The 144,179-nt window shown below is 36.9% G+C and overlaps 9 protein-coding genes and 1 non-coding gene across 11 annotated transcripts; 7 read left to right on the plus strand and 3 right to left on the minus strand.

Annotated features, from left to right (window-relative positions):
• The first annotated feature begins 4,478 nt into the window (after positions 1-4,478).
• Positions 4,479-7,344, plus strand: LOC108981018. Its single transcript, XM_018952088.2, has 2 exons — positions 4,479-5,195; positions 7,051-7,344. Exons 1-2 carry the CDS (start codon positions 4,618-4,620, stop codon positions 7,055-7,057), a joined length of 585 nt encoding a protein of 194 aa, XP_018807633.2. The 5' UTR covers positions 4,479-4,617; the 3' UTR covers positions 7,058-7,344.
• A 7,388-nt stretch (positions 7,345-14,732) lies between these two features.
• LOC108981023 lies at positions 14,733-19,618 on the plus strand. The gene is made up of 3 exons (XM_018952095.2): positions 14,733-15,415; positions 18,028-18,357; positions 18,928-19,618. Exons 2-3 carry the CDS (start codon positions 18,043-18,045, stop codon positions 19,297-19,299), a joined length of 687 nt encoding a protein of 228 aa, XP_018807640.1. The 5' UTR covers positions 14,733-15,415; positions 18,028-18,042; the 3' UTR covers positions 19,300-19,618.
• Positions 19,619-21,194: 1,576 nt separating this feature from the next.
• On the minus strand, positions 21,195-35,982 carry LOC108981024 (arginine biosynthesis bifunctional protein ArgJ, chloroplastic). Its single transcript, XM_018952096.2, has 17 exons — positions 35,782-35,982; positions 35,536-35,661; positions 35,193-35,316; positions 34,883-34,956; positions 34,174-34,218; positions 33,822-33,872; positions 33,660-33,728; positions 33,432-33,490; positions 33,147-33,216; positions 32,669-32,749; positions 32,499-32,585; positions 31,006-31,128; positions 30,548-30,610; positions 30,051-30,128; positions 29,829-29,974; positions 22,257-22,327; positions 21,195-21,594 (listed from the first exon to the last, which is right to left on the minus strand). Exons 1-17 carry the CDS (start codon positions 35,839-35,841, stop codon positions 21,512-21,514), a joined length of 1,410 nt encoding a protein of 469 aa, XP_018807641.2. The 5' UTR covers positions 35,842-35,982; the 3' UTR covers positions 21,195-21,511.
• Positions 35,983-49,960: 13,978 nt separating this feature from the next.
• Positions 49,961-52,554, minus strand: LOC108981026 (organelle RRM domain-containing protein 2, mitochondrial). The gene is made up of 3 exons (XM_018952098.2): positions 52,336-52,554; positions 50,653-50,721; positions 49,961-50,534 (listed from the first exon to the last, which is right to left on the minus strand). Exons 1-3 carry the CDS (start codon positions 52,460-52,462, stop codon positions 50,299-50,301), a joined length of 432 nt encoding a protein of 143 aa, XP_018807643.1. The 5' UTR covers positions 52,463-52,554; the 3' UTR covers positions 49,961-50,298.
• Positions 52,555-62,231: 9,677 nt separating this feature from the next.
• On the minus strand, positions 62,232-71,484 carry LOC108981020. Of its 2 annotated transcripts, none has more exons than XM_035688465.1 (20): positions 71,139-71,484; positions 69,976-70,871; positions 69,824-69,892; positions 69,539-69,737; positions 68,688-68,772; positions 68,263-68,379; positions 68,036-68,104; positions 67,871-67,952; positions 67,710-67,769; positions 67,543-67,595; positions 67,293-67,459; positions 66,709-66,889; positions 65,265-65,322; positions 65,108-65,164; positions 64,782-65,027; positions 64,427-64,488; positions 63,641-63,697; positions 63,435-63,528; positions 63,143-63,283; positions 62,232-62,641 (listed from the first exon to the last, which is right to left on the minus strand). In XM_035688465.1, the coding sequence occupies exons 2-20, from the start codon at positions 70,762-70,764 to the stop codon at positions 62,558-62,560; spliced, it is 2,670 nt and encodes an 889-aa protein (XP_035544358.1). In that variant the 5' UTR covers positions 70,765-70,871; positions 71,139-71,484; the 3' UTR covers positions 62,232-62,557. The 2 variants fall into 2 exon arrangements, with proteins under 2 accessions (XP_035544358.1, XP_035544357.1); XM_035688464.1 differs by having other exon boundaries at positions 68,263-68,388.
• A 24,447-nt stretch (positions 71,485-95,931) lies between these two features.
• Positions 95,932-98,050, plus strand: LOC108981025 (actin-depolymerizing factor 2-like). Its single transcript, XM_018952097.2, has 3 exons — positions 95,932-96,070; positions 97,115-97,380; positions 97,496-98,050. Exons 1-3 carry the CDS (start codon positions 96,068-96,070, stop codon positions 97,644-97,646), a joined length of 420 nt encoding a protein of 139 aa, XP_018807642.1. The 5' UTR covers positions 95,932-96,067; the 3' UTR covers positions 97,647-98,050.
• A 6,781-nt stretch (positions 98,051-104,831) lies between these two features.
• LOC118348085 lies at positions 104,832-104,938 on the plus strand. The gene has a single exon (XR_004801231.1). It is a non-coding gene; the product is annotated as a U6 spliceosomal RNA (small nuclear RNA).
• Positions 104,939-113,486: 8,548 nt separating this feature from the next.
• On the plus strand, positions 113,487-125,176 carry LOC108982920 (eukaryotic translation initiation factor 3 subunit A-like). The gene is made up of 14 exons (XM_018954402.2): positions 113,487-113,577; positions 115,414-115,491; positions 116,471-116,952; positions 117,719-117,934; positions 118,076-118,444; positions 118,546-118,575; positions 119,957-120,184; positions 120,289-120,450; positions 122,272-122,493; positions 122,600-122,806; positions 122,883-123,089; positions 123,315-123,395; positions 123,909-124,110; positions 124,417-125,176. Exons 2-14 carry the CDS (start codon positions 115,446-115,448, stop codon positions 124,878-124,880), a joined length of 2,916 nt encoding a protein of 971 aa, XP_018809947.1. The 5' UTR covers positions 113,487-113,577; positions 115,414-115,445; the 3' UTR covers positions 124,881-125,176.
• Positions 125,177-127,597: 2,421 nt separating this feature from the next.
• Positions 127,598-132,190, plus strand: LOC108982921 (UNC93-like protein 3). Its single transcript, XM_018954403.2, has 10 exons — positions 127,598-127,985; positions 128,256-128,419; positions 128,942-129,005; positions 129,105-129,218; positions 129,330-129,374; positions 130,128-130,378; positions 130,499-130,589; positions 131,144-131,256; positions 131,357-131,480; positions 131,812-132,190. Exons 1-10 carry the CDS (start codon positions 127,824-127,826, stop codon positions 131,992-131,994), a joined length of 1,311 nt encoding a protein of 436 aa, XP_018809948.2. The 5' UTR covers positions 127,598-127,823; the 3' UTR covers positions 131,995-132,190.
• Positions 132,191-142,770: 10,580 nt separating this feature from the next.
• Positions 142,771-143,283, plus strand: LOC108982919. Its single transcript, XM_018954401.2, has one exon. The coding sequence runs from the start codon at positions 142,826-142,828 to the stop codon at positions 143,186-143,188; it is 363 nt and encodes a 120-aa protein (XP_018809946.2). The 5' UTR covers positions 142,771-142,825; the 3' UTR covers positions 143,189-143,283.
• Positions 143,284-144,179: the final 896 nt, after the last annotated feature.

Below are 144,179 nucleotides of genomic sequence, written 5' to 3' on the forward strand. Positions count from 1 at the left end.
CAAATCAGATTAGATCTTTTTTTTACAAAGAATTTGAGCTTAACTTTTAAAACTCAAATCTAAGATTTATGCCTAACTGACAAATTAATAACAAAGTTAAGCAAAGGAAACTATCGTATTTAGAAAACTCTATACATATCTAGACCAAGTGTTTCCTTTAAAACAGATTTAACAAGATTTCTCAAATTACTAAACTCATCTCAACTCAACTCAACTCCTATCAGGCTCGTTTGGTTCCTTGACTGCATTCAGCTCAACTGAGTTCGGTTCAGATTTAGACATCTTCTAATATCTAAATACCTAACTCTCAAATCACTAAACTCATCTTAACTCAAAATCTCTTTACAAATGGGATCCACAACCTTTTTCAACTCAACACATCTTTACACGTGGGATCCACAATCTTTTTTTACTTTTCATAAATACATTTAAACTCATCTTAACATCCAAATATATCTTTATTCATCTTAAGTGGACCCTACAGAATTCACTCCACCATATCAACTTACTACTATTCATAAAGAATTCAACTCAACTTAACTCAACATCCAAACATAACAGCCGGTTCAAGAAATTCGATTGAGGAAGCACAAGTTGTCCTCCTTGAATCAATCTTTCTTAATTTGGTGTTAGACCGACCATTAATACTATTCCTTTTTGGAAAATGTTATCTCCCATTAATCAATGAAAACATGCAACATTACTTAAATATAAATAACACATGTAGTTCTATGCAGTTTGAACATTAAAAATTACGATTTTCTTTATCAAAAAATCCAAGTATCCTTCTTTTCAATGTGGTTCGCATATGGACGAAGCATAAAGTTGAAGAATATAAGTTCTTTAAAGTTGGATAAATCCGAAGCTTTTATTTCATTGAGATATTGCCAACTCATCAATTAAATGATTCCTCCTCTTAAGCATCCAATTAGATACTAACAACATCATATATAGAAAACCAACTCATCAATTGGTTTGTTGGACAAGAAATTCGTGATTCTTCACTTACACCTACGGGTTGTGTTTGGCAAGTACAAAACAGATCATATATTTTTTTTTAAGAAAGCAAATGAGCTTAACTTTTGAAACTCAATATAGGCCTGCTAGGCGAGCCTTCGCATCCAGCCCACCTAGCTCTAGCCTGGGGCTGGCAGGGACATTTGTCCGCACACGGCAGGCAGACGGGTGGATGCTTGCTTTCAAGACAGCCTGGGGGATGGGTCCAAGCCTAGCTCGAGTTTTCACCTTGCCTAGGGGTGAAAATTTTTCGGTTCAGACTGAAATCAACCAAATCACTTACATATAATTTTTTTAAATATTATATATAAATATATAATATATTGTTTTATATAATAATTGTATAAATTAATTATATAATTGTCATCTAATCTATTACTATTGACCATATAAAATGTACAATAATATATACTATTAATTAACTAATATATCATACAATAAATCATATGATAATATATGTTATTATATGTAGATACATACTCTACTATTACACCTAATTAAAGTAATTAGTTAATTTTTTTTAAGATACCTAAGTTGCAAGTAAGCATGAATAATCTATGAATAATTAAATTATTTAATATTCATTAACGATATATAAAATGTTAGAATTTTAACATAGGCCATTAAGAATATTAAAGTACTAAGTTAGTAACTATTAACATCATAAATATAATTTTAATTAATTATTTTTTAATTAGTTAATTACATAATCCACATTAAAGAGGTCACTTAATTTTGATTTTACAGATTTAATTAATTTTTTGTATTGATTTATCTAAAAAAAAAGAGAGGAAAAAAATGTTCTTAGCTCATATGGATCAAATCAGACCGATTGGACCGATAGCTAATGGTCTAGTCTGGTTCTTAGGGGTAATCGGTCCAGTCCGATCTAGAGAAAGGGTTGGACCCTCCCAGACTGGACCGAACTGATTACACTCCTATATCTGCCCAACCCAATATAGATATATTAAAAAATAAATTTATTTAATAAAATAATGTCGTTTCAGAGAGTTAAAAACTTTCCAAAACGACGTCATTTTGTCTTAGGTTAGGTTTTAAGACAAACTCCGCCTCTACGCCGCACAATACGCACACCTCTTTCTTGTCTCTCTTTCCTCTTTCTCTTTCCTCTCTATTTCGCATTGTCGTAGATCTCTCTCTGTTGCTGCTCGATCTCTCAGACTCTCTCTCTCTCTCACCGTCACCCCCATCCCCAGGTATCTCTCTCTCTCTCTCTCTCTCTCTCTCTCTATGTTTGCAATACCACACCATGGGCGGTTCTACCTGGGGGCCAATCCGCCCGTTAACATCTAGACGGAGGCACCCACCCACGGGAGCAAGGCCAGATGGCAGCCCGCTTGGTATAGGAAGGTACCCTAACTCAATCCATAATCTTTACTTCGAAACTGACAAATAACAAAGTTAATTAATTAAGAAAGATTGCAATATCTAAAAAATTTACATCCATATTCAGCCAGTGTTAATTTGCTGAAAAACATATTGAATAAGATTTGTTAACTCAGCTAAGTCGTCCAGGTTCAAGTAATTCGAGTGATGAAGTATAGATTGTAGAGTAAGACATTCTTAATTAGGTGTCAGACCGACCATTAGTATAATTCCTTTTACACATATAGTTCTATTTAGTTTGTATATGGCCCAACAAAATAGGTGTAACAAATTAAGGATGAAGTTGAAGGATACAGGTTCTTTAAATTTCAATAAATCCTAATAACTCATTTCCTTAAGTAAATAAATAAGGACAATATCATAAAAAATCCAGACAGAGAAGGAATCACTGATTTTTACATCACTCCTATAAGATGTGTTTGGCAAATACAAAGCATGCATGCAGATCATATTTTTTTCTATAAAGATGAGCTTAACTTTTGAAACTCAATTCATAATCTGTGCTTCCAAATTCATAAATGTCAATCCAGTCTCGATTCAGTGAAGAAGCACATATTGTCCACGTAGAATGAGACTTTCTTAAGCGTCAGACCAATCATTAATATTCCTTTTAGCTAAATGTTATCTCCCATTAACCAATGAAACATGAGAAATTACCTCTCTCTCTCTCTCTCTCTCTCTCTATATATATATATATATCACACATATAGTTCTATTTAGCTTGTGCATTTAAAATTAGGATTTCCTTATCCCAAAATCCCATGTATCATTCTTTTCAATGTAGTTTGCCTATGGCCCAACAAACTATGTTACTAAGGTGTTAAAATTAAGGATGAAGTTGAAGGATTTAGGTTCTATTTGGATGTGAAGTTGAGTTGAAATGATTTAAGTTTTTTATGAATAGTAGTGAGTTGAGATGGTAGAGTGAGTTGTGTGGGGTCTACCTAAGATGAGTTTAGATATTGTGTTTGAATGTTAAGATGAGTTTAAATGTATTTATGAGAAGTTGAAAAAGATTGTAGGTCTCGTGTGTAAAGAAGTGTTGAGTTGAAAGAGGTTGTGGGTCTCACGTATAAAGATATTTTGAGTTAAGATGAATTTAATGATTTGAGAGTTAAGTGTTTAAATGTTAGACTTTATAAATTCCAAATAGAACCTCAAGCTCTTTAAAGCAAGAAATCCAAAAGCATTATTTCATTGAGATATATATTGCCATTCTTTAAAGCAATAAATCCGGAGTCTTTATTTCAATGGGATATTGCCAACTCAAATCAATAATGACTCTAATTAGGCAATTAAATACTGACTACATCATAAAAAATCCAAGCAATTTGGACTTGTCAGAAAAGGAGGATTTTGTGATCGTTACCTCATGACTACTACAGGCTGTGTTTGGTAAGACAAGAAATTTGTGATTCTAACCCTCTTATTTTTTGATATATTGCCAACTTCAATCTCCATTTAATGTAGTCCTTGAAGTGGCTTAAAATTGAATATGGGGATTTTTGTCTTACAACTATAAATTTAATTTCATTGAATAGGCTTCTCTTTCTAATCAATGCTCGAATAAAATATCATAAATATTGTTTCCTTACCCAGCACTCTTTAACCACACCCTTTTTAGTATGTGTATGAGTTTGCAAAGGGAACAATGGTTAGTACCAACCATTATCCAATTGTAGTTAATATAACACATGTATAGAAAATAAACACAAGAAAACAAGAATGGTTCTAATAATTAGATTATTTTAACTTTTCGAGTCATTCTTTAATATATGATCGCTTTGAGTCAAACTCAATAGAATTTGATCATTTTTTCAGTCATGAAAGTGAAGAACTGAACTTATAATTCTCTTTCTTTTATCATCAATGGAGTAACTGTTGTTTGAGACTCAAGATAAAGGTATTAACGTTTTTTTTATCCAATCTGTGTTTGAATAGACAATTATTTTATTATTATATTTGCTTATTCAGCAACCGTTTCATAGCTATCCTTTGCTTTGCACGAGTATTTGACTGACCTCCTACGCTGGCAAAAAATTTAATACACGAATCATGTCATGAGCCTCACGTCACCGCGGGCCTCACTCTCCCCCGGCCTTAAAGCGCCCCCTTCCCATCGCAAAACCCTCACTCCCGTCCTAAAACCCCTCGTCACAAACTCTCTTTCTCGGAGAACCACAGCCAAAAACCATGAGCTCCTTCACCAACACCACTAATTTCGACGACCTTGTCCTCCAAACCCTGATGGGTCGCCTCCAAATCGGCCCTTCGACCAACCAGTTCAACTCCCAGTCCCTCGAGGACCTCCTCTTTGATGCCGCTAATCTCTCCGAAGATAACAACATTAACGACGAAAAGAGTAGCTTGTTGGCTCAGCTCGCCAATGAAGAAAACAAACTCGAAAACGAAGTCATCCGGATCATCCACAGCGGCATGATAGATACCCTCAGACCCAATTCCGGCCAGGCCGTCACCGTCGGCGACCACAACATTTGCGTCCGGTTTCAAGACGAGACGGACTCGGATTACCGGGTATGGGAGTGGCATGGGCACGTAATGATTTTTAGCGACGAGCACGGGTACTCACCCGAGTATATATATGGGAATTACTTTGAGAGGCTGTTGGTTAAGCCGCGTGGTAGGGGGGAGCAGAAGGAGGAGGAGAAGGAAGAGAAGGTGGGGAACTTGGGTCTGAGGGAGTTGATTGATGGTGGAGAAGCCGGTGGTGCCCGTATTCTTCATCGGAGCATGAGTAATGGTTCTCCAAGGTTTAAATGAAAAACTCTTTTTCATGGTTATTGTTCTTTTCGTATTTCGTTCGAAGTTGTTAATGGCATTTGCTTATCAGATATATGGGTCTAGCTGTATTTAGAATAATGATATTCCTATGGTTTTGTTTTTCATTGGTTTAGTGATGTTGTTGTGGGATTTATGAGTTAATTTGTTATTATATCTACAACTGGGATTTAGGCTTTTGGGAGTTAAATTAGATATTGTGTTTTGACTGAATAATTTATTTTTCATGCGGTGTTGGATATCAGGGTAGACTTTCACAGCTTCTCAATAAGCTAAGACTTCACACCGTCTAATCTTTTGTTGGGGTTTTGTTGGCTTAGGTAGCAATGTTGGGCTAGGAGTTAATGCAAGAATAGAGCTTGGTATGATCAGGTTGAAAGTCTCATGAATAAATTATATATATGAAATATGATTTTACTTGGCACTATAACAAAGAAGCATCAAAGCCACATATAACCATGGTGACAGAGATTCCATTTATGTCTAGAGTAAAGTAGACTCTTATTTGAAGAATGCCAAAATATCCTTGGTGATTATGAACAAGTGCCCTGGAAAAAGAAAAAAAGAACAAGTCGACATGTGTTTGACCAACTCCATGCTTTAAAGTACCCGATATGTAGGCAAAGTATCATGTAAGAATCAGTGCTTGTTTATGCCTTACAGTGTCCGTTCACAATCCTCAAAATTTCTGTCATTCATTTCCCACCAAATATACGAGGTAAGTAGGAAATATCTTCCACAATGCTGCAAGTTTTGGGCCACCTAATTCTCTGCAAGAGCCAATAAGGTCAACCATTCTTCTGGGCATTACCCAAGCCAAGCCAGGCCTTGACAATTACTCATAACTGCAGTGTTCGTTGTGTTAGGAGGCTAATTGGCTCCCTTGAAGAGCTATAAAATTCTTGTTCCTTTCTTCTTTTGCCCATTTGCTGTGTGTTTTAAGACCCTAGAATTTTTGTTTTCAGTTCTTATCAGGAGTCTTTCTATAACCCATAGAATGGAAGCTCCATTACCTACTCTGAGAATAGAAAGACTAAAAAATTAGATTAGGGTTGGCTTGATGGTCTAGGAGGCTAACCCAAATGCAGTCTGTAAATAACTAGGAAATCTACCTGGTTGAGGATGAAGGTCCTGGGCTAGATTCTACATGCCAACACTGCTTTCTCTGAGTTTCTCCATGTAACAGAATGCTCGTTCTTATTTTAAGGGCTACTCTAATTTGTTTGTTTTTCCAGTCTCGCTTGGATTTAACTTGTTTTTATCAGGCATAGGCTGACAGAGTGACAAGGTTGGATGCATGTTTTTTCTCTATGATACGATCAGGTTTTGTGTATATATAATTGCCTATTCACCTTATTCTTCTCCATGATAGCTTCATACGCCTTGAAATGTTTTCAGTCATCAAAGGAGACGTACTGTTAATTCCTAGTTTTTTATTTTATTTTTATAGGTAATTCCTAGTTGGTTATAGTTCATTTAAAAAATTTTGCATATTTTGACAATATTGTGTAATAATGTAATATGTCTTCATGACGTTTTTCACAAGGCATATTTATCTGACTTATGGCCCTTTAATCACGTTATCTTATTACCTCTGCGCATTCCTCTCATGTTTGATACTTTGTTGCTATTCAACAACCCGGCATAAGATAACTTGCATGAAATCTAATGCAACTGTATGGTCCCTTGTTTGTCTTTCTTATTTTATACTTCTTTAAATACGCCTTTCCTGCATTTTCCAGTGAATGGTGTTCTATTGGTTCATTCTATTTTTTTCTTCATCTATTTTTGTTTTTATATTTCATTGTTTTCCTTTTAAACTGACAGGTTTTAGTGAATCGTTTTCACATCAGTCAGCAAAAGAAGTTTTAGGTTTTAAAATCTTAAAGAAAGAAGTTGCTCTCATCCAGTTTGTAATAATCACTCTGCTCAAGATGTCCGATGCAGGTTTTGAGTTTTCATCTGTTTTTATGATACCTTTCATTTGCACTTGTAATACATGTTTGGCAACATAGAAGATGCGAGAAATAATTTTACAAAATTAGCTCTGTTCAGCAGAACAAAAATGTGAATTAAACTGCTTATTTACTTATATGCACTAAATTTATGCTTGCCTGACTACCTGGTTGATAATTACCTAGTCATGACATTTTGTGGTAAAATGAAACTATCAACTTTTCATGAGGATGATATTTGTGATTTGTCTATTTATTTTACAACTAATCAACATGATAGTATCACTTTATTAAAAATAAGATAATTTTTTTATATTTTTATTTGGGTTTTAAATTTATATAAGTGCTTTCCATTTAAAACAACCTACAAAAAACTTTCCTTTAACTTGCAAGTCAACGTGGAGGACGATATCTAAATTGTTCACATTGTAATATTTGATTTGGGAGAAGTTTACAATTAAAATTCTCATAAATCAAATACTATTTTGTCAATAGTGTGGAAGATGTATCTTTCGTACTAGTCTCCAAAAAAGAAATAAAAAATGAACGTGTATTGTTATTTGCCCATCTTTCTTGAGACTTGTTGTACAATAGGGGTTGGGTTGCAATTGGTGTTTGCAGCTTGTGTTTATGTCGTGTCAAGTTATGAAAATTATTTTATATGAGCTAATTAGAACTCGATCTATTTAATTAAACGGATCAAACTCTAAAATCCTAATACGATCTTTATAAATAGCTGGTGACATAACAAGACTTGTCTAACCTCTTTAATAATTAATTTTTATTAGATTAACCTGGGTATGATCCATTTAACTCATTTCAAACGCTTCAACTTGTTTAACCCACTTCATATAAATGGTCGAATTTACCTATATATTTATATTTTTAGTCCAATTAATATAATTTCATATATAATATACTAGGATAACTATATAAATCATTCACCATTATAACTAGATTTATGATAAAAATATTTTATTATCAATATCCAAACTAATAATATATAAGAAAATTAATATTTTCTTAAAATAAAATTACATTTTAACAAAAAAGAGTTTAATAGTTTGAGACATTAAGTAATCAAATACTAATATTAATATTACATCTCAACAAGAACAAAAATGCATATAAAACTAAGAATTTATCTTTAAAAATAGAATTTATTTGTGCTATACGGGTTGATTGTGGATTTCACAGGTTGATAAGCAATTGACTCGGTTATTAATCTTGTTATATCGGATTAACCAGTTTTGAGTAAAATCCATTTATATCAAATAAATTCAAATTCGTTTATTTCAAATCGTGTTCGTATCAAATTTATAGATTGTATTATATATTATCACTCCTAATTGTACTTTGTGACAATTACGTGGGATCCTTCGTGAAGTCATGGTCGCAAGAACAGCCCATTGATATATCTGAACTGAACTGCGGTACAAGTATCTTACAGTAATATAAAGGATAAATTGTTGGATGGGTAGTTGGTAATTGTGTTTTAGTCAAGAGAAACGATATTCATACAGTGCACATTCGAGGCACTTTTTTGAAAAAGAAATAGTAAATATAGAATCAATATAAAAAAATTAATTTTTTAATTATAAATTTTATTTTTTTTAAAAGAATGCACAATACTTACATAATTTATAATTATATTTAATAATTTTTTAATATTTGTATTTTGTATTTGATAATCTCTGCATGTCATTTTGTACTTGATTAATAATTAGGTTGAGGAAAAATATATATGAAGTGTATTTACAAAATAAAAATAAAAAATAAAAAATGTCAAATATTATTAAAATATATAATATTTTATTATTATTTTAATTTTAAGATGACTAATCTAATGTGGATTCACCTAGTCAAAAGTTAATGTTACAGTCAAAAGTTAAGATTCTAGCCAAATTTTAGACTTGGCAATGCCATTGCCAACGCTCTTACAGGCAGAGTTATCTAACGTTGAGTCTCCTTTTCCTTTTACAATGAGAAGGTCGATCAGGGTCTGAACCTGTTGTTAGATGCTTAATTTGTGGCCAAATTGATCACCCTATCAAATATATAAAATACATAAGTCTTTTAAATGAGTTTTTATATTCTCAAGTCGATGAACATATTATATGAATGGTAAAATTTAATTTGTAAGATTTAAATTTTAAAATTTATATTCAAAACCAAATTATTTCATGTAAGCACTTTATTAAATGTGCTATATATATCGACTTAAAAATAGAATTCTTACTCTCAAACTATCGTTCAATTCATAGTCACCTTGATAGCTCAGTCATCTCTTCCTTGTTTAGCTTTTTGAATATGTCTTGCAGTAATTCTTTAATACTTTTGTATGAGAATTGACTTTTTTGAATTTTTTTGGAGCTTTGACCCAAAATATCAGTAGCTAAAACACATTTCCAAAGAATGTGGTCTGTAGTTTTTAGTTCCCTTAGGCACATTGGGCAAAAATGATCTTTCGGAATTTTCTTTTTGCATAGGTTGAATTTAGTAGGTAGGATGTCTCCACATGCTTTCCACAAGAAATTCTTGGTTTCTGGTGGTATGGCAAGCTTCCATAATGTGGTCCAATCTTTTCGAGGGTGGGAGTTTGTCCCTTTTTCATTTCTTGTAGTTCCCCTTGTAAGTGATAAACACTCTTTACTGTGAACACAACATTTGCATTGCTTCTCCATACCAACTTATCTTGTTGAATGTTTTGACTGATTGAAATATCAGTTATTAGGTATGCTTCAGTGGTATTGAAAACTACTTTGATCAATAATGTGTTACATTCCTTAGTTTATGGCTGAATGAGTACCTCTGCTCTTTCATCATCCCCCAGTAAATTGATCCTCCTTTGAGGTTTATATAAAGTAGGTTGAGGTAGCCAAGGATCCGACCAAATTCCTACAGATTTCCCATTACCATTTCTCCATATGGTCCCTTGTAGAAGTAGTTATCTTGCAGATAAAATGCTTTTCCATATGTAAGAGGGATTGCTACCTAACTTAGCATTAAAGAAATTTGTTTGAGGAAAGTATTTAACCTGCATGACTCTTAATGCTAGAGAATTTGGATTTTTAAGAATCCTCTAACCTTGTTTTGCTAACAAATCAATATTAAAATTTTCAAATTCTCTAAATCCATATCCCCCTACTTCTTTGAACTTCCCCATTTGAGACCAACTCAACCAATTCATTTTTCTCTCCTGGTTTGCTTGACCCCACCAGTATCCTCTCATCAGCTTGTTTAGTTGTTTCAGCAAGCCTTTAGGGAATTTAAACACTCCCATTGAGTAAGTAGGAATGGCTTGTATAACAAATTTAATTATAATTTCGCTCCTTGCTTGTGACAAAAACTTATGCTTTCAATTGCTTATTTTACATCTGACTTTGTCAATTATATCTTTGAAGTCCTTATTTCTTGATCTGCCTATCAAAGCTGGAAGTTTAAGATATTTCTCGTAAGAGTTGGCTATTCTGACCCCTGCAATACAAGTGATGTTGTCCCTTGTAGAGAGTTGTGTATTTTTACTGAAAAAATAGATGAATTTTCTTTATTTAGCCTCTGTCATGATGCTAATTCATATTGTCCTATTAGATGTAGCATCCTAGACCATTCCAAAGATGTTGCTTGGTAGAATAGCAAACTGTCATCTACAAAAAAGAGGTAGTTTATATGAATTTGACCTCTGCCCAATGGCAAACCAGTAATCATCCTTGTTTTTTCTACCTTGTTGAGCATTTGACTTAGGGCCTCTGAACACAGTATAAAAAAATAGGGTGACAGTGGATCATCCTGTCTAATGCCTTGAGATGGAGTAATAATTGGTTATGGGGATCCATTAATTAAAATATAGTATGAGATTGTTGTTATACAGTTTAAAATTAAATCAATCCATCTTCTATTGAATCTCATCTTCTCTATCACTATTTCAATAAAGCTCCACTCCAACATGTCATAAGTTTTACTCATATCTAACTTTAGAGTCATGTACTTAGATAATCCTTTCATTTTACACTGCATAGAGTGCAAGGCTTCAAAGGCAACCAATACATTATCTGCTATTAGTGTCCCTGGCACAAATGCACTCTGAGTTGAGGATATAATATTAGGCAGTATTGTCTTCAATCTGTTGACTAGAACCTTAGCCATTACTTTGTATAACACATTACACAAACTAATTGGCCTAAATTCTGTGACATTTGTGGAATTTTTGGTTTTTGGAATTAAGACTATAAAAGTCTCATTTATGGAACTATCCTATCTATTTGTGTTCAAAGCCATTGTAACTGCTGCACATAGATCCTTTCCTACTATATCCCAGTGTTGTTGAAAAAATCCAGCTGAAAAACCATCTGGTCTGGGAGAACTCATGGGGTTCATGTTAAAAACAGCTTCTTGAACCTCTGAGGAATCAAATTCTTTTGCAATTTTATTGTTCATCTCCTCTGTGATCAGTACTGGCATAGACTCCACACATTGTTGTTGACCCAATGAATTAGAAGTAGCATACATATTAGTGAAAAATTCATGAAAAGTTTGATTTATACCTTGTGCTGTGGTATGAGGATGATCCTCACTATCACTAATGATGTTTATAGAATTAGTCTTTCTCCTCTGAGTAGCACAATTTTGAGAATATTTGGTATTTTTATCCCCCTCTTTGAGCCATCTTTGTTTTTATCTTTGTTTCCACTTCAATTCCTCTTGCTCTAGTTTCTTATTCACATGTCTCTTAATCAGATTTATTTCTTCCTGATCATTCCTTATGTTCCTTTCTTGAATTGTTTGACCCTGGCTAGCTCAGTTTCAAGATCTTCCTTTGTTGCCTTTCTTTTATTCTTGTTCCATTTGGTTAACTGAATTATGCATCTGTACAAATTGTTTAAGAAGGCCATCATTGTCTTTCCATTTCTACAATTGCCATTCTATGCTCTAGTGACCATTGTTTTACAGTCATTTTCAAGGCCCCAACTAAGTTCATATCTGAATAGTCTCTCTCTCTCCTTCTTGTAGGTTGAATCTGAGAACTCAGGTTAGTTAGAAGAGAACTGTGATCTAAAGAACATGCTGCTAATGCGGTAACAGTAATTTCCTGAAGCTTACTCATACATTCAATATTAGCCAACACTATCTAACCTCTCTTTTATAAATTCAGGTCCTTTTCTGCTATTGAACTAAGTGTATTTAGTTCCATTGTATCACATATCACTTAAATCACTGTCTTGCAAAGCTTGACTAAATCCTTCCATTTGTGCAAATGAACTGTTTGATCCCCTATGTTTCTCATGTTGATGAAGTATTTCATTGAAATCTCTCATGCACATCCATGGTCTGTGATCCAAAGGTTGTAAAAACATTAGTAACTGCCAACTACCTTCTCTTTTTGCAGTTATTGGATTTCCATAAAATCCTATAAAAGTCCAATCCTTCCCAATTTGTGGATCGTTAACTCTAACAGATATGTGTGAATTAGTGTAAGATTCAACTTCTATATCAGCCTCAGATTTCCACATCATTGCCAACCCTCCACTACTCCCTTTGTTGTTCACTATAAAGCTTCTGTCAAAACCTATCTTATTTCTGATTTTTTTCAATCCTTTCCCTCGTGCTTTTGGTTTCAAAGAGGAAGAGTAGGCGTGGGCACTTTTGTTTCACTATAAAATGAAGCTATCTAATTGTTCAAGGGTTCCCAAGCCCTCGACAGTTCCAAGTAATGCATCTCATTGTTCCGGGTGGGCCTACTTAGCAACCTCCATCATGTGTTCTTTTGTTAAGCTCCTTTCAGGATTGAGCCCCCTTTCTGTTTTTTGGTTACTCCTTGCTGATCTCCGTTGTCTTCTTTATCTCTTTTTGTCCCACTTCTACCATCTATGCTATTGTCCCCACTTTCCATCACATTTATACTTGATAAATTTACTGCTCTTGCCCTTCTTTTCCTACTCAATGTCTTTGGTGTTTGCTCCACTTTATTCAAGGAATTAAGACTTGAGTAGGCAAGCTTGCCTGATGAAGTGTTAAGTATCTTATTTGCTTGTAAACTCCCAGAGGTACTACTGATGTTATTGTTAAAATCTTTTTGATCCTTATTAGCCTTGTAGCTCTCCTCTAAGAAGGCTTTCCTCTGCTCTTCAATTTGATCATTTTGTAATTCTAAATTTTGTTTCCCTTTGTCAACTGCTCTTCCAGATTGGTTATAAACATTAGGTTGTTGATTGTGATATGATTACAAGGGAACATTTTCCTGATCACCAAATTGAGTGATTAAACCTCTACTAAGTTGACCCTTGCCATTTCCTTAAATAAAAGTCTGATTTTTGTTTCCCCTACTACCTACTCTTCTGTCACCAATACCCATTAAATTAACAGTCGTGGCCCTCAACCATTGTCCATATTGGGATTGACCAGCACCTTTAGTATTACCTCTACCTCTTTCCATACCACAAGCCCTGTTTACATGTATTACCCCACACTGAAAGCATAATAAAGGGAACCTCTCTTATTTGAAATCAATCCAGCTTTGTTTGCCCTTTATTCTAATTAATCTTCCACGAGATAAAGGTTTTGTAATATCCATGTTTATCCTGATTCTTAAATGTTTTCCCCAACCAATCCCATCCCCATCCACATCTACTCTTAACACTTACCCTACTGAGGAGACAATTCTTTCCCCACCTTTAGTTGTCATGGCTGCCAAAGGCAAATTGGATCATAAGTAAAATTCACCTCAACCCCCGAGAGAGAGTACTACTATCGAATTCTTGAAAACAGATTTAAGTATTTATCAAAAGACCATAGTCTTCCATTTATCACGCGTTCTAAATCCACATATTTTTGAAATTCTACTAAAAATATGTGATGTCCCACTTTGTTGAAGCTTATTGAACTCTCAAGATTTCAGATTTTAGTCATGGCTTTGAAAGCTTTTTTGTTAAAACTTTTTTCTATCAAAAATAAAAGAAGGTATCTCAGTGTTTTATCATTTGCACGTTTTGTATTAACTTCGGTTAAAGTTATATCTTCTTTTTCTATATTTTAAAAAGAAATGATATTTACAGTCGTAAGTGTATAAGTACTTATAATCGTTTTGAAAAAAATAAATAAATATAGAATTTATATAAAAATATTAATTTTTTAATAATAAATTTTATTTTTTTTTAAATAATTATATAATATTTACATATTTTACACTGTACATGATATTACACTTTCTTAAAACCTTTTCAAAGCTTAGACAGTTCTTCTGTCACACGTAAGTGGTTGTTAACTATCGCTCAAAACCTGTGTTGTTAATCAAACCCTACTCCACCGCCTTACCCGTTTTGGATAAGATTGAAATTGGGGTACCCTTCGCTTTTACACCAGAATGGGCCCAATGCTGTCGAGCTTTCATCTACAGTCTCCACTATGCATTACCGAGCGTCAGATGTAAAGTACAATCTATCTGGACCGTTAGCTCTGTACGACTTTTCTGCCGAGGACATCCAACTTCGGTTACAAATATCTGTTTCTCTCTCCTAATTCCCTTAGCTGATTGATGAGGACGTGTACGTTCTTGATTGTTTACGGTCCTAAACTTTGAAAAAATATTAGCGTTGAATTTGTTTATGGAAAAACCCACCCACCTGCTTTAGTCGGATTAGCTGTCTGCCATATCTCCTCTGAATTCTGAACCTCTCTCTGATCCAACCTCTAACCCATGCCTCAGCTGCTCATTGATCTCCTCCAAACTCGCTGACTCAACACCCAGATTTTTATTTTTGGGGGTTTTACCCTTTGATTTGTCTGAATCCTCCACGTTGAATTTATTATTGCGTCTGCTTAATCGCCATCGTGGCTAAGAGATTCGAGGGGTTTCGCGTAGGGTTTCGGAGAGCATAGGAAATATGCCTTCGGTGCCCGTTCAATTCTTGATGGGTCCTTTTGTTCCTTCCTTGGCTTCCTTCCATGGCGGATTGTCTTCTCATCGTCTGAAATATCTCGAGAAGAGTGATCGGCGTGGTAATCTTAGTTAACATTAGCTTTTTTTTCGTTTTAAATTTTCTCTTTTTCGGTCATATTTTCTGGGGTTTTCTCCTTTCTCGGCGGTCTGTACGAGATTGCAAGGGAGTTTTTCTGGAAATCAGAGATCGAGAGCAATTGGGATTTTTCTTTCCCTGGTTTTGGATCGACAAAGGCTGAAAAAGTTTGCAGCTGTTTGGCAGATACTAAACACGCTTTCCGAGTTTGTGATACCTCTTAAGGTATTTTATTTTTGAATTTCAGTGAATTTCGATGTATATGTTAATGCTTGTCTGCAGATGATTTTACCCGATGTGTGTTCAAACCAACTTTTTTAATGAACATTGATGATAATCTACAAACTCTTTACGTTCATTAATCTGTTCAATAATGCGATTATCTTGTTCTATATTATGTTATATTTTAAGACTTTGACAATTCTTCATGTTTTGTGATGAGAATGTTTTTGTATATGTGCATTCAAAAGTATCTAGCTTTAGTTTTACGTATTTTTTGTGGGTTTAAATAACAAATTGAAAACCACAAATTGGGAGTAAGATGTGAATGTTGCCTAATCTTTTTTCCTTTTGATTTTTGTCATATACCTTTTATGTTGCTTGTGGATCTTCTACACCGGTAAATTATTGTTTTTTTTTTTCTCGGCAACATCGGTCAATTATCTCCTAAGGAAATTTTAGTGTCCCCTCGGTCCTTAATTTTGTTAATCATACCTTTATGATTTTCGATTGTTCTAAAATATTATATACTTTCATCACCCTCAGTAACATTACTTTTTTCCAAAGGGACCTCTAACCATGACACAAAGGAATTCCTACCCATTCACTGTTCATTTTCTGCCAAGACACCTGACTAGAGGACTTCTATTATGCTTATGTCACAAGCACCTCCCTTTCTCTAGTGTCTATTCATTTACTCTAAAGGGCTTCTTCTTCTTTCTTTCTTTTTCTTTTTATCATTTTCTGCCAAAAGAAACTACTAAAGAGCTTTTATTGCTTTACGTCAAAAACAACTCTCTTTTTCTTTCGTTTCCTGTCTAATCTAATTCCTCAAACCACCACCTCTTTTGTAATTTGAACTCTAAGCTATCAATCTAGGCACTTGGGACACCAATTTGAAATGTGTACCCTCCTTTTCAGCATTGGATGTTAAGTCTGATGAAACTTAATCATGTGTCATTCATGCTTTCGGGCTACCCTATTAGTTGGTGTTTAGGCCTACCCGATACCGATTTGCCTGAGGTCAGACACCTACCAAAACCGGTCCATCTTGATTCTTGATAGATTATTTGGTGAGGTCTGTCCTTTGAAACTGATTTCAGGCTCTGCCTATCCACTCTTTTATTCCTCAGCAAACAGAAAGGCAGAAATAAAAAAAAAATGGCATATGCTAATGTCCCCATTTGGCTATTGAGAAAATGCAGGAAAATGAAAATGAGTGGGAAGCAGTGCTCGGCAGTCAGGATTGAGAATAAGTGTTTGAGCTTTTGAGAAGAGGGAGGTTTGAATACAAAAGGCCTTTTAACTCATCTCACTCCTCTCATCTCATTATTACAACTTTCCCAAATTCCCACACAACATACAATAAACAATTCAATTTTTTCAAATCTCAAAATAATAATAATATTAAAAAATAATATTCTAACAATATTTAATTCAACTTTTATCTCAACTCACTCGTATCAACTCATTATCCAAACCTCCCTAGGAGAAACCATAATCTCTAAGGAGAAAATGATTTAAGATTTGTAGTTTATGTTTATATAGAATAAATATACATTAGTAAACACCCAAGTAGATGGGTTTAATCTGAATTTGACACCCCTATATCCAATGCCTGCTCAATGGGTGTTGAATTTTTAAAAACTTACCCACCCTGGGGATTTCTGTGGTACTGATCAGCTTTACTGGTTACAATGGTCACCTTTCTCATCTGATGGAAAACCCCGACACATCCTCTGTGTGTCCTAATTGATCCATTCAAATATCATAACATAAATCAGCATCATTGTCATGATGCTTTCTGGCAGCTTGAGGCTCAAACATTGTGCTCAATTCAGCAATATTCTCCAACAGGAAAGCCAAATTCAGTCACTGCCCAACTAGACCATGCTGCCTGCGTTTCTCTTTTTTTCTTGAATGTTCTTTGCATTTCTTGTGGTTTCTGTTAGGATTGGACATCCTCTTTCAGTATAATAATTTTTTTTTTTTTTTACTTTTTTTATGGGTAAAAATGTTAGGATTGGGCTAATCAATCCCATGTGGTTGCATTTTAATGTTCTTGTCTTGGGTGACCAGTGGTGTGGTGGTGTTATTGATTGTGGTGTTTTGGGCTTTTGGTAGACCATTGTGTGGATGTGTGGTGGTGATTAGAGTAATTAAGTGTATGAGAGAAGTGACTTGCCGATCAGATTTATGTCAGATGATGTCATGTTACACAAATCCTATTGGTGATTCTAATGGAAGTGAGACAAAAGTCTTGGATTAGGAGTGGATATCACATTGGGTAGGATTATGAAAATTGAAAACTGCAAGAGGGTATCAACGAAAACGAGCCATACCACAGCAGAATAGGTGCATTTGCTATAATTTATTTAATCAATATTTTCGGTTGTATGAAGGAATTTATTTTGGCATTGCGACTTCTCTCTTCCGTCTATATGCATAAGTTTTATGATGCTTGTTTTTCCTCTCTTTTTGTTTAAGAACACATTTAGAACTTAACGTGCTGCCACTGGAGATTCATGGTTTCTGTAGCCGTCTTTTTTACTGGAATGAGGACAAGTAGCAATGTACGTGATGTTTCTAATATGCATCTGCTGGCTCTATTCTTGTAGAACTTGATTTTGTCGATGGACGCTCAATCTTGTGATGTAAATGTCCTTGGAGATGCTCTTGATAAGTCATTAAATATCCAAGAAGCTCTGGAGACAGACTCTGCATCTGATGGGCACGAGGAAGAGGAAGACATATGCAAACAGGTTAAAACGTGTCAAGCAACTTCCTCTGAGAAGTGCTTAAACAAGAGTGTAACTTCTCCATTTCCAAAGATGATGTTGCCTGTGAGTTCTTCGGATGAGGAAGATGAGGAGCGCGAAACAGGGTTTCAGGAACACTCTTCTATGGACTCCAAGGATCAGGCCCACTCACGATCCATATCTTTGCCTGTAAGTTCTCTACTAGTAGGATACTCTGGCCTTCGTTAGGTAAAAGTATGAAATATTTGAAGGCTGCATATTTTCTGTTGGCAGTATCTTTGTAATTTTCCCTTCTCCTGCACTGCCATTTAGGTTGTGAGCCTGTGTACATGCACACACAAGTATATGCAAGCACCTTGCAGTTTTTAAATCCAATACTCGTTGATGCCTTCTTAATTTGGCTGGGTTTTTCTAAAACAATAGATTTTAATTTGGGTACTGAGAATATACTAATATTCATTATTTTATTATTATTTTTCACCTACTTTTTATTACTATTCACTACTATTCAATATTCAATCATTACCTTTTCACTACTATACACAGAATACCTGAAAATATTACCTCACTGCCCAAACGAGACTTTTCAAAGTCTGCAAAATCAGGTGGTTCTTTTCAAATGTTTGTCGGGTGTATCAAACTGGTACTACACTTAAAAGTTTTATGTTAAAATAATTACTTTTAGCTTCCTAATGTTTTGTTATAAACAGTTTTTCCCTTTGTTGTTGTGCTTATACCATATATAATCCAATATCACAGACCCCTTTGGAGCTTGTATCTGCCATGAAAGGTAGCCGTGAGAAACGAGGGATTCTGCGGGAGACACTGACAGTGAAATGGGCTCCTGATGTATATGATCCACCGCCTACATTGATCTCACACTCAGTCAAAAGCAAGAGCTCCCAGAAGTATAAAAACAAGAAGAATGAAAAGAGAAATGGGAGAAAAGGGCAGAGGGGCCACTCTTCACAAGGAGGCAGCGGCAAAGACAAGAAACAAATTCGAAAATCGGCCAAGATTTCTGGTAAATTTGGGAATTATGAAGTTGGCAGCTCCAACTCCTACTGTGGGAGTAGCTACCGTCATAAATCGCGCACTGAGGTGCACTACTCAATTGCAGAAGCCTCATGAATCACATTTTCGTTGGATGTCCCATCTGGTGTGTGGATACACAAGTATATAATCCTTTAATGGTTTTGCGTTTGTTTTTATTTTTGGTGGTCTGAGAACTATGAATGCTTCATACAAAGTTTAGTTCAGTGTGGTGATAAGCTCTACAACTTGGTTGATATATGGTTTGTGATGTTTTTGTAAAATATAATATAATTAGCAGATTGATTTCTAAGTTTGTATTTGTCAGTATGATTGTATAGTGTCTTGTTTGTGACAAAAGAGGCGTGCCCGCTGTTAATAATGCCACAGATAACAGACTTCTCAGGCTTCCACCAAACTGGTACGATCCTATTTTCAGGTCTAGAAAGTGTTTTGGTGGTTCTTCGTTTCAATTCCTGCTTTTCAGTTACATCAGAGTTTGGTTAATTTAATTTTAATCTCTGTTAATTTATGTTGCCACCTTGGTGGAACTTCTCCCTAAGAGATTCTATATCTGGATTCATCATGCTCTCAAATTTTTTCCAAAAGAAATTTCCAACTTTAATCCAAACGTCTTTGTAATCTCAGAAGATTTTTCTTTTTTTCTTTAAATAATCATTTGTCTTGGTTTTCGTTAAAAAAAACACAAATCAAAACAATATTTACAGAAAAAAAATTCTCACAAAAATTTTATTTATTTAACTTACCAAATTTAACTATACACTTGGAAATTCTACTGATTAAACATGGCTAAATATTTATGCTTTTTATCGGTACGGGATTGGGGCAAAAAGAATGTTTCATTTTCCGACTTACCGTACATTTTGTTTGCCTTTTGCTCCATAAATGTCGTTTAAGGTCTTGTTTAAATGTTGAGTTAAGATGAGTTAAATTCTTTATAAATAGTAATAAATTTTATAAAACTCACCTAAGATGTTAGATATGTTTGAATTTTAAGATAAGTTTAAATGTATTTATAAAAAGTTGAAAAATATTATAAAAAGATACTAAGTTAAAATATGTTATAGATATCACATGTAAAGAGGTGTTGAGTTTAGTTGTTGATCCCACGTGTAAATAAGTTTGAATTGAAATGAGTTTAATGATTTGAGAGTTGAGTGTTTAAATGTTAAATTTAACTTAAAATTAGACTGAACAAAATTAATCTTAATTCAATTCAAGTTTCAAACGAGTAGCCTTTTAAATTGCTTGCATTTTGAACGGTTGTGAGGAGCTTATCTACAGTCTTCTAGAGAACTTCTTGTGCCATGGTGAGGTATTATTTGATTACGAAGATTGTAGGAAGGAGCACCGTAGTTTAGGGTATGTTTGAATAGTGAGAATACTTAAGAAGTGTTGAGAATGTTTATGAATAGTTATGAGTAGAGATTGGAGTGAGTTTGTAAGTCCTATTGAAAGTATTTTGAATTGTTTGGATGTGTGAAGTATGTTGAGTTATTGACTTTTAGATAGATAGTTGAAAAATGTGTGGATCTCATAAATATTATAGTGATTTTATTATAGTGATTTTTTAATATTAATAAATATTATAGTGATTTTATTTTATTTTTATATATAATAATGAGAAATATTATAATGATTTTATTTTTAATTTATAAATAATAGTGATAAATATTATAATGATTTTATTTTCATATATATAATAGTGATAAATATTATAGTAATGTTATTTTTTATTTATATATTATAGTGATTTTATTTTTTATTTATATATTATAGTTATAAATATTATAGTAATTTTTGGAAAGACTTTAATACGAAGATGGTTTATTATATTTGGCATGTGAAATATTTTTAATTTTACGAAAATATTTAGAAAGTGTTTAAATATGTTGGCTACCCAAACGCAGCATTAATTTCTTACTCCCAAGTTTTCTCTCAAACGAACAGCAATGGAATATTCACCTGCAATCGCATATGCAAAATTTGTGCATTTTGGTCTCGAAACCTCAAAAGAGTCGGAGATGGGACAACCAGCCTATTCTAAAGAAACCTTTCCGAAGGATTTTGACACGCACGGTTCTAATTTGCAATAAAAGTGATTTGCACGTTCTACATATATACATGCTCACAAGGCGCTTATCTATAGTGAAAAAAACACACGCATGTTACCCTTGTCCACACCGGCAAGAAACGACAATAACAAAACATCGCCCCTTCAAAACATTTTATTAGTCTAGGGAGTCTCATGAAGTGGGCAGAAAATATTGAGATGACACGAAGAAACCTTCTATGTTGTGTACTCCGCATTTATTTTGACATAATCGTAACTTAAATCACATCCCCATGCTTGCCCGCTTCCTAATCCGTCACCTGTTGGGAGAAGCGACGAAAGAAGATAAAAGAGTGAGAGATGTACAATTCCTTCATATACAGTTAGGTATCTCTACAGAAAGTGCCGAAGACAATGATAGGTCATTAAGCAAAATAAGCAAAGGTCGGTTGCCTCAACAAAGGTGAACCAGCTGGTTGATGATATCTTTTAGAATTTCTTATCCGTTTACTAAAGCCAACTGGTGGGTAACCAAACAAGAGTTGTCAAGTAAGTTGTAATTCTATTTTTGTGAAGATACAGCCCAAATGAGCAAATCTGCTCATAGTTAAAGAGCTGACACGTTGCTTTCCATTCTTCTCTTTCTTTTGGAAAGAATAGTAGTTATTTTGGAGGAGAATTTAGGAACCCTAGCCCATAAGGGCTAGAGCGCATGGTTCAACAACCAAGCAAATCTGGGACCCCATCAATATGGATTTAGAGTGATTGGACAAAGACACTAAACTAGTATTCATTTTGTCACCAACGGTTATCAGACCAAATTGCAGTTTACTGTCTGGAAAATTGTGGGTTCCATGTGTCCTCAGAAGAGCGTTATTCCTTAGGTAGCTAGGCATTAGTCTACTAGGTAACTTCGGAGTAACCATCAACGCAAAGCAAAAAGATAAGAAATGCATGATTACTGCACACTTAAGAAGCTTACCAACTGATACATGAATTGCAACTGTCCCATGCGTCTCACCAGCCTTCTTCAGATAGTTACTTGCTGCAGCCCTGAAAACACTTCTAGTTGCTCAAGAGATTGTAGGTACATTCTGCTAAGAAACTTCCTAAATAGAGAAAATGACTTGCTGAAAAGTAAATACTGCAACACGCATGTATGTACCCTTTAAAAACCTACACATCTCATATAGAAAGGATATTTCTTCCCACAAAGAAACTAGGGAATTTTTTGCCCTTCAGACCCTCCCCTGGGAGTAAATCCCCCCGCATACACAATCCCATCCGCCAGAACCACAGATAAAGTAATCCAAGACAAGTTGTACAGCAGAACCAAATCCAGGATGTCTAACAACTCATCCCAAACCTGTCCTTAACCACTAATTTGCACCATGACAAGTACGATGACCAAGAAGGAACAAAAGGAACAGGCAACTAACTAGATCTCTCTTAGAAAAAGCAAATATATCGAATTTTGGATGGTGGCTACACAATTTGTGGCTAACCCAACAAGGCTGATTGTATATTTGAAGTGTATGGCAATCAAAAAATATCATACAGAATTTTTTCAAGTAAAGATGGCACCTTAAGTAGTGATGGATACAAGATTTTGGTAACACATGGATGTGAGTAGGAAAAAAAATGAGAAGTTTAGGACTGCTTACTCCTTTTTTTTTTTGTAAGTAAACAAATAGACATAGCCCAAGTACACAAGGGGGTATACAAGAGGTAGCACCTATTTAGGAAGAAGAATTAGAAACAAGAAAATCATGAAAATTGAGGCCATTGAAATCTACAGCTTTGGCCCAAAAAATATAGAGTTCTAACAAAAAGTAATCTAATCTCCTCCAATGAACACTCCATGTCTTCAAACGTCCAGTCATTCCGTTCCTGCCAAATTCACCAAAGAATACATATAGGAATCATCTTCCATACAGCTAAAATTTATGGAATACCTCCCAGGTTCGTCCAACATGACAGAAGTTTGACCACTATTGCAGGCATAACTCAAGCTAGCTCTACCTGTTTGAATACATTGTCCCATAACACTCTAGCGACCTCGCAATGTAGTAGAAGATGGTCCATAGTCTCACAAATTTGGTTGCACATACAGCACCAGTCCACTACTATCACCTTGCGTTTTCGTAAATTTTCTCTCGTCAAAATCTTTCCTAGAGACGGTGTCCAAGCAAAAAAAGCCACCCTAGGAGGCACCTTATTTCTCCAAATCCTTCTCCATGGAAAATGAGTATTCTACGGTTGTGTAAGGGCCTTTTAGAAAGAACGAATTAAAAATATACCTTTTTTGGCAAGTACCCACCACAATGTATCAGCTCCTTGAGTACTCGGTCTCATGGAGTATAAGAGTTGGGAAAAAATCTGCTAAGCTGCTAACTTCTCAATCTTGGGCTACCCTAGTGAAGCTCACATTCCATTGGACTAAGTCACCAGCCATCTCCATGGGGTCCGCCATTGAAGCTTCTTTCTCATGTGCAAGTTTGAACACTGTAGGGAATGAGCCCTTGAGGGCACTATCTCCTCACCATTTGTCATGCCAAAATTTAGTTCTTGAACCATCTCCCATCACAATTCTAGTATGACGAGCAAACACACTCCACCCCCGTCTAAGTGCTTCCACATTCCCACACCACAAACCCCACGTACCTCCCTAGAGCACCATCCCCCCAATAGCCTCCGTACTTGAAATCAATCACTTGATTTCCATAAAGCTTCTTGTTCCATATTATAATGCTTGAACCATTTCCCAAGTAAAGCCCGATTGAACACCCTCAAATTTCTAATTCCCAAACCACCCAAAGAGATTGGGGAGCATATCTTGTCCCACTTGACCATATGAAATTTGAATTCATCCGCAAGTTCACTACACAGAAAACCCCGATGTAATTTCTCAATTCGTGTCGCCACACTCACTAGAATTGGGAACAAGGATAAAAAATAAGTTGGTAGATTGGATAGAGTACTTTTGATTAGGGTAATCCTACCACCTTTCAACTAATACAATATCTTCCAACTTGCCAATCTATGACCTCGCAATGTAGTAGAAGATGGTCCATAGTCTCACAAATTTGGTTGCACATACAGCACCAGTCCACTACTATCACCTTGCGTTTTCGTAAATTTTCTCTCGTCAAAATCTTTCCTAGAGACGGTGTCCAAGCAAAAAAAGCCACCCTAGGAGGCACCTTATTTCTCCAAATCCTTCTCCATGGAAAATGAGTATTCTACGGTTGTGTAAGGGCCTTTTAGAAAGAACGAATTAAAAATATACCTTTTTTGGCAAGTACCCACCACAATGTATCAGCTCCTTGAGTACTCGGTCTCATGGAGTATAAGAGTTGGGAAAAAATCTGCTAAGCTGCTAACTTCTCAATCTTGGGCTACCCTAGTGAAGCTCACATTCCATTGGACTAAGTCACCAGCCATCTCCATGGGGTCCGCCATTGAAGCTTCTTTCTCATGTGCAAGTTTGAACACTGTAGGGAATGAGCCCTTGAGGGCACTATCTCCTCACCATTTGTCATGCCAAAATTTAGTTCTTGAACCATCTCCCATCACAATTCTAGTATGACGAGCAAACACACTCCACCCCCGTCTAAGTGCTTCCACATTCCCACACCACAAACCCCACGTACCTCCCTAGAGCACCATCCCCCCAATAGCCTCCGTACTTGAAATCAATCACTTGATTTCCATAAAGCTTCTTGTTCCATATTATAATGCTTGAACCATTTCCCAAGTAAAGCCCGATTGAACACCCTCAAATTTCTAATTCCCAAACCACCCAAAGAGATTGGGGAGCATATCTTGTCCCACTTGACCATATGAAATTTGAATTCATCCGCAAGTTCACTACACAGAAAACCCCGATGTAATTTCTCAATTCGTGTCGCCACACTCACTAGAATTGGGAACAAGGATAAAAAATAAGTTGGTAGATTGGATAGAGTACTTTTGATTAGGGTAATCCTACCACCTTTCAACTAATACAATATCTTCCAACTTGCCAATCTATGACCTCGCAATGTAGTAGAAGATGGTCCATAGTCTCACAAATTTGGTTGCACATACAGCACCAGTCCACTACTATCACCTTGCGTTTTCGTAAATTTTCTCTCGTCAAAATCTTTCCTAGAGACGGTGTCCAAGCAAAAAAAGCCACCCTAGGAGGCACCTTATTTCTCCAAATCCTTCTCCATGGAAAATGAGTATTCTACGGTTGTGTAAGGGCCTTTTAGAAAGAACGAATTAAAAATATACCTTTTTTGGCAAGTACCCACCACAATGTATCAGCTCCTTGAGTACTCGGTCTCATGGAGTATAAGAGTTGGGAAAAAATCTGCTAAGCTGCTAACTTCTCAATCTTGGGCTACCCTAGTGAAGCTCACATTCCATTGGACTAAGTCACCAGCCATCTCCATGGGGTCCGCCATTGAAGCTTCTTTCTCATGTGCAAGTTTGAACACTGTAGGGAATGAGCCCTTGAGGGCACTATCTCCTCACCATTTGTCATGCCAAAATTTAGTTCTTGAACCATCTCCCATCACAATTCTAGTATGACGAGCAAACACACTCCACCCCCGTCTAAGTGCTTCCACATTCCCACACCACAAACCCCACGTACCTCCCTAGAGCACCATCCCCCCAATAGCCTCCGTACTTGAAATCAATCACTTGATTTCCATAAAGCTTCTTGTTCCATATTATAATGCTTGAACCATTTCCCAAGTAAAGCCCGATTGAACACCCTCAAATTTCTAATTCCCAAACCACCCAAAGAGATTGGGGAGCATATCTTGTCCCACTTGACCATATGAAATTTGAATTCATCCGCAAGTTCACTACACAGAAAACCCCGATGTAATTTCTCAATTCGTGTCGCCACACTCACTAGAATTGGGAACAAGGATAAAAAATAAGTTGGTAGATTGGATAGAGTACTTTTGATTAGGGTAATCCTACCACCTTTCAACTAATACAATCTCTTCCAACTTGCCAATCTATGTTCAATTTTCTCAATGACTGCATCCCCAGGTAATTCATAGGGAAAGAGGAGACCTTACATCCGAGAGTGTTAGCCAACAGCCAGATATTACGAATGCTGCCAACTAGGACCAACTCCGACTTAGATAAATTCACTTTCAACCCTGATACAGCCTCAAAGCAAATTAGAAGTGCCCTTAGTCCCTGAATCTGGTTTTGATCTACCTCGCAAAAAAGTAAGGTGTCATATGCGAAAAACAAGTGAGAAATGTTAAGAGTACCTCAGTTTATATCACCAACCGAAAATCCAGCCAAGAAACCATTGTTTGTTATAGCTGTAATCATTCTGCCCAACACCTCCATGACTATGACAAAGAGGAGTGGGGACAAAGTATCCCCTTGCCTTAGCCCTCGGGAGTTGTTAAAAAAACCAATTGGGCTACCGTTTACCAAAATTGAGAACTTCGCTGTCGATATACACCACCTAATCCATAGCCTCCGAATCTCCGATGCCCCAATCTTCTTGGGAATAAGTGCAATAAAAGTGGTGTTGAGACTTTTCTCAAACTTTCCAACCGAAAAAAAATTCATGAAATACCTTCATTAAGTCCTCCTTCACCACTTCCCAGCAAGATTGGAAGAAACCCATAGAAAAACCGTCTAGACTAGGTGCTTTGTCTTTGACCCTCTTCCTCACCACTTCGAGAACCTCGGTCTCCTTAAACGGACGCTCCAACCAAGAGGCATTCTCTGATCAGTGGACTCAAAAGCTAGCCCATCAATCTTCGCCTCCACCCCTCTAGCTCGATAAGCAATTGTTCAAAATAACCGGCGACATGTTCATGAATCACAAGTATCTCTGTGCAAATAGCTCCATCAATATTCATCATCTCAATGGCATTAGTTCTCCTATGGGAATTGACCATTCTATGAAAAAACTTCGTGCTTCGATCACCTTCTTTCAACCACAAAGCTTGTGATTTTTGTCGCCAAGATATCTCCTCCAATAGGGTTGCCCTCTCTAGTTTTGAAACTAGTTCTGTCCTTTGAGAGAGTTCCTCCAAAGAAAGGGTCCATCCCTCTTGTGCGGTCTCGACCTCTTGAAGCTCCTCCAATAGTGACTTCTTGCAGTTGCCTATATCTCCAAAAGACTGCACATTCCAAAGCTTTCAATTTACCTACAAGAATAAAACTAGGGTGCCTCAGCATTGCCCAACCCATTCCACAAAGCCTTCAGTTGTTAGCCACATATTCTCAAACTTAAAAGTATCTTCGTCCTCCTTGAATACCCCCACAGTCCAACAAGATGGGAAAATGGTCGGAACATAGGCGAGGTAGTCATTTCTGACATAATTCCGAGTAATTTCTTTCCCACTTGGAAAAACTAAGAATTTGTCCAATCTAGGCCACGTTTGGTTATTGGACCATGTGAATGCACTGCCCATGAGAGGGATGTCTACCAACCCACGTCAAAAATACAGTCAGAGAAACTCAACATTGCTGGCCGCAACCTGTTATCTCTCAATCTTTCACTTGGGAATCTTATAACATTAAAGTCTCCTCCTATACACCAAGGTAGGTCCCACCAGTTGTGTAACCCGGCTAACTCTTCCCATAGAATGTTTCTACTACTGTCCACAGTCGGCTCATAAATTCCAGCAAAAGCCCACCTAAAATTATCCTCCACATTTTGAAAAGAGAAGCCATTGTGTACTCCTCGATATATTCCTCCATTTTATCCACCGCCCTTCTATCTCACATTACTATTATACCATCTGATGCCCCAACCGAAGCCAGGAAAACCTAGTCAACATTTGGACAACTCCACAAACTTCTAACAGTGCTTCTTGAAATAATTTCCATCTTAGTTTCTTGCATGCACACAATGTCTGCCTTCCACTCTCGGAGTAGATTTTCTATCTGCAGGTGCTTATTAACCTCATTGAGCCCTCGAACATTCCAGGATAAAATCTTGGGCTACATAAAGAAAATGTTGACCCCCTCCCTTTAGATCTTGCTCTACTTGAGCTACCCTCATAATTGATAGACCAAGTTTATCTCTTGAGCTCCCTCTGTATTTTTAGACCAGATTTCTTGATTTGAGTGTTTCAACTTTCAATGGCAGTTAACAAAGCCATGAATTGCTCTTCAAACCTTCACACTCAATCCCCACACATCGCTAGATTTCCTGTAGCTTATAACCCAGTCATTGTTGACATGGTGGCATAGATTTCAAAGGGTATAGGCTCCCCATCCATCTCAACCCCTTCCCTAGATGCCCACTGCAATCCCAACAGCAACCATGTCTCCTCCTTGGCAACGGGAGACCTGCATTCCCACTCAGGAATTTCACACATAGGACCTATCATCTGAGAAAGTCCTTCACTAACATCCACGTTACCCCCCACCATAGTACACATGCATTATCGGAGGCCCTTGTCTGGAAAATCTTCACCGAAGGGGATACCACCTAAAACTCCACCACCCCTTAATCTCTGCTTCCCATCGGCCCTTTCTGTCCAAACCCTGCCGGAAAATTGTTAGCCGACGGTGAGGGAAGTTGGTAAACTGTGACTGGTACGAATCCCGTCACTACCGTAGGCTCCTCCAACTCAGCCATCGCCGATGGTACCTCTGCCGGCCTCGCGACCACCAGGACTCCATACTCCTTACTCCCAACCAATACCATGAAAGCCCCATTTTAGCATAAAACTACAAAAAATCAGATTGGAAATTGTTCTTGTATCTATGATATATATGATACATGTACAAATGAACAGATGTCTTAGGGATGTGATCTTCAGGATCTATGGTTTCAGCATTTCTAGAATAAGTATTACATTAACGCATACGATTGAGAAGCATTGCAAAATGAATCTCTAAATATATATATTTAGAAGATGAGAATGTGGATGCTTCTCACCAAAAAGCAACTTCTTCAATCAAGTGGTGTTATAAGAAGAAAAAACAAAAAAACAAAAGACTGTAAACAGCATCTATAGTTGTGTACTGTTAAAAGAAATAGGTTTTTCGAAGCTGTCCATTGTGATCAAAGAAGGTACTAGTTTCGGTGGGAGATATTGAGAGACTTGAGAGAAATCAGGCAGACTCCACATATAATGTACAAGTGATAATGCTAAACATTAGGTTTCTTTGGCAGCAGTTTTTCTTTTCTTTTCTTTTCTTTTTTTCCCAGGCAAGATACAAGAGGGGGCAAGTGATTTGCCTACCTATATTCATAACATGACAAACATAGGGATTTAATATTACCCAAGGATAATATTAAAAACTTACTGGAAAAAGATAGACTGAGGAAAGTAGAGGATCAAAGTAAAGTGAAAATCGCATTTTTTTTTTAACCAGAAAACATCCTCCCCTAATCACTGTTCTTGAGCTGAATATGTATGAAGAACCACAGCTCCTTAAGAAATCTCTTTGAGCTTCTATCTCACTCAATGAGATTATAACAACCAAGGGAGTCAAAGAGAGCAGGATATGAATTTCATACAATAACAGTATGATTTTAAATATAGAATTCAAGCCTTATTCTGACCTGTCAAATGGTTGTGGTTCCCCACCATTCATGAGCAGGATATCTCCTAGCAACACTTGAAGCTTGTTTTGGTGGAAAGAAATACCAGCATAGCCTGCAGCAGCAGCAATACGTCCCCAATTTGGATCTCTGCCATATATGGCAGCCTGAATAAAAGAACTGAGTAGATTAGACTTCACTAAAGTGATCTATCAAAAGCATGGTCAAGCTTTAAAATTGTACTTTAACAAGAGAAGAAGATGCCACTGAGCGTGCAATCTTTGATGCTTCAGCCTCACTGTCTGCACCTGTCACGGTTACCTACATACATAAAGTTGAATTAGCTGGAAAATCTCAATGTATCGGCCAGTTACTATCTCTGAACTCACATCATATTGCTGAGTTAAAATTACAAGTCATAGAGATAAGCTTCAAAATTTTACTCTCATTCTTTAAATCTTCTAAGAGAATTAGTGGAAAGAATCATAGGATTTACAGATATGAGAGTTGTTCCCTCTCACATTGCTCCTCAGAAGAGATTTGTTCATAGATTATATGTGATCATATCAAGTGCTTGGCATAATTCAGCCACAAGAGTAGGTTCGGTAGTTTCCTGTTGGATGTCCAATTAACAGAGGCGAATGAGCAGCATCACACTTGGCTTACAAGAACGGATAGCCTTGACAAGAAAAGCGTATCCCTTTATTTCTTAAAAAAGAAAAGAAAAGAAAGACGCAGACCTCAATGAGGCATGTTGCTCCTTCTCCATCCCAAGCTACTGATTTGGCAAGGCCTTGCATTACCTGAAAAATTGAAATTGATTGAACTTTGAATAGATTGAACCCAATACCTAGTTTGAAACCATATAATTTGAGGCTTCCCGAGAAATATGGACCCTCTCATACCACTCGAAAACCTATTCTACAAAGTAATTTGAGCACTAGAAAGTTAGAAACAAATAAGATTTCAGTAAAGTACAACTCTAATAATAATGAACTTAGTGAAGCAAACAAACACTGGTTCAGTTAATGTTAAATTAGGAGGTGTAAATATGCATAAGGGTTTTCTTTGTGAATGGATTTTTCTTTTGGGTGGGGGGAGGTCGTGCCAGTGTGGGCAAATGGACCCTAATCAATAGAGAAGCAAACTAAACTAATTTTTATAACTGATTTAATAGTTTAATGGAAGCCAAACTAACCGCATCAAGGCATTCTTGGAGTTGCATTGCCTCATAACTGTCTATAGAAGCTATCCTGATTGATCCAGATAACCCACTAGCCAAAGCAATAACAGTATCATTGGTACTAGTATCTCCATCTACCTGTTGCACCACACATCAACAAGATAAATATTAACTTTCACAAGGTCCCACCATGCAGGATTTATCACACCACATCTAAAAGGATGCTTGCTTACATCAAGAAGCATACTTGCCAAAGATGACACAATTCAAAACATGAGTACCAATTTGGATGTATATTCGCAATGAGGAATGCTACTCTTTACATTGAGTAAGTCATCCCAGCTTTAAATGACATTTTATCTAAACCATTTAAAACGAAACCCACTTAAAATGCACAACATCGGTCAAATGTGACTGGGTGTGACTTATTCAGTGTGAAGACTTGTATCTTCTAAAAGAAATGATCCCTCTCTCAGAGGTAGAAGAACTTTCTGTAACTGAGCAATGGTGAAAAAGATTATGATGATACGAAAATTCTTCATTAGGAGATTTACATTAGTAAATAAAATAAGGAAACAAAGCTCAACAAACAAAATTGTCAAACTCTTATTTGTATTAACAAATGTACATAACTTGGAATGTCACACACATAGACATACATGCATCCACTAGGCGAGCAACTCTAGATGGTAAAACACAGGAACCGAAACAGCACAACCTGATGTGTACTGCACTGGCTTGGTTCAATTGTCTTCTAAATTTTCAGATCACAAGACCAGCTCAGGGTTAGAAGGTCAGACCCATCAAGAACTGATCATTAGCAATCACACACCACTCAGAGGAAGATATTACCATTGCCCTATTCCATATAAAGATGACAGTCATTAACTGTTTTTGCCATCATATGACAATCTTTGGAGTAAGGGACTATGGCTTTGTCAGTTTGCCCCCTCTCAAAGTGTTAGTCCCCAGTGAAAAAGCACCATGGGCTGTTTGAAATTGAGGTTAAGAAAGTTCATAATTGTAGTGTCAAGTAAATTTACAAAGAAGTTTCATATAAAATATAAATGGTAATAATACATGCATGCATAGAAGATATTTGTGGATGTGAAGGAGCATTACAAAGGGCGTGCAGGTCAGAGATTGGCAGTCTAGACATCAAGCATCATGAATTGGAGGCAAAGCTCATCACACTGATAGGCAAAATAATGAAAAATTGGGTCTGGTAGAAGAGGTGAAAAGTTAACAACTCTCTAATACAAATCAACTGCATACGCAGGTGATGAACATGCAAGAGAAATAAGTGGGAAGATTTTCGTGTGTAAGAGGTGGCTGAAATCACAGACATGATACAACCTGTACAGATGTGATTCTTGAAGATTCACAGCTCAACTAAACCACCATGCAATTTTTGGCAGTCAACAAATTATTTTTCAAGTAACAGTCAACAAAATATTAAAAACAACATTACTAAAAAATGGATGAGATGAGATTAATCTATTCCATACAGTTATCTGGTTGAAACTTCTGTTTACAGCAGCCTGCACCATCTTTCTCCAAACATCACTTGCAACCAGCGCATCAGTTGTTATCACCTGGAACACAGACGCCGTTTTCAAGGAATGGAAAAATTTGTACGTTTCTGGAAAAATTTGCAAGAAAAATATGAAAGACATACACCTAGCATGGTAGCCATATTTGGATGGATCATCCCAGAACCTTTTGCCATTCCCCCAACTCTAACCGTTCTCCCTCCAACCTGAAGAATTTACCAACTTTTATAAAGGCCTATCTCCTTGATAGGAGTTTTTTGCAAGAGAATAATAAATTTGAAGAATTCTAACTTCCTGGTTTCAAGATCAAACAACCTTTTCTACAAAATAAATGAACAATTTCAACTTTTTAACACTCTTAACTTGGTGTTTAAAAGTATAACTGTGGTAAAATACAATCAGTGTTATGATAGACCATTTAACTTCAACTATAAATATTGTTCATAGCAAAACTTTGCAAAAGTCACTGATTTCACGTCTCCACCCAAGAGAGTAGAACAATTACTAATACAATATGTGCATACAGATTATTATTGGCTTAATTTTGTGAAAGTACTACAAATATGAATGCAAGTTGACGTGAGAAAACAAGTACTTGCACACCTGAGACTCAATTGCTACACTCTTGCTAACAAGGTCAGTAGTAGTGATTGCCACAGCTGCAGAATCTGCCCTGCGCACCCACTGATAAGAGTCAAGAGTGTTTAAAGAAACAGGAAATAGCAGCAAAATGTCCCATCAAGGTGATCATTTGAAGCATATGCATACTTCAATAACAGAAGGTGAATATAATTATACATAATGAATATGACATTGAAGAATGGAACAGGTGCCTTCATAAACGTGGATTAATGTCAATTACACAAATGGCCAAAACATGAGCATTACCCCTCAGTTGATGATGACAATGAATCAACTAGTTTTGGAAGTGAACTCAAAAGTGCCTCCTGCATATGTAACAAAAATAAAGATTATATGTGGAAACGTTGCAAGAAAAACGTACATTAATCATCGGAAAACAAAATAGGCTGCAGAACTTTTCAGCTGATCTATATTCGGGAAGGCATCATGCACATATATGTGATTGGTATAACATACCTAAGATCACCTAGTTACCTTATTTATTCTTCGACCAATTACACCTGTGGACTCAATAAACACCTCCTCTGGCCTCATTTGAAGTAGCTGTAATTCAATAAATCTTAGTCTGATGAGAATGAACAAATTGAACTTGTACAACCACATTGATTTGTGTTTCATACTCTGAACGTAGCATACCTCAGCAAGTGTGCTGGCACATTCTATAACATCCTGATATCCTGCATCACCCTGGACATCATCGGAAGGTCATTTAGCCACATAACACTTGTTACACCTCACAGCAACAGCACTTTATAATTTAAGTTTTCCCCTTTTTTGAAAAAAAAAAAAAAAAAACTCTCACAGTGCCAGCATCATGCGGATGACTTAAAGAAATCCCATGTCTTTGGGCCCAGCATCAGCAAGGTGGGAACGGGAAGAAAAAAAAAAGCAAAAGCACATTCTTTGATGCCCTTCTACATCAAGATGAAACTATGCAGTGTCTGGACAAAAAGGACAAGCAGAACATCTCACTACTCAGATGTCTTACCGTTGCGGCATTTGCTTGTCCAGCATTTATTAACACTGCACGCCCCTGAGGAGTTGCATGATTGAGTTATTAGCAGATTGTTAAGAAACTGAAAACGCATAAATATCTGAACTGACTGAAAAAACAAACACCCTGTAGTAATAGATGCATTGGCCATATCATGGCAAAGTATGTAATAATACAGCAAATGTTCAAGGTAGCCTTTGGAGGAGGAAATAGCAAAGTACGCTTACATAATCTGTTGGTTAAGATACATAAAGCATGAATAATAATTCATTTAATGACATGACACCTAACAATTGACCTGACAAACACGCATCATCATCATATTCATCATTTCCATAACAACGGTTGTACTTCAATATCATGCAATTGTGACCTTGTTCTCATGCCCAGCCTATGCTTATTATGTAATATAAAATCCAGTGAAAATAAGCAGAACATAGGTGCCGGCTTCTGTTGTTAAAGAGGTGACCGGCAATTGATGGATTCCTCCAAGTTATTTTCAACACAAGCACTTCAAACTAAAGTACCTTAAATATATATATATATATATATATATATAATCTACCACAGGGCAACTGATCAGAAAAATCAGTAATTAATGAATGATCACGTGATAAACTAATTTCTAAAATTCATGCTCAGCCCTCTCTTTGTTCGCACATAATATGCACAAAATGGAGCTTAAGATAATACTCTGTCATACCGTTTTTGAATTGTTTAATGCCTTTTTACAGAACAGGACTGGTGCAGCTGCAACCGTATTCGTAGTAAACACACCTGTAAATAAATCATGAGATAGTATCTCTAGTCAAATCCTTCAGTTGATTAACTTTTCAAAGAGTCAAAACGTCTCAAGCCACGCAGTTACAAAAAAGCAAAACGAAAATGAAAAACAGAGAATGACTAAAGAGAAAAATTAAATCACATACGGTACAACTTGGAAACATGATTACAACAACAAAGCGTACAAATGACTGCACCTAAATTCCCCGGAAAAATGAAACCAAGCTAACCTGCAGATATGGCATCCACATCACAAGTGACAAGTGCAAGATCAGGTTTATCTTGTTTCACGCGCAAACCAGCACAAATTCCGGCAGCTTTGAATCCCTCAGCGGCAGTAACCCCCCCAGGGACCTACGCACTCATAGTCCTTAAATCAATTACAGAGTTGATTGGGTAATTCACATCGAAGCATATATCACATTGAAGCATACATCTAATTAAGTAGAAGTAAAATAATAAGTAGGATGCGCGCGACGTCGATGTATATCGTTTACATATATTTGTTATATTAAAAACATAACTTTCTTCGATAAAAAATGCAAGATTTGTATTCAAAAAGTAGTTGATCACCTCCTTCCATGGTCCCTCGGGGAGAAAAATCGGAGCCTTTGGAATGTAATTCGACGCATCATTCATAGTCAAGGAAACAGCACGTACTTTGACTACCCGCCCAGACGAACCAGAAGAGCTCCAAACCTGCACAAACAATGAAGAAAACGAATAGTCTCGTGAAACGGTTGCACGTGAAGCACTGCGAATCCTTTTCATCGACTTTTTTTCTCGGCAGATAAATACAATGTGACGAGTGAAACCAACCTTTGGGCCATTAAGAGCTGGAAGTTCCATGGAGACGAATCGAGTAGCATATAGATACATCTCTAAAGACGGAGTAAAGCGAGCTGGTTGTCTCGGAATTTGGATTTGCAAATGGAGGATTTAGGGTTTAAATCAACGGTTTAAGTGACTGTGACGGTTTTGGACGGGTTTGAAAGTAGCGTTGAAGAAGACAATGAAGAGAAAATAATCAATATGATGTAAGAGGCAGCGTGAATAATGATTCCGAATATGAATGAATTATTACAATAATGCGAGTAGTGATGATGGAATTGATTTCCAGCAGTGATTCTCTAGTGCGTGATATTGATATGCCTAGCAATCTCCAAGAGATTAAACAAGTGTTATCGAAAAAAGAGTAATGATATATGTAATCATGATGTGTATAAATATCGTGTAATCATTTTAAAAAAAAGTGAAGTTTACTATTAAAAAATTAATTTTTTTCATATGAATCTCTTATATTTACTTTTTTCAAAATGATTATGCTGTGTTTGCACACTCATGACTGTAACTATCATTTCTCATCAAAAAATACAAAAGATTGACTTTTTTGAAAAAAAAATGTTATTCTCAAATTTTTTCTAGTGTATATTTTGAAGAGATAGTGACCCTCTTTAGTTTTACTTAAGAATTTATACTACTTATTTATTTAAGAAAAAACGTAAATATAGTCACAATTTTTGTAGTCCTAGCACACGAGCCGAGATGGCCAACCAAGTTTTAAATCAAAACATGGCCATTTCACATTCGGGGGAAAGGAGCACTGAAGCGTTTTGACAAAAACGTGACCTAGAAAATGACTTAAAACGTGAGTGAGAGCCACGTGAAAAAGAACAAAACGTTGTGTTTCAAGCCCCGTGAGCTACTGTTGGTTCCCCTTCTCATTCCCTATCGCCACTGTTAGGGGTGCCTAATTAGGATTGAGAAAAAAAGAAAAGTCCAGAAGAAAAATTCATATTTATGTAAAAGGAAAAATGGCTACATATGGGTTGCCTTTTTTAATTTGAGTATGGGTATTATTGACTTTAGTTAATTCGTATTATTGTTTTTAGTTATTTTAATAATGATTGGGCTTGCTAGTTAGGCAGACCAAGTCTTCTGCAACGGTTGGAAGGAGTGGGCCTTGTTAAGCCTTAATGGGTCGTGTCCAGTAACTATTTCTTTACATGCTTTGAGTTAGTATTTATAATTTTTCCTTTGCAATAATGAAGATCATCATAAGTTTATCCATTTCAAGTGTATCGGAGATTGTGATTTCTCAAATTGCCATATATAGTTTTACCTTATAGAATTACATTTCTCATAACAATGGTATTAGAGCCACGTTCCTGTGACATGACTGATGGGACTCGCCATGTTCAGCTTGTTGAGGTTGTGTCTGCATTAAAAGGAGAGTCAGTTCATCTAAGGGAAGAGTAGGAGAGACAAAAGCATATGTTGGAAGCGATACTGCAGCCATTCAACAATCTGGCAACAAGTTACGATCAGTTGGCGATTGCAGCTAGAAATTAGAACACAAGAGGAAGTACATCAAGTAATTAAAGCTAAATGGAAATCTTTTGTTTCATGGCCATGGGGGAATTCAGGTGAGAACTCTTAGGTAGGATTTTCCTAAATTTGACGGATCTAAACCTATTGAATGGATTTTGAAAGCCCAATAATTTTCTCTTATTGTAATACTCCAGATGATCATAAGCTATAGATTGCTTTTTTTCATATGGAGGGAAAAGCCCTTTCATGATACTATTGGTTCATGGATTTCAACTCATTCCATTATTGGGAGGAGTTTGTAGTGGTCTTAAAAATCAGATTTGGGCCATCAGCCTACGAAAACCCAGTTGGAGCCTTTGCCAAGCTCCAACAAACCAGTACAGTAGAAAAGTATCAATCTCAGTTTGAGATTTTATCTAATAGAATTAATAGACTTACGGAGGAATTCCGTATAATTACCTTCCTAAGTGGGCTCAGGGAAGACCTTAGAATTACTATCACTATGTTTATACCAACAATCCTCTCAGCAGCTTTTGTACTGGCGAGATTGCAGGAGGAGGAGGTGTGAAGGAGAAATTTAGGGTACCACTCTAGGGGTTAAGCTACCAACTAGCCTACCCAAACCCAAACCCTAAAACTACCTGCACCAAGTCCCATTCTAAGATTACCCCCCCCCCCCCCCCAAAAAAAAAAAAAAAACTAGAATCCATAAACACCAATCTCAACTATAAAACCCCTAACCCAAACAAAAAACCAACCCTACCCATTAGGAGAATCGCCCCCACACAGATGCAAGAAAGAAGGGAGAAGGACCTATGTTATTACCGTGATGAGAAATTCCACCCAGGCCATAGATACAATAAACCCAAGATTTTCCTATTAGAGGGAATGGGAGAAGATGAGGAAGGAGAAAGTGATGTTGAAGGGACTCTAACCAACCTGATGATACTAAGGAAGGAGAACGAGAAGTTGGAGAATTGTTAGGCATCTCACTACATGTTATGGCAAGTTCTTTAGCTCCAAGGACCATGAGATTGAAGGGGACAAATAATCAACAGAATGTATTAGTACTTATTAACACTGGGAGTACTCATATTTTCATTGACCCCTATATAGCAAAGAAAGCAAAGCTCACAGTGGAGGAGAGTCGTCTGTCAGTCAAAGTGGCTAATGGTGCTAGCCTCTCTTGCCTTGGTTTATGTAGGGTTGTCACAATCCAGATACAAAACCTACACACTACAGCCAATCTTTATTTACTCACCTTAAGAGGTTATGAAGTAGTCTTGGGGGTTGATTGGCTAAGGAAACTCGGTTCTATTGTGTTGAACTTTACTGATTTAACCATGAAATTCACTTGTGAGGGTGCTGCAGTTACTATATAGGGAATACAACTACCACTTACGGTTCTAGAAGAAAAGGAACACATTCAGCCATTAAAAAGAGCGTTGCCAAGAGAATCTGGTTGCAGTCCATAGAGGAGGTTCCTATGGGTTCCAAGACAACTGTTCCACTTGTTGTACGACAGGTTATTGAGGAGTTTGGAAGTGTTTTTGCCCAACCTAGTGGTTTGCCTCCACCTCAGAGTTTTGACCATAGAATACAACTACTAAAGGGTTCTAAACCCCTTTGTGTGCCCTATAGGTACCCTTATTATCAAAAAGAAGAGATCGAGCGTCTAATGGCAGAGATGTTAACCAGTGACATTATCCGAAGCAGCCAAAGTCCCTACTCCTCCCCAATGTTACTTGTGAGGAAGGCGGATGAGAACTGGCGTATGTATGTTGATTATCATGCTCTTAACACAATGAAAGATAAGTATCTAATTCTCAACATTGATGAACTACAAGATGAGCTTTATGGGGTAGTTATTTTTTCTAAATTGGATCTAAGGTTGGGATATCACCAAATTAGGATGAATCTTGAGGATATTCCCAAGATGACTTTTAGGACCCACGAGGGTCATTATGAGTTTTTGGTTATACCGTTTGGCCTCACCATTGCTCCATCAACCTTTCAAGGGTTGATGAATGAAGTTCCTATTTAAGAAAGTTTGTGCTAGTGTTGTTTTATAATATTTTGATTTACAGCAAGACTTTGCAGGAACATATACAACATTTATGTATTGTATTGGAGATCTTACAATTTTATCAATTCTATACAATGGCCTCGAAATGTATTTTTGGTAGCAGGAAAGTTGAATATTTGGGGCATTTAATTTCTCAAAAAAGAGTGAGAGCATATCCACAGAAATTAACATATATGCAAAATTGGCCATTTCCAAAAAATTTTAAAGCTTTGAGATGTTTTCTGAGACTTACAGGTTATTACATTAAATTTGTGTAGGAGTATGGGATGATAGCAGCCCCACTCACAGCTTTACTAAAAAAGAATTCCTTCCTATGGACAAAAAAGACCATAAAGGCCTTTAATCAGCTTAAGGAAGCCATGGTTAGTCCCCCAATCCTAAGGTTACCAGCTTTTACTAAGCTTTTTATTGTGAAGTGTGACGCATCTAGAGAAGGTTTAAGGGCAGTTTTGATGCAAGAGGGATAACATATAGCATACCTTAGTCAGGCCTTGAAGGGACAAACCTAACCCTATCCACTTACGAGAATGAGCTACTAGTCTTAGTCATGGCAGTGAGGAAATGGCAACATTACTTATTGGGACAGTCTTTTAAGGTTTACACTGATCAGCAAGCCTTGAAATACTTTCTGGAACAAATGGTAGGGACTCCAGCCCAATAGAAGTGGGTTTCTAAATTACTAGGTTATGACTTTACAATTGAATACAAGAGTGACAAATCCAACACAGTAGCAGATGCATTATCCCGATTACCCTTCCTTGAACATACAGCCCTTCCACCACAACAAATAACCAACCAACACAATCCAATCCATACTCCTACCAGCTCCAGTAGCAAAACCATACACCCAACCATAATAGTACACGCAGTTAGTATGATGCAAGCAATATGGATGGAGGAGTTGAAGAAGTCTTACACCCAAGATCCCCTGTTGCAGGAGCTAATTAGCCACTACCATTATGGGACCTTTGACCCATCTCTATACCAAATCCGCAATAAGCTACTTTTTTTTTTTTTAATAAAAGTAAACTCTATCTGATTCCATTCCAATAGCAAATCATTCAGCTAGGGGTGGTAAATTGTGTTAATGAGTCATATCAAGTCGTGTATATTATACAATATAGGTTAACCTGAACACGATTTGTTAAGTTTAAAGGATCAGATTTTCAAATTCTAACGCAACTTATTAAAATAACGGGTTGACACGACACAATCTATTTTGACCCATTATAAATTAATTAAAAATATATCGACATGACACTACCTGTTTCAACCCATGTCAACCTGTGTCAACACGTTTTATAGATGAGTTAAATTGTCTCAAATAATCCATTTGACATTATTAACATAATTTTATATAAAAGTTAAAATCACAATGTCTCCCAAAAATATAAAACTAGCTACATAAGTCCAAAATTACAATTCAAACAATAAAAGCACCAAAATTACAATCCAGAGAAAGTGTGGAAGGTGGTCATGAGTAGTGAGAACTGACTCAATTAAGAACTGAGAGAGAGTGAGGGCTTAAGAAGGAGTTAGGAGATACGAAATAGGATTATGGTATTTATTTTTTTATTTTTTTAGGTTTAAAAGGATTTAATTGTAATTCTAAATAAAAAAAAATTTAACAGGTCTAAATGGGTTACTAACGGGTTAAGCAGGTTGACCTGTTAATGAATCGTGTCTTAACGAGTCAACATTTTTTGACCTGAACTCATTAACATCAAACTCAAACCCGCTAATTATGTATCGTGTTCGTGCAGCAGTTTCACAGTAGTCCATTAAGGGGCCACATAGGAGTACAGAAGACATATGCAAGAGTAAGAAGGGAATTTTACTGGCCTGGATTGCGTAGTGATGTTCAAGCTTTCATCAAAGAGTGTGATACATATCAAAGGAATAAAGTTGAAACCCTTCACCCAGCAAGAATGCTTCAACCTTTTCCCATACTAGAAAAGAATTGGGTTGACATTAGCATGGATTTTATAGAAAGGCTGCCACCATCAAGGGACGTACTGTGATAATGGTAATGGTTGATAGATTGAGCAAATATGCTCATTTTATATCACTCACTCACCCTTACACATCAATGATGGTAGCACGAATATTCATGGATAATGTCTTTCGATTACATGGAATGCCACAAACTATTGTAAGTGATAGAGATCCAATTTTCACAAGCCAGTTTTGGAAAGAACTATTCAAGATCTGTGGAACATATCTTTACTGAGTTTTGCTTACCACCCACAAACGGATGGACAAACAAAAGTAATGAACAAAGGCTTTGGATGTTATTTATGTCATTTTTCAAGTGACAGGCCCAGAGATTGGACAAAATGGCTATCATTAGTAGACTACATTTACAATACCCCAAGACACAGCTCAACATAGATCTCACCCTTCGAGACTATATATGGACAGCCTCCAGAAACTATTACCCTATGAACCAGGATCAACCCGTGTATGAGTAATGGAAGAGCTAAAAAGCCGCAATTTTATAGCTACTCTTGTCCGAGAAAACCTTCAATAAGCACAAAATAGAATGAAGAGGCATGCAGGTAGAAAGCGAACAGATCGAGAGATTCAAGAAGGCGACTGGGTTTACTTACGCTTAAGGCCTTATCGTCAGATGTCAGTGGCGATGTGGGGGAATCTCAAGCTCTCACCCCATTACTATAGGACCTTTCAAATTCTTCATAGAGTACGAAAGGTTGCATATCGACTGGATCCGCCTAGGGAGTCTCAGATATACCCAACGTCTATGTCTCCTACCTGAAATCAAAGTTGGGAGCTTGAGTTTAGGCCAATCTGCAGCTTCCACAAGTATCTACCGACGAAGCTCTAGCACCTAAGCCTGAGACCATTCTGCAGCGCCGACTTACGAAAAAAGGCCACCGAGCTGGAGTGGAAGTACTGATCCAATGGAAGGGACGCCCATAGAAGACGCAACATGGGAATATCTCGTTGCAATGAAGAGTCAATTTCTAGATCTTGTGGGCAAGATCTTCTAAGAGAGAGAGTATGTTAGGGGCGCTGAATTAGGGTTGGGAAAAAAGGTGAAATCCAGAAGAAAGATTCGCATTTATGTAAAGGGGAAAAAGGCTACGTATGGGTTACCTTATTTTAATTTGAGTAAGGGTATTATTGTCTTTAGTTAATTCGTATTATTATTTTTAGTTATTTTAGTAATGGTTGGGCTTGCTAGTTAGGCAGACCGAGTCTTCTGCAGCAGCTGGAGAGAGTGAGTCATGTTAGGCCTTAGTGGATTGTGTCCAGTAACTGGTTCTTTACATGCTTTGTACCTATATTTATATTTTTTTCATTTGCAGTAAGAAGATCATCAGAAGTTTATCCATGTCAAATGTATCGGAGGTTGTGGCTCCTTGAATTGCCATATAGTTTTACATTACAGAATTGCATTTCTCATGACAGCCACCTACTCCTGCCAAGATCGTCGTACCTCCATACGCCTTCATGGCCTGTATTTTGCAAAGAATAATGCTACATACAATCGTGGAATGTGCAAATGTCGTACAGTCGCTTTAAAAAAGAGTGGGGTCTACAATTAAAAAATTAATTTCTTTTCATATGGATCCCATATTTATTCACTTTTTTTAAAGCAGCTGCACGGTGCTTGCACACTCACGACTGCAAGTATCATTTCTCTTTTGCAAATGATGACTGTTGTAATGAAATTTATGGCTTCTCAGTAAATTTCTATTGGAGCATCTTGTGAATTATTGTATTTAGATGCATTTCATGAATTGTATTTAAATTTATGGCTTCTGCATTTTGTGAACTTTAAGTTTGTATGGACGGCTCTTCAAGCTCTTTATATCCAAGAAGATTGTGGATTTCTAATTTCTTAGATTTTCATGTAACGGTTCTAAAAACTGTAAAGGTACTCATTATTATCTAAAGTGACACGGTTTTGTTTTTATTGTAAAATTTCTGGGTGATTTTGTTCTCATATATATTCAAAAGGCCATAATTAGCCTTTGCATTTTGTGAACTTCAAATTTGCATGGACTGCTCTTGAAGCTTTTTATAACCGAGAAGATTGTAGATTTCTAATTTCTTAGATTTTCATGCAACGGTTTTAAAAATTCTAAAAATACTCGTTATTATCTAAAGTGGTAGGTTAGCCTCGTTTGTTTTTGCAGATGAAATGATTTGAGATAAAAATTAAAAATTAAAAATTAAATAAAATATTGTTAGAATATATTTTTTTAATATTATTTTTGTTTTAAATTTTGAAAAAGTTGAATTGTTTATTTTATTTTATATAAAAATTTGAAAAAATTATAATAATTAAATGAGATTAAATGAGATGTGTTGTGAAAAAAAATGAGACTGCATTTTGTGATTCCCAAATTTGTATGGACTGCTCGTCAAGCTCTTTACATCGGAGAAGATTGTGGATTTTTAATTTCTTAGATTTTCATGCAACGGTTCAACCTTTCAGCCTTTAATTTTTTTTTTTTTTTTGAAACATAACTCATTTCCATTCAATTAATCCAAAGGAATACAAGAGGGGAGAACCCCCAAGGTTACAATATGATCATGGATGGAAAGAGCATCTTTTGCTAACAAGTGAGCCATTGTATTGCCATTTCTCCTAACATGAAAAACCTCTCACTTGACAAAATTTTGAAGGATCTGTTTTGCCTCATTTACAAACATACTTACACTATTACAACATTCTTTATCACTTCTCAAGGCATTAATGACTTGTAATGAATCACCTTCGACAATAACTTGAGATAGACCAAGCTCCACACCAAACTGAACTGCTTTAAGGGCTCTAAAAGCCTCTGCTAGTAGTGGATCGGGAAAGAGGAGTTTATTAGTTCTCATGGTAGCAATGTTATGACCAAAGCTGTCCCTAACTGCTACTCCCACTCCAATTACTCCTTTTGCCTTATCTATTGCACTATCCCAATTCAGCTTGATCCAGTTTGATGGAGGAGCCTACCAATCCTCCTCTAATATATTAATCTGCCTTCAATCCAATCTTGATTCCTCCTCAATTAACAGATCCAGTATACCTCTTGCTTCCCTCACCAAAACATTCGGGTGTGCAAAGGAGCCTTCAGAAAGGAGTTTGTTTCTTCTCCACCATATCTTTCTGGCCACTACTGCAAATTCTTGTATAATTCGATTGTCCATGGCCTGAAATAAGTCTTCTAGTAGTTGGATCATAGCCATGTGAGGTTGATGACATTTTTGTAAACTTTTTGAACATTGGTTCCAAACATCTTTAGCTGATCAACACCTCCATAGTGCGTGAGCTGAGTCTTCTACCTCCAACTTGCAGATTGGACAGAGGGGGTTCTCAACTATTCTCTTCTTAAAAAGATTTGAATTAGTTGGAAGGGCCTCAAGACATGATCTCCAAAAGAATACTTTGTCCGCAGGTTGCACTTTTAATTGCCATATTTGTTTCCAAACTGCTTTGAATGAAGAGCTACTAGAAGCTTGACTTGGTTGGAAGTGAGTTCTCTCTATTTCCTTATGGTACGCAATCCTTACTGAAAAAACACCATCTTTTGTGCCTTGCCATACTAATATATCTCTGTTGTTAAGTGAACTGATGGGGGTTTTAAGAATAATATTAGCTTCTCTTTGATTAAAAATATGTTGCACCATAGTACTTCTCCATTGCTTGGTGATAGGGTCAATTAGATTAGAGACTGTTGCACTAATTCCCAGTACACTAACATTACTTTAAGCCCTACTAGGATTTGGATAGAGAATCCATTTATCCTTCCAAATTTGCACTTGACTCCCATTTCCTATCCTCCAATAGGATCCTACTTCAATCAAAGGTCTTGCTGCTAGGAAGCTTCTCCATATATATGAGGGTCTCGCACCTAGTTTTGCTTCTTGAAAAGGGGATTTAGGGTAGTACTTGGCCTTCATTACCTGTGTAGCCAGAGACTCTGGATGTTGGATTAGTATCGAACATTGCTTTGCTAGCATAGCTATGTTGAAAGCCTCAAAATCTCTAAAGCCCATCCCCCCCTTCAGCTTTTGCTTTTCCCATCTTTTTTCATGATATCTAGTGAATTTTGTGCTCAGTGTTTTGCTGCCCCCACCAAAAGTTTTTAATCACACTATTGATATCTTTGAGTAGGGTTTTGGGAAGCTTGAAAACAGCCATTGTGTAGTTTGGAAGTGCCTGAAGCACAGCTTTGATGAATACCTCCTTCCCAGCTTGAGACAGCAATTTAACCCTGTGATTACTGATTTTTGATCTAATGTTGTCTAAAATGCCTTTACAAGTCTGGTACTTGAGCCTTCCAACCACTGATGGCAAGCCCAAATATTTCTCATATGTCAAACCATGTCTCACCCCTGCAATGGATAAAATATATTGCGGTGTGATCCTTGCCGTGTTCTTACTAAAAATTATGGAAGTTTTCTCCAGATTGAGCCTTTGACCCGAGTTTAATTCATACTTTCTCAGCAGTCCAAAAAGTCTGCCCCATTCAATAGCATTAGCCTTGCAAAATAGGAGACAATCATCAGCAAAGAATAGGTGTGAAATTCTTATTTGGCCTCTTGCAATAGGTACCCCATGTATCATTCCCTTACCTTCAGCTTTGCTTAGAAGACAACTAAGGGCCTCAACACACATAATAAAAAGATAAGGTGATAAGGGATCACCTTGTCTTATACCTCTAGAAGGATAAAAAGGTTCTTGAGGAGTTCCACTAACTAGAAGGGCATATGAAACTGTTTCAATGCATTTCATCACCAATTATATCCATTGATTACAAAAGCCCATTCTGCACATCACAGCTCTGAGCTCCACTCTAGCCTATCGTATGCCTTACTCATATCTAGTTTCAGAGCCATGTAACCCTCTTTGCCTGTCATTTTAGACTTCATCGTATGCAAGGCTTCAAAAGCCACTATTACATTGTCAGAAATGACTCTATTTGGTACAAAAGCAGATTGAGAACTGGATATGATGAGAGGCAAGATTGATTTAAGTCTGTTAGCTATTACTTTAGAGATGAGCTTATACATAACATTGCACAGGGAAATGGGTCTGAATTCAGTAACTTTGGTGGAATTTTTTTTCTTAGGAATTAGGGCAATGAAAGTGTTATTCACATCAGAGATGCTACCATTTGAGTTCAGCATCTGTAAGATGGCTTCACAAACCTATTTACCAATGAGTGGCCATTGCTTCTGATAGAATGCAGCAGGAAAGCCATCAGGGCTAGGAGAGCTGAGGCCCTCCATTTGAAATAGGGCCTCTTCAATTTCTTGTTGAGTGTAGACCCTTGTGATTGTTGCATTCATATCTTTTGTGACTCGAGACTCCATAGAGTTCAAAACTTCAGAGAAGTTTCCTGGTGAAGATGTTGAGAAAAGATTTTTATAATAAGCTTGGAAGAGGGAACTTATGCTCTCTGCGTTATACACTTCCTGCCCTTCATCGTCCACCAGCCTTTTGATAATGTTGTTTCTTCTTCTGAAAGAGGCACTTTGATGAAAAAATCTGGTATTGCTGTCACCTTCTCTCAACCACTTTTGCTTAGCTCTTTGTTTCCATTTGAGATTATCTTCCTCCAATTGACTGTTTATGACCTTCTGAACCTGCTTAATTTGCTCATTACGGTGGCCTTTGTTCTTTTTTTTAAGATCAGCCAATAGAGCCATATTATCTGATAATTGTTGTTTGGGATTGCCCCTCATTCTTTTATCCCACTGCAAAAGTTTTTGTTTGCATTGGTTCAGCCCCTCTTTAAAAGCAGACATTTTATTTCCTGATTCTTTGTTATTATGCCAGGTTTTGAAAACCATCCCTTATAGCCCAGTGTGCTTCAAAACGAAAGGGTTTGTCCCTTTGGGACCTATAAACCTGACTCCCCTCAAGACTGACTAGCAGTGGGCAGTGATCTGAACTCAAGGCAGGAAGGATGAATACTCTCAATTAAGGTAAGTCTCAATCCAATTGGCATTACAAAGAGCTCTGTCCAATCTTTCTTTGGTAAAGGCTCCCCCAAGTCTTCCATTATTCCACGTGAATTTGTTTCCTAGTCCATGTCACATAAACTACAGGCATCAACAGCAGCTCTAAAAGCTTCAATCTGTGCACTAGGTCTTAAGGCTCCTCCCCATTTTTCATAAAAGTTGAGTATTTCATTAAAATCTCCAACACACAACCACCCTATGGAACTTTTTGGTTTAATAGCTTGAAGGAGTTGCCAACTTTCCTTCCTTCTACTGGTATTGGGACTTCCAGAGAAACCAGTCAATAACCACTCCTTTCCCCCCTCAGCTCCCTTCACCATTAGAGAGATGTGGTGTTGGGTTTATGTGTGCACTACAGCTTCCATGTCTTCTCTCCAAAGGAATGCAAGAGCCCACCCCTCAATCCTTTACAATCAATTACAAAGCTATTTTCTAACTTAAGACTTTTTTTGAGGCTTTCAATTTTGTTTCTTTTACAATTTGTTTCCATAAGGAACACAAAGGATGGGGACTTTTTAAGCACCAAGAGGTGCAATTCATGAACTGTCTGGGGGTTCCCAAGGCCCCAACAGTTCCAACTGAGGCAACTCATTTGTCTTGGTGGGGCTGTTCCACAGCCTCCACCATATCAATTTGAGGGGAAACAAGATTGTCATCTTTTTCAACTTTAATTTTCTTTGTTATGGTTTGGTCCACAAGAGCTAGTAGAGAACTTCTATCTCTTTTGTTACCTGAGTGTAAAACTAATGTAGCCCCCTCATCCAAGGAGCTTCTCTCTATGCATATGTCTCGAGCCCTCCTCTTCCAGCTGGCAGTTTTCTTGACTTGATCAAGTACTTTAACTTGGTTGGAAACAAACTGGTTAAAATCTTGAACCTGTTTCACTAGATTAGTCGAGATTTCTGTACTCTTTCATGGTCTTCTGTCAGAGTTGAAGTCAAATCTGGTCTCCTTAGAAACAGTCTTTCCCTTACTAATTCCTGGCTCCACCACTCCCAACATGTCACTTGTCTCCTCGTCTTGGCCTAAGAGTGCAATATTTGATTGTTTTAATAATCCCATAGCTCTATCTTCAGTTTGAGACTTTGACTTTTGCATGTCCTCTAATACTTGCCCCTTTCCTTTTCCATTACCTTTTTTCTCGATAGTACCAGTTTCCTTTGTAGGCGCCTGACATCCTTCCTTGAATTCTGTTTTACCAGTACTATCTTCATCCTTGACCTCCCTCCTCTCCCTCCATGGCCATGGTTCAGACTTGGATGAATGATCAGCACTTTCACCATATCTTTTGAATTGCAGTTCATTCTCCCTTACTGTCGGGGCCCTTAACCATACCCCTTATTGGCTCTGCCCTTCCCCACCCCCTTGATTTGAGCATGAGTTCTTCACATGTCTGATCACTCCACATTTGAAACAGAGGGAAGCAGTTTCTCATACTTGAAGTACACCCATGTTTTCTTCCCCCCAACTTTAATAAACATACCCCTTATGAGAGTTTTGGTTATATCAATCTCCACCCTTATTCTCAAGAACTTTCCCCATCCAATGCCTTTTTCATCTACATGAACTTTGATAAACCTTCCCAGACTGTTTCCTATCTAGATTCCAACCTCTTGGTTCATGCAGTCGAAAGGCTGGTTGTAGGCTTGGATCCAGAACTCCTCTTTGTTGAAACTTACTTCATTAATGGACATTGACCTATTGAAGGGCTGAATACATAAAAGCCATCTATCAAATGACCACGGCCTGCCATTGATCACTCTATCCAGATCCTTTTTACTTTAGAACTCAATTAGATACTTATTAGCTCCAACTTCTGAAAACTGCAGCCAGCTATCACATTTCCATATTTTTGACATAGGTCTCTTGAAGGCTTCCCTGTTGATGATTTTCTCTGCCACAATCATAACCAGTAGACAAAAGTGGTTCATCTTCATAGTAGATATTGATGGCTGGAGTTTTAGTGCAACTCCTTTTTCTTCTTCTGTGAGACATAATCTCTCCCACTGCTTTGACAATTCCTCCCCCATGCTCACCTCACTCAGACCAGCACAAGCTAGCCCAAAGACTCACTCTATCTAGAGAGAAACCTCACTTCCAAGTTATACTTGGAGCAATTTCAGCTTTTAATTCTCTTGGACCCCTCCCTTTTTTCGTTTAAAAAAATCTGTTGGAATTGAACTCGTTGTTCGGTTGAAATGTCACGTTTCATATGACATTACTAGGAGAAAAAAAGACCAATGAGGGTTTCATTTCAAAATGTGGCAAGAAAATCTTCATCACCTACCCAAAGCCATCTTCATTTAAGAAAAATCATTTTGTAAAAGATTAATTATTTTTTATTTATTCATTTAAAAAGATTGACAAATAAAACGTTAAGTGTCATTTTTCATAGATATTACTATATTGAATGAAATAAAAGAGAATTTCATTTAGAAAATGCTGCAAGAAAATCTTCATCACCTACCTCGGGGAAAAAGAGGGAAGAAATCTTGAAATGTTAAGCCAATATCTTTTATAAGCTTATAACTATATAGTATGAAGTTTTCATGCCTTAAAAGAGAGAAATGTCTATTGTTGATGCAAGATTCAGAAAGCCAAGGATGCACACGACCCTTTCTACAAATCTTTACACAACTATATTGTAAATGAGGAATATTTTGATAAAATACCTTATAAAAATAACATTAATACTACCGTGACACTGGCCATAAGAAGGGCAGTGACAACAAGGTCCTCACCACAATAACAAAATCTTAGCAAAAATATATAAATAATAATGAACTAACATTAGAAAAAGTCAAATGGGTTCTATTTTTTCCCATTAGTTCCCAATAGTGTTCCATTCTCACCAATGCTCTTAAATGAATTGTGTCGTATAGCCTTGAACAATTCTTCCATCCCAATGAGATCGACCAAGATGAATAAATTTATCCACACCAACCAACCGTCTTGTTTGTTCTGAAACCCATATCAGAAGACTCTTGCAGTGGTTGAGGTGGTGGTCTAGGCTCCCTTGGTTTGGCAGGGTCAACAAATATGACCCATCCATCCAAAAACTTAGCATTCATTCCTTCTCTAGCCTTCTCAGCTTCTTCAATTGATTTATATGTAACAAACCCAAACCCCTTTGATCTTCCAGTGGCTCTATCAGCTATGACTTTTGCTGCAATATCATTAAGCCAGTAAGTCAAGATGAAAGTTAGTCCAAGGACAGGCTTAAGGAATAAATATAACGTAATATACTTGTCAAAAAAAAGAAATAACGAAATCTATTCCTTTACCATCAAGAAGCTGGCCAAAAGGAGAAAATGCCTCTTTAAGTTTTTCATCCGTTGTAAGTCTGGAAAGGCCTATTCATCAAATAAAAATACCAGAGATAGTCATGCTGTGTGAATTTTACGGATCAAAAAAAGAGAGAGAGAGAGAGACAGTCATGCTTTGCATTAGAATTTGTTCTGTAAAATGAAAATTCTCATACAACCAGTAGGTAGGCACCTACTATCTCCAATGTGTTTTATGTAGCCATGAAAAGAACATGTCAGACATCCAAACTTTCATAAGAACTGCGACAACTATTCCATACCCATCATTGCCATTATAGAATCAATGTTGGTTTTCATAGGCAAGAAATTGGGCAAGTTACACAGCTAGCTTGATAACAACCAAAAATTGAGTTCAGTACAGAAAGAAATATTGACTGCCACACCAATATTTTTTTTGATACGTCTGCCACACCAATTTAAACTAGCTGCTGCCTCATAGTGCTTATTCCTGGGTTAGCACAACAGCAATTGTCAGATTTCGAGCAGATACGTGAGGTAGACGGAAATACCACCCCTGGTAGTGTGAACCACTCTGGCGTGTTCAACCAGTCTCAACTCTCCTCTAAACCCCTAAAACCTCCGGTAAAAATATAATGATGTCCTTAGAGTAAAAAAGAAACAAAAAGGGGAAAAACAAAGGGAAACAAAGCCCTAGTGGCAATGTTGCACAACCAAGATACCTAAACACCTGTAAACATAATCAGTTGGATAACTGTGAAGCTTTCCACTTGTTTTACCAACCTTATAAATAGGAATAAATACAGTTTCTACCCTCAAACTACCATAGGTTTTGCACTTTGCATCCCAAACTACCAAAACTGATGCATTGCAGTCTCAAACTTTGCATCCTCCAAGTGCAAAACCACTATACTCACTTTACATTAAATATCCATTTCCCCCTGAGTATGATGGTTTACAAACCCCTCTTCTTCTGGTTAGTTGAGTAACCTATCAAATCAGTTATGGGGTTTAACTTCCTGCTTTAAGTAGATCAGACTGTTAGTTTGGAGGGTTACAACTCTAAGGGTGCGTCACTCATCAGTCCCTTCAACCCTTTGAGCGACTAGCCTTCTAATTCTTTATGAGGTTTATCTAAAAGATTTGCAATACAATTAGGAAGATGTTTCTAGCAAAAAATCTCAGTACCCTTTGGGCAACTTAGAGCGCATGAGCAGCACTCCTAGAAGGGGAAACACTTCCATTGCAGCTCTTAGACCATAATAATGATCTAAAAGATACTAATTTCAATATTCAATGCCTTAATATAGTAGATATCTCTAAGAATGACAGAACCAAGACAAAAAAATAGGAGCATAAAACGTATAAGCACCGTTTATAGAAGAAAACCAACACGACCACAAGTCTATTAGACTACCACAAGCACCATAATAAACGCAAAAGGAGACAAAAGAAAAACAGAAGTATATGAATATATTTCTTAAATAAGAGGATATTCTAAAGTTGTTATATGGTTCTTGTTAATTTGGTTTTCATTAAAAGAAAAAACACACGAAGAAGATTCTTCAGTTCCAGTAAAACCAAACAAAGGGAAAGCAACCTTGAAGCCATATATATCATTTTCCATGGAAGGTTTTAGAAACCAGATGGATAACACAAAATGAGAAGCTGATGGAGACGTACCGCTGATGAAGAGCTTAGGGGAGGTGAGAGTTGTATTGAGACGAATCGAGGCGTACTGCGAATGAAGAATAGAGGACGCAGTGGAAGATCCGCTAAGAAGGCGTCGAATGCTAGAGACGAATGCCATCAGATATGGTGGAAACTGGACCTCAGGGGATTAGGGGTTTAGCCGATCGACAAAACCCTATTATGTAAAGAATACCTTTCATCTTCTCAGACAATGTGATATTAACGAAACGGCAGAAGGTTCTAGTAACGAATGATATGGTAAATGCGCGACTATGGTGTACTATGTGCCAAACTCTATCCTAACCGTCCACTCTTACAACCTGATGTTAACCTAATCTCCCTCTTTTTCCGATCTTTTATATAACTACATTTTAAAAGAAATTTTTTATAAATTAATTTATAGAAATAATAACACTTTACATAAATATTCTCATTTTAACATAATTATATAAAATATTATTAAAAACATTATACCATATCATACTCTTTTTTTTTTTTTTTCCCGGTTGTTCAGATCAGATGACTGATATCGATGTTTAAACTAAACTTGATATAGTTTTACAGATTACAAATTCTTAATTTTCTTTTTTTAGAAAATCTTTTACTTTCTATCCTATCATCTTATTAACATCTTTCTATCACTCAAAAAAATTCTATCTAACCATTTTTAAGTTTTCAAAAATAAAATAAATCTTCACAAAATTTCCAACAATAACTTTCTCAAAATCCCCAATGAAAAGAAAATATTTTATCCTAGCAGATTTGTAACTCAGTTTTATAGGTCTTTCGTTAAAGGGTAATAATAGCCTTATATTTCCTTTACTTTTGCTTTAATTCTCAACTATTTTTTTCTCTTTTCTCTTTGAATCTGGATTAAAAATCATAGAATATGATTTTCTTACATAATCTTAAAAAAAATAAATTCAATCAACCAAGCAATCATGTAATTTAATTAAAAATAAATTCCTTTTTATAAAAATTGATTTTCTTTTTTTTTTTTACTTTTTGTGTCAATTTTTATAATTGAATTTATTTTTAATTAAATTACATGATTGCTTGGTTGATTGAATTTATTTTCTTTAAGATTATGTAAGAAGATCATATTCTATGATTTTTAATCCAGATCCAAATAACAAAAAAAAGAAAAAAGAAAAAGGATAATAGATCATTTCCTTTCATTAAAACCCCAAATAAACATATTACAATAACCGTTTGAATTTGAAGCATCAATCGGTTAAAAATAGTTGCGTCCAAAGTGGAGCAATTGCAAAAATTTCAATTGGGCCGTTAGCAATTTGTCTTCCATCTCTTAGTATCGGTACAATAAGTCCACAACCGATATTTAAAAGGAAAACCAGACAATTTTTGAGAGAAGTGGCGGTGGTTGGCGTGGTTGAGGAAATCATTGAGAAATAGAGTAATATCAAACTAACAAAGGAAGAACAATCTGAAGTGAGTGTAACTCAGTCAGACGAAGAAGTGATCCATAGACGTGGGAAGCTTTGTCTAGTGGGACTCGTAGTATCGGACAAATCAATAAACAAAGAAGCCTTCAAAAACACAACGATGAGTATTTGGAAGCTAGAGGGTCAAGTGCAATTCCGAGATGTAGGGACCAATATTTTCCTCATTGAATTACAGATGAAACAAGATTTATAGAAGGTGGAAAAAGGGTAGGCCATGGCTGCTTGATTGTAACCTTTTCTACAAAGGCTGCGTTTGAATGTTGAGATGATCTGAATTGACCTATGAATAGTAATGTTTTGTGAGTCCTATTAAGATGAGTTTGAATGCAAATAGGTTGATATATGTATTTAAATATATGAAATATGTTGAGATGAGTTTTAACTTTTTTATGAGAAGTTGAAAAAGTAGTAAGTCCAATTAATAACTGGGTTTAGATGAGTTTAATAAGCAAACACAACTAAATCATTCGATGGTTTTTCCTCCCCTAACAACATCATATGTAATAAGGAATGCTTATGGATTAAGTTACATAATATTCCTTTTGGAGGGATGGCATGGGTTACTGGAGAACAAATTAGAAAGATGATTGTAGAGATAGAGGAAGTGATGTAGATGAAGAAGGGGTCGGATGGGGACCTTATCTCTGAGTCAAAGTTGGCATTGATATTACAAAACCATTGAGAGGTACTCTACTCAACTTTCAAGCAGAGTATGGATTTCCATTAAGTATGGAAGACTTCCTACTTGATGTTTTAGATGTGGCCTAATCAAACATGGAGTTAATGGTTAGTTGTCTTAACGATTCCAATTCTAGATCCATTCATTTTGGCAACAATTCTCAATATAATGCATGACTCCAAAGCTTCTAGTTCAAAACATGCACTGCATGTCATTCAAGAAGGGAAAGCAAGAAGGCTGAGCTCAGTTCAAAATTAAAAAATCAACAGGTAGAAGATGATGATGTGGAAGATACTCAATCTCTTTTTGGAAAGAAATCAAATGTCGCAATGGAGAGGGATGAGAATTAAGAAATTCCCATAACAGGAGTTGAATCTCAAGAAAATCCCATAATTGAGGAGATAGAGCAATCAAAGGCTCAACAACTTTTCAAGGAATTGTATATATATATAAAAGGATCTATTGCATCCTTGATATGGTCCTTGGTAAATTATTACCTTCCTTAATCAAGTTGACTATCAGAGAACCAATTCATAATGTAGAGGATCTTACTATAGATGATATCTGTAAGGGACATACTATTATGTCATCAGCTTCCAAGGTGAACTTATGGGGCACCAAGTCAATTCAAAGTGGATCTAAGAATAGCCAGCGAGCACAAGCATTGGCAGTTAATTCTTCTAACCAGATGACTAAGTGAAAATGAAAGGCCAAGAATAAAAAAGAAACTAAGAACTATGATGATACCGTTGTGAACAAGATTAGAAAAAGAATGTTGTGACCTACAATTGATACAAACCTAGATGATTTTCTGAGCACAACTTATGAGGGTCCTTTAACTAAGAGAGGGAGGATTTGTTTTTCTTCTGGAGAGGAACATGAAAGCATAATGGCAGAGGCTAGTCACCAGCCCTGCCAGCACCAATGAACCTCCTTAGCTGGAACTGTCGAGGGCTTGGGATCCCTCGAACATATAGAGTTCTAAGTCTCTTGACAAAGGAAAATTCTCCCGACTTGGTTTTCCTCATGGGAACCAATGTAATAAGATGAGAAAGGAGAAGTGAGGTTTAAATTGAAATTTGATTGTTGTTTTGCAATAGACAATTGGGGAAGTAGTGTTGGACTTGGCCTTTTGTGGAATAATATGATGGATGTTCAGTTAATCAACTACTCCAAATGACACATTAGTGTTTCTAATACAAAAAATCTAATGGGCTCTCTTGGCTGTTCACTAGTTTCTATGGCCACCCAAAGACATCAAAGAGGGATATGAGTTGGAATATGCTAAAGCATATTAAACTTGAGGACCCTTTCCCTTGGATCTGTGTAGGGGATTTTAATGAGATTACTTGCGAATCTAAAAAAGTTGGAGTTGCCTTAAGACCATACAAACAGATGGAAGCTTTTCGATAGGTACTAGAGTTCTATTCCCTTAGTAAAATTCATACTAAGGTTATGAAGTTCACCTAGGCTCATAATAGAAGAGGCGTGAATTTCACAAAGTAAAAGCTTGATAGAGCTGTTGCTAATCGATAATGGTATCAACTCTTTTCAGCTTCCAATTGTCTCGTTTTATCTGCTTTAAAGTCTTATCATTATTCCCTTCTAGTTATGATTGACAGAAACAATAGCATAAAAAAGTGAAAGAGTTATGTGCTCAAATACGAAGCCTCTTGGGCTCTAAAGGAGGAATGCTCGAATATCATTGAAGAAGCCTGGCATAAAGATCACAGAGGTGATGGAGGAAACTTAGCTATGATAGGAAAGTTTAAAAATTATAAGAGACACTGAAAAGCTGGAACCACTCTGATATCAAGAAGGCACCAAGTAAAATAAGAGAAAGAATTGACAGATTATTGTGCTTGCAAGCAGTAGGAGAAGGACATCGTCTATGTAAAATAAAAAATATTCAGGATGAAGTGGAAAGCATTTTAGAACAAGAGAAACTCAAATGGAAACAGAGAGCTAAGCAAAATTGGTTGGCACACGGAGATAGAAACATAAAATTCTATCACATGCATGCAAACCAAAGGAGGCAAGTTAGGGGTGATACCTGCCCCCTACGGGGCGGGGCCACCCCTCCCCTGCCCCCGCATATGAGGGGGTGGGGAATTTTTCCCCGTACCCCGCCCCCGCATGGGCGGGGTGCGGGGGTGGACCTCCATCCGTCCGTACCCCCGCATCCCCCTACTTTTGGGCCACTTTGGGCCCAGAATTCGTTTTTGGTCCACTTTGAGCCCATAATTTAACTTAAAAAATATATAGATTTAAAAACTGATAAAAAATAATATATATATATATATATATATATATATAGATTGAACTATTAAGTAGATATTAAGTTTCAACTATTAACTAATTAAGTAATAATCATCACTAAGGCACTAAGTTAAAATAAGTAGTTTACAATTATACAAATTAAGATAACTAATAAACTATTACACTATTACAAACTCCTCTAAAAATTAAATATTACAAATTGTACAATTAACTATTGTAGCAACATTACAATTAATTATAAATTAACAAAATCATAATTTTTCAATTTGATCAATTTGATTTTGGGATGGAGTCGACGAGCCGTGGTGGTGAGTTCACTAAGTGGTGAGTTGTGTCGACTACTGTGAGACTGAAAATCAAGATCATAAAAGTCAATAAGTTATAAAACTTGAAATATTAATAAGTTAAAAATAAAACAAATTAGAATTAAAAAGTTATAAAGATGAAAAAAATTTTAAATGCAAAAAATAATTAAGGGAGAAATTGTGCAAACCATGACAATGGTGGGTCCAATACAAAGTCATATTGCATCAGAGGTAGCTGTAAACACCGTCTCATGTATCACTATAAGTGTTAAATTTGAAATTAAATTAATGAACATCAATTAAATGAAAATAAATAAATTAAAATAAAAAATTAGAAAATGAAATTAAAATAAATACCATATCGAGGCTGATCATCACCCTCCTCCTCGACATCGACCTACTCATACTCAAGAACATCCGGAACATGAATTGGAGTTCCATTGATCTAATTCTGCGTGCAAATCAAAGCATCCACAGTGGCAGGAGCTAATAAACTCCGAAATGAATCTAATACACGTCCTCCGGTGCTAAAGGCCGACTATGAGGCTACGGTGCTAACAGGAATGGCCAAAAGTGTGCGGGCTATCTCTCAAATGATGGGATACTTCACGGCATTCACCTTCTACCAACTTAATATATTGAAATCTCGTGAAAATGGTAGAATCTCTGCTGCTAAGTATCTGTCTATCTCTGACTGAGCCTCTACTGAACTCCAGAGGAAGGGGGTCTACTCATACGTCTCACCCCACTCCAATCTATCTTTTCCCAACCTTGACTTCAGGAAATTGTGAGCCTGAGGCTGAGGGGGTAGGTATAGGTGCCGCAATATTACCACCTCGCAGGGTGGAAACTCATCAAATAATCTACCAAGGGTTTCCTAAACCCTTGTTGTAATAAGCTCCGCCTATACTTGCTCGTACGCAAGGCACAATCCAAATATCATGCCATCCAACTTATACCTCGGATCAAATACGACAGCTACATATAACAAAATATTAGCCCTAATTAAATCTCTCCAATACTTGTCGTACTTTGTCCTCATAATCAATACCATCTCCCGCAACCTAATGTGACCACCCGCAATCATGTCATCTAATTCTTCTTTTATCCTACATATTTGCTGACATACAACATTGGATGTAGGGTACAAAGTTCCAGATAGCCTCGTGGTGACATCGTAAAAAAGTCTCAAAAACTCTACAAAAATAGCTATAATTTCCCAATCATCATTTACGGGTTTCTCCAATCCCCCGTGATCATCAAAATATTTAACATATTGGATGTCTTCGTCACCCAATAATGCAAATGCCAGCTTATCTTCTTAGGCCGCCTCCAACATAAAAAATATTGAGTTCCATCGTGTAGGGATATCAATATAAATGCCCTTCTTAGATGTTAGGCCCGCAGATCTCGCAGTAACCTTGAATTTCTCCAACCTAGAAGGAGAAGATCTCACCCATCTCACAATAGTTCTAACTCGAGCAATCGCGTCATGAAGATCTCTCAAATCATCAGTGACAATAAGATTCAGAATATGTGCCGCACATCTCTGTGAGGATCATATTAGTTGTGGTGAGCTGAGGGACTAAAAGGAGATTAAAAAGAAACTGAGGGACAAAAAGGACATTGTGTAAAGTAAGGTGTTCGGCTAAAATGCATGTGCTGACACCCTCTATTTTAATTAAACTCCCATTTGGTAAAGTGACCATTTGGTCAGATGAGGAAGAAACCAAAGAAGAAAACAGAGTCGCCTAGCCAAATCTCGACTCATCTAGCAACGTAATCTTCATCGCCCACTACTTACCTCCGTGCGAGGCCCCAATCTACACATCTCGTACTCATCTTTCATTGTTATAGAATCTCAATTATCCCAAATTGATGATAAAAATCTCTTAACTATTCAGTATTTTCTTTCAAACAATATCAAAAATATCTTCATCTCACTAGTTGCTATAAAGTATCTCTGCTTGCGTTCAATCTACACATCTCGTACTCATATTTCGGGCAGGGGCGTGGCCCCACTGCCCACCCCTAAGGCAAGCAAACAAAATACTCCAGATCATGGACCAACAATGAGTTCTAAACCCAGGTCAAACCAGAATAGGTGACATCTTTAATACTTACTTTAATGAATTATTTCACTCTTCTAATCCCTCTGATTTGGAAAGTTGTCTCTCAAATATGGAAGCTCGAGTTACTAATGAAATGAATGCACAACTTCTAAATGATTTCTATGAGTTTAAAGTGTAAGAAGCTATTTTCAAATGCCTTGTTTAAGCTCCCTTGGCTCATATGGCTTTCCTGCTCATTTCTATCAAACAAACTGGGATTCTGTTGGCCAAGATGTGTGTAGATTTGTGCTGAACTTTCTCAAGCAGAGGGGTACTCTCAGAAGTGTCAATGACACTTTCATTACCCTTATCCCAAAGATCAAACAGCTAGAGAGAGTTTTAGATTTTAGACTAATCAGCTTATGCAATGTTCTTTACAAGATTATTGCTAAAGTTCTTGCTAATAGACTGAAGAAGGTGCTACCAGTGATTATATCTCCAAATCAAAGTGCATTTATTCTAGGTAGACTAATCACTGGTAATATACTTGTTGCTTATGAAACTCTTCGTACATTGAACACAAAAAGAAAGGTTAGGCTAGCTATATGGCTCCCAAACTTGATATGAACAAGACTTACGATTGAGTGGAATGGAAATTTCTTGAGGAAGTTATGAACAAAATGGGGTTTGATCAAAGGTGGACATAGACTGTAATGGAGTGTATCTCATCGGTCTCATACTCTATTGATCAATGGTGAACCACAGGCTCCATTCAATCCATTAAGGGGCCTAAAGCAGGGTGATCCTCTTTCACCATATCTTTTCATCATGTGTGTTGAGGCCTTAACATCCTTTCTGAATCAAGCTAAGGCAAAAAAAGTATATCGGGAAGTATCCATTGGGAAGAATTTACTAAACATTAATCACCTCTTCTTTGCAGATGATAGCCTCTTATTCTGCAAAGCAAGCCAACTGGAGTGGAGTAGAGTGATAGATATTCTGGAACTTTATGAAAGAGCCTCAAGTCAGATGCTAAAGAAAGAGAAGACCTCAATTTTTTTTCAACAGGAATACTCCTCTAGAGATGCAAAGCACAATAATGGAAATTGCAAGGGTGAGATCAAGTAGGTCCTATGAGAAGTACCCGGGTTACTAGCTGCAGTTGGAAGATCTAAATGTGCAACTTTCCAATCCCTCCTTGATAAAACATGAGCTCGAATTTCTAATTGGGAAACCAAATTTTTGTCTGCAACAGGTAAAAATATTCTATTGAAAGCTCATGTTCTTCAAGCTATTCCAACTTACACCATGGACATCCTCTTGTTACCTTCCTCTTATCACTCAGAAACTGAACAGGATGCTGAAGAAATTCTGGTGGGGACACAGTGATGAACATTCTAAAACCCAATGGATTAAATGAGATCAGATGGGTTTAGCTAAGGAAATGGGAGGTCTGGGCTTTCAAGATTTTAAAAGTTTCAATCTTGCCATGTTGGCCAAGTAAAGTTGGAGTATGCTACAATATCCTGAATCATTGCTTGCAAAAATTTTCAAACAGAAGTAATTCCCTTAAAAGGATTTTTTGGAGGTCACCTTGGGAAGCAGACCTTCCTTTGTATAGAGAAGTATCATTGCAGGCCAACAATTGCTAAAGGAAGGTCTGATTTGGAGGATAGGTGATGGTAGGAAAATTTGAGTTTGGAATGACAAATGGATCCCAAGACCACACTCCCTTATGGTAATGTCACCTATAGTTAGAATAGCGAAGAATGCTAAGGTAGCTAGCCTAATTGATTACGATCTAATGCGATGGAAGGTGGATATGTTGAACAACCTATTTTCTCCTCAAGATGCTGACTTGATTAAGAGCATCCCAATAAGCATTGGAGAAAGAGAGGATAAATTGGTGTGGCACTACACAAAGGATAGGATCTTTTCAGTTAGGAATGCCAATCATCTCCATAGGGAGATTGTCAATAGAAACAATGGGGCACCTTTAAGGATAGAAGAAAGGATGGTGTTGGGAGGACAATCTAGAAGCTACATGTCCCTAATGCTGTTAAGATGTTCCTTTAGAAAGCTTGTCAAGATGCACTCCCCACCCTACCCAATCTGTTGAAAAGGAAGATAGTGGAGAAGGACATGTGCCCTATTTGTCAAAACTCTTCTGAATCAGTAGGCCATGTATTATAGAGTTGTGATGCCTCAAGAGATGTTTGGTGCCAAGGATGCAAAAGGATTAAAAAACTGTCCATTCAAATCAACTCTTTCATGGATATTTGGAGTAAGCTCTGCAATACTCTACAATAAAAACTTGAGGAAACTGTAATAACAGGGAGGTTGATTTGCACCAAGAGAAATGAAGTTGTACATGGTAAAGGATTCCAACAACCTAACTCTATTATCAATAAAGCAAGAGAGGAGTTGCAGACTTATGAAAATATCTCAATGCACCACAAGATCTTGAAAAGTAATTATGATCAAACTCAATACAAGTGGAAGAAACCTCCTGAGCACTTTTACAAGGCTAACTGGAATGCACCTATTGACTCGGAAAAATGAGCAATTGATATTGGTGTTATCTTAAGGGATGGAGAAGGCCAAGTGATAGGTACTCTTCGAGCAAACAGAGCTCTAATAGCAAACGTTCAAGTTGCAGGATCTTAGGCGATGGTTGCAACAAAATTCTGTAAGGAGATGGGTATTAAATCACTCACATTTTAGAAGGTGATGCTCTCCAGGTGGTGAACAACTTATCCACGGAGAATTCAGATTGGAGCCATGCAAGTTGGTTAATTGAGGACACAGACACCGCCCAATTCTTTTGCTTCTTGGTTAGTTACCCATTACAAGAAGAGAAGCTAAGCAAGCTGCCCATACTCTTGCTTGAGAAGCTTTTTCTCTACAGGAGGATATTATAGGAATGTAAGACATTCCCTCATGTTTTATTGAGCAATAAAACATCCTTTTATCAAAATAAATAAATAAATAAATCTAAGGGTGTCGTGTACGAGAATACCATCTAAAGAGTCTTCTAGTGAGGAAATCCCTCGCTTGAAGATAACCTGAGTCATTTCTGTACATATAGGGCCACCGGGAACAAAAATAACAAACTGAAACAAAAATTACCAAAAGAAATTAAGAATTTGGTACCGTATGCATGCAAAGTAAAAGGTCAGCATGCACTAGTGTTTTTCTTGTTCTCTTTCTTTCCTTCTTTCTTTCTTCTACTTAACAGACTCCTTTTCTCCTACTCTCGAATTTTGTAGTTTGTACAATGAACATAACAATGTCAAAACAGACAGCAGGCTGCTGACAAAAACAAAAAAAAAACAGCAGTAATAATACAGGAAGTATCACTAAAACAAAAATTAAAGAATAATTCAACCCAACTCAATGAATTGAATCACGTTGGACTCTGATCATCTTTCACTATCCTACTTGCTGCACCGCCTTCTCTAGCATTGCAGTTCCCTTGAAAATTGTCAGCGGAACCTGCCTCATATACTTGGACAACTGGCCAAGCAAAATGGAATTAACCATTAGTGATTGTTTTAGCATTCAACATCAAGATGGAACACAATGTAATTACCATTCTTAACTCCAATTATTTAATGATTAGACTCCTTGACCATTATAGTAATAAATTATTTCCATCTTCATGTTTTAACAAATAAATAATAGGCAAATGAGCTAGACAGAGACCCTCCCATGCCTACAGATCATCCAATAAAGGAACTTAGACCTGGCGACATCCAGTGAGTGTTTTAACAAGATACAATGCGAAATTCATTGCCTTGAATGTGCATGTCGTTTTACTGTGTGCAGTTCACTGTTTTCTGAGTATTCTTTAACCTGCCGGATGACTTTTTTTCTTTTTCTCTTTTTCTTTAATCACTGTGTCTGATGTTCAGACTTCAGATGATTAAGAACTTAACACTAATTTGTCAAAGAAAAAAGATCAGGTAAAAATAAATGTTCCATCCCTGTGAGTTCAGTGTCAAAAAGCGCACTTACTCTCTCCTCACTCATCTTTTCGAAGCCTAATTTCTTTGTCCAGATTGACTCAGCTTCCTCAGCTGCAGGGAGCACCAGGTTTTGGACGTCCATGGAAGCTAGAAACCCCTCTATACATGAAAATAATGCTTGGAAATAACCCTAGAAAAGAAAACATTATACAACAAGTCATGATATTACCCTTAAAAAGCATTTACTGCCTAAAGAAAAGAGAGGGAAAAAGAGGGGTGTGGGGAAGCATATTAAAAGCCACACCAGAGCACATATTGATGGAATAACATGGAGTACTTACCTTTCCCTGATGTTCTCTACTGGTGGCCACTAGAGGAAGTTCAGCCACCTCCTGGCCAAAGATTCTGAGGAGACCGGCTGATACAACAACAGACCTGAACATACATTAAACCATTAAACAAATTATTAAAAAACTCACTAGCATAATATCCTACCAAGAAATCATTATACAGAAACAGACGAAACATTGTACCAAGAGAAACATACTTCACAATTAAAACTACACAATACATCCCTCCGAACTCTTGCCCAGATATATTTCTCCTGCAAGTTAAAACAAAAACCACGTTACTGGAAATTGGAAGAATAAATAAACATTCAAAATGAAATTCACAATAACTTTATGGAGGCCCAAGAATGAAAATGTGCAAATAATCATAAGATTGATGCACTTTCTCCCACTGCATATCCATATATGTGCTAAATAAAATTAATCAACACTTTTCAGTAGGAAAGGATGAGCACAAAAAGAAAACTTGATTGCGCCAGGGAAAAACATGCAGGAACTTGAATTTCTTTAGTAGCATTAGCCAAAGTAGCCAAAATTATGATATGACACTGTACTAAGCATACAAGAGAAACAATGCTACACCAGCTTATCTGATGAATTTCTCCAAAGAAATGTAACACCATAACATATTGGACTGATATTTTAGAGGATTAAACATAAAAAGAAACTTTGAAATTGTTGCTGCAAGCTTTTTTTTTAAGATATTTATTAATGCAACCTATCGGTAAGAGTAAAGATCCAACACCAGATTCTGAGGTTCACGGTTTAGATTTGGCCAGATACTCATACAGTAGCAGCCATAATGCCCATACTACATACCAAGTGGTCACAAATTTACAACAAATCTAGACATTTGAACATGCCAATTATTGCAACATATTTATGGCAAGCGACAAAACGCAAGACATACAAAAGAGACATCAGAGAAAGACTAAAGAAAACTCAAAAGCCAGTTTAATGAGCACGTGTCAGCGATAGCTTACCCATAGACCATAACAGGAATTAGATCACGACCCGATGTTGCAACAATAGGATCAAAACACTCCTGCCAAAAAGGCAGGACACATAGTTAAAACAAGGTAACATCTAATAATTACAACAAAGTTAGCAGAGTCAATTTCTTCAGACACAAATGCAGTTATAAGATTAAAAGGGGAAAACAACCAAAAGAATTTTCAGGACACGAGATTCTCAATACAGATAATCAAAAGTATGCAAAAACAATGTATGAATTCACCACTTTTTATAATTTGAAGGCTCCTTCCAACAAGGTTGAACAAGGCAATATATTGTATTAGGAAGAAAACAAGGAGGACCCAAAAAGGTATAAAAACTCACTCGAAAGATTGAAGTAGCCCTTGAAAGATAGGGTAGATGCTCTGGATAGCGACTTTTTCCACTCATAATTTGCCAGTGAACATCAGCAGCTCCATCAACAAATAATCCTTTCTCTCCATGCTTCTTGATTATTGTATTAGACAATGAAACAGGAATCATCCCTGCTCCACGGATAACTGAATTTTGTAGAACTACATGGATCTTATTGCAGTTATCACAGCAGAACCACTTATCCTTGGGAAGTTCCTGAGATTCAATCAGGGAAATAAATAAGTGCCATTAAAAAGTGTCATAAGAATTAACAATTACAAGGTAGAAAGATTTACTTTTAAATCGCATAGCCCGTTGTCCCGCAAACATCCAACGTGGAACTCCCTCTCACACTACACGAAACTAAACTAAGGTTAAAATAATTTCCTCAAAAAAAAAAAAAAACTAAAGTCGATGTCTGATTGCTCAGAGGAAAAAACACGAAAGCCATACTTGGTCACAGAGCATCACTGTTCGCTCACCAAATTCAGCGACGCTGAAATCATGAGCCCTAAAATCATGATAAAATTGTCAATAGTCAATCAGCCCAAAAATCAAATCAACGAGGCAGAGCATTGCTGGCACATGATCTAATGATAAGTTTTTTTTTATCAGTAAATAGGAATTTTATTAAAATTAGGCAAAGCCAAGTACACGTGACATATACAAGAACCACACCTATGCATGGCTGTCTAAAGATACAAGAAAATCATGTACGTTCATGCCATTAAAGTCTATTACAATCGATCAATGGAATAATGTATGAAAAAAAAAAGTTCTAATCTTGTCCATTGTCCATTCACGATCCTCAAAACTCCGACCATTCCTCTCCATCCATATGCAACACCATAGGCAAATCAGTATCATCTTCCACATCATTGCAATTTGAGAATTACCTCGAATGCATTGCCAACTGGCCAAAAAGTCAACAACCCTTCTTGGCATTACCCAAACGAGTCCCACTCTAGCAAAGATATCATTCCATAAGCTCACGGCTACATCACAATGCAATAATAGGTGATCCACAGACTCCCCACTTTTCTTACACATAGAACCAATTCAATACAATCAATTGGCGTTTTCTTAGATTATCTAAGGTAAGAGTCTTCCCTAGTGAAGCTGCCCATACAAAAAAAGAAGCTTTTAGGGGGGCCTTAGGCCTCGTTTGTTTTCACATATGAGATAAGATGAGTTGAGATTAAAGTTAAAAGTTGAATAAAATATTGTTAAAATATATATTTTTAATATAGTTTTTGTTTTGAGATTTGAAAAAGTTGAATTATTTATTTTATTTTGTGTGAAAATTTGAGAAAATTGTAATAATTAGATGAGATAAGAAGAGTTGTGAAAACAAACAAGGCCTTAGTCTTCCATATGTTCTTCCATGGGAATGTTCTTGTAGAGTGTGTTCTTCCATTTTAGAAAGCAATATCTATCTTCCATTTTCTCTTCATCATTCTTGCTTTTCAAGCCGAACGTCATTTAATTAGTTTCACTTCATTATTTCCCACTAACTACACAATTCTTGCCTAAACTTGTCGAAGAATAAACAACCAAATGCCTAAATAGTTAATAGCTTTAAAAGTAATCTCTTCCCAACCAATTACCAGGTGCAAAAGTATCTAGACTAGCATAATGAACTAAGATGAAAACAATAAGGTAAAAAACTCATAAATGCAAAGCAAAATCCTCTAAATTATTGGTCACTGCAAACTTAATATAGCAAATAAATGAGAACAAAAACAGGACAAATACAGCATAAACCATTTCAATCATTCAGTACATATCAAAGGATATAAAATACTATATTAATATCAAATTTGGGAGCAAACATGGTGCATCAAGATTTTTTTTTTAACTTTTTGCCAGGAAAACAAATTATAAAAGTAGAACCAACCTGCAAAAAACACAACCACCATATTCAAATTCCGGTGCTTTGACAACTCGTGTCAACCGTATAACAATTGGTCTCCCATGAATTGAAGATTCTCCTGCAGGTTTTCTGCCAGGGCCAACCTTCTCTATACAATCTGGGCAATGCCAATCACCTTCTGGAACGTCCTTCAAATCCAAGCAAGCTGCACTCAAACAAGTCTGGCTGAGACAAAAAATGAAAGAAACTGTGCAAGAAAATAAAGAGCACCTTCAAATGCACGAAGTATTCAGATTTATCCCTGAGAAGTCATACTAAGGTAACTGGAAACAACATGATAACGTACTCGCCCCTAAGAAGTTGAACTAGCCATATTAGAACAAAGACCATTTGTTATCCAACGGAAGCAATCTGATTTAGGCTACACGTGCTGTGCACAAGTGCTGGCTAAAAGTGGATGTGAATCAAGGTAGTACTGAATGTCAAGCTAGCCAACCCACATAAATGGATAAACAGATAAAGGAATTAGTACAAAAAATTCTGCAAACTATAACATCAACTAATACCAAGCATAAAACAGTAAAGTAGTTGAGTAGCAAGGTACACACCTGCATGGAAAGAGCGGGGACATCTATTGCAAAGAATTAAATCCCCACCATCTCCACACATTGCACACATATCATCACTGTCACCAGTGGTAAGATTTTGTCCCCTTGCCAATGAAATAGCTATATCATGCAGTGTCAATCCATTTGATGTATAGATGTGGCGATAGCTGCAATAATTGATGCAAACTTATTACATAACAGTAGACTAAATCACTCTTACAAGAGTCACAGTACTTCATAGGCTACTCACGGTTGACGCCTGGCAGCCATTCCAGCATGTGCTTCAAACTGTGAAGGGCTAATCTGTTCACAAGTAGAAGTGATAGTAGTGTGGAGAGAGAGAGAGAGAGAGATAAACAAATATGAAATGCAGGATTCAAACTTTGTATAGTTATCTATAGAGTTCAATTATCATACCTCTCTGCTACAACAACCACAGACAATACCATTTCCCTGCTTGTAGCCACCTAGTATTTTCTATATAAGGAAAAAAAAAAAGCAAGATCAATTACATGTATCCCTGAAAAGAAATCTACCATTTCATGAACCAGTCATCAACATGGAAATACATCGAATACCTGCCCTTTGATATAGTAGGCCAGTTCAGCCCCATCTGGAAGCCCATTTGGCATGAAAAGCAACTTATGTAGATCATTATCCCTGCCAAAGAATGCCCCACAGTAAGCGAAGCTCTAAACCCAACGACTTAGAATGAGGAAAAAGTAGAAACAAAATGAAAATACCTTTTTCTAGTGCCACCATCAGCAATTTTCTTTTGTTGCACGACTGGATTAGAAAAACATAAGTTTGGTCTGCACAATATGCATAGCATTGGCGTTCAGCAATGCCATTAGTCTGATACATCTATTTAATAGAGAAGAATCAAGATTGCTCTTGCTCAACATGGAGGGAGGGAGGGAGGGAGGGAGGGAGAGAGAGAGAGAGAGAGAGAGAGAGAGAGAGTGTGTACTTTTTATTTCCATGTTTCCGCTCTTCTGACGCCTTTTTCATATACATTTGTCTTTCAACATGGTTGTTCTGCTCAAAGGAACATGAAGCGGGGCTAACACTTTCTTCAAAAGCTTGACTGGCACAACTAAAAGTTTCAAGAAAGCACAATTGTTAACCAATTACGAATATACAAAATTTCAATTGCAATTCCAAGAAAGAAAATTTGGAATGACAAAAATTGCATCACAGAATCAATTAAAATATCAGATATATTAAAAAGTTCACAAAATATTGATGAACAATAGTATATATATTCCACCAATATGTACTATGGTTAAAAAATTAATTCCCAAGCCAACAACTTCTACATGAACCAAGCATGCCCTGTGGCACCAAAGCTTACACCCACTAACGGGTATTATATATAACAGTAGTGTATTTAACCTTGCATGTGAATGAAGCCTCCGAGGAAGCTTGATGTCATAATTTTTATTTGCCTTAACCTTCCCATTGCTCTGTTGAAGACTATCTGCAGAACATAAAAGAACCTCAAGATCAAAACAAGACCATGAAATACCAGACATATATATAGCTTTTGTTTCCATCAACTTATATCTTTTCCCATGCAAGTTCTTGTTATCAGTACATAAATGCAATAACCTATCTATTCCTTTGTCTTTTTCATGTTTCTGGTCTTTTGGTATTGCATAGGTGACAAGTGAGCCACAAGAGCAGCAGCACTTAAGGCCTGGTTTGGATAGGACTTCATAGGTGACAAGTGAGCCACAAGAGCAGCAGCACTTAAGGCCTGGTTTGGATAGCAAAGTCCTCCCATCCCATCCCAAGTCCTCCCATCCCATCCCGCATCCCATCCGATCCCAACATCCCATCTCATCCCAATATCCAAACACCACAAACACAAACACCTTTCAATTTCAAATATTCAACTTTTTCATTTAATAATTACCTAAATATTACAATTTTTCCAAACTTCCAAACAAAATACAAAAAACAATTCAACTTCTTCAAATCCTAAAATAAAAATTATATTCTAATAATATTTTAATTTTATTATTCAACTTTTTCTCTCTCCTTTCCCAAAAATCTATAAAACATATTAACTCAAACCATTTCACTATTATTCACATCTCATCTCATCTCATCTTATCTCACTATCCAAACCAGGCCTTAGAAAAACACAAATTTCACTCCATTACAAAAAATAAAATAAAAAACTCATCTTAGCAACCCAAAACTTATAGAAAACATATAAATAATCAGATAACGATCTTCACCTTTCCAAAACTGGAGGAACTCCTCATTGACAGACGAACCAGCCAAATCCTTTATCACTTGATCCAGCATGCTGAGTGGAGCAGTCTTTAGTTCTTGTATAATGCTATAAATTGGCCTCCCATTCTCCAAGTATATGTGATTGTTTGGATGTCTGGTCTTAACACCAGCATGCTGCTCAAACTCATAGGCAGTCAGAACCTGTTCAAACCATTCAGTCAGTATCATCCCAATGCAGAAAAACCTCAGAAATAAGAGTCAACCTTAATTGCATGTGACTGACTTACTCTTGAAAAATTGCAAGATGAACAAGAACACAAATATCCACCACCATGTATACTTCCATGTAGCTCTACCTGACCACGATTTAAAATAATATGTCAAACCCCACAAATATATAAGTTACACATTGACATATGCCAAAAGAACTAAAATTTACCTGTCCTGTTGTAGAAATATACTTCACTCGAGCTCCATCAAGAATACCAGTTCCTAACAGCTTCTTTACATTCGTAGGAACAACCTTCTTAAACAATTTGGAATCCATATTAGTAGCATGTAAACCGAAAATGCTGGTTTCAGAGTACTCCCTCCCACATCTGCTTTCCAGCACGTCCGTACTAGAATCAACCATTGGTAACATGTCTCTCTCGGGCTCCTCAAAATAACCTCGACATGACTGCCCATTCCCACTCCCGTTAGTTTCAGGCTGTGCTGCCAAAGCATATGACTGTTTATCGTAGTCCTCCTTTCTTTTGCTGAACTTAAATGTAATTTTTCTGATTCCAGTAGAACTAGCATGCTTAGGAATTTCCAGTACGACTCTGGACGTCTCTGCATCACCAGCAGCATCGTTAACAGCTTGAGGAGTGTCATTCCCACAACGGGCTTGGTCACTCAAGTTCTCGTCTGAGCTCGAACTCCCTGAACACATGGAAGTGACTTCACCACACTCCACCTGATTAATATTCCCATGTTCAGACGGTTGGCTGGTAAATTCTTGAGCACTGACCACGTTCTCTTTTGGGGAAGTTATTGGATTTAAAACTTCCGAGCGAATCTCTTCATTTGAAATTTCCTTTGTTTGCTTCTTGTTTGGATACGGATCCGATTCAGCGTCATCTAGAAAATATTGATGGTCGCGCTTCAATTCAGTTCTTGAAAGGTTCTCGTTATCCCTGACTACATCCGTTAATAAAGCCAAACAAACTGCCTCTTCTTCTCCCATGCAGGAAAGATTTCTCAGAGAATTCAAACGCGGTAGATTTCGGAACAGCAAAACTGAGAGAAATCATTCAAGACGGAAAGAGCGAGAAGCGCAATCGCCCTAATTCACTGTTATTTTAATTGAATTAATATCAAAGAATATTGACTACGAATTGAAAACAGAACCTGAATTGAAATTTGAATGTGAACTTTGCCCCTAGATTATACATGCATTCTAAATAGCTTCCACGATAGAAATCATAACAAGAAACAAACAAAGAGAATAAGAAATAAATAAAAAACCGGCGAGTGCCATCATTAACCGCTATACCGGAATTTAAATTGAAGACATGAAATTGAGAAATGAAATATTGATTAAAAAAGAAAAAAACCTACCTTCAAAAGCTCGGTAAAACATACAAATTTCAAAGAATCAAATCGAGAAATAACTCAGAATCCGAAAAGAAAGCAGTTCCGAAGAACCGGCAAGAACGCCTTCGATTCCAATTTTGAATCTCACAGATCCGGGATTTACGCAGAGAAGGACGTTTAGCCTTTGCGCCAGAGATCCAAGACGAATAATAGCGCGGGAGGTGTTAGGGCTAGGGTTTTGTCTGTGGGGGAAAAAATTGAAAAACACAGAGGGAGAGGGAGAGGGAAAGGGGAACGTGCTGAGCTGAGCGGCAACAACGTGAAACGAGCTTTCTAGTTTCGCGGTCGAGATTGATTTTCGACGGACAGATAAAAAGAGTAAAAAAACTAAAAGAAAAAATCTTCTAAAATAAATTGGCGACGAACTTATGGAAGAAACGAGAAAACAAAATGGATATAAGTGTGGGACCAAAGCAACTAACCTGTAACGTGTACCCACGTGGCAAAACTTCGGCGACTTTTTTGGATGGGGTGTCACGTCTAGGACACTTGTGGCTCGATCTAGTGACGTGTACTATTGAAGACGGCATTGGTGGATCGAAATGAATATAGACCGTCAGATGGTCCACGCAATTGGATCGACGGAGAGAGACTCTGGCTGCTGTACTCTAATAAATGTCCAAGCCATTCCTTTTCGAAGCAATTTGGACCCGTGATGAATGGCCCATGTCCTGAAAGAAGGCCCAAGTATGAACTGTCTAGGGGTGTAAGTTTACCCGTCCAGATGGAAAACCGACCGGACCGATAAGTATATTGGTCGATTTCGATCCATATAACTTTAGAGTAGGCCTGCAACCTGATCCACCGAAGCCAGTTTTGGGGCCGACCCGACCCGACCCACAAACATATAGAGAGAGACTAAACCGATCCGACCCACATGTTTGCGGGTCGGGTCAAAAATTTAGAACCGACATTTCACCTCTTTTATTTTTCCCTTCTTCATTCTCTAACCACCGACACCCCACTACCACTAACTTGTCTGTGATGAAGCGAAGAAAAAGCCAGACCAATAATATCTACAGCGTCAAATGTTGGTCAATGATGAAGCCAAGAAGAAACAAAATCTGCAGCGTAAAAAATCGTTTTTCTATGATGAATCGAAGAAGCTAGAGCAAAAACATCTTTAGCGTCAAGAAATGCCAGTGGACAAAGTGGGGGATGGAAATCCCGAGTGGAATCACGAGATGCACTTTGATCTTAAAGAAATCTCGGTTCTTGATGATGACTGCAACCAGAATCTTTTTCTGAAGTTCGATCTTCGTTGTGAAGGTATTTTTCTAGGAAAGAAAACCATCGGCGAAGTGCAGGTTCCAATATTAATTTGATGATCCAAAAAAAAATCCATAAAAAAACAATACCAAAGGAAAAGTTCAAATATTCAAGCCCATCAAATTACCATTAAAAACTAAAAAGATGACGGCTTCAAGGATGATTGGAACCGAAAAACCCCCGTAATCAAAGACATCACTTTATTTTTTCTTAACTTTCTCAATAGCCAAACAAAAGGGCAATTTTCTAACTTTTCATAATTCAAGCAAATATATGCATGATTACTAAAAAAAAAACTAAATGATCAAATGCGAAACCACATAAAGAGGCATACATACTAAAAACTTCATTTTCCTTTCCATTCACTCTACTTTCTCACTAACCAAACAAAACCAAGGTTCCCACTCACCAGAAACAAAGTCTTCCAGAACTCAAAATGGGTCTTGGGTGCCTCGGCTATCCTAGTAGCCCATGAGATAGCATCATGAGAGAACCACAAGCAAGCAAATTCGGTAAAGTCCAAGGAATCAAGGATACCTACAGGTGGCTTAGAGCAAAGACGTGGAACAAGAGCAGCGTTTGCAGCAAAACCTGGTGGATTTTCACTTAATTTGGTATTACTCTATTGATTTGCAGCTCTATTTTCCGCCCATCGTAAGGCTCGCATTTGATTTGTAGCTTTCAAACTCAGATTCCGCAGTGGGAGAAGACTTTTCTTTTTCACTGTAATGGATTTTGGCTTTCGGGTTTAAAGGTGTCGTCCGATATTAGTCGGATTGGATGGATGATGAAACCGACATTTACTCAACCCGATTTTAACGGGTTCAACCCAATCGGGTTGTGCGGGTTGTGCGGCCCAGCGGGCATTTTGCACAGGCCTACTTTAGAGTTGTCAGGTCTTGGAGGCGGATTTTTTTTACCGAACTGATCGAAATACATATATAGGTTTTTAAAATATTATATATATTATTTTATATAGTAATTGTATAAATTAATTATATAATTTTTATCTAACCTATCACCATTGACCATATGTATTTAGAGTTTGAATGATATTATATTTTTCAATTTCATTTTCTCTATTTTTTATTTTTAAATTTATTATGATGATTACTAATTATCATGGATAGAGGTGTAATTGATCTAGTTCGGTCCGGTTTTGTACATTTTTTAAAACCAAACCGGTATATACCGATTTAAAAAATTTAAGAACTGATACCAGATCGATTCAAAAAATCCAAACCGATATACACCAATTTTGCAAATATAAGATTAATTTTATGTTATATCACATGTTATATTCATTTTATGCTATAAAATTAATAGACTTTTTTTATAGAATAAGATTAATATACTTAAATAATAAGATTAAAATTTCACGTTATATTAATTAGCAATTTAGCATATAATATATAATATAATATAAAAAAGTTTATATGTAATATAAAAAATCATAAATATCTATATCAGTCCGATTTGGTTTAAACCACTTTTCAAAATATAAAAACCAATTTTGGACCGATTTTGGTTCTTAAGAACCGGTAATATACCGAACTGCTTACAAACCGGACCGAACCAGTGGGTTCAATCCGGTCCGGTTCGATCAATTTTTTTATTTTTTTTTACAACCCTAGATATGGATAATTTTGATAATCTTCTCAATTTTTTTAGGCTATTTTCAAGTACAAAATGTGCAAATAAAATTAAACAGTTGATATTAAAAAATGTAAAAATTATGGGCTTTTTTGTATAGTTGGATCGAAAATACACATTAGAAGCGATTTTGGGCTTCTTGTATGTTTGGCCCATTTTATAATGGTTCGGACCAAATGCACTGACTAAACCGATAGCTAATGATCCAATTTGGTCTATAGGGGTAATCAGTCTAATCTCGGTCTAGAAAAAGGGGAGATCGAAATTTTCGGTCCCATCCAAAAATCTCCCTATGGACCAACCAGATCGGACCGATTACACCATATTCTCCACCGCCATAATCATCTCCTCTTGTAGGCCTATATACGCCCTAGTTCGGTTTTTGTCCATTCAACTACAAATTTAAATTTCTCCAAAGCTTAGAGTTGAAGATAAATAGACATAAAGTGAATTTCATATTGAGTATTTAATTTTGTTCAAAAAAGTTCATTTGAGCAATCATAAACGTTTTGTAGCCACAATATGTCTCTCTTTCACTCTAGGCCCTAGAGTTTGGACATGAACTCTAGAAGACCAAAATCCATGAATTGCTCTGTTGGCATTAATAAGTCTCAATGGACTCCAAATTTACACATGTCAAGATCTTATATTATTTTTTATTCAAATATTTTATTAGAGTATTGTTAGAATAAGTTTAGAGCATACAAGTTTCGTGTTATCTCTTTAAAAAAAGTGGGATCCAACATTAATTATCATTGTTAAGTGAGTTTCATTTTTTTTCAAAGGGTCTGCATGAAGCTTGTGCGCCCTAAACTACGCAAATCGTTTTCCTTTTTATAATAAAATATATATATATATATTTGTGGATATCAAAATACTAGATTTTGTTGTTCGTGGAAAACGTCAACTCCAACATTAGAAAAATATAGAAAGGTCTCTCTAAATTTTAGAAATCATTTAATCAGAAAATTGTAACAAATCTCGATCCAACTAACCCCATTGCTAGTTTTCTATAGATGGTCCTCCTAGTGACCATGGCTACCCTATACCAATACCAACAATAGAACTAAATAATTAGGGAGACCATCAATACCACATAAAAGCTTCTAGCCATGCCTTTTGCTAAAAGTTGCCTATACTTTAAAGTATTAGGGGCCTCCACCATTGACTCAAATCGAGGGAAAAACTTTTTGAAAGGCTATCCAACTGAAATTAGGGTATAAACAACTCGAGACATTATTACAACCCCTTAGCAAAATTGAAGCTCCAAATATAAATTTGAAGTCTTTTTCGGTTGCTCTACACCTGACAACTACTGATTTGATCTCTATTCGATACCCAAAAGATAGGCCTGTGGAACAAGAATGTCCAAATTGGCAAAATCCAATAATAAAAACATCACTACAAAAATAGTTGCTGAAGTCTAGCCCAACTTCAATCTCTCACGTACATCGCCCTCAGTCAGGATATCTATTGGATGGCTCACAACTCTCACTGCACTGGTAATATCCGATCTCGAACCAATCCTAGCAAACATACGTCCCCTTCTCCAATCTGGTGTCTGATCTCACCTCATGCCGCTAACATTTTCTATCTTCAGCCGACGTGCACACCTCCTGTGCAGTCTGTACTTCCTCCCTAGAAGTCCAATCAGCTGCCTCTCAACTAACTCCCACTTGCTCGATCTCCCATTTTGCAATATTTTCCTGTTGTATCGTGGCTCACTACCTTCTATCAGTAGTATCTTGTTCAAGGTAGGTGACCATCGTGGAGGTCTGGTCGTCCCTGCAATTCTATGAGCAGCAACTATAAGGGTAGACGTCACTAGAACACCAGACGCTCTATCCCCGTCTCTCACACCTTTTCTCTGCATTATGGTCTTAGGAGATTTCTCTAGGCTTAGCTGACTCCGTTTTGCTTCCTCATCTTGTTTGCACAACCAAGTCTGCTCTGCTACAACTTTACATTTACATGCACATCACTAGACCCCAATGTCAAATACAAAGTTTCAATCTCCTTACTACGCGCCAAGACCAGTGTACCCTTCATGACCTTCAACACTCCTCTAGAAAACACTATTGTATGGTCATTTTTGTCAAGTTGTCCTATAAAAATCAAGCTTTCTTTAAATCTGGAACGTGTCTAACTTGCTGCAAAGTCCACACGAACCTGTTCGGTAGTGCGATGCACATATCTACCACTCCCACTACATCCAATGCCTTTCCATTAGCTGTGTACATCTTCCTAAAATCACCAACAAAATAGTTCTGTATGATTTCTCGATGTGAGGTGCTATAAAACAAAACCCCTGAATCCATCACACAATCATCTACCAAACTGTACACTACAAGAAATAGAACATCATGTATTTCCTCAACAACTGCGTTCACATTGTCATCCTCAGTTTGTTTCTGATTTCGACAATCTCTTTTGATGTGGCTCGACTTGACACAATTCTAGCAAGTGATATGTTGCCCAGATCTTAACTTACTCCTGCCCTTGTTCCTGGAACTAATAGCTAGGTCCCCAGACCCGATCTTCAACACTCAAGATCGAATCGGTTTCAAAAAACTCCCCAAAGTTTTTGCTGCGCACGTCATCAGCAAGAATCATGTCACGTATGTCATCATAATTCAATTTGATCTCACCGGCTGAATTATTCACTATCATTCTCATAACATCCCAACTATTTGGCAACGATGCCAATGGAATAAATGCTCTAATCTTATCATCAAACTCAATCTCTACAGATTATAACTTATTTGTGATTGTATTAAAGTCATTCATGTGTTGGGTCATAGACATACCTCCTGACATTCTCAGATTGAACTACTTTTTCATTAGATGCAAGTTGTTATTTGCCAATGGCTTTTCATACATACCTGACAAAGCTTCATAAGATTCATCGTGGTTCTCTCCTTAATAACGTTGTGAGCCACTGATCTGGACAGGGTGAGCTGAATAACCCCCAGAATATGTCAATCCAACAAATTCCACTCAACATTGTCCATGATCTCTGGCTTTTGTCTTAACAACCAAAATTTGTGTCATCGAACTTCTCGATGCCAACCTTCATGTCTCCTTCAAACATCGTTCAGCCTCAAACTCCAACCTTGGAGCTCTGATACCAGTTGTTGTGAAAAAAACACCACACCCACACACTAAAATAACGAGATGAAAAGTGAAATAAGTGCAGAAATACAAGAATCAAACACACACACAACACACATTATTTAACTTGATTCAGCAACGTGCCTACATCCATAGTGCTGCAAGGAATTTTATTCTAAATGAGATTACAATCACACAGTGAGTTACTAGAGCACCACTCTACTCACATAATCTTAACTCTCTCTCTCTCTCTCTCTCTCTCTCTCTCTCTCTCTATATATATATATATATATATATATATACCGTTTGCCTCTCTCTTTTACTCAATATGATACCAACTGACTTAAACAAGCAAAAAAAAATTACACATATATGGAGAAACGGCGTTGCAAATTTTAATACGATAAAATTGGATTCTTCGCTTAAGCGGGTGCCGAGCGCGTTGTGAGCAAACAATCAATTCAACATTGGCTCGAGCGGATTGTCGAGCGAACCTTGAGCGAACTTTATGTCCAAGCTTCGCTTGAGCGAACTGTCGAGCATGCCTCGAGCCAACTCACTGCCTGAGTTTCACTCGAACGACAGTTGAGTAAACTACTTGTCTACGCCTTTTCCAGCTCACAAAACCAATCAGGCTTTATAACCCAATAATCCTACCCGTCAACTCTTGGTATTTTTCAAGCCTCAAGTGATCATGTTCATTAAACCTAACTAAACCACCATTCAAGTATACACATCATGGAGATGTTTCTTCCATGCAAGTGATCGATTAATGCTAATTTATTATGAATATATTTGTAGAGAAACATCTCTAATAAACTAAAACCATGCCAGCTTATCTATCTTTGAATAAAATAAATCCATAGTAGCAATTCTATAATGAAAAAATGGGCAATCATCTCTTTCTCTCTCTTCCCCTCAAATATTAATGCACATTCTTCCTCGACCCATTCACTTACACGTTAAAGAAAATAAACCATCAATTTGTTGCGACTCATTACACTAAGTGGTCTCAATTGTTTTTGTTATCTTTTTATCACGATTCTTACATAAATTGCCGTATTTTTCATCCATCACTAAATTTTAATTCTTATGCTGACAACATCAACCTTCAAGAGAGTATGCGCCCTACTCTCCTTTTTCTTATTTGTTCATCATATAGTTTTATCATCAAATGTTGCTTCTGCTATAAAAACTCTCGTTCTTCTCAAATGGAAAAGTACCCTTTCAAACCAAAGTCAATCTCTCCTATATTCATGGTCTTCTCTTCCCAATGCTTTTGCAAATTCAAATCAAAGTATAAATCTGTACACTTGGTTTGGTATTTCTTGCAACCCTAAAGGAAGTGTTGTCAGAATTAACCTCAATTGCATTGGTGGTTTTACCCTTTTACGCTTCTAGACCTCTTCCACTTTTTATTGGCTCTTTGAGCTTGCTTGTGAACTAAGAAATTGTATTCATACCAAGGTGATGATATTTATTTCTGGATTGTGTTTGTCTTTAGTGTGGCCTTGTTATGCCCATAAGTCACTCCCTTAGCTAAGTTCCACTAGACCACTTAAAACTCTTACTCCTTTCATACGCTAGAGCCTGCCAACTCCCTATGGACGACTACCCATATCATCACTTGTTGTGGGGATTGTTAAGGTCTTGATTCCCAGCATGGATTATTTATCCACCTTTATCAGAAGTCATTAGACGGGGAAGCACTCAAGTGGAACTCATATCTCCCCCTTGATGGTCTACGTAGTTTTGATGATGTGATTAACAGATTCACTAGCCAGTAGTTGCACTAGGTGTGGTAGAAGCGACTTGATCTTCTCTCTCATTCCAAATCAAAGGCTAGGGAAGCAATGAAGGGCATTTACCTAGTTTTGTTGATGAGATGGGCTCAACGGGATTCGAACCTATAGTCTCAACCAATATTGATGAGCCCGTAATCCAATACTCTCACTTCTGATTGTCATATGTACCATTCAGTTTTTTGCTTTTTTTTTGTTTTCTCTTATCTCTCTTTTTTGAATTTTCCTCTTTCCACACTACTTTAATCAGTAATAGCATGCGGTTTCTCAGTTTAGAGTGCCAAATTAAGATCTAGAACACTAAGGTGAAGTTTGAAGATTTTCTCCCATTAAGGATCATAACAGATAAAACATGCGAATGAAGCAAAAAAGGAACAGAAACTACAATAAAAAAATAAATGCTCACAACATTAATGCTTTAAGACATAGACTTGTCAAAAAAATAACAAATAATTAAATGACATGCAACTTCACATTTGGGTAGAACTTATAATATACAAAAAAAAAAAAAAAAACCATTATGGTGATTGTATTTCACCTAATATAAATAATTAATAATGTGTCCATAATCCAGTAAGCCTGTTACTTTTGAGTATCTGGTTCAACTCTCAATTAAGGATACACATTAATTATTATATTTTAGTTTATTAATCACTTAAAATGTGGTACGCCTTTGGGTTAATCAAAATATTTTAAGAGAACAAAAGACTATTTAAAAGTTTGCAATGTCATTATCTTAATACTGGAAATATTGGTATTAAGAAAAAAAAAATACAGCTTCAAATCTATGAATCTTTCTAGTTTGGCCAATGTGGTGGTCACTAAACTTTCCCATAAAATAAATTTTTCATGTCAAATTAACGTTGCAAAATAATTAATAATTAATTTAAAATATATTATTAATAATCGACAAAAATATTCATGTTCCTCAACACAAGAAATAAAATAATCACCATCTAGGAAGCCGAAACATCATGTTTTATTCAAAGTCATGTATGTAATAATATCATATTCAAAAAAATTGTAAATTAGATAAAGCGTCAAGGTTTTTACATGATGAAAAAGTTATATTACACACACGTCAAGCATATAACATGTTCTAGAACTCAAGCAATACTAGAGTTCTATACTAACACATGTAGTCTTGTCATTCAAATGCAAAAAGTTAGTTATGCTTCTTCATGTCGGTAAATGGCCATAAAATAAATAAACTTTTCATTAAAAATATATAATGTATGTCCATTCATCAAAAATTCACAATCACCAAATAAATAAAAACCAAATAGCAAACTCGATTGCTAGCCTTAAACAATATTGAGAATAGACATTACAGAACCACGAACCACTTTCTAGATTAATTCATAGCAGTACAGTTCTAAGGTAGGAAAATACCATACTAGACATCAGGATTCGTACATCATAACGGGAAATTATGAAAGTCATAACCTAAGCTCTAACACCACATGTAAGTTTACATGAAATAATCAATTTGGAGGCAATTACATGATCTCTCTCTTCTCTCTAGAAAGCCTAAATCACTCCGAGCGCCTCCACCGAAGAGGAGAGTGAGAGTTGTGTGATGATTTCCACCCTCCTCTCCATCTCCATTTCTTTTTCCATTACCACTATGTGAATATGCTTTCATGTACTTTTTTTTTGTTCTCTCCTCCCCTCCACCGGTTTGATTTTGTTAGATTTACTGTACTCTGGCCACATCAATCGACATGCGCACCACCACACAACCCTACTGCTGCTGATCTACTGGGATGACATGGAATAGCACCAAAACTCTCGGCACATGACCCTCACGCGCAGCTTGCTTTCGCACGTGGTCTTTACACGCCACCACACCCTGACGACTCCGCCAGCTACATGCGTCGTACCAATAGATTCCCCACAGAGGTGCGGGAAGACAGATGATCCACCGCAGATCAGCCCATCTGATGCCAATCTTTCTACTATGTTATCACTTTCACTAACCTATGATCTTGAGAAAGAGACTAAGGACCTCTCCAAAAAATATCTCAAAATAATAAACTGCAGTGCACCCACAACTACACCGCCTCCAGCGATAGCTTACTTAAAACAATATTTTAAGATGGCGCCCTTTTTGTAAGGCATGGGTGTAGACAAAAAAATTGGTTCCAAAACCAATTTTCTTGGTCCCAAAACCAATTTTATTTTCCTTTTCTCTACTACTTTTGCATTGTGATTATTGTACTGAGATATTTGTTAGGGAACCTCACCCCCTCCTCATGTATCATATTTTTATTTTCTAATGAAATTTATTTGCTTTGAAAAAAAAAAAGTCTACATGAAATAAATAATCCATATAATATCTTAAAATAATTTTCGGATCTTGACTATCATCATTCTACACTTGATGCAAAATAATGTAAATACAGGACATGTTTCTCTCACTTCATCCTTTGGTTTTTAGAATACAAAAATTGATGTTATATGCATATATTTACAGCGTAGAGAGATGATCGGTTTCCTTCTTCAACTGCAACTCCACTTCCTATCAAAGTAGGAGTTTTAATAATAAACAACTTCACTTGCTTAAATGTTTTTCTAGCAGAGTTAAGATTAGATACTCTTAAGGCTCTGTTTGGATACAGAAATGATTTCATCTTATCTCATCTCATCTCATTTCATCATTATAATTTTTCTAAATTTTTACACAAAATATAATAAATAATTCAACTTTTTCAAATCTCAAAATAATAATATTATTAAAAAATAATATTCTAATAATATTTTATTCAACTCATCTAAAATCATCTCATCTCATCTCACTATCCGCCTTAAGTCATTAGAAGTCTAAGGGTACGTTTGGTAAATGAGATGAAGAATTATTAAAACTTCTCACAATTTTCTTTTCAAACATTACTAAAAAACAAAACACTTTTCAATTCTAAATTTTCAATTTTTTTTATCTAATCATTACAACTTTTACAAATTTTAAAATAAAACACAAAAATCAATACAATTTTTTCAAATTTCAAAACAAAAATAATATTAAAAGTTACATTCAAAGAATTTTTAATTTTATAATATTATTATTAAACGTTTTTTCTCTCATTTCTCAAAATTATCGTAGAATCGTTTTATTGAGATACTAAAAGCATCCAGACGAGACCTAATAGTGCTATACGTGTCATGTCATATGAGACATTAAATCCCAACACTCTTCCTAATGCTTCAGCAAATTCAAATCATAGTACAAATCACTGCACTTGATTTGGTATTTCTTGCAACCTGTTAGAACTGGAAGTGTTGCCAGAATGAACCTTACTAGCTAGCTTTTGTGTCTTTTTCATCTTTCCAAATCTTTTGTGTCTTGATCTCTCTGTAAATGCTTTATTTGGGAACATTCCACATCAAATTGGCTATCTATTCAAATTCATCTATCTTGATTTGTCTGTTAACCTTTTGTCAAGAAAAATCACACCGGAAGTTGGTCTTCTAACAAATCTTGACCGCATTTTTTTATGAAAACTAGTTAAATGGGTTTATTCCTCGAGAAATAGGTCGTCTAAATTCTCTAACCAAGCTTCTCAAAACTGTCTTCGTCTATGAAAAATCAACTTTGTAATTTGTAACTCCATTACTGAATAAATAGGCCATCTAAATTCTCTAACCAAGTTTTCTCTTTCCAAAAACGTTTAGAAGATCTCATCCCAGCCACTTCTTTAATTAGAAAATTTAAGAAATTTTATCCTTCTTCATCTCTCTCAAAACCAAGGATCATCAAGTTAAGAAAGTAGAGTTCTCTATCAACCAACTCAAAAGGCAAGATGCAGCACACCCTCTCCCGACTTCTAGTAGTAGCATCGCAATCTACAAGTGGGACTTCACAAAAACCACAAATGGTGGTTTACCTTTGGTGGGAATGGGCAAGGATCATTTAAACCATCTCATACCCTTTTTCATTTTATTTTATGTTTCTGTGTTAGATTAACTATAATGTGGTGTTTGTTGGAGTTCCACCCCTTGCATTTATATATATATATATATATATATATTTATATACCTTGTGACCTTTATTTAATATATATTGATTATATATTGATGAGAGAGAAAACAAAACGTACTGCTAATACAAGCACAAGTTAATTTGTGGTCTATAAACAAAAAGAGTCTCGTTCCTCCTAATTTGGAAGGAGTCGGAGAGATAGTAATCCTCCTCTTTGGGAGGATAAAGATAGTATTTCTCTTCTTTTGGAAGAGGGATTGTTTAGTTCTTTTTATACAGAGTGATTTTTTCTATTAAGAGAGAGTTTATAGAAATTAAGACAATACCCGTCACAAAAAAATTTGTGTTTGGGGGTGCCCCAAAGCAGATACGTAGTTTGGCTTGTAATCCAAATTTTTTCCTGTATTGATAAGTCACAGCTGTAATTTCGGTTCCATTAAATGAAATGAAGTCTATTTTCATTAAAATAATAATAATAATAATAATTTGTGGACTATAATTGAATAATATTTTTTGAGAATATATAGGACGTTATAATTCACTAACAAAACGATTATTTATTGATCGATTACCAGTATGCATGCACGCATGGATGCATGCTTTGTCGGTATCCACATGCAATCTTCTGTAAATTTTAATCTAAGAAATTAAGGAAGATCTGATCTATATTAAGGCAAGTTCTTGGCACGACCTCGATCCACAAACTCAAGATGAGAACCAATTCAATGTTCTTGTTCAATCTACATCATGATATGGATCCTTCTCAGCTTCCTGCCTCCATTATCATCACCATGTGTTAATTAATTAGAAATATTTATATATTACAGCACTGGCTTTCCGTGTCAATATGCATGCATGCGATGCTCATGATCTACCTCGCACGTTCCTCGTATATATATATATATATATATATATGTGATCTCTATGATATTCCATCCGTTCAATAATCCAATTATAACAATCAGTAGATTCATTACCCCATCTCACGAAATTGCATTCATCATTGTCATGCATGCATAGAATTAATGTGCCTTCCAATCCCCGAGAATAATAATAAATATATACAATAAAATTTCCAATTGGCCGTAATTGCTTTCTAATTAAGTTAACTTTTTTTTTTAACAAAAAAAATTTGAGATATAAGTTCTTGAAAATTTTTTTTCATCAACCACTATTAATTATCTCACACCTTATAAAAAACATCTTCACACCCTAGGTAAAACATCTCTACATCCTAAAAAAAAAAAAAAAAAGCTATATAAGTGTAGAGTATGAATCAGAATAGTAGCTGATGCATAGAATTTTTCTAAATTTTTTTTCTCCAATTTAAAAACATATAAACACGACTAAAGAAACGATTATTGTACTCAATTATTTGTGATGAAAATTATTATTACTAAAATGATGTACAATATATAGATTATTATATATAAGTTTATTAGTAATTTTTTTTAATGTAAATAATCAAATAATTTATAGTTAGGCCTTCACCCATTCATATATGTAGTTGCCGATCAGTTGCTAGCTGTTAATTAAAACCGCAAGAGTCAAGACACTAGCTACCACGTCGATGGTTAATCAAATTTTTTATCAATCCGATAATTAATTAAATTGATCATATATTAACTTATACTGCAATTAAGAGATTATAATATACTGAAAATGTCTAGTGTGAACAAGACCAATAATAGAATTTTATCTTATTCTATTTTAAGGAAACAATGTAATTAAAATAATAGGAGTTTTCTTCTCGGCAAAGGTTATATATTAGAGAAATTCTATTTGTAGTCCTCACTTGAGAATTGTATATGCAGGCCGCCCTTTATTAAATGAGAAAAAATATCATTTTAGGAGGGATATTTTTATAATTTTAAAAATTTTTAAAGATAAAATTATTTAGACTTACATTGCAGTCCTCAAATGGGACTGTATCTCGCATTGCTCTATAAATTATGATTATATTATTATAAGAGAAAAGTGTACATATGGTGGGAATGAAGCAACATGCAATTACAAAACTAAAAATAAAAAATTCAACCATATTCCCTAGTTGCATTAATTAATTGTAGAGTACTCTTTAATAAGACGCCGTTTGGATTGAAAAGTGATTTCAACTCATCTTATCTCGTCTCATTTCATCATTATAATTTTTTTAAATTTTCACATAAAATATAATAAATAATTCAACCTTTTCAAATCTCAAAATAATAATAATATTAAAAAATAATATTATAATATATTTTATTCAACTTATCTAAAATCATCTCATCTTATCTCTCAATTTAAAATCATCTCCAATCGATCGATTAATAATCCTTCTATCAAAGTAACTGCAAATTAGAAATTAACCTATATATGTTAGTAATTACCTACCCCAAAAACAAAAATCATAAAAGCTAAATTTCATTTTTTAAAAAAAAAAATAAATATTTGATTTATAAACATATTAAATTTATAATTTGACATAATTTGATGTGATATTTTTTATTATAAAATAAATTTCCCATATCCCTCAAATTAATATATACATTTATATTTATATTACGCAAGTGAACCTCTATTTTAGGGTCGTTTCAATGAGCAAAACCATTAATTAATGCTGACGATTTGCAATTGCACGATGCTTTTGTAAGATATTGCCCCATAAAACTCCGTGCATTGGATAACTCTTCATTAATTACTCAAAATCATAACATATTTTAAGAAGTCAACTCCCACCATGGAATATAAATGTAGCGAAGCCTCACTTCCTTCCTCAGTCCCACCTATTCCTTTCACAAACTTCCATACCCGTACGTACCTCTCTGCACATTGGCTTCTTATCTGCCGTTTGGCTAATTAGAAAGATCAGATAGAAAGAAGAAAATGTCCCAGAAAGTAGGTCGCCATCACAGAGTGTGTTCATGTCCCTTTGATCATGATCTCTCGGCTCCTCCGGACAATCCTGCAGATCAGGAGGCTGCTCCACCACCCAATCAGCCTCAGTCACCGAAGCAGCCTCTCCCCAGCGCTCCTGCTCCAGGATTAGCATCGGTGGAGTCTTTGCCGAAAGATAATATGAAAGTGATCATCACAGATGTGGCAAACTAAAAGTATTGTTCTTTTATTTCTTAGCAATTAATATTGGATGAATGCAAACTGCTATTCCATTTTGGCTATGGAAGAAGTATCAGCAATATTGGAAGAAAGTTCAAGTCATCATGTTAGTTTTAACCAATGATGGGTATTACACATTTCTCCCTTCAAATCACGTGGTACGTTCTTGTTCTATTGCATGGGTTTATGTTTAATCTCATATTGACGACGGAAACAGAACTTTTGGGTTTTTTTTTTTTCTTTATTTTTTTTTTCATGTTGACCAAGCTATGAATCTATGAAAGCAATATCCTTAAAGACTACTTTTTTTTTTTTTTCAAAAAAGTAGTCGTGTCTATATGTAGTATTCAATAGCCTGCATGGGGATTTTATAATTGCATGCACATCTAAAAGTTAGTTTGTTTAAGCAAACATAATATTTGACATAGCCAAAGTACTTCCCTAGCTTATGTAACCCTTTAGTACTTCCAAAGATTGAGATAGGTGGAAGAGGAAAGCAATTTGGCCCCGTTTAGTTGCGTAGTTTAAATGAAATTAAATGAGATTTTTGTTAAAAATTAAATAAAATATTATTATAATATTATTTTTATTTTAAGATTTGAAAATGTTGAATTATTTATTATATTTTATGTGTCAATTTAAAAAAATTATAATGATTATATGAAATAAGATAAACGATTAATTTATATTGGGAAGACCGTTTGGAATTTGAGTGATGGACAATTTTGTTAATTGAAGTTTAGATAATGAGAAATCAATGTTATTTATCTCGAATTTTTGCATTTTCAATTACACTGACTAATGTGTCATATCTTAAGTCGTTTTCTAATTTTAGGTAATTAATTTATGAAATTACTGTATCGGAACGATAGAAAATAATAAATACAAGATGAAAAGTAACATTATTCTTAAAGAAAAAATATGATGAATTTTTGGTATTGTAGACTTGTAGTCAAGCACAATATATGCTTGGACAGGATAATAAAAGAAAAAAAAAGATTTATTTGCGAGCCGGTGTGGATAACACACCTTACTTACCTTTGATTCGACATGATATCATTTGTAAGAGAAATTTAAGAATCAAATCTAACTGTGTAAACAGTGTGCAAAATATTTCTTTCATACGGATTTGTAATTTTTATTTTATTTTATTATTATGTCGAAGAACCTCTTTAAGATAGGATCTTTCGGACTTATTCCTGTAGAGTAAATTTTGATCCCGTGTATCACATCCTCAAAATTTTTTTTATACAAAACTGATTAAATTGTTGACTTTTCATTAGGAATGTGACCTTAAAGAATTGTGAGTGAGTAATATCTCAAAATTAAGACTTTCACCACTTAAGCCAACCGGGCTACGAGATATCTTACCTGTGACCTAATACGTGACTTACACGAACTCATATAATCCAAATTCAACTAACACGCTTTGATATTTGAATCGGATTATAGTTGACTGATTTATAATATAAACCTAAATAACTCGACATAATTGACACCCTTAATTAAAATGTTGAATTGCATTCAAGCAAGACTCCCGCAACATGACATGCCGGAGAATATCCCCACTACAAATCAATAATAACCGATTGATTAGGTGCACGAAAGCAATGTGTCTAGAGAAGGCCTTGGTAAAGTTTAATAAAGACGTATACTTGAAGAACACAATCACAAAGGAAAACATGCCTCCACAAAAAGGTCTAACAATAAGAGCGTTTGAATAGTGAGATGAGATAAGATAAGATAATTTTAGATGAGTTGAATAAAATATTATTAAAATATTATTTTTTAATATTATTATTATTTTAAGATTTGAAAAAGTTGAATTATTTCTTATATTTTGTATAGGTATTTGAAAAAATTTATAATGATAAGATAAGATAAGTTGAAAGTATTTATATCAAGGATAATACTATTCTTTCCACTCAAATCTACTGCTCCACTTTACTGTTTTGATTTTTTAATTTTATTTTATTTAGTAATTAAGAAAATATTTTTTAATAATATTATAATTTTTTTATTTTTTTAAAAATTACTAAAATATATATATAAATAAAAATAATAACTTAAAATTTTATAACGTAACTCTCAGCAGTAACTGAGAGTGGAAACTGTAGCATGATCCAGCCCATGAAAGCCGAGACCGCACAAGCTCATATATGTGCATATGTGGGGAAAGTGAACCAATATAACGCTGAAGAGAAACAAACCAGCCTAGACAGATGTCATCTTCTTCCTCAACAGGGGAAAAAAATCATGAAAAAATCATGTACAAAGGACTTCGACCCATTTGGCGTTTATGGTGATTACTTACAAATTTAGGTGAAAAGTAAATTTCAGCTGTTACATCCAATAAGCGTTTTATCAATTTTCGTCATACATTCAACTATGATGTTAATAAAATTGATTCGGAACTTATACATTAAAAAATTATTTATATGTGACTAATTATTTATTATAAAAATAATTATTTTCTGTTAAAATAAATTTATTTTCGACATAAATAATCATGTTGTGACTATTTGTGAATGAATTAACCCTTGATAAGAGAGGTCTATGTTCATCTGTTTATGGCATACCTGGCATAATACATGACCATATCAATTCCACCAATCACTCGACCGTGATCTCAAATATGCAAGCATCATGGAATGAAATATGTTCATCTCCTAAATTTTAGCCTAGTGTCATCTTGTACAGCAGAGCACCTAAACTTTAGCTTAGTGTAATCTTGTACAGTAGAGCAAATCAATTACTGTCTTTTGTGCAAACATTAGATTTGTTTAAATAGATTTCTCTTGTAATACAAATGTGTGATCTTTTTAATAAAACACAAACGTGTTCAATTTTTCTTATATGGTATCACGAGACCTCTATCTCAAACGAGTTTGACATTTTTGCTTTCGCTATGTCTCAGTCGCCTACCTCTGTCACCAATTCCAACACTTCCACTCCTCCACCAGAAAATACTATCATTGCCATCAACGCCCATAATCAGCTACCCTACAAGCTGACATCCTCAAACTTTCCTGCATGGCGTGCCCAGTTTGACTCCCTTGTCATTGGGTATGGCCTTCAAGGTTTTATTAATGGATCTCATCCATGTCCTACGCTTGGGACTAACCCAACTGCTGATGCTATTTTTGCTCACAGTCGCTGGATCCGTTAAGACAAACTCTTGCTCAATGGCATCTTTGCTTCTGTGTCAAAAAGTATTTTGCCCTTGATTGCTACCTCTGGCACTTCAAGAGAGGCCTGGCTTAAACTGACCAGTCTCTATGCAAATCACTCTCACACGAGAGTCATGCAACTCGAGGATCAACTCACTTCCTTGAATTGTGGTTCCAAGACCGTCACTGAATACCTCCAGCAAGTCAAATGCACTGTAGATGTTACAGCAGAGCACTATTGCAATAGCCAATTGTCACCAGAAAAAGGTATCTCAAACCTCCTCTCATCGAGGCAAAACTCACAGGAGCAACAACTCTCGGACAAATCAACGTTCTTCCCAGTCTCAAAACTATTCTCAACCTTCTACCAAACCCTCCGTGATCTGTCAGTTCTGTGATATACCTGGTCACATGGCTCGCCAATGTAAGAAATTATGGAATCCAACCTCTCCCAATGCTAACTGTGCTGTTACTTCCACAGACAAACCATGGGTGGTTGACTTTGGTGCTTCTCATCATATCACCTCTGATATGTCCAAGCTCTCCATCCACTCCGAGTACAATGGTACTGACGAGGTCATCATTGGCGATGGATCAAGTTTGGCAATTTCTCATGTTGGTACTGTGAACTTTTGGCTTCCTACTCGCACCATTGCTCTCACCAATACTCTTTGTGTACCTACCATTCACAAGAATTTAATCTCAGTTCATGAATTTACCAAGACTAATAATCTTGTTATTGAGTTTCACCCCTACCATTTTTTTGTGAAGAATCCGACGTCGGGGGTGACACTAATGCAAGGCAAATGTGATAATGGCATCTACACAATTCCAATTTCATTTTGCAATTTTGGTGCTACGAATGAAGCCTTTACCACTAAATGTGTGTCTTCAGATATTTGGTATAATCGATTGGGTCATCCCTCTCGGAAACTTGTTCATCATTTGATAAAAATGTTTCAATTACCAGCAAATAAGCGTACTGCTCATTCACTATGTTCCTCATGTTCAATCAATAAAAGTAAAAAACTTCCTTTCCATTTATCTAGCATTTCCAGTTCCTCGCCTCTTGAATATATGTTTACAGATGTCTGGGGTCCATCTCCACATACATATCTTGAAGGCTACCGCTACTATATTTTATTTGTTGATCATTTTACGAAATATTGTTGGTACTTTCCTATGAAACAAAAATTTGAAGTCTCCATAATTTTTCCTCAACTCAAGGCAATTCTTGAGAAACAATTTTCTTTGCCCCTCAAACATCTGTACTCAGATAACGGTGGTGAGTTTGTCGCACTTAAAGGCTATCTTAGCCAACATGGTATTTGTCATCTCACAACTGCTCCACACACTCTGGAACAAAATGGAGCAGTTGAACGCCATCACCGGCATATAGTGGAGACATGAATGACATTAATCCACCGTGCCCAGCTCTCTCCTTCATACTGGAATTTGGCCTTTCAGACTGCGGTTTATTTAATCAATTGTATGCCAACCCCATTGCATTCTCTTCAATCACCTTCTAAAATCTTATTTCGATCCAGTCCCAATTATCTCAAGCTTCGGGTCTTTGGCTATCAATGTTTTCCATGGCTCAAATCGTATTCGAAACATAAGTTGGATCCAAAATCCCGTTCATGCATCTTTGTTGGCCACTCCACCTCCCAAAGTGCATATAGTGTCTTGATCTAGTCACTAATCACATTTTATTATCTCGCCATGTTCGCTTTGATGAAAATATTTTTCCTCACACTTTAAAGTCTTCTTCTTCCCTCTCCACTCAGCCTGTGTCCCCTTCTCCTCAGCTTCAAACACTTGATCGACTTACGCCCGATATGTCAAAGCAATCATCAAGTGGTTAGGCTTCCTCGGGACCTCTGTTGGATGAAGCTACTCACCAGGTGCTGTCACAACCTTGTGTAAATGTCTCCCCTGATTCGCGTCCCTCTGAGCATGCTCCCACATCCCAAGTTCCTATTATTTCCGCCCCTGAACAGGTTGCTGAAGCCAGGCCTCCTAGGTCATTGCGCATGGTCACCAAGTCCATGAACAATATTCACAAACCCAAGCGCCTATTTCTGACAACAAAGCATGCATTACCACCATCCTTAAAGCCCACCAGTATTCATCAAGCTCTTACAGACCCGCACTGGCGTCAAGCTATGAGTGAGGAATTCATAGCACTTGTTCGCCATGGCACATGGAAGCTTGTTCCTACTGCATCCCATAAGAACTTGGTTGGCTCCAAATGGGTGTTCCGTATCAAACGTAAGCCTGACAGGTCCATTGATCGCTACAAAGCCCGTCTCATTGCCAAAGGATTTCATCAACGACCCGGGCTCGACTTTACAGAAACATTTTCCCTTATTGTAAAGCCTGCTACAATTCGGATCATCCTATCTCTTGCTGTGATGAAAGGTTGGTCTCTCCGACAACTTGACGTTAATAACGCCTTTCTTCACGGCACCCTCACTGAGGATGTGTTCATGGCTCAACCAACCGGATTTATTGATGCTTCCCATCCTCAACATGTTTGCCATCTTCAGAAGTCCATTTATGGACTGAAACAAGCCCCAGGGGCCTGGTATCATGCTCTTCATGACTGTCTCTGCAGCATCGGTTTTATGAAGTCTACCTCAGATCACTCCTTGTTTATCTACACTAATCACGGAACTGTTGCATAATTGCTTATTTATGTTGATGATTTAATCCTCACTGGCAATGATTCTGTGTTCATCTCTACAGTCATCAAGCAGCTTGGCTCTCAGTTCTCTCTGAAAGATCTTGGGCCTCTTCATTTTTTCCTGGGCATTGAGGTTATCCCTACTTTGCACGGGCTCTTTCTCTCCCAACATAAATATGTGCGGGATCTTCTACTCAAAACTCGAATGGATGGTGCTAAGGATGTCATTACCCCCCTAGCTACTTCAGAACGTCTTCATCTTCATGATGGTTCAAGTCCCGTTGATAGCACCACCTATAGGCGTGTTATTGGTTCTCTTCAGTACCTGGCATTAACTCGCCCCGATATTGCTTTCCCAGTGAATAAACTTGCTCAGTTTATGCACTACCCATCTAAAACTCACTGGGTTGCTGTCAAACGGTTACTTTGTTATCTCAAGCACACTATTTATCATGGGATTCACCTTAAACGATCAACAGCTCCTTGCCTACTCTGATGTGGACTGGGCAGGGACGCTGATGATCGCACTTCTACCTCTGCGTACATCATATTCCTTGGTCCTAATCATATCTCTTGGTGCACTAGGAAATAACGAGCTGTGGCTCGCTCCTCAACTGAAGCGGAATACAGGGCTCTCGCCAGTGCCATGTCTGAACTTGCATGGCTTCAATCACTCTTTCATGAACTTGGTGTTAAAAACCTGTTTCCCCTTAAACTTCTATATGATAATATCGGAGCCACGCAGCTAAACTTAAATCTTATTCTTCACTCTCGAATGAAACATATTGCCATCGATTTACATTTTGTGCGGGATTATGTGAACAAAGGATTGCCTCAGGTAGCACATGTTTCAACACATGATCAGCTAGCTGACTTAATGACAAAAGTCTTATCACGCCAACGATTTCAGCTTCTGCGTTCCAATATTGGTGTCGCCGACAGGAGCACCATCTTGAGGGGGCGTAATAGATGACCATATCAATTCCACCAATCACTCGACCATGATCTCATATATGCAAGCTTCATGGAGTGAAATCTATTCATCTCTTAAATTTTAGCCTAGTGTCATCTTGTACAGCAGAGCACCTAAACTTTAGCTTAGTGTAATCTTGTACAGCAGAACAAATCAATTACTGCCTTTTGTGTAAACATTAGATTTGTTTAAATAGGTTTCTCTTGTAATACAAATGTGTGATCTTTTTAATAAAACACAAACGAGTTCAATTTTTCTTATATGGCAAAGGTGTTTCATCTCTAACGTCAAATATATGTTTTAGTAAAAATTATTTTGCTTTTAATCAGATAAACTTGAAAATCATCTTACCCAAATCTTCAAAATACTAAAAAATCTAAAAAACAATGTGAAGGAGGCCGTTCTCAGGGTTGGGCCGAACCACAAGACACTGATGGGTCTAAGGGTAGTCTAGTAGTAGAAAATTGATAAAAATGGATAGTTTGGGCCGGGCCAGGCCGAGTAGGGTGAGGTCGGCTTAGGAAGCCCAAAAAGGAGCAACAAAGTAGCACGCACGAAATGTGGATCCCTGAATCAGAAGGCCTGCCACCACTATTGGCCAACAATCCACATACACAGTGTTAGGGACAACCTTGGTCCCTGGATAGACTTGGAAGGTAGGCGTGCCAAGCCGAGACCACGCCGCGTTTAATGAAGGTCGGGGACGGACACACCACCACGTGAACCCTAGACTGTCAGCGGTTGCCCCAATCAGGCATGAATGACCTGTCGTGTGGCAGAATGTCAAGAGAGGGCACAACCTGAGTACAGAGCAACACCACCACGATCAGCTTGCCAGGAGACCACTCCAATCAGGTATATATACCCCTCTCGATGGGGCAAAAAACTCTGTAAGTACTTTCATTTAAACTCCCTATACTTTTATTGTCATTGATGCTCATTATTCTCTCTTTTTTGTGAAAGACAATAGTAAAAGAGGTGAAAAAGGAAGAATCCGCAAAGATAGAGTTTGTTAATTTTCACTAACCTATTGAAGTATCCTCCATTTATTTTTCCTAAATCCAATAAACTCTCTTTCAAGGTACAATTTCAACTGCCTTTCATCCAATTCAATTATTGGAAAACTTTTTTTTGCCTTTTTTTTACAAGTAATTATTGGAAACCATTGTTGCACCATGATACAAGCTTTAAAATGGAGGAACGTGGTTGCAACATTATTTTAAGTTGGCGTTGGATTGACGCACAAAAAGAATCAATTATGAGGGACCCAACCCCCCCAAGTGCTAATCATAGTTAAAGTGGAGAAATGGCTTAATTTTAATACCTCCCAATCACAACGTCAACTACCGAGAAATATCTCTCTGTACGTACGCGTCCCCCAGCTGCCCTCGCCAAGCCAATCCATTCCCTGGCTCCTTTACGCGGCGTCCCGACTTTGGAGGCTTTCTCATTTTCTTTTTTTTTTTTTTTTTTTTTTTTGCTCAGCCTACCTTATTTGAATTTACGAGAGATCAAAATTGATGCCAACGCTTAGGATATTTACTAGGGGTCCAGCCCCCGCCACCCTGCCCTCACGTGGGTAGACTCGTGGGGACGGGGGACATCCGCCTCTATCCCCTAAAATCATTCTCAATTTCTTCTCCCTCCCCCGTTGCGTCTCCTCTCCTCTCCTCTCCTCTCCTCTCCTCTCTTCCATTCTTTTTCAGATTCTTCCCCTCCCTATTTCTTTTTTATTTTCTTTATCTCCTCCTCATCATCATCTTCTCCTCCTCTTCCTATTTTCAGTTTTTATTTTTTCTTCTCGACATCTTGAAGCATGGCCGTAATTTCTTTGTTTAGACCATACTCTTGCCATGTGTTATGGCAGTGATTTTAATTTTTTTTTTACCATATGTCACTCTCTGAAACTCATTTATTAGATAAATCTTGCTAGGTATAAAGAATTTGACATATCAAACCACGTTTTAATGCTGACATGATTTTTTATTGAAAAAATAATAAAAGAAAGAAAATTTTGAAAGAAGTAAAAGATCATCTGTCTCATAAAAATTATTTTCATATTAATTTGATACCGTTTTATTAAACGAATATCTTATATGTCAGCATCAATACACAATTTGGTGCTTAAATTTTCTTACAAAAAGACCAAAAGAGAGGCAACTAATTCATATTAAAACTCTCTCTTGAATTTCTCGAGAGATGAAAAATGGATAATTTAGTTAATGAAATATTTCGATTTCTTGGAATCTTACAAATTTTGATGATTATTTTATTATTTGGTAAGAGGAGTTCGTTACCCTTCCTGCCACACAAAAATTCACTTCAACACTTGCAATTATTAAACATTATTCTAGAATTTAAGAATCAAACTTTACTTGAGAGAAACAAATTATTTTTTATTTTCTGATAAATGATCCAGAGAAAAATGTGCTCTTGGTATACAAAACTTATGCTTTTACTTAAGTTTGAGTCGGCCAAAACGATAACATAATGAAAAATTATATCTTGAAGTCAATAATAAATCAGAACGGATATATGTTTTTTTAATCTTTTGTGAGGTAAATCAGAAAAATATATAAATAAGAAAAATTATATTTTTTTATAAAAGAATATTGTGTATCAGTCATTATTCATTCTCACATTCTATACTTATAATTTTTTTATAAGATGTAGAGGTATTTTTTATAAGATATAGAAGTATTTTTTATAAGATATAGAATAATAAATAATGATGACGAGAATAATTTTTTTTTAAAGTAATATACTGTTTTTAATTGACCCAAAAAAGTATCCAAAAATAATAATAATTCCAAGCGACGTCGTCTCACCATATTTTTCTTAAGTCGGTCGGCTCTACTCCAGAGTTGAGCCGGATTCGTACAATCCAATAAAGCAATGGCGTAGACTAGAGTCCCTCCCCTTGGGTACCCGTACAAAGCGTGGCGCCACGCCATTGGTCCACACGCTCCAAACGTAGTCGTATACCACTATATTGACCCCTGCACACACACAGAGTCTAGCCACCTATCTATATAAATACCTTCAACGTTTTTAGCAGAGCCTTCGTCATCGGAGGAGCCTCTCATACCTATATTTTCTCCTCATTCTCATTTTCTCGATCGTGTTCTCTGTATCTCCAAGCAAACCGAACGAAATGGTCAGCCTTCTACTCTTTCATCTCCATTTCTGCTCCGCTACTTCAGCTATTATTGATAAATTGTTGCTAAGAACTCCGATTACTATGATTCTGTTCTTCCAAATCTTCTTTTTTACGTTTCTCGCGGTTTCTTATTTATCAAACGGATCTTCATTTGTTTTGAGATTTTTCCGATGTCGTCTTTGTTTGTTCTGTGGTCGATCTGATGTTCGGAAGTGAAGTTTGGAATTGTAGTAATCTGTGTGCGTTGGTATAGTTATTAATCAGTTTAGTTGTGCTTCTTCAGCTTGCAGATCTGATTTTTTCGAATGTTTACTCTTTGAATCGTGATTTCCGTAGTGGATTATAATTCTTTTTGGAAATAAATTTTCTGATCAATGATTCATTTTTATTTTGATGACTGGAAATGATACGATCTACTCTCCTTAACCAAACGGATCGTGCTGAGTTTTGAATGCATTTTGTTCTGATGTTCTTCTAATATGCAGTCTTTTATGGATGTTATACTTGGACAAAGAATTTGCAGTGCATGTTAAGAGTTGATATTTTTTGGATTTTTCGGACGATTTTAGAGTCCTTTAGTGATGGTTTGGAAGTATTATTATCATCATTAATATTTAGATTTAATTCTACTTCTGTTTCCAGTTTTCTACCTCAAGCACATTGGGCTGCTTAGAAAAATTTTAAGGGATAAAGGAGGCCAATGTATTTGTGTTGGAATTTTCCATTATCTAGAATTCTAGCCAAGCGGATTACAATTTCTTCTAGCATAGCTTAGATGATTTTTCTTTTGCTTCTTTTTTATTGTTATTGAAAAAAAAGGGTGGATCGTGTTAGGCTAAGATTATTTTATTGTCAAATCTAGGTAATATAATTGATTTCTTAATGTTTACAATATTTGGGAATGCTAATTTTTGTGGTTTTATTTTAACAACCTATAAGGTCTTCCATATGTTAATATTCCTCATATACTATGTGTCTTAATAACTTGTAGGTTTATTTATGTCAACTACTTAATCTCTATGATGTTTATAAATTCCTTAGGCCAACGCAGCCTCGGGTATAGCTGTGCACGATGACTGCAAGTTGAGGTTTCTAGAACTTAAGGCGAAAAGGACCTATCGCTTCATAGTTTTCAAGATTGAGGAGAAGCAGAAGCAAGTTATTGTGGAGAAGGTTGGTGAGCCAAACCAAGGTTACGAGGATTTCACTGCAAGCCTTCCAGCTGACGAGTGCCGTTATGCTGTATATGATTTTGACTTTGTCACGGAAGAGAATTGCCAAAAGAGCAGGATTTTCTTTGTTGCTTGGTGAGTCTATTTGATTGGCCTTTCAATTGATCTATTTGATTGGCCTTTCAATTGATCTTTGATGCCTTGTTCTTTGTTATTGTACATACACTAATTTGCCTCCTGTTGTATGAAGGTCTCCCGACACATCAAGGGTTAGAAGCAAGATGATTTATGCAAGCTCCAAAGATAGATTTAAGAGAGAGCTTGATGGAATTCAGGTTGAGTTGCAAGCAACTGATCCAACTGAGATTGGTCTTGATGTCATTAAGAGCCGTGCCAGCTGAATACAAACTGTAGGCCTTGCAACAGGGAGTTCTTCCTTTCTGCCCTTCTTTACTTAAGTGAAGTGTCTATAGTTTGTGGGATGGTGGACTTGGCTAATTACGGGTATAAATTTCCAAGTTTTGCCCTGGGAGTTTTTTTTTATCAATCCTGGACAAGCATCTTTGCTTTCCAGTATATCAATGTGATCTGTTATCTCTGGAACCTATGTACTATTGAGTGGGGGTGAATGTTTAGACGACACCTTTAGTTCATTTCAAGTTTTAAATTGATCCTTGTCAATTAATTAACTTTGGAGTGCTAAAGGGGAATGGTTTTAAGATTTCCAAAGTTGCTCATTTATTTGGCCTGTTTTGTATTACATAGACAATTATATCACAAGAAAACTGATGCTTGTTCTTGAAAACTTCTGATATTTATTCTTGCAAACTTATCTACTATGTTTTCTTGAGTTCCACATTCTACTTGATGAGTTTTCTTGTTGAGTTTTTGAGGTCTGTGAAACAAGATTTGCTGTCTTGACAGGCCCTTTGTGAACTAAATGTTTGTACACGTCCATGACAGCTTCATTGAGCAAGGTCATGTACCTATCAATTCATTAATGATGGGGATGCTGATCGGTGTCTGTGACTCTGTGTCGTCCACTACTCAATACTTTTTTTTTTCTGGGGTACGCTAGATCAACATAGATAGGCAAATAAAGTTCAAATATGGGGTTTGGGTCTTCAATGAGTTAACTCTAACTCAACCTAAATAATTAAAATGTGTCATCTAGATTCAAGTCATTCAAGTTGCTTTTAGGGTTCATGACGAGTCAACCATTTATTTTCTCGAGTCTTTAAAATTCTAGACACATTTTCTTATGGATTTAATTCAATTACATCATTATTATATTTTTACATAAAATATTTTCTGATTTGATTTGTCATCCATCTGTATACATGAATACATGGATGACATATATGAGATCAAAATTATATTATAAATTCGATATGTTTGAATTTTCAAGAATTTAAATATACAATAGAGATGTTCCAACTTCTAAGTAAAGATCAAGAAGTGCTATAAATAATGATAATAACTGCTTAATTAAAACATTTCAGACGAAATTATTTTTTTCAATTGATATTTTTGTTTGGATCACAAAATCCAAAATTGAGATTCTGGAAGTATTTTATAACCTTATATATAAAATAACATATTTCATTAGTCTCTACAATTATCATAAGATGCATGAGATATTTATATTATTTGCTTTAATATTAATGGATAAAAAAGTTGCTAGAAATTTATTCATGGATCATTTATAAACTTTTTGAAGGTGATCTATGGTATGAGCATAGTGTCGCCATACCCAACCCTCTGTTGGTAAAATCCACCCATACAAAATCAAAGATTTCTAGATAACATCAACGGATCAAAGCCAACAGCATCAATAGAAAATCGAACTCGTGGATCTAACTATATTCGTATAAGGGACTTTTGGATATGAGTTTCATAACTATGACTCGCATTAGAGACTCGTGGAGAGAGTTGAGTAGAAAGAGACCCATGGGGGTGGTCGTGGGTCCTTGACAAGAAGAAACTTGCAGCAGCACCGTGAGCTTGAATAGAGGAGGAGAACTAAGAAAGCTGAAAAAAAAAAAAAAAAAAAAAAAGAAGAAGAAGAATAAGAGGATAAATGGGAAAAAAGAGTAATACTAAATATAGTAATGAGTTGTGCAAGTGCCGCTCACTCCTTTTGAAAAATAGTAGAATTTACTATTAAAAAATTAATTTTTTCATGTGTGACTCATATTTATTAATTTTTTAAAAAAAATGCACGATACTTTTGTTCTATGACTGCAAAAATAATTTCTAGAGAGAGAAAAAAAAAAGATACATCCAGTTAAAGTGAAGATAGATTTGAGGTTTTTTCAAAGAGAAAACATATGTAGCAGCCGAAAGCCGCAATACACTCAACGTATTGAGTGTAAAAAAAAAAAAAATTGATGTGAGGTATGCTGCGCTTCCGGCTGACGCGTAGAATATCTCTTTTTCAAATGATGTATAAATATTATAAAAAGGAGTAAAAACTAGAGCGTATTCCACCCACCACCCTCTTACTTCTTTATAAATATTGATAGTATTTGCCTGCCAATTGTCCAGTGGCCGGGCGAGATGATTTCGGATGATCCATCGTCCGAGCCACCTATGTATGTACTAAAAATTATATTTTCAAGTCAGTTGTAGAACACACTGGCAAAATATTTACATGACATAATTTGATTTAAAATATAAATTTTAAAATTTGGATCTTATAAGTTAAATCTTACAATTTAAGTGATGTGAATGATGAAAAACCCTCGACTGCTTGAGCATTAACACTCTTCACAATTAAAGAATCACAAGCAATTGATAGGAATAGGATTGTCTCCTAGCGAGAGCTAAGGAGTTTGTTTACTTTAGGCAAGAGTGTCTCCTTCTTGAAAGAGGCTCGTTGGTTTTACTTTTCTTGGTCGTTATTGTTCTTCTTCTCTTATTGAGAGTGTGTTGTGCTGCGATGGCTGATGATATCATTGAAAAATGGGGTGAACTTTGCCTCACTGAAAGAGAACATAATGCTTTAGACGTGGAGATTTCAAAAGAGAACATGGTGTCTATTTGTGGTAAACTCTACCTTATTGGTGTGGCGCCCTCGACCCCCATTTGTTATTTTTGTAGAGTTCATGATACTGGGATGATGAACACATAGATCACGCACCCTAACGACCAGTGCTCAGAGTGTGTACATCATGCAATAAGTGTACAAAATAATATTCACAGCGGAGAAATAAAAGGTCTTTCAGGTAACTTTACAAGGATTAAACAGTCATTCCACAGATAAATTAAAAACGGAAAATAATATAAGGAAAACAAATCCCATAACGCTGAACAGTTTCTCAGCAACTCAAACCTCTGGCGGAGCTGATCCCTCGGGTTCATACTCGGGCTCTGCGTCAGACTCTACAACACCATAAGAGGGAACCGTAGGGTAAAACACTACAATAAGATTATGACATCTCAGCAAGTAATTAACCCAAACAACATCCAAGAGATTTATAAAAATAACACGTGTCCCCATACGGACATAATCCACATAAAACAATACCATATGTTTTTTTTTTTCCAAAAATACCATTTCTAACCACTCACATCAAAAATTTCATTTTTGGTCCAATCATAACCATTAATTAATAAGCATGCACCACGGTCTCCCCTATGGACCGTCCGCACGACTTGGCTCTCATCGTCACATCACGGGTAACGTCCGTGCATGAGACTTCGTAACGAGCGATGCCCAATTCCGCGCCTAGCGCGTATATGGCTAAGCATCCTCTAACCTCGCCAGCCAAAAGGTCACAGAATCAGTACGAGAGCGTTACCGTCTCAACACAATTTTAATAAAACGATAATTATACATTTCAACAATTAATTGGAATATACAATTGAATAACTCATTTACATAAAATAGTCTTTCATTTATAATTTCACCATTTCACAAATACAAGTAAAATCATGTCCTCCAAACCGGCACAAAGCCCAATTCCAACAACTCCAATTAAAAATCCCAACTCTTCAATGACCCGAGGCCCAATTCCAACAAACCAACCAATCAACAGTTTACAAATAATAAATACAACAATAATATTAAACGGAAAAATTACATACATGAAAAGGGAATAAATCTGGAAGATCAAGCGGAAGGGAGTGTTGCCAAGAGTGGCGGCACAACGGCGGCACACGGTTGAGCAGTGCCAAAATATTAGGTTTTATCACACGGCAACAACCAACAACAAACCGATTGATTTTCCCTCAATTTGGAACAAAACCAAGCACGGCCAAAGCTTCAAACTTTCAGATTCACAAACAAAATCACAATTCAAAATTCAAACAGCAAAATGAAAAAGCTTGAAAGAGGGAAAGAGGGTGAAGATCTCGGAAGATTTATTTGAAGAAGCCATGGCCTATTTATAGGCCAAATGTGGCAGTTCGCAAGGCTTGCGTGTTGCACGGGTGGAAGAAGCAAAAATGGCAGCTCAAACCGTGCGTGGCGGAGTGAGTTGCGTGGTGAAGCTGCGGGTTGACAGCTGATGAAGGAGGTGGTGGCCATGGGGAGCGGCATGCACGACAGAAAGCTAAACGGAGCTCCACAGAACGACACGGAGAAGAAAGAAGAGAGATGGAGGTGGTGGCTTGCGGCTGAGTTGCGTGACTAAGCTTCGAATGGCGTCGGCAGCTGCTGCGTGGAGGAAGAGGAATCTGCTGGAAGGAAGAAAAAGAAGAAGAAGAAAGGAGAAGTGTTGTGCGGCGTAGGAGGAGAACACGATGGAGGGTTCCTCAAAACGGTGCCATTGCAAGCTGAGGGGGCTGGGTTCACTTAACCCGCATGGGTTGGGCTTCGGGCAGGGCTGGGTTAAACAGGCGCTCGGGCTAGGTTGGTTCTTAATGCACATGGGTTGGGTTTCACTTTAAAATACAAACAAAACACACACACAACCCAATTAAATAAATAAAACACTACAAATAAAATTATACAAAAATAATAACACATTAATATTAAGGAAATAAAAGCCCAAATTAAAACACACCAAAATAAATTATAACAACAACAATAAATAACACATCCATTAAAAATATACGGATTTAAAACATAAGCAAAAATTAGAGATCTCACAATTGGACTCAATGTGGCCGAGAATAGTGTCAATGGGGAGGCTTTTAAATCTACCATGCAGACTCTGTGGAAGGCAAAATGGAGAATATAGTTCAAGGAGGTTGGTTCCAACCTCTTTGTCATTAAGTTTCAACATGCAGCAGACCTTCAGAAAGTGATGAAAGGTAGGCCTTGGACCTTTGATCGTAATTTATTATGCTTGACTTCTTTTGATGGTCATGTTGCACCAAAAGAAGTTACATTCTTTATTGAATCAATGTGGATTCAACTCTACAGTATCCCTTTAGGAGTGATGACTCGAGACATTGGCAGGCTGATTGGTAGTAAGATTAGTGTGGTGGAGGATATGGATACTGATGAGGATGGAGTAAGATGGGGTCCATATCTTAAAGTTAAAGTTGGTGTGGATATCACAAAGCCTTTCATGCATGGTATGTTGATCAATGTTCTAGGGAGTAAATGTTTGATTTTTTTTAAGTATGAAAGACTTCCAAATTTCTGTTTTAATTGTGGCACTATTAAACATGGTGCTAGTGGGTGTGATCAGTCGAATGTTGGAAAATCCTTGCATAGTGGGTCCCAAAGTCAATATGGAGTCTGCCTTCGAACTTTATCTTAAAAACCAGTTTCTAAATCATCTCCCATGAACAATGGAAGTAAAGATCATGGCAATTCTCATGGTTCTTGGGACCAGGATGAAGATGAAGGTGGAAAAGGAAATAATGTCAAGGATGGTAAGATTTCAAATTCTGCTGGAAAATAGGCAAATTCAGTGGAAGAGATCAAACCTATAACAGTTAATATGGAAAGTCTCCTTCCTAGGAATGAGGAGCAATCAAAGGGTCTAAGATTTGAAGTAGAGAGAGGAAATCAATTAGAGGAGCTTATTCAAGGGGTTGTTAGGTTGAAATTTGGCAACAAGGAAAGAGTTGGTGTCTCTAATATGGATTCTCATTCAGCTGGAATCATGGCTGAAAATGAGATTTTGTCCAATTCAGAAATCGGTCATCTCGAGTCCCTAGGAGCCTGTTATTCCAATCCTCCTCTATTTAAGGAATTTGATGATAGTTATCTTGATCAGAATACAAGTGTTGACTCTTTTCAAAGTGAGCAGAATTATATGATTGTAGATGGCCTTAATGACAAGGGGCAAAAAAAAAAAAAAAAACCAAATGGAAAAGGAAAGCTCGAAATAAAACAAGTTCCCCAGGCCACCATTATGATATAAGGTAAGAGAAGTCTAGTGCCTGGGGTAGAAGATGATACTGATGGAAGGAGCTTTTCTAAAAAACAGAAGAATGAAACCACTGAAGGAGTGCTGACTCAATCTCAATTGGCAGAGGCTGGTGTCCAGCCCTGCCAAAACCAATGAGTTGCCTAAGTTTGAACTACTAAGAGCTTGAGAACCCTCGGACAATTAGGGTCCTTAGTCTGCTGATTAATGAGAAGTGTCTCAGTGTGGTGTTTTTTATGGAAAGAAAATATAATAAAGAAAAAATGGAGGCTATAAGGGTTAAGCTAAAATTTGATGCTTGTTTGGCAGTAGAAAGCATTGGTAAAAGTGGTGGTCTTGCACTATTTTGGAAAGGATATTTTAATGTCATTATTAGCAGCTATACGAAAAGGCACATCAATGCAATTATTTCTGAGCACCATGGCAATCAGAAATTGATGTTTACAGGTTTCTATGGACATCCTGAGACTTTTAAGAGGGAGCAGAGTTGGGCACTTATGAAAATGCTCAAACAAGACACAACTCTTCCTTGGATCTGTATGAGGGATTTTAATGAGCTAATTAGTCAAAAGGAGAAGGTGGGGGCTAGAATCAGACCCTACAGACAGATGGAGCAATTTAAGGCTGCAATTGAGTGGTGTTCTTTGAATGGTGTTTATACACAAGGACCAAAGTTTACATTGTCCAACAATAGACCTGAGGCTTTCTTCACTAAAGAAAAGCTTGATAGAGCTTTAGCTGATACTGAGTGGCAGCAAATGTTCCCTAATAGCTTTTGCCAAGTTCTACTTGCTATTAAATCTGATCATGCCCTGCTTGTGATACCCCATATGATATGGATAAGGGTAGGTGGTGTATGAGATCCCACATTGCTTAGGAATGAGAAGTTATTGCTCTTTATAAGGTTTCAATGGGGCTCCAATTGTATCATTGACTAGTCATTTTGGAGTATAGGCCATGTGGTTTGGACCTTCTATTGGGGTGTTACAAATGGTATCAGAGACTATCACAACCAGAAATATGGGACTTGAGCCATACCACCTACAATGGATAGGCCCGACGAGGATGTCGGGAATTTAAGGGGGGTAGATTGTGATACCCCATATGATATGGATAAGAGTAGGTGGTGTATGAGATCCTACATTGCTTGGGAAGGAGAAGTTATTGCTCTTTATAAGGTTCCAATGGGGCTCCAATTGTATCATTGACTAGTCCTTTTGGAGTATAGGCCATGTGGTTTGGGCCTTCTATTGGGGCGTACCAAATTTCAGGGACTTCCGATAAAATTGGAACGATACAGAGAAAATTAGCATGGCCCCTACGCAAGGATGACACGCATAAATCGAAAAATAGTATCAGAGCTTATCCCAACCAGAAATGTGGGACTTGAGCCGTGCCACCTATAATGGATAGACCCGACGAGGATGTCGGGAATTTAAGGAGGGTAGATTGTGATACCCCATATGGTATGGATAAAGGTAGGTGGTGTATGGGATCCCACATTGCTTGGGAAGGAGAAGTTCTTGCTCTTTATAAGGTTTCAATGGGGCTCCAATTGTATCATTTTGGAGTATAGGCCATGTGGTTTGGGCCTTCCATTGGGGCGTTACACTGCTTCTATTGGTTATGTGAAGTAAGGAGTTGTAGGCAAAGAACAGACAATTTATCTTCAGATATGAGGCAGTTTGGACTTTGAGGGATGAGTGTTCTACCATAGTTAAGGAAGCATGGCATCATGTTTGTAGTGGTGACTTAGTTGATGAGCTTATTAGAAAGAGGTTGTTTAACTGTCAAAAGGCTCTTCAGAAGATGACAAATTACTCTAAGAGGAAAACTCCCCTGTACATTAAGAAGAAGATGAAAGTTGTAGCTGATTTGCAGGATAATGGAGATGAGACTCACCTTAGTTATGTAAAGCAACATCAATAGGACACTGAATTACATCTTGCTGAGGAGGAGCTCATATGGAAGCAATGAGCAAAACAACATTGGCTACAATTTGGTGATCAAAATACAACTTTCTTCCACCTGTATGTATCTCAAAGAAGGAAAGCAAAATCAATAAGGCAACTGGTGGATCAATATGAGAATAAAGTTACAGAAAGGTAGTATATTGGTGATCTCTTTTCAAGGTTTTTCATTAACCTTTTTAACTCATCTAATCCCACAATTATTGACAGTTGCATATCATGAATGGATACAAAAGTTATAGATGATATGAACAAAAGTTTGCTTATGCAATTCACAGAAGAAGTGAAGGATGCTATGTTTCAAATGAATCCTTTAAGCTCCCCTGGACCCGATGGCTTCCCTTCTCACTTTTATCAAACTCATTGGGAGATTGTAAGAAAAGAAGTGTGCAATTTTGCTTTACATGTTTTGAATAATGGTAGTTCTTTGAAGGGTATTAATGATACTTACATGACCTTGATTCCAAAGCTAAAAGAGGCAAATTTTTTTTATGATTTTAGGCCAATTAGCTTATGCAATGTCATTTATAAAGTGGTTGCTAAGATGATAACTAATAGGCTTAAAACCATATTGCCTCATATTATCTCTCCTAACCAAAGTGTCTTTGTTCCTGGCAGGTTAATTTTTGACAATGTTTTAATTGCCTATGAAACTTTACATGTTATGAACTCAAAAATGCAAGGAAAATCTAGATTCATGGCATTAAAGTTGGACACGAGCAAGGCTTACGACATGGTAGCATGGTCTTTTCTTGAAGCTGTGATGAGAAAATTGGGATTTTATGACAAGTGGATCTCTCTTATTATGGGTTGCCTCTCTTCTGTTTCCTATTCTATCTTAATAAATGGTGATCTTCAACAGGTTTTTCTTCCATCATGAGGTCTAAGGTAGGGAGATCCTCTTTCTCCCTACCTTTTTGTTATCTGTGTTGAAGGTCTATCATGCATGTTGCACCAAGCTGAGGCACTAGGCAGTATATCAAGTGTGCCAGTTGTGAGGGGAGCAGTCCTTGTCAACCACATATTCTTTGCTAATGACAGTTTGCTCTTTTGCAAAGCAAACTCTCTAGAGTGGTCAAGGATTCTCCATATTCTTGAGACATATGAACAAGGGTCTGGTCAGATGTTAAACAAAGAAAAGACTTCTATTCTCTTTAATAGAAATACACTTATTGAGGATCAGAACACCATCTTGATGATTGCTAGGATCAAATCTCAAAAGCTCTATTGAGAAATATTTGGGACTTCCAGCTATTGTGGGAAGAAAGAAAATGGCTGCATTTCATTCACTCATTGATAAAACATGGGCTTGAGTTACAAACTGGAGATCTAAATTCTTATTTGCTGCAGGCAATGAAATATTGGTGAAAGCTGTGCTACAGGCCATACCCACTTACACAATAGGGATTTTCCTGTTGCTTAACTCCATTATACAGAAGCTGAATAAGTTACTAAGGAATTTTTGGTGGGGTTTCAATGAAGACAAATCTAAAATCTCGTGGGTAAAATGGATTCATCTGGGGAAAGGAAAAGAGCAAGGTGGACTGGGGTTTAGAGAGTTTAAGTCCTTTAATAATGCTATGTTATCAAAGCAATGTTGGAAAATTTTAGAAAACCCTTAGTCTCTGGTAGCCAAGGTGCTTAAACACAAGTATTTCCCCCACACAGATTTTCTAGAGGCCAAATTGGGATCCAGACCCTCCTATGCATGGAGGAGTCTTATGGCAGGGCATAAATTATTAAAGAAGACCTGATATGGAGAGTTGGAGATGGAAAATGGATAAGGATATGGGAGGATAGGTGGCTCACAGATTCAAGCAGTTTGGTGATTAAAAGTCAGGATCAAAATGTTTCAAGAATTGAGAGGGTGGCAGACCTTATCCATCCTGTATTCAATATGTGGAATGAGGATGTTATCTCTAATATGTTCTCCTCAACTGATGTCAATAGAATTAAGTCCATCCATCTCAGTTCTGTTGGTAGGGAAGACATGCATGATGGTGTGGGTCTATACTAAGATTGGAATACACTCATTTAAGAGTGCCTAATTGCTGCAACAGGAGCTGCTCAGTCAAAGAGAGGGGGAATCTTCGAAAGGGAAGGAAAAGTGAATGATGGAAGGTTATTTGGAAGATGCATGTCCTTAATGTTGTTAAAATGTTCATATGGAATGCCTGCAAAAATGCCTTGCCTACCTTATTGAACCTATTTTATAGGAAAGTGACAAAAGATGATGCTTGCCCTATTTGAAAAATTTCTCCTGAAATAGTTTCTCATGCCCTTTGGGATTGTGAATCAGCAAAAGATGTGTGGTGCCAAGCTAGTAAAAGGATACAAAAGATGGCTATCCACATTCCCTCATTTTTGGAGTTTTGGGAGGTCTTGGTTCAGACACTGCAAAAAGATGAGTTAGCTAAGTTTGCAATGATTGCTAGACTAATTTGGTTCAGGAGGAACAGCTTTGTCCATGATAAGGGCTTTTCTCACCCTGATTCAATTATTATTAAGGCAACTGAGGAGATAACTTGCTTCAAGCAATGTCAAATTTAGAAACACTTGAGAAGGCCTGCTGCTCGAGAGCATTGTTGTAGATGGGTGAAACCTCCTGTGGGTTTTTACAAATTTATAAAGGAGCAGGTAAAGTTGGGATAGGTGTTGTTATAAGGGATCAATGGGTCAGGTTGCTGGTACTCTTCAAGCTCACAAAGAGCTTATTGCAGATTCCTTATTTGCAGAAGCTTATGCATTGATGCTAGTAGCCATTTTCTGTCGAGACATGGGAATTCAGAATGTTATCATGGAAGGTGATGCGGTACAAGTCATCAACATTCTGAACAATGCAAATACTAATTGGAGCTAAGGAGGAATCCTTATTGCAGACACCAAAAACATCCTCAATTCCTTACATTCATGGTTAGCTTCTCATGTTAAGAGGGAAGGAAATAAAGCTGCCCACATTTTAGCTAGAAATGATATGTCCCTAAAGGAAGACTTATATGTAATGAAGATTATCCAGCTTGTATACATTCCACTATTATTAGTGAAATGGTGTAAGTCATTCATGAGCAATAAACCAATTGGTTTTTTTTTAAAAAAAAAAGTGATGTGAATGGTGTGCTCTACACACCAGCTTAATAATATAATAACTCTTTATGTACATTTGGTCTTTTAAGTTAACTGACTCTAACATGGCATAGTCCAACAAACTATTATTTACAAATTTTACTTGCTTGAAAAATAAAAAAGGTTGAACAAGGGTTACTCTAGGGCTCATTTGAGGAGTGAGATGAGATGAGAATTTTGTGAATAGTAATAAGATAGTTTGTGAATGACAGTGAGATAATTTGAGTTGAGTATTTCTTGGATTTTAAGAGAGGAGTGTAACACCCTGCTCCCCAATAAAGACATTTTTAGAATTTTCAGAAAGCCAATGCTCTATTAAACTTGAACTTAAAAACTTTTCTTTTTAATAACACACCATATGTGAAATATTTTACAAATAAAAAACTTTAATAAATATTTAAAAATCTAAAATAGAGTCTGCGAAAGCATTTATTTAAAAATATGAAAGTCTCATGTGCTTATCAAAATAATTCATTTAAACCTTAAACCATAAAACTAATCATAGCATAATCTGTCTAGGCCTCTGCCTCGCCTCCTCGGGTCAAGTTCTGTTCTGCAGTCTCATCCTCATAAATGTCATCACCTGGGATAGTTTAAAACATAAAAATATAGAAAAAAAATGAGTCGAATACTTAATAAGCAACACATCATACAGTAAATATAATAAATATAAGGTTTCTTAAAAAACGTGCATACTCATAAATACATATGTAAATAACATGAACATGAATATGAACTTATCTTTCATTTGTCATATGTCAATACCCATTGTTGACCCTCGTGAGTTAGGGTTAGCAAATCTAAGTAGATTCTGATTCCGTACATGACCGCGGATTATGGAATCCATACATAAGGAAGACATACTAGGTACACTACTAGCATGTACGACCTGACAATGCAATATGCCCATAACATATGTACCATCTTCATATTATAACATAGGTCATTAAATATCTTATAATTCATACTTCATAAAAATCATACTTGTATACTTGTCATATCATAAATTTCAAAATAAATCGCATACATACTTGTCATATCTTGTCATATATTTCAAATGAAATTGTATTCTTTCATAAATGTAATGATACATGTTTCCTCACGTAAAATCATGATTTTTCATAAATATTTTGATGCATAAATCTTCACATAAAATCATGCATAACTTTTCATAAATATTTTAATGCATAACTCTCACATACAATCATGTCTTTTCATAAATCCTTTGATGCATAACTCATTTCCTAAAATCATGAATTTTCATAAATAATTTAATGCATAAACCTTCACATAAAATCATGAATTTTCATTATTTTATCATGACTTGGCTACTTAAAGAAGGGCTTCCAATGAAGGGCATACATACATAATATTTTTATGAAAGACATGCGATTTACCGTACATATGTGTAAGGGTATGATCATGCTACTTATCTTATAGCGTTGCTTCCACAATCTCACGTCGTAGCTTGTGACCTATACGAGGCACTAATCGTCACTAACGTTTCATAGAACAACGTGTCGTAGCATTCTAATTACTTGGAATGAGGTAAGTTAATAACTATTCAGTTATACTAAAATTATTAGATAGTAGTATTATCTAAGACTCATAACATATTCCTTGATTTTCTATTTAAGATATAACATAATAATTTTATTAAAAAACTACTTAAATAGATGATTGGGATATTAATAAAATAGTGGGCTCAATACTATACTTTAAAATATACTTTAAACTCTTTAAACATTTTCTTATAAAGCTAAGTCTATGACTAATATATTTATTCAATTAAAAGCTAGGCACATTTAAAACGACATACATGATACAAAGGTGTTTTCTGAAAAATAAACCATGCCCAACCTATTATTAAATATAAGACACGTCCAACAAGACTCAACTTAATAGAAGGGCATTTTGGGAAGACAAAATAATGGGTATGGGCATTTTGAGAAGGTTGAAGATAAAATAAATAAAAGAAGAGAAGCTCATACGCTTATGGGAGAAGAGGATTGTGCGATGCTCACCGAGAGAAAGATCAGCTACGACGAAGGGTCATGGTGGCTGGCTGAGGTTCACAGTGGCTAGGAGTGGTTGGCGTCGTACTGGGCTTCTCTGGCCAGTGGTGCGGCACAAGAGAGAGAATGAGTGAGAGAGATGAAGAGCGAGAGAGAGACGGAGAGTGAGAAAGAGAGAATAGAACATGATGTGAGGGAGATGGACTTACGTATGGTGGTCCGGTGCGTAGTGTAGCCGAGCTGCGGCCATGTGGTGTGGACGTTTCCGGCGAGGAGCGATGGCTGACAAGGTGGAAACTTGGCTTTACGGTGGGCTCCAAAATTGCTCTGTTCTTGAGTGATAAAACAGAGGCTTGCCGTACAGGGTTGTCTGTAGCTTATAGTGGACTAGGGCGGATTTGGGTGGTGTCGTGTGGGTGTGTGGGTCTTCTTTGATGTTTCCGTGGTAGTTTGAGGTGGAACTACCTTAAGGTAGTGCGGCGGCAACATAGTCTAGGGTTGAGTTTTGGTCAATCCAAGCTTGGTGATTCTCGGTTTACAGTGGGTGTCGCATGTGTTTTGTGGTGCAGGAGAGCAGCTGTTGATGGTTGCTATGGTGAGTGTATTTTGACGTTGGGATAAAGAGGAACTAATGTGAGGGAGATGGAGGCTGGGTGGTTTCCATTCGGTGCTGATTCGATGGGGTCTCGTGCCACGGTTGTTGGGCGACAGTGGACTATTCTTTTCATGCAGGAGGGCTAAACATATTTATAAATCTAGCTGGTTGTGAACCAAAAGGAAAACCCTAGAGATGACAAACGTGCATGCAGAGGAAACGGGTACGATAAAGCCATGCATGTAGTGATAAACAGGCAAGGAACAAGATCTAAACCGTGCATGAAGAGGGAAGCAACATGCAAGTCGTGGGGTCAGAAGGAAAGTCTCATGGAGAGAAAATCGGGGGAAGATATATATGATTGTTTGATCAAAGTAGTGGTATATATATAGCCACTGTTGAAAACCCTAGTGGGAGTAGATCACGTACGTGCATGGTATCAGTTGTGGAATTAGTTTCGTGCGTGGTTGAAATTTGTGGAAGGAAATTTGGTAGCTAGGAGTTTTATTATGAAAAGGAAAGCACAATAGTAATAGTGTTTGGAGTCTAACACTCACGACATTGGAGTTTAAAAAAAAAAAATAGAACCTTAACTCTAGATTTAAATAAATATAACTTATCTGATAAGTCCTTTTATGGGCTTTAACTCATTTATTAAGCTTAATAAAATTATCCATAATTTATCCCTAAAAATATAGGATCATGTCGTTGCAAGGAGATAAAAAGTTGAATAAAAAATATTATAAGGTTAAAATATTGTTAGAATATAGTTTTATAATATTATTTTTACTTAAAGATTTGAAAAAGTTGAATTGTTTTTTATTTTTTGTTTCAAAATTTAGAAAATTGTAATGATTAGTTTGAAAAAGTTGTAATGATTAATTTGTGTATTTGAATTATGTTTGAGAATGAGATAAGATGAGATGAGATGAGATCTATTTCCAAACAAGCTTAATAAAAATTGGGAAAGTTATGCTTTACATTAAACTATCATTTTTTAGAAATATGGCCTCAAATTATCCAATTTTCACAATCCTACAATTAAAATGCAAGTTACAATCCTCACTTCGATTAGAATATTATAATTAAGATTAGGGGTGAAAAACCGACCCCTCGGTTCGGTTCTATACAATAATAAAAACCGACCCCTCAATTTGGTTCTATACAAAAATACAAACCGACCGAAACTGGTATTTTGGAGAAGAAAATTGGCCGCATAAGGGGTAAAACTGTCCATTTCAGTTGCCGGCTGGTTCACGGTCGGTTTGGCGGTTTGTTGGAAATCAGTTCTTGCAATCCCACCACCAAATTCAAAAATTTCCAGCAATCCCGAAATAGCCATTCAATCCCACAACAAAATCAAGAAAATATATATAACACTAGACAAAATAGAATACCACAAAATACAAATCACGATGCCACTCTCTAGAGTGAAATTATTAACTGAAAATCAGACCTAAAAATTTTTTTTTTGGAGTGAAAACTGAAAAGACCAGTGGGTCCATGGGAGTGGGATGCGTCGTTTGTTAGAGGGACGTGGACGTCGGGGAGGCTGGGCTGCTACCGTTACTGTTGCCAATGATGCAGTTGCTGGAGATGAGGGCTGTAGAAGGCTGAAGCTGGAGATCGAGGATGAAATGAGGGTTGAGGGCTCGAATGAGTAGAGAAGAAGAGGGCACGCCCTTTTGAATAAGCCCTAGGATGAACCGTTCTCCTTTAGTTTTTTTTTTAAACACAAGAAGTAAAACTACGCCGTTTTACTTATTTAAGTGAAACAACGTCGTTTTAGAATGTCATATATATAAAACAGAAGGGGTTGCTGATGTCGGCCGGTTCATCGATTTTTTCCTGGTTCAAATCGTGATTGAACCGGCCGACTTTGATTTTGTTAAAATTTCACCGCTAGTTAACCTGTTCACTGCTAGTTTCGGCTGGTTCTGAGCTCCGGTGGCCAGTCTGGGTCGGTCCCGGTCGGCTTTCCTGTTTCATGTACATCCCTAATTAAGATCATGCCATGTCATGTTTTTTTATGTTAAACTTGAACAAATCTGACAATTGGGGGGCAAATATCATATATTATGCATTGAAAAGGGGTTCGTAAAATAATTAAAAAAAAACTGGGACCTATTTGGAATTAATTTTTTTTCGGTTGCGCCCCTTTAACTCAACACTGGACCGCGCGTGCATGATGATAGACACTAGGTATAAGTAGACTCAATCGCTCCCTTCGTTTCATCATCTTCAGTTCTTAGGGCAACCTCGGCTGCAGATCCTGTGCCAACAGGAGAGCTTAAACCCAGGTCTCTCTCTCTCTCTCTCTCTCTCTCTCCCTCTCTCTCTCGCGCGCGCGCGCGCCGAATAATTAAATCGAATTAACCGATCCGATGGCTGCGTGCCCTAAAACCACGAGCCTTTACAGCAAAACACGATTACTCTATATCAAAAGATGGCTCTTTTTTGTAGTTCAGATCGTATATTCGTTAGTGTATTTTAGTTTCTATGCGATTGGTTATGCGAAACTTGAGTCTTAGATTATGACTGCCGATTCCATATTTGATACGTAATTTCGAATTTCCAGGAGTTGAAATGTTATACAGTCTCTTATTTCTGCTAAACCTAGCATAGTCTCGTCGCTATTTTATATAGACCCGTGTTCTGCTATTTCTTGTTGAAAGTTATGTCACAGTTCATGGGAAAAGGTTTTTATTTCATTTTTTTAAAATTTATTTTCTTCAGAAATGCTTCCAAATTTTTATAGAAATATGAGGTCCAATTTTACCAATCTTAGTTAATTAGACTCAACATCTGCGCAATCGGGAGCTATGATTTGATCCCAGAAATGGACTCTAGTAGTGAATTGCAATATGCATGCTTTTTGTCGATTTTTATGAATATTACAATGTGTGCGATCATAATAAAAGTGGACTGATTAATTCAATTAACTCATAAGCTACAATGTCAGGGATGGTTAGAAATTTGAAGTCACATTTTTTTTTTTAATGGATAAAATGGGTTTTCAAGTGACAATCGTTGGGTAGTAGTGCATTTTGCATAACAAAAATGTAACTGTTTTTTGGTACACAGCATAACATGTGTTATGCCCTACGCAGGCTCTATAATATGGCCTTCTTCTGTTCGTATTCAGTGCTGCATGATTGCTAGTAAAAATGTCTTGGGCATAGTTGAATCTTGACATTCTTATTTGTGGTTTAGTTAAAAACCAAAAACTTAGTAGTTTGTTTTAATTTTGTGAGCAACCATTGTGGGTGATTACATGCTCTCTGTAGTCTACTGCAGTACTGATCCTTAGTTTCCCATTTTTGGTAGTGCACTATGAAAAGTAGTTTGTGCAGATATCCTCTATATGGTTTATTTCCCATCCCAATAGTAGCCATTTTCTTAGGATCCTGATAGTTAACAACTTAATTTTATTTAAGTTCATATTGCTAAAGAAGCTTTTATAAAAGAAAAAGAAACATGTACAACTCCAATAATTTCTCAAAAAATAAACTTATTCCTTGACATTGTAAGTCTCATTACTTCAGTATTTTTGTCATAGTTGTATCCCCTGATATCATAGAAGGGCTTCTGACAGTACCTCTGCAGCCCCTTCATATGTATTCCCCATCTGCATCTCCAGTTCTTTGTGTTTTAGTTGATGCTGAGAATAATTTCTTCCATTTTTTTCAACACCTAGGGGTTGTCTCAAGTGGTAAAAGCCTTGGTCTTGGTGGTATGCTCCCTCCAGGTCTAAGGCTCGAATCCTCTTGGGTGCAAACAATTCCTAGGCGCTATCGGATGGGGTTCTCCTTGAATTACCCGAAGTGTACTTGCGGGAAACTCCTTGCCGATGGCCTGTGCACTCCTGGGATTAGTTGAGACGCTGTTCCCGGACACACGGTGCCAATAAAATATGTATAAACTCGGCCTCTCAACTTTAAATTTCTTTCCTTTCTCACAGTAAAACAGTGCAGTTTCTTTTTTCCCCCTTTCTTTGGTTGGCCACGATTATGGGTTGAGATGTATTAATTTATTACAAAGTGTAGATCTCTTATTATTATATTCTTATCAAAAAAAATTTATTACAAAGTGTAGATCTCTTATTAATTTTATATCCCATCCTATCTTTTGAGCAGGCAAGGAATCTGAGTTGGTTGAATTTATTGATATGGCGAGTTTTGCCAAACCAGAAAATGCTTTGAAACGAGCTGAAGGTAAGTGACAGATATTTATGCTGCTTTAACTGTCTGTTGGTAACTTCTTTTGAGCTAGTGTGTTAAAATGATTGACATATATCTCATTGCATGCTTCATTGCTATTATTAAGGTCAATCAAATGAAAATATTCACCTTATTGTTTATGTGCAAGATAAATATGGAATCTTTGGGTCTTCTCATACTCCATATAGAATCTTTGGTTCTTCTCTTACTCCACTGAAAGGTGGCTAGCACATTGTGTGTAGTATTTTTTAGTCTTGTTGGGATAACATGGGTGATGCCTTGGTGGCTAGTAGATCTGGTAGCATGTTGGAAAAGGCAATTTTTGAGCCATCATGTTGAGACCTTGTGGAAAATGATCCTGCTGTCTGATGCAATGCCTATGGAAGAAAAAAAAATGATTGGATTTCTGAGGATAATGGAAGGATTTCAGAGGAATTCTAGGATTGTTTTTTTTAACAATTTTCAGAATGTTCTTGATCTATTTTTTTTTCTCTTGTTAGGCATTCGATTTATACTCCATGTACTTTGATGATGTCTGTGTATATTTTTGATCAGCAATAAAGCTTATCTTGCCTAGGAAAAAAAAAGTAACCTTATTGCATATGGTGTTATTCATGAGAGCTCATTTCCCCACTTAAAGATCTATATTCTTTTGATTTTGGCTTGAATGAGGAACTTTATTATGTTGATTGAAGCTTAGAATCACTGCTTCATGCGGTTCCAAATACCATACTGGTTGACAGGTTGCCTTCTTTAGAAAATAGATGCTTCAGCACTCTTTTGTCATGTGCCTAGAGATTGGTGTTGGATTTTTGCATCTTTCTTCCCTCGTGCTTGAATTCTTTGGCCTCAAGCATTTATCACATGATTTAGTCCTTTCACAACAGAAGATATATCTACTTAATTTTTTCTGGATTTTGGCTTCCTCATATGTTATGTTTTGAAACTGATTCACTGGGGTATCATGACGCAGAGTTGATCAATGTTGGACAGAAGCAAGATGCGTTGCAAACACTACATGACCTTTTCACCTCAAGGAGACACAGAGCATGGCAGAAGCCGCTTGAAAGGAGTATGTTTAAGTATATAGAGCTGTGTGTAGACTTGCGGAGAGGCCGGTTTGCCAAGGATGGACTCATTCAGTACCGTATCATCTGTCAGCAAGTAAATGTTAGTTCTTTGGAGGAGGTGATCAAGCACTTCATGCATCTATCAACTGAGCGAGCCGAACAAGCTCGTACCCAGGCACAAGCCTTAGAAGAAGCTCTTGATGTCGAAGATCTAGAAGCAGATAAAAGGCCTGAAGACTTAATGCTAAGCTATGTCAGTGGAGAGAAAGGGAAAGATAGATCTGATAGGGAACTTGTGACCCCATGGTTTAAGTTTTTATGGGAAACATATAGAACAGTGCTTGAGATCTTACGGAACAACTCAAAATTGGAAGCACTATATGCGGTACGTAAATAGAATCCTTCTTTCCTTCAGTCTTGTTTCTGGGTGTTGCATTGCTATATTTACAACTGCCTCATATGGAATATATTATAAAAATATATTACTTTTGCATTTATTACCATTGCATGATATTCTTTGGGTTGAGAATTATGCTGTTCAAATTATGAGTTAAGTGGAATGTGATTACTTGTTTGGCCCTGGTGATTATATTGTTCATTCAGTAAACAAAGGTAATATTATTGTTCGTATTACATCTTACAGTCAATGTGATGGTACTGTTGACTGCAAATAACACTTAAAATTTAATTGAAATGGTTAAAATGTAGGTAAAACATGGAGTCCCGATTGACTGCCTTAAAACAAGAGAGAAGAAAATGCATGTGTTTTGGATGCTGCTATAGCATAATAATATTAGTAGTAGTGAACTCTGTTCTTTCAAATTCTAGAAGGGGGAAAGTAGTTGATAAACCTGATAAATTCACCAATTTCCCCTTGGGCTTATGGGTAGAGAAATTTGATATTTCAAATAGCGTGGTTTTTTTTTGCCCCAGTATGTCTAGCTGCAGTCAGACAAGCAACAAATGCCAACCTTTTGAAAGAAAGTATCTGCTGGATATTAGTTTGAACATGGTATCTTTACCACTTGATTTTCTCATTTTTATCTTCTATTATATTCCGTTTTATTTGTATGTTTTTGTATAGCTTGTTGGTACACTCAGCATCCTGAACCAATTATTGCAGTGGATTAAACTTCAGTTGTTATATGTAGATGACAGCACATCGAGCTTTCCAGTTTTGTAAGCAATACAAACGAACAACAGAGTTTCGTAGGCTGTGCGAGATCATAAGGAATCATTTGGCAAATCTCAATAAATATAGAGACCAGAGGGACCGACCTGATCTGTCAGCTCCAGAAAGCTTGCAGCTGTATGTTGACACAAGATTTGAGCAGCTGAAAGTTGCCACTGAACTTGAACTCTGGCAGGTTTATCATTTTTCCTTTTACTTTTATGTATATTTATGCAGGTAGGTTAAGTGTAAGCAATGTAGTTCAACACAATTAGCCTATTTTTCATGGTTGAAATCATATCTCTTTTGTAAATATTTTTCTGCGTATTCTATGCAGGAAGCCTTTCGATCAGTTGAAGATATTCACGGACTGATGTGCATGGTTAAGAAGACGCCCAAATCATCCTTGATGGCTGTTTATTATGCTAAGCTAACTGAAATATTTTGGATTTCTTCTAGCCATCTATATCATGCCTATGCATGGTTCAGGCTTTTTTTATTACAAAAAAGCTTCAATAAGAACCTGAGCCAGAAGGATTTGCAATTGATAGCATCTTCTGTCCTTTTGGCTGCACTTTCAGTAAACCCTTATGATCACACCCGCAGTGCATCTCATTTGGATATAGAGAATGAGAAAGAGAGAAATTTGAGGATGGCTAATCTCATTGGATTTAATCTGGAGACTAAACTTGAGGGCAAAGAAGTGGTACTGTCAATTGTTCAACTGGATTTTGTCTCTTTTTAGTTTATTCATACAGTTTTACAGTTCTGACTACTTGCTTTCTGTTCCTTTCTTCTTTTTTCCAGCTTTCGAGGTCATCCCTTCTCTCTGAACTGGTAAGAATTCTTCTTTTCCAACCCGTGCTTTTATTTGTTCCTTTCTTGATATTTATTTTCATGCTTGTGGTAAATATGGCATAAATTCTGATGTGGATGTGTTTCAATATATGCTTGTACATTGCCAATAAAAAAAAATAATATATGCTTATACATTGTGGATTAGACTATTTAGTTTGTGATTGTTGAAATTCAGCTTTATCATGTCTAGTTTATGGATACTGTTTAGTTCTAATATTTTGGGTTTTTTTGGTGGTGGGGAGGTGTACACGATTAATACCCCTAATCAGTGAATACCCTTGTTGGCCAAGTTCAAAGATGTTATCTTTTTTGTTCTTTTTTTTTTCATGGCCAAGAAAATCATGTACATTTAGGCCATTAAAATCTACAGCAATAGCCCAAAGAAATAAGGTGCGGAAAAATAAAGCTCTAAGTTCCTCTATTGTCCGCTCCTTGTCTTCAAATGTCCGCTTGTTACGCTCTCTCCATAAACTCCACATGATGCATATAGGAACCATCTTCCACACATCTTTGATTTGTGGCACACCACTTGACATTACCCAACTAGCCAATAATTCTACCACTGTAGCAGGCATCACCCAGTTTAACCCTATTCGACTGAACATTTCGCTCCATAAGTCTCTAGCTATCTCACAATGTAACAAAAGATGATCCACTGTCTCTCCAGCTTTTTTGCACGTACAACACCATTCTGGAATAATTACTTGGCGCTTCCGCAAATTATCAGTAGTCAGAATCTTACCCAGGGCCGCTGTCCAAGTGAAAAATAATGCTTGGGGAGGCGCTTTATTCCTCCACAATCTTCTCCAAGGGAAATGAGTGTTTGGGAGCAAAGTAAGCGACTTATAAAAGGAGCAAACTGAGAAGGTACCCTTACCTGCAGGCGTCCACCATAGCTTATCTTCACGCAAACCATACAACTTCAAAGAATACACTCGGCTAAAAAAAGCTTCAAATTTGTTTATTTCTCAATCTTGAGCTCCTCTACTAAAAGTGACATTCCAATGGACTTGGTCCCCTGAACAGGTTGGGCATGCCAATTGCTAAGCGGGTTGATTATGATGTTTTTTTCTCAGCGGGTTGGGCATGCCAGTTGCTAAGCATGCTTGATTATGATGTGATATTAAATTCTCATATGTTGTGTACCTTTAATATCACTTCTTTGGCCGTCTTTTGTTCTTTAAATCTGTTTCCCTCCAGTACACCCCCCCATTTATGAAGAGATCCTTAGTTTATTGGTTCAAAGTTGAAATTTTCTAGGCTGAAAATTACTGATATTGACTCTTTTCCATTTTTTTTTCAATTATTTTTCAAATTTTTTTATTTTCAATCAAGTTTGTTATTCTTGGCATCATTGCAGGTGGCCAAAGGTGTATTGTCTTGTGTGACTCAAGAAGTGAAAGACCTTTATCATCTTTTGGAACATGACTTCTTCCCTCTAGATCTTGCATCAAAAGTTCAGCCCTTGTTAAATAAAATCTCAAAGTTTGGGGGCAAGCTTTTGTCTGCTCCTTCCGTCCCAGAAGTGCAATTGTCACAGTATGTTCCTGCAATGGAGAAGCTTACTACCTTGAGATTGTTGCAACAGGTGTGTTTTTATCTTTGCCTTGATGATTATACTTTTTTAAATATAAATTTGTTGTTATCTGTGCATTTTATCTTGATTATCAATTCGCTGCTCTCACTTTCCAGGTATCCCAGGTCTACGAAATAATGAGGATTGAAAGTTTATCTAGGATGATCCCATTTTTTGATTTTGCTACTGTGGAAAAGATATCCGTGGATGCAGTCAAGCATAATTTTGTGGCCTTGAAAGTTGACCATATGAAGGGAGTTGTTATTTTTGATAATATGGTAAGCTTAGACTTGTGCCTTTGAGTTCTGTGCTTATGGTTATCTCCCCAACCAGTTGAATACAAATGTCCATTCCTTGCGATGACAGAGAAATGGTGAATTTTTCCACATGGCTAGGTTGGTCTGGAAATGGTACAGATAAAGATGTTTGATAGGTGATAATATGGGTAAAAATTTGTTGTTTTACCACTTGTCAAGCATAATCTTGTGGCCTTGAAAGTTGACCATATGAAGGGTGGTGTTATTTTTTATTACAGTAAGCTGTGCTTGTGCATTTGAGTTTTGTGCTTATGGTTGTCTCTCCCAACCAGTTGCATACAAATGTCCACGTTGTGACGACAATGTTGGAACGCAACTCTGCTAGGAAAAATTGATGCAGGCCAATGTTTTCACAAAATTTATAGGAATTGATTGAACTGTTACTGGGGGGGTATACTTACTGTTGTAGTTCACCAACAGTTTAGGTTCATTCAGGAACTCTGATTTTGTGAGAACCATTGTGGATTGGGTGGATTTGCTGGTACTTGTATGACCACGTTCCTATCGTTTTTTTTTTTTTGTTTGAACTATTGTAAGTCGTTAATTGAACTACCATAAGTTAGATATTTACAACCCCTAGGGGTCTGCTCAAGTGGTAAGTACCTTGGTCTTGGGAGTATGTTCCCCCAGGCTAAGATTTGAATTTTTGGATGCAAACAATTTTTAGGGGCTATGTTCCATTGGTGAAAAACTGATAATTTACTTGAGTCGTGATGTGGGCATGTTACGCATGTTACACCGGTCCAGGGTTTAACCAGGTAAAATACATGTTGAATTGCATGGTCTCTGGGGTTCCTCATCATAAAAAAAAATAAAGTTATTTACTGTTGAGTAGTTTTACCGTCTTAATATGGCAGGTATGAACTATTGCAATGTTGTATTTAGACTGTGGTAAGTTTTATTGTTGTTTGTGTTATGTAATGCCTTGAGTCACAGGTCATTCTATATCTAATGCATTTATTTAGGCGTCTTTTTTGAAGAGGCCCAAAGGCTGCTTCTCAAAGTATCTGAATTTATGTTATTTGTAAAAGCTGTACCTTCTCTCAACCTGCCCTTAATCTTGGGTTCAAGATGGGTCTTTGCTAAAATCAAATAATTGGTCAGGCAGGTCAGCAAGTTTGGTATACCTGAAATACTGAAGTTCAATTCAATGCTTTGCATGCATGAGTTATTTTTCAACAGTCAGATTACATTTCCGTGTATCTATATCTTCAGCAGATCTACACCAGCTACTCTGTTGTGCTGTTTGTCTGTGTTGAGGATTTGTTCTACAATCTGATCATGTTTCTCAACAAGTGTTTGAGCTGTTGAACTATGTTCTTCCTGGCTTTGATTGAACTGAGCAACAAGTGATTCTATTTATTTAATCAATTAATTTTGGTCGAGTAATTCCCTTTTGGATTTTGTATTGACACAAATTTCTGTTTATGTCCATCTGGAATAAAATTCTTTCTAAGTGAATCATACACCAAGAAAAACTAGATAAGCTTAACACAAAGGTAGAAAATAAATATTGCTCTGATGGTAATGGATCTACAGCTGTATACATTATGCATGCTAAGGTACTAGTGTGCTCTTGGTAGTGTGCACTGCATAGTTAGCAGATTTAAAGTATGGAAGAAAGTGTAATGGAAACAAACATTAGACCTTTGTTCTTCAGTTGGCTTTTAGGGGTCTCTCTTAAAGAGATAAATTTTTGTTTCTTTATCTCCTTAAAATGAAGTTGGCTTGTTATTGTTAATAGTGTGGATGCGACTTACTTTTGGTTGTTTTGTCTTTCAGGGTCTTGAGTCTGAGATTTTAAGGGGTCATTTGACCAACCTTGCAGAAACTTTGAATGAAGCTAGATCAATGATTTATCCTCCTGCTAGGAATGTCTCAAGACTTGGTGAATTGCTTCCCAGTTTAGCTGAGATTGTGGATAAGGAACATAAGAGGCTACTCGCTCGTAAATCCCTCATTGAGAAACGCAAAGAAGAAGAGGAGCGCAAACTGCTGGAGAAGGTACTTTGTAAAAACTAATATTCTGGCACATGCCTTGCAACTTTATATTTGAATGATCATTTATGTGATTAAATTGTTTCCTAATGAACCTTTTTCGTTTTCGAAGGAACGTCTGGAAGAGTCAAAGAGGATTGAACTACAGAAGATAACTGAGGAAGCAGAAAGAAAAAGACTTGCTTCTGAGTATGAGGAGAGGAAGAATGAAAGAATCCGTAGAGAAATAGAGGAGCGGGAACTTGCAGAAGCCCAAGCTTTGCTTCAGGAAGCTTCACATCGTATTAAATGGAAGGGAAAGAAGCCAGCCTTTGAGGGAGTGAGTTGAAGAATAATAGCTTTGTTTCTTCCCTCTTTAGGATGGGCTAGAATGTACTGATGGTTTCTGTATACAGGATAAACTGACAAAGCAAAGTGTAATGGAGTTGACATTGAGCGAGCAACTTCGAGAAAGGCAGGAAATGGAAAAGAAATTACAGAAACTTGCCAAAACTATGGATTATTTGGAGAGAGCAAAAAGAGAAGAGGCTGCTCCCCTGGTTGAAGCTGCATATCAACAGCGTTTGGTGGAAGAGAGGGTCTTACATGAACGCGAGCAACAGGTATTTCTGAGATTTTCTTTAGTGTCTAGATTCTTTACTGATTGCTTTCTTGCATGTTTTAAGATCCTCTCTTTTTCTGAGAAGTTCCATTTTGTATCTTGTGTCTGTGTTAAGTAGAGTTTCATCTGTATCATGTCCTTGTTCACCATTTAGTCTTTCTCCCATCCCCACAACTCTCCCCCTTAAGTTCACTATGCTTATGGGTTGTCCTGTGCTACTCTACAGCAAGAAATTGAGCTTAGCAAACAGCGCCATGATACAGAGCTAAAGGAGAAGGAGAGGCTGGCTCGAATTAAGAACAATAAGGTTAGTACCCAGTCTGGTCTTGTGATTGGATTAGGTCCAATTCTTGTCAGAAATTTTAATTATTGTTGTAACTTGTAATTGTTGGCCAAATTGATGAGTGCATTATGCTGGTGGTTGTAAGAGAAAAACAAGAGGAGGAAACTACTGAAGATCACATATCTGGGGAGCTTTAGACATTCAAAGGCTGCTGAAAATATTGCTTATATATATATATGTATATAGCTTATACTCTTTGTGTACTTGGGCTTTGCCTGCTCTTATGAATAAAATACCTTGATTACCGATAAAAAAAAAAAAAAAAATGTATGTAGCGTCTTGGAAGTGATTTCCAGAATATATATCCTGTTCTGCTCCCATAGTTCACGATGGAGTTGTATTTGCATATCATGCATGCAATGTTTATACTCATGTTCTGTTTTATCAACACAACTACTTGTAAAAAAAAAGAGTCTCAAAATGATGGCATTTTAGCTGTACCTGAAAGAGCTATGGATTCTTGGTTTTTATGTACAGGAAATATTTCAAGCAAGGGTTGTCAGTTGTCGGGAAGAAGAAAATACCAGATTTAGAAGGGAGAGAGAGGAGAGAGTCTCACAAATCTTGCAGTCCAGGAGACAAGAGAGAGAGAAGATGAGGAAGTTGAAGTTTTATTTGAGTTTAGAAGAGGAGAGGCAGAAAAAATTGCATGAGGAAGAGGAAGCACGGAAGCTTGAAGGTATTTACTTCTGTTCAAATCATACCAGTTTTGTTTTTTTCCTTCTTTCAGTCAGAAGTTCTTAAAAGAATTGAAATGCTTCGTCCCTCTCACCATCAGTTACCACGATTGATGTTTTTGCCCAACTGTAGTTCACCAACTACCTTTGCTCCATTTTGACGTTGTAATTTCTTGTTTTCTATCCAGTTATTTGCTGATGCAAATCTCATTATTATTGGATCCTGCATTTCTTTCTTTAGTGCAAAAGTGGGTGGCCTTTCGTAATATGTTTTAATGGTTTGTTCTGGTGGTTTTTGGAACTTTCAGAAGCTGAGAGAATAAGAAAAGAGCAGGCTGAACGCAAAGCAAAATTGGATGAGATAGCTGAAAAGCAGAGGCAACGAGAACGAGAACTAGAAGAAAAGGAAAGGCAGAGGAGAGAAGCACTTTTGGGGAAATCCACAGAGGTACCTTTAAGGACTTCTGAGCCTCCTGCTGTGGCCCGCCCATCAGAGCCTGGATCTGCTGCTCCAGCTGCTGCTGCCGCCGCCACTGCTGCTGCTAAATATGTTCCAAGGTTCAAGCGAACCGAGAGCTCAGGCCAGGCTCCACCTCCCGAAACTGATCGTTGGGGTGGTAATAAACAAGATGATCGACTGCCCCAAGCTAGTGATAGGTGGCGTAGTGATGACCGCAGATCCTCCAGTGGGTCCTCATTTGGCGGGGGTGGTGGAAGGTTTGCATCAACATGGTCATCATCCAGGAACCCTCCTCGTGGATCTGAACGTTGATTTGGAACTAAAGCAGCCAGCTTTGGAGGTTTAGCAGTTAGGCTCTTTGCTGCCGGAATATGGACATGGTTCTATACTGGATTTGCTTCTTCTTATATGCTCGGGTTATTTATTCCAGACTTTGGGATTGGTTTTCATTTTGTCTGTTCACTTTTTTGAGTTTTTAGATCTCCTTATCCCTAATAAACATTTCACTTATTCCCATAGCGCTCGATGCGTTTGGGATTTTGTTCACGGTGTGGCTGCTTTTTGAGTATTTAAATTAAATTGGCCCTCAAACTGTTCAGAGTGCCTAATCGACACCTCAAAGTCAACTGTTCATTACGTGTTGAGGGCAATGCAAATGTTACTCCCATGGAAAATAGGCAGCAGACCAGGCCTGCCAAAAATCAGTGAGAAAAGAAGACGAGTAGCAGCATTAAGCTTGCTTTTATTTTTTAGCCCTCCTTCCCACCCAGCAAAACAAAAAATCTTTTTGGGAAATATCTTCTCTCTTTAATAATAATATGCATGTATGGTCGGTCGTTTGGCTTTTTTTAACAAAATATTTTACATGTAAGAATGTTATCTGGTCGCATTAAGAATGTTATTGACAATGCTGATGGAGTAACTAAATTGCATTGATTAGTATGTTTAATTACAATTCAACTACAAGAATGATCCGAAATTACACTGGATTACGTGGGATGGAAATTCAAATTTTACCTACCAATACAACCTGTGAGATTTTTTACATGATATGAGCTATGTCTTTCACAAACAATCGACATAACAAACAAGCTTAGCGATGAGACTATGCTTACCTAAAATACTGTGGCTACATGTGATGAGAAGTGCTAGGTTCACAAAGAAATATCACAGAAGTAAAAGTTCACAAACTCATGTGTTTAGATGTGATATGTTACACCTTCTTTATAGTATAAGGAACTTTACAATTTATGTTATTAAAAAAAAAAAAAAAAGGAACTTCAATTTGGTATACCACAACAAGCTAACTCAAGTTGAGTTTTATTTTTGTGAGATTTATTTGTAAACAAAACATTTATCAAATGTGATATATTAGATTTATTTTTTATATATTTTTTTTGATATACCTGGCATGTTATGGGTGGGCGGTGGGGGTCAGCCACTTGCCACTCCGCCCACCCCATTCGAACCCTGCTTGGTAGGGGCGGGGGGGCTGGGTTAGACCTTAGCCTGTCTGGTGTTTATCCTGTTCACTTGACCCAATTATATATATATATAAATAAATATATATAAAAATATATGTATCTATATTTATTAAAAAAACTAATATTTTTAATAAAATGTCGTTGTTTAAGGGAGAACTCTTTGGTTTGGGTGGTGAGGGCTTTGAGCGGGGTGAGCGGATGGCCATGGGGGCACCTGCTCACTAAGGCGGGGGCCGGGCCTCGGGGATCAACTTCTCCCTCTACCCATGTGGGGGAGGGGTCGGAGTTGGCAGCCTTAGTCCAAGGGGTGCAGGTAGAACTAGGCTTCGTTTGGAAAGTAAATTTATTTCTACTTATCATTACAATTTTTTTAAATTTCAACAAAAAATATAATAAATAATTCAATTTTTTTAAATTTTAATAATATTTTATCACTTTAGCTCAACTCAACTCAACATCTAAATGCACCGTTACGCTATATTACTTCAATTTATAAGTTTTTTATGAAAGTTGTTGTGAACCAAACATTATTATGGGACAATAAATCCCGGTACTTTCTAGATTTGGCTTTTTTTTTTGTTCTGGAATTTGTCTCTGTCTTCTCTTCGTTAGCCCAGGTTTTTTTTATTCGTACCGATGAGGCTTATTTGTCCTTTAATGTTTATAAGAAGGTTTTGGTCAAACTTCCCTTGCACTTGAGGTCTAGCACCATTTTTGTGCTAGGTGGCCGTCCGAATTATTAAATATGTTCTTTTTTTTAATAAAAACTTATATCTTATTTTAAAAAATTACTTTTATATAAATTTTTAAAAAGTTAGTATAATGTATATGAGTTTTGCTGTATATAAACTAGTGTGTTAATACACGATTTATAATGAGACCCATTATAATTTTAAAAAAACTAAAACACTAATCATTTTTTGACATAAGTAATCAATAATATGTTGAGTGTGTAAAAAATAAGATTTATAAATAAATTTTCTCAATATATAAAGCCGCAATTTGTTTTTTGTTTATGTTGATGGACTAAAAAATCAATGAATAATTCTCTTTTTCAAATCCATACCTTAAGATTATTTAAAAAAAAAAAATCCTAAACCTAAATATCCTATATACACAAAAGATTATTAAGTGATTTGAGAATATAATGGACGTGTTATTTTCATTCTATCTCGAAATTCCATATCATTAGGAGACAATGCACTTCAAGCAGTGAAAGCACTGCAAAGTCAAGAGAACAATGAGTATTTTTAGTAAAGATAAATATTATGCATCGGTCATTATTTATTTCTACATTTTATATTTATAGTTTTTTTTATAAAATGTGGAGTGTGGATAGTAAATAATAACTGATAAGAAGAATTTTTCTTCAATAAAAGCTTCATCTTTTATTCTAAAAAAAAAATGCCATGTTATTAATTTCCACATTTATTTTGAAGTCAATTAATTTCCACATTAAATTTGAGTTTTTTATTTATTTATTTATTTATAAAAATTCGTAGTCTTGCCTACCAAATAATCACGTACTCCCATTGACCATAAGACATCGTTCTTGTTTGTTTGGTTCTTTCGTTAGCACATATATGGCGTCAGCATTGAATCATGAGATTCCACCAGCAAATCGAAATCCGAACTCTTTCATATGTCTTCTAATGCTTGATTCTTGAGCCGGCAGTCCCTATGTGCCGGCAACCCCCTTTTGGAGTCCTCTTCCAAAGTTCTAAGCTTTTATAGCGCTTCTGCGATCAATTGGGTCGAGAATTCCAAGGCCATGGACTCCCACGACGAAGAATCGCCATTGGTTGTCGATAATTCGCCGGGCAAAACTCCAGAGCAGAACCATGCTAAAGACGTTCATATTCTCAGCTCTGCCTTCCTCTTGATCTTTCTTGCCTATGGAGCTGTTCAGAACTTGGAAAGTACCCTCAACACCGTGAGTCTCTCTTTTCCTGTGTTTTGCATTGTTGAGTTTTAAGTTTTTGTTATTCAATGTTTGGTTTGCTGAGAAAATACAGGGAGAGGAAAAGAAAAAATATTCTCTTGTTTGTGTTATTTTCCTCTTTTTGGTTTCTGAGAGAACTGAAAAGAATGGGAAACCATAAGGTTTTAATATGATGATATTTGCTCTATTTCTTTCTCTTCTAATTGAATTTAGTAATGTTTTAGCTGAGTTTGACTGTCTTGGAGATGAATTTCAAATCAGGAACAGGATTTGGGTACGACTTCGCTTGGGATATTGTATTTGTCTTTCACATTTTTCTCATTAGTGGCCTCTGTGGTGGTTCGGGGACTGGGGTCAAAGAATGCTTTGGTTCTTGGGACTACTGGTTATTGGTTGTTCATAGCTGCGAACTTGAAGCCGACATGGTAATTACTTGTAATCTGGTGCTAGCATGTTTGGACCATTAAATTGAGAATAATTTGGATTTCCTCTGCTTGTATTATTCTATGCACTTCTTGCAGTGGCTAAAAAGCCATGAAGATAGTGTATGTTATTGGTTCCATATATGAATGGAAAATTAACCTCTAGTTTATTTAATCTGAATCTTTTTTTTTTATTGGCACCGGGTGTCTGGGAACAGATTTCCAACTAATCCCAGGGTGCACAGACCCTTGGTAAGGAGTTTTCCCGCAAGTGCACCTTGAGTAATTCAAGAGAAAAATCCCCCAGTCCGATGGCCTCAAGAGATTGTTTGCACCCAAGGGGATTTGAACTTTAGACCTAGGGGGAGCACACCCCCAAGCCCAAGGCCCTTACCACTTGAGCCAACCCTTAGGGGTTTTTAATCTTAAATCTGCGATATCAAACTTCTGATTTGCTACTCCATTAAGAAACTAGGAATGTTACTAAGAATTGATTGATTGCTAAAATGAGTTGTCCTCCTGTAGGTATACAATGGTTCCAGCTTCTTTGTATCTTGGCTTTGCTGCTTCAATTATATGGGTTGGGCAGGTCAAAGTCAATGCTTCAAATTTTTCACTTTCTTTGTATATTAAAGCAATAGTTGATAGAGCCTCAAATTTCCTTTTAAACCTTTGTATGGCCTATCAGGGTACATATCTCACTTCCACTGCCCGCAGTCATGCAAGAGATTACAATGTCCATGAAGGAACGGTAATTGGTAACTTTAATGGAGAATTTTGGGGAATGTTTGCAAGTCACCAGGTGAACCATTTGGTCTTTTTAACAAGTCTAATTTTGTGTTGTTTTGTTAAGAGTAAAGTTTTTATTAGTTAATTTTAACTTGCTGATGTGAAATTTCCTACATTTCTGCAGTTCATTGGAAATCTTATCTCACTTGCAGTCTTGGGAGATGGAACGGTACACATTGTCCTCATAGTTGAATTTGACTTTTGAACTCCATCTCACTTCCCATCTACCAGCCCCTATAGTATTTTTCATTACTCATCTATTTTTCTTTTTTCAATCAGATATAGACGGTATTAAATGTATTAAAAAACTTGAAATATAGAGAATTTAGTTTTCCATAAGGTACATAAAATAAATGATTATGCGGAATAATGGATTAGTCATAGACTAGCTGATTAAATATTGGAGGACTGTGTAAATAAATACATAACCACAGATGTAAGCTATTTATGTGCACTGTATCCAATGATAGCATGTCAGATTATTAGTGGATATACTTTAATGTTAGTTTGTTGAAAAGTTTTTCCTCTTTCATTATTTTAATTTTTTCCTACATTAGAATTATATATATGTATATTTTTTGACAAGTCAAATAAAATATTATTGAATCAAGTAAATAGGCATTGCCCAAGTACAGTGGGAGTAAACGAAAGAGAATTCCTAGTTACAAGTTAGGAGCTAGAAAATGATACAAGAAAGTCATGCTAGCTAGATCAATTGAGAGTACAATAACAGAAGCCCAAAGAAATGAGGTGTGAAAAAAGAAACTTCTAAGCCCATCTAAGAGCGCTCCCGATCTTCAAAGCAGCAGTTTTAGTGTATGTGATATTTAGTAGCATATGCATAGCCTGTCTAATTTGTACTTTGCAGTCTTAACTTTTTCTACTTAATCTCATGGATCTCACTTCTTTTACAACACTGCAGGAGGGAAGTACCAGTAACACAACTTTGTTGTATGTTGTGTTCCTTGGCAGTATGACCTTAGGTACCATACTTATGTGCTTCTTAACAAAAAGGAATCATAATGGAGAGGATGGGTCACCAGATCATTCTGTCGGCTTGTATTCTACTGTGGTTTCTCTTTTAAAGTCAGTAGTCAGTCTTTTGTCTGATGTAAGGATGCTATTGATCATCCCTCTTATTGCATATTCAGGACTACAACAAGCATTTGTATGGTAATTACTGGATTAGCTTATGATGGATACTTTCTTGCTGCCATCCCTGTCTCAATTTAAATCTTTCCAAGTTCTCATTTTCCTTTCTGACTTTTAACGTGGATTGTGAATTAATCTTAGGGCTGAGTTTACCAAGGAAATTGTAACTCCGGCACTCGGTGTGTCTGGTGTGGGTGGTGCAATGGCGGTGTACGGTGCTTTTGATGCAATAGTAAGTATGAGAATGTAGAAATGAATGGTTCCTTATCTTGTAATATAGTACAACTGAAATCGTCCATTGATTTTATATTTGTCATATTATGACAGCTTTCCCTATTGTACTGGTTGAAAATTCAAATGTAAGCTTAGGGTTTTAATTGCACCAGCCCTTTGCCACAATGAAAGAATGAGAGAGAAAAATCCTTTTATCTTCTCTATCTCCTTTAGATATTATGACTTCATTGCATGGTACCTCACGTTCTTTTTAATACCTCAGTTGCAGTGGTAAGGGATTAGAGCCTATGTCTTGTGCATTTTGCGGCATCTGAATTTTAACATCTCGTCTAATCCAGTTATTACAACAAACCTCCAATGTTACTATTGTCAAAGATAACCTTTGAAAACAAACTAAAGTTTTTTTAGTATTGTATGCAAAAGCTCAATTCTGGTGTTGGAGTGGTAATAGAAGTTATCATATTCCATGCTGGAAGTGCAGAATTGTGTATGTTATATATTGCTTAAATGGATCATTTGGATTTATTCTAAACTTGTTGGAATCTATGCCAGTGTTCGCTGACAGCTGGTCGACTTACTTCTGGTCTCACATCGATCACTTTGATAGTTTCTGGTGGAGCTGTTATTCAGGCTATTGTATTCCTCTGGATTCTGCTAATATACAGGCAGGAGGCATTTTATTGTACTACATTTTCTTCAAAACTGAACTTTTTTGTTGTAATGATATAGTTGAAGCCATGCTTATTCTGCCATCTTCTCATTCAGGTTAACTAGTGGAGTACTTGGCATTATGTACCCACTTCTCATGGCTGCCATATTGGGCATTGGTGATGGAGTATTTAATACGCAGCTTAATGCTTTGCTTGGGATACTGTTCAAGCACGATATGGTACCATTTTTCTACTAGTTGAACATATTAATACATGCCTTTTCTATTTAAAACGCAATGGGATATTTGTATCTTGGTATTCTCCATGTACAACCCCAAGGGCAAGCTAGTCCTTATGAACTCACATCTTGACTGCATGTACCTCATGTTTCTTTGTGATTTTATTTACCTGTTACAGGTCTCCGGCTCATGTTGTTATCATTTTATTCTCATGAAGTCAAAACTCTATATCACTGACAGTTTATGCACAGTTTCAACTTGCTTGTTCTTTTCTATCTATTTTGCCAAAACAAACTGGATTCTTAATTGCATGTTCTGCTCTTGGAAACAGGAAGGAGCATTTGCACAACTCAAGGTGTGGCAGAGTGCATCCACTGCAGTTGTTTTTTTCCTGAGTCCGTACATCTCATTGAAGGTAATGCTGCTGGTTATGCTTGCTGCACTCGGCCTCTCGTATTCGGGGTTTCTGTTATTAACTCTCAAGGTAGAGAAAGCGTTCTCCTCCGGTTCTTGAAACCAATGTTGCTCAGAATGATCGTTCTCTGTCATATATATATGCCAATGTGCTCTGTTGGAAGTGCCTGTAATATATATCTTAGCACAAACTATTTTTGTGAAATGTGCATATGCTTCAAGGCAATAAAAAGTTTTGCAGCATTATATGCACAAGTGCCTTGTTTCATAATGACTTTAGGGTGAAATTACACCAATCTCTATTTGCAATTTAGAAAAAAAGCTGGTGTAGATAGATAATGAAGTACTTATCCCTGGTTAAAGTGGCTGGGCCACCCATAGTGGGGAGAATTGATTTAAATCAAATTCTTCTGATGTGAATCTTAACTTGCTAACATACATAGAAAGTTAGACACGTGTATATCGCATGGCTTGGACTACACTGATAAGTTAAGATCCAGAGTGTTGGAATCACTTGGGCATAAGATGGTGAGTATATACTTGAGATCATAAATGATTGTCTTAGGGGTTGTTTGGATGTTGAGATGGTTTTATCTCATTCTATTTCATCTCATAACATCTCAACATCCAAACACCACTCGAACATACACTTTTTAATTTTTAATTTTTAACTTTTTCATCTAATTATTACAACTTCTCAAACTTCTAAAAAAAACATAAAAAAAATTGAGAAAAGTTTCAAATCGATCTGGTGTTATTTGCCACTTTACACCGGCCAATAGAATTTTAACACATGCGACTTGTGTCTTATGGTGTGTGCTAGCTGAGTGAATTGTAGCTCTTCTCTTTTCTCTCCTCTCCCCCGTGCCCTCTCCTCTCCCCTTTTACCTCTCTCTTCTCTCCCAAGCGCCCTCTCTTCTATTGTGGCTTTCCATTCACTTGGTCTGGGGACACCACTAGGAAATGGCAAATTTCAGCTAGGAAGAGAGTTTGGTAGTTTGGTAATGGAGGAGTTTCAGTACATAATCTGTTGCCCATATTCGAAATCTTGAGATAGACATCACACTGCAATTTAGAAGCTTTGCTCATAAAAATCTCATAAAACATTGTAATTCAAACTGTTTCACTATTATGTACAAATTATTTCACAATTATTCACAAATTTTTTATCTCATCTCATTTTCCAAGCATCCCCTTAAAGATGATCAAACAGTACTTGTTCTTGTATATGTGTGCCGTGCCCATGGCACCTGAAACTATTCCCAGTTGTAGGGTCATAAGAAATAGGGGTGTGCATCCGGATCCGGATCCGGATATCCGGCCACAACCGGATCCGGATTTTAAAAACCGGGCGGTTATCCGCCCGGATTAATCTGGATTTAATCCGGGCGGATAACCGGGTTAAATCCGGATATCCGGATTTAAACCGGATTTAATCCGGTTTTTTTTTTAAGACAAACTTTTAAAACAAATTTATAGCAGGTTTTTTTAAAAAAAAATTCTGATACCATGCTTAAATTGTCCATATTTCTTTAAAAAAAATAATTTAAACACTTTCTAAAGTTAATTTATAAAAAAAAAATAAATAACAAAATAAATAAAAATACAAAATAAATAATATTGTTGTTACATCACAATGCAAAACATAAATTTACAAAGAACAACATAAATAATAATACATCACAACTAATTAAACTAATACATAACAATGCAAAATAAATAACATTGTTCAATATTTTCTGATTATGCACCCAGCTTTGATGATTCATTTTCTGGAGTGGTTTCTGTGCAGCAGCTTGATTTACGTGTGTTGATATCTTGGACAAACTGTACAGCCATGCACCTTAGACGCATTCCTCCAAACCAGACATAAAAATACTCGCAACAACTGTATAAACTAAACCCAAAGTTGCTTGGGCCACCATTTGGTCAACTCTAACTTACTTGTGTCATTGTTTTAAGAAAATACTGACAACAAAATGGAATGAAAAAGAAGCAAAAGCCTGGCTAGCTACTAAGATATAAACAAGAAGTAACCCCAATACTCATAATAAACATAGATAAACTTTAAAGCTTAGCTAAATTAAATTACCCCAAGATTGCTCCCCTATCACTACCAGAAGCCTCTCCTAGTTAAAACCCAGAAGCAATGACCAGCTTGTTTATCACAACATTGTCACAATAGACTAGTTCTGTAGTGGTGATCTAGACTACCCAATCTAAATATTATTCATTTACAAAATGAAATTATAAGTTTTGAAGTCTACAAAAATTGTTCTCTATTCAATTGATTTTTCTTAAAGAAGTCAAGACCATTGTTATTTAGATTCATTACTCTTATATTTCCATTGTTATGCGTCTGGGAACAAATATGATACCTCTTTCTAACATTCTAGAAGATTGTTGAAGCAATTCCCCGTTGGCTCAGAAGAAAATCAAACAGCCAAAGCAAAGGTACTAATAGCTTGATTCTCCAATCATCTACAATTGCCTTATTGTTCATGCCACCAGCACAATTTAGCAGTACAAGCCCTTGAACTAGGCTTCTGCTAGATTCTAATCAGAGATGATAAAACAGAATGAGACAAATCACATATCATATCTAAGAGCCAACCAGGTTGAATGATTATCATTGCAGAATTGACAAGGATTCTTTCTTCACCCACAAAAGGGTAGAGCTTACCTGAGGCAGCAATTACGCAAGCAAGACTTCCAACAGAGTTGCCAACCAGTACAGTTGGCTTTTGAACAATTTCTTTCAGGAAGTCCAATATCAACTGTTTAAAGTTAGTTAAAGTTTTAGAGGCTAAACTCACAATGCTAAAGGGCTGACATACACACATACATACATACATACATATAGGCCCATAAAATTCAAGTTTAAGCTTCAAGATATAAGTAGACCTGAGCCCATGTTTCCATAGTATAGTTAAAGCCTGCTGGTTTATCAGAAGCACCAAAGCCAAGAAGGTCAATGGCATATACAGTGGAATTCTGAGCCAACGTCCCAATATTTCTGGAGGAACCTCAACCACAGGTTAGTGAAAAATGTGAGATCTGGTACTTCAGAAATTTTATATTACAGAACTTTTATATACACTAATGTAAATGCAAAAGACAATATTCTGTACTTTAAAAAACAAAATGAGTAGGTTTCTATTTCAAAGCAAGGCTAAAGAAACTGCTCAAGGCTCAACCCTGAAATTCGTGGCTCAATACAAATAGCTCATTCATCCATAGCAAAATAACAGAAACCAAAATAGCTTATTCATCTAAAACAACAGAAATAGCTCATTCTTCCTTCCTAACCCAAATAACATAAACGAATTTAGCTCAAAGCAAGGTTTAAGTTTCACAGCGAAGGCATTACTGGTAAGATAAACTATTCCATTTCCAATGTAGGGGGCAGGGTGATTGAGGTTTAGTAAATAAGTAAAAAATTATTATAAATCCCATAATAAAATCAGATCCTCTATCATTTTTATTCCACAGTGAAGCAACACCAACCAAATCAAAGCAAGAAAAATTTCTGATCACACACTACCATAGATCGAGTGGTAGGGTTTGGGACGTTACCCTGTTGCTGGGATCAGATCTGGAGAGAAGCTCTGAAGCAGGAGCTGCGAACGCGGGAAATTACTGACAAGGAGAGAAGCTATGAAGCAAAAGCCGCTGGAAAGAGCTCTGAAGTGGAAAAAATTTACCAAACTCAAGATGCTAAACGAGGATAGTCATCCCGAATCAAAACAAAACCACACAACCTCAACAAAATGAAAGAAAAAGGCAGAAAACCCTAAGTATAAAGAAAGGTACCTTAAGAGCTTCGAGAGAGAGAGCCTTCGATGGTAGCCTCCGCGTGTCTCACCCAGATGCGCGATGCTTCTCTTTCGAAGCTTGGAGAAGACGAGAAAGCTGCAAACCTAAGTTAGAGAGAAACGAGTTCGAGAATGAGGAGAAGCGGATTCGAGAATGCGGTTTTTTCTTTTTAAAGGACCCTGTTACGGATAACCGGGTCACATAACCGGATCCTTAACCGGATCCGGAATATTTTAACCGCCCGGGTGTAATCCGGGAGGATAACCGCCCGGATGCACCCGGATTTCCGGGTTTCGGACCGGATTCGGAAAAAAACCGGACCAGTTGAACACCCTTAATAAGAAACTGATAAAAAATTCTTTGCTTTCGACATAAACAATGATTTATTATAGTATCAGAGCAGTGATGGAGTCAAAATTATTTTCCTAATAGATGATTTTATGTGTTGTCTGATTTTACATGTGAGGGCGAGTGTTAGAGAATATAATTTAAATACTTAAAATTTATAATTTCTGGAATAATTAGTGATGTGATATAATATACTAAAACAATCTGTTATGGAGTATTGTTACACTCAACAATCTTGGACCAACACTCCCTATTGCAATGACTCTCCACAGTCCACAGTTGGAAGTCGCAACAACAGTACTTGAGGATGCAAAGTAAAACAGAATGAAAGTTTAATGATGATAAAAGTACTGAAAATTAAATTTTTATGCCAACTACAACTCTCGTTTTCTTGCAACAAAATTGCACCAACCTTTCAAAAGGACTTCAACTTTGAAAAATACAACCAAAACAAGGAGAGACAGACAAAGACAGATCTTGGCCGGCCATCTCATCGACATGGTATTGGTTGCATGCCATTTTTATTTTTATTTTTAGTTTTGGAAGTTGGACACGAGAAAAAGCTACTCATTATCATTTCATTATTTTTATTTTACTGTTGATCAATGTTAATGTCTAAAATCTCCCTTACATTACTGTTTGCTAGTTGATCCTCGAATATATATAGCTCTGTAGCTGCTACTAGGTATGTGGTTATGTGCTCCATAGCCGAGGATAAATGTGGTATTTAAATGTTGGAGCTGAAATACACTGGGAGTGGTTTTCATCCATAGAGAAAGTCTGTTGAGTTTTTAGTGTTTTGGTATGGGTTTTCTTAAGCATCTTCTTATAGAGACAAAAGTCTTTGTTCTGTCCTTGGAGGGAGGTAACCATTGTCGTATCACAGAGAGGGGCAGGAAGGTCACCAAAGAGATAATCCTCAACCTGGCTAGTGCTCGTTGGCTGGCTAACTCAGTAGAGGAATGTCTACTTTCAGGGGGTAGGAAAGTTTTTTATAAGAATTACCGAGATGGTACCAAGGCCCTGTTCATTCACAGGCGCTTCAATGCGTATGGGCGTTTTCTGGAAGTCACAGATTATGGTGATGGCTCAGGAGGTCGAGGTCTCTTAGCGATCCCGGAAGGAGTGGAAGGAAAGGGTTGGAAGATTTTTTCATCAGAACTGATGAAAGCTTTGCCCAGGACCAGCTCGACCAACCAGGCCCCTGCTTTTCCTCGGCTGGGCAGAGATGAAGTTAAGGGGAAGGAGAAGGTGGGGCTGTCCTATTCAGAGGTGGTGTGGGGTGGTATGGGCAGCAGTATGGTGGTGTCTGGAAATAACAAAGTAGGGGTTCAATCACGCGTACATGCAGAGAAATATGACAGTTCTGTACCCGGAAAAAAAGGGTCAATGTCCAACGTCTGCAATGAGGATAGCCACTTGCAGAAGGCACTGTTGTGTTTGAAAGGGGAAGTTAGCGGGATGAAGGAGGAGTTAAATTCTGTTAGAAAGGAATTAGAACACTTATCATCGTTTGTTGTTAAAGGTTTGGGGCTGGGCCTGAGCCCAGGCCTTGTCTCTCTTGCTGGGCGGAAGTCTTCCAAGCCCGTTAGTGGAAAGGCTAAGGTGGGGATGGGCTGGAGAAGCCCAACTCGTATGAGTTGGAGGAGGAAGCAGAATGGGCCTTACCTTGAGAAGGGCTCGTCTTCAAGGCTCGTTTCTGAGGCCCAGTTCATGTCTGAGGCCCTTCTTCCGTCTGTTGAGGGCCCTTCCCTGGTGGCTGGAGCGGAGTCTTCGCCTGAGCCCACGACGGCAACCCGTGCGACAGGGACGTCGGCGTCGGTTCCCCTCCCGTCGTCAGCCTCTGTGACGGAGTCTCCTGCGACGGTAGCCATTGTACAGGACTTTTCTCTCCCTCCGCAAGTGCTGTGCTGCTCGAAAGTGCATGGGGAGAGCACGGATGGGCCGTCATCCTTGGAGGTGGCGCAGACTTGGTCGCCGGCAGGGTCTGGCTTACCTACCGACCTGCCGACGGTGGCTCAGAACCTCGAGATGTTAGTTAGCGTAAATAGCTCCAACGCGATGGGGCACGGGGTGCTTACGGGGGGGACGTCATCCTTGGAGGTAGCACAGACTGGGTCGCCGGCGGGGTCTGGCCTTCCTCCAGTGTCGTCAGAGGTGAAGTCAGGTCCGCCGGCGGTGGCCCAGAACTTCGAGTTGAACCCCGAGTTGGTTGGACAGTCGGGGCTTGTTGTGGCTCAGTCACTGCATTCGGCTCCGTCTGAGCTGGGTCCTCTCTCCATGGCAGTGCAGGATGTTGGGTCTTCGGACCAGGTTGGTTGTCAGGCTTTGGAGATGGCATATGAGCCTAGATTTTCTGAGCAAGCTGGTTCTTTGGTGCTGTTTGCAGCAAACAAGGAAGGGGAGGATGAACCTACTCCTCTCTACTCCTATCATCCCAATGTGTCAGATTGGGTTACCCAGATGGCGATGGATATTAAGCATATGGTAGGGATTTCTTACGGGGACTTCGAAGCTGAATTTTTGGCTTTACTCACAGCCGTTGAGGCTATAAATGTTCAACCCAAATCTGATCAGTCTTTGGCTTCGGCTAAAAAGAGAGAAAGAGAACTTAAAAGGCTATCATGGGCAATGATAGAAGATGAGGGAATGAAGAGCTCTAACCGAGAGCGGAGTAAGGGGAGGGGTAAAATGGTTGTCCCATGAAACCAAAAATAGTATCATGGAATGTAAGGGGGCTGCATGACCCTAATAAGCGGCTCCAAGTCAGAAATTTACTTCGCCAATGGAAGGGAGATATCATATGCTTACAAGAGACTAAGTTGGAAGATATTTCAAGACAAATAATTCGTAGCCTATGGAGAGGACAACATGTTGGGTGGTCTTTCCTACCATCCAACGGTGCTTCAGGGGGAGTCCTTGTTATGTTTGACACAAGGGTGGTGGAAAGGGTGGAGGAGTGTGTGGGTGATTTTACGGTTGCATGTTCTTTTGTTAATATAGATGACGGTTTCAAATGGGCTTTTGTTGGTGTATATGGCCCAAATCTTGACTCGAAGAGAAGACTTTTGTGGGAAGAACTTGCCGGAGTTCTAAGTTGGTGGGAGATACCATGTTGCATAGGGGGGGATTTCAACATTTCTCGCTTCCCAAGTGAAAGGAGCTCATGGACCTTCCACTATCAGGAGGCACGTTTACTTGGTCCAACAACCGTGACTGCCCTTCTTGGTCGAGAATCGATAGGTTCTTGCTTACTCCAGATTGGGAGGCGCACTTCCCCGATGTAGTACAAAGAAGATTACCCCGCTTATGCTCTGATCACTCCCCCATCATTTTAGACTGTGGTGGCATCCAAGGGGGTAGAAGGTATTTTAAATTTGAGCATATGTGGCTTAAAACTGATGGTTTTGTGGACAGAGTTAGACAATGGTGGACTTCTTACTCGTTCCAAGGCTCCCCAAGCTTCATATTGGCAAAAAAACTGAAAGCATTGAAACAGGACCTGAAGCAATGGAATGAACAAGTTTTTGGTAACATGTCCCAGCAGAGGCGCGCTCTGGTGGAGGAGTTACAGGGTCTGGAAGGTGAGGAGGAGGCCAGATCTCTTTCTTAACTTGAAAAAACTCGAAAGAATCATGTAGTAGCTGATCTCGAAAGATTAACTTTGATGGAGGAGATCTCATGGAGACAAAAATCAAGGGTGCTCTGGCTTAAGGAGGGGGATAAATGCACGAAATTCTTCCATAAGATGGCCAACTCTCATAGGAGGAATAATGCTATTGATATGTTGATGGTGAATGGGGAAGTTTCTTCGAATCAGTCGGTAATAAATAATCATGTTGAACAATACTACCAACAACTCCTATCTGAAGAGCACAACTGGAGACCGAAAGTGGATGGCCTATCTTTTTCCACACTAGACCAGCAGAGTGCAGGGTGGCTAGAGAGGCCTTTTACAGATGAGGAAGTGTGCAAGGTTATTAGAGGCATGGCAAGTGATAAGGCTCCTGGTCCAGACGGTTTTACTATGGGTTTTTTCCAAACTTGTTGGGAGGTGGTCAAGGAAGATATAATGAAAGTTTTTCATGAGTTCCATACTTATGCTAGCTTTGAAAAGAGTCTCAACGCCACCTTCTTAGCCCTTATCCCTAAGAAGGTGGGGTCGAGGGAAGTGAGAGATTATCGCCCCATAAGCCTTGTGAATAGGGTGTATAAGATTCTTTCCAAAGTATTAGCAAATAGATTGAGCTCGGTGGTGGAAAAACTTATCTCAAAGCCACAAAACGCGTTTGTCAAAGGGAGACAAATCCTTGATTCGGTACTTATCGCAAACGAAGTTTTGGATGGTCGATTGAAGTCTAATGTACCCGGGCTACTTTGCAAGTTAGATATGGAGAAAGCGTATGATCATGTCAACTGGGATTTCTTACTTTACTTACTTGGTAGATGTGGTTTTGGAGGGAAATGGCAAAAATGGGTTGAATTTTGCATCTCTTCAGTCCGTTTCTCTATCTTGGTAAATGGCACACCGGTGGGTTTCTTCAACTCATCTCGTGGCCTGAGACAGGGAGATCCGCTTTCTCCCTTACTTTTCTTATTTGTCATGGAAGCACTCAGTAAAATGATTGAGGGTCTGGTGGATGGGGGGCTACTCCATGGTTTTGCGGTGGGGAATGGTGTCCTCAACATTTCCCATCTGCTATTTGCTGACGACACGCTCATCTTTTGTGGTGCACAACTTGGCCAGGTTCAAGCCTTGAGAGCGTTACTTCTTTGTTTTGCTGCTGTATCCGGTTTGAGCATCAATCTTGCAAAGTCAGAATTAGTGCCAGTGGGGGTTGTTCCCGATGTGGAGATCTTAGCTACTACTTTGGGATGCAAGATATCTTCGCTTCCTATGAAGTATCTTGGCTTACCATTGGGTGCCTCCTTCAAATCGGTGAGGATTTGGAATGATGTGATTGAAAGAGTGGAGAGCAGATTGGCCGCTTGGAAGAGGCTATATTTGTCGAAAGGTGGTAGGTTAACTTTGATCAAAAGCACTCTTTCAAACTTACCCACCTACTTTTTGTCTCTATTTCCGCTTCCTACAAAGGTGGCTAACCGCATTGAGAAGCTACAAAGGGACTTCTTATGGAGGGGATTGGGGGAAGAGTTCAAATTCCACCTGGTTAATTGGCCTACAGTTTGTACCCCATTGTCTGGGGGAGGTTTGGGGATTCGTCACTTGATGAAATTCAATCAAGCTCTGTTGGGTAAGTGGTTGTGGAGGTACCAAATCGAACGAGAGGCCTTATGGAAGTCCGTTATAGATTCACAGTTCGGGGAAGCTTGGGGAGGATGGTGCTCGAATGAGGTTCGAGGCACTCATGGAGTGGGCTTGTGGAAAAACATTCGGAGTCTTTGGGGGACCTTTCGAGGACATGAACATATTGTTGTGGGTGATGGGTCGCGGGTTCACTTTTGGTCTGATAAATGGTGCGGTAACTATTGCTTACGAGATACCTTCCCTACTATCTTTGCACTCGCTAGAGAAAAGGAGGTATCGATAGCCAAGCTTCTGGTCTTCTCAAACGGCACCCAGCAATGAAATATTGACTTCACTAGGGCAGCCCAAGATTGGGAGGTAGAGCCTTTTACAGAGTTCTTTGCGGTATTATATTCTGCAAGCATTTCAGGGGGCACTGGAGACAAGATGCTTTGGAATCATTCTAAGAAAGGTCTTTTCTCTGTCAGATCCTTTTATGAAAAGCTTACGAACCCAGGTAAGTTTATGTATCCATGGAAGAGCATTTGGCAGACGAAAGCCCCGTCAAAAGCAGCCTTTTTTGTTTGGACTGCATCTTTGGACAAGATCCTTACTATAGATAATTTGAGGAAACGACGGATTATTGTCCTAGATTGGTGTTGTATGTGTAAGAAGCATGGGGAGTCAGTTGATCATTTGCTTTTACACTGTGAGGTGGCCAAGGGCATGTGGGATGATTTTTTCTCAAGGGTTGGATTAGCTTGGGTTATGCCGTGTAGATTGGTGGATTTTCTTGCAAGCTGGAGAGGACTATACGGTAATGCTCAAATAGCAGCAATTTGGAGGTTGGTACCAATATGTTTGTGTTGGTGTATTTGGAGGGAAAGAAACGCAAGAAGCTTTGAAGACAATGAGAGAACACTGGAAGAGCTAAAAGTTGTACTTTTTAAGTTATTGTTCTCATGGGCGGGGGCCATAGTTTGTAACGGTCTTAGTATCCATGATCTTTTTCTTTCTTTTGTAACTTCTAACTAGACACTTCTTCATGTATACTTCCTGTGTACTTGGGCTTTGCCTATTTATATGAGTATATTATCTTTGATTACTCATAAAAAAAAAAAATTTTACTGTTGATGTTTCAACACAACGATAGTTGAAGGTACTTTACATCGTTAAAACCCCACAAAACTTGGAGCTTTCCTCCTCGTCAATGGAGTCGCTTTCTTTTCTAACCGAACCTACACGACACACCCACCCCTACGCAAACGCTCTGATCTCTAACCCCTAAACCTCACCAGTCAACATACAGAATCTCTCCTTCTCACCTAAACTCCCAATTTTCCAAAAAGCAGGTGTGAATTAGGTCTATCGCATCACCTCTCTCTCTCTCTCTCTCTCTCTCTCTCTCTCTCTCTCTATATATATATATATATATATAAAATTAATTATGTATGTATACGGAACTCAGCCATTTTTCTGATCTCTATCTCACCGGCCATTCAAACGTAAAGACGATAATATGTTTCTTTTTACCGCCATATTCACCCGCCTGACTACCTCTTCTCGGTGGCCATTCCTCGTCTATGCTGCCACCTGGACAGCTATACTCTCCGTGGTGGTGGCGGTGGCGTCTTTCGCTCCGGAGGTTGCCTTCGTGTCTGCCATATCTTCGTCCTCTTCTTTCTCGACAGCGTGCGAGACGGACGGATCCGTAAGAGTGCCGTTGGATGTGCCGGGAGAGACCCTGTGCTTACCGGCCAACCTGTTCAGCAAGTCTAAGATTGATTTCATCGTTCCTCCGGTCTTTGCGGCGGCGGTCGTGGCTGCGTCTGCTTGCTTGGTCCGGGCAATGTGCCTTTGGGATGACGATGAAACCTATTAGTTCTAAAAGTTTTGATACTTTGCAATTTGCTTCATAAATATACTGCTTATTGTAAAGATTAACGCTAGCGCGCTCCTAATAATTTATATCAATCGTTTTACCTTTGACATCACAATATACTGACATGTGATTTATTAAAAATATTTAAATAAAGAAAAATAATAGTTATAATAGTAAATATGTTGATGTTGCATAATTATTTAAAAATAAATAAATAAATAAGAAATTTATATATAAAAAATAATAATTTTTTAATAATAAATTTTATTTTTTTTAAAATAATTATATAATATTTATATATTTTATGATTATATGTAATATTAGTTTTAAATAAATAATCTAGGATTTGCTCGAAACGCACGAATGTGCCGAGGTAATTAAGCACACGAAAAACGAAATAAAAAATAAAACAAAACAATAAAAGGTCAAATCAGAAGCTTCTTTATGACTTTTTGCTTTTCTCCCTCCTATGTCTCGCCCTTTCATCCTCCGGTCTAGGTTCATGAAACGTCAAAAACAAGTAAATATTTTTCTCTTGTACTAACGATTCATCCATCATCCGCAGCATTTCACATCATGTTTAAGAGTAAAGGTCTAAATTTAAATTGAAAAATCAGAAAATCGGATTAAACCGGATTGAATCGGATTGGTTTTACCGGTTTTGAATCGGTCCGGTCCGGAATCGATTTTTAAAACGTAAAAACCGGCCGGTTCCGAGATTTTTTGGACCGGACCGAACCGGACCGGACCGGTTGATTAAAAAAAATAAAAAATAATATTTTTATATATAAGTTTTATACAAAATATTATATATATATATATATTAAATATTAATATATATAAGTTTTATATATAATGTATAATTATAAATTTTTATGTGAAATTTTATATATAACATATATATTCATATAAGAAATAATTTCTTATTATAGTTTATAAATTATTATATAAAATGTTAATACTAAATCACTAAAATTTTATAACTAATACT

The sequence above is a fragment of the Juglans regia genome, chromosome 3 (assembly GCF_001411555.2).
Source record: "Juglans regia cultivar Chandler chromosome 3, Walnut 2.0, whole genome shotgun sequence".
NCBI lineage: Eukaryota > Viridiplantae > Streptophyta > Magnoliopsida > Fagales > Juglandaceae > Juglans > Juglans regia.

Bases quoted from the DNA above. Each gene is read 5' to 3' on its own strand.
- LOC108981018 (XM_018952088.2), top strand. From the start codon at position 4,618: ATGAGCTCCTTCACCAACACCACTAATTTCGACGACCTTGTCCTCCAA.
- LOC108981023 (XM_018952095.2), top strand. From the start codon at position 18,043: ATGGACGCTCAATCTTGTGATGTAAATGTCCTTGGAGATGCTCTTGAT. The intron at 18,358-18,927 runs GTAAGTTCTCTA...CCAATATCACAG, and splicing joins CACGATCCATATCTTTGCCT to ACCCCTTTGGAGCTTGTATC.
- LOC108981024 (XM_018952096.2), bottom strand. From the start codon at position 35,841: ATGTATCTATATGCTACTCGATTCGTCTCCATGGAACTTCCAGCTCTT. The intron at 33,873-34,173 runs GTAAGACATCTG...GATGATGTCCAG, and splicing joins GACAAGCAAATGCCGCAACG to GGTGATGCAGGATATCAGGA. The intron at 29,975-30,050 runs GTACAATTTTAA...TCTTTTATTCAG, and splicing joins CATCTTCTTCTCTTGTTAAA to GCTGCCATATATGGCAGAGA.
- LOC108981026 (XM_018952098.2), bottom strand. From the start codon at position 52,462: ATGGCATTCGTCTCTAGCATTCGACGCCTTCTTAGCGGATCTTCCACT. The intron at 50,722-52,335 runs GTACGTCTCCAT...TTTGATGAATAG, and splicing joins CCCTAAGCTCTTCATCAGCG to GCCTTTCCAGACTTACAACG. The intron at 50,535-50,652 runs GTAAAGGAATAG...ATGATATTGCAG, and splicing joins TTTTGGCCAGCTTCTTGATG to CAAAAGTCATAGCTGATAGA.
- LOC108981020 (XM_035688464.1), bottom strand. From the start codon at position 70,764: ATGGGAGAAGAAGAGGCAGTTTGTTTGGCTTTATTAACGGATGTAGTC. The intron at 64,489-64,781 runs GTGAGTTTTTAT...CCTTTTTGGCAG, and splicing joins GGGCTACTTCAATCTTTCGA to GAGTGTTTTGATCCTATTGT. The intron at 63,529-63,640 runs GTATGTTTCTCT...ATGTATGTTCAG, and splicing joins TGTGTAGTTTTAATTGTGAA to GTCTGTTGTTGTATCAGCCG.
- LOC108981025 (XM_018952097.2), top strand. The intron at 97,381-97,495 runs GTGAGTCTATTT...TGTTGTATGAAG, and splicing joins AGGATTTTCTTTGTTGCTTG to GTCTCCCGACACATCAAGGG.
- LOC108982920 (XM_018954402.2), top strand. From the start codon at position 115,446: ATGGCGAGTTTTGCCAAACCAGAAAATGCTTTGAAACGAGCTGAAG. The intron at 116,953-117,718 runs GTACGTAAATAG...TGTTATATGTAG, and splicing joins AATTGGAAGCACTATATGCG to ATGACAGCACATCGAGCTTT. The intron at 123,396-123,908 runs GTTAGTACCCAG...TTTTATGTACAG, and splicing joins CTCGAATTAAGAACAATAAG to GAAATATTTCAAGCAAGGGT.
- LOC108982921 (XM_018954403.2), top strand. From the start codon at position 127,824: ATGGACTCCCACGACGAAGAATCGCCATTGGTTGTCGATAATTCGCCG. The intron at 130,379-130,498 runs GTAATTACTGGA...AATTAATCTTAG, and splicing joins CTACAACAAGCATTTGTATG to GGCTGAGTTTACCAAGGAAA. The intron at 131,481-131,811 runs GTACCATTTTTC...TCTTGGAAACAG, and splicing joins TACTGTTCAAGCACGATATG to GAAGGAGCATTTGCACAACT.
- LOC108982919 (XM_018954401.2), top strand. From the start codon at position 142,826: ATGTTTCTTTTTACCGCCATATTCACCCGCCTGACTACCTCTTCTCGG.